At 42.9% G+C, this 121,896-nt stretch overlaps 3 protein-coding genes across 7 annotated transcripts; 2 read left to right on the top strand and 1 right to left on the bottom strand.

Annotated features, from left to right (window-relative positions):
- Positions 1-1,999: 1,999 nt before the first annotated feature.
- On the top strand, positions 2,000-19,995 carry LOC310697962 (START domain-containing protein 10-like). Of its 2 annotated transcripts, XM_083484551.1 has the most exons (7): positions 2,000-2,195; positions 2,316-2,476; positions 11,058-11,205; positions 13,867-13,970; positions 14,838-14,955; positions 16,621-16,673; positions 19,213-19,995. In XM_083484551.1, the coding sequence occupies exons 2-7, from the start codon at positions 2,321-2,323 to the stop codon at positions 19,429-19,431; spliced, it is 798 nt and encodes a 265-aa protein (XP_083340677.1). In that variant the 5' UTR covers positions 2,000-2,195; positions 2,316-2,320; the 3' UTR covers positions 19,432-19,995. The 2 variants fall into 2 exon arrangements, 1 of the variants encoding a protein (XP_083340677.1); XR_014521268.1 differs by lacking the exons at positions 2,000-2,195; positions 2,316-2,476; positions 11,058-11,205; positions 13,867-13,970; positions 14,838-14,955 and adding an exon at positions 16,189-16,286 and having other exon boundaries at positions 19,213-19,300.
- A 4,772-nt stretch (positions 19,996-24,767) lies between these two features.
- LOC310698148 (growth hormone secretagogue receptor type 1-like) lies at positions 24,768-37,502 on the top strand. Its single transcript, XM_083484903.1, has 3 exons — positions 24,768-26,654; positions 28,192-28,458; positions 35,203-37,502. The coding sequence occupies exons 1-3, from the start codon at positions 25,901-25,903 to the stop codon at positions 35,238-35,240; spliced, it is 1,059 nt and encodes a 352-aa protein (XP_083341029.1). The 5' UTR covers positions 24,768-25,900; the 3' UTR covers positions 35,241-37,502.
- FNDC3A (fibronectin type III domain containing 3A) lies at positions 37,161-96,256 on the bottom strand. 4 transcript variants are annotated; one of them, XM_083484902.1, is made up of 27 exons: positions 94,010-96,256; positions 86,091-86,156; positions 78,258-78,398; positions 73,790-75,134; positions 73,335-73,691; positions 69,061-69,295; positions 67,670-67,939; positions 65,408-65,463; positions 62,488-62,639; positions 61,930-61,989; positions 60,733-60,871; positions 58,750-58,803; positions 57,257-57,378; positions 56,995-57,169; positions 56,205-56,291; positions 55,154-55,292; positions 54,513-54,581; positions 53,979-54,097; positions 51,711-51,816; positions 50,136-50,311; positions 48,092-48,205; positions 46,726-46,875; positions 44,993-45,273; positions 43,418-43,630; positions 42,417-42,583; positions 41,512-41,633; positions 37,161-40,000 (listed from the first exon to the last, which is right to left on the bottom strand). In XM_083484902.1, exons 5-27 carry the CDS (start codon positions 73,473-73,475, stop codon positions 39,680-39,682), a joined length of 3,468 nt encoding a protein of 1,155 aa, XP_083341028.1. In that variant the 5' UTR covers positions 73,476-73,691; positions 73,790-75,134; positions 78,258-78,398; positions 86,091-86,156; positions 94,010-96,256; the 3' UTR covers positions 37,161-39,679. The 4 variants fall into 4 exon arrangements, with proteins under 4 accessions (XP_083341028.1, XP_083341025.1, XP_083341027.1 ...); XM_083484899.1 differs by having other exon boundaries at positions 73,335-73,411; positions 75,059-75,134; XM_083484901.1 differs by having other exon boundaries at positions 73,335-73,411; positions 75,059-75,134; positions 78,258-78,382; positions 94,010-94,173.
- Positions 96,257-121,896: the final 25,640 nt, after the last annotated feature.

Genomic DNA, 121,896 nt, shown 5'->3' with positions numbered 1-121,896 from the left:
ACAAAAAGATGAAGATACTAAAAAGTGGCAGACCCTACAACTTTCTTGGGTGGGTTAAAATATGCTATTTCTATGGTGTCTTTATTCAAAAATAGTATTTCCAGCATTTTCTCCAGGGACCTTGGAAATGGTTTTGCAGACAACCAATTTTGACAATGTATGGTTTTTAAAAAATTGAACAATTTGTTAAACTATAGCACCTGATTTGTGCCAGCATCAAATTATTTCATATGAACAGGCAGCAATAATAATCATGTATGCCCACTATAATTCTTTTCCAACTGAGACGTATAGGATAACAGTTCAAAGCTAAATAATCAGGTTACCACATTAAAGACTTTTGAGCAAAATTATAAAACTTAAGTAATAACAAATATCTATTTAATATTTTTGATAAATGCAAAATTATCTCCCTGTCTTTCATTTGAACAGGACTTAGCAAATATTGGGTCAACAATCTTTGAAACAGAATGGACATGGGCATTTAAAAAACACTGGAGAAAAGTTTATTAGTGCGAGCCTGAAGGAGAATTATCTTAAGACAAATTTCCAATGGTACTTAGTTCTGCACAAAATTAGTGATATCTTTGGCTGAAACATGCATTGTTGGAGGTATAGCAGAATTAAGATAGATTAGTACATATCTGCTGGAGTTGTAAACACACCCACACACCCACACACCTTTGAGGACAGAAGTACTCATACAAACAGGTACAGGCTACAATCTTCCAAAAAATCCTAAAACGACTCTGCTTTTGATACAGCTGATTAGTACACTGCTAACAGTGGCAAAACAGTATATTGCACGAAAATGGAAAAATGAAGGACCCTCCCCCAGCATAACTGATTGGTTAAAGAGAACCTGGTGAGTTATCTTGATGATAAAATTTACATGGGAGAAACCTAATACACAATGATAAAATTTTACCTCTTCCCATGTGACCCAACCCAGACATGTGATCATCACCTCAGGCCGCTCTACTTGCAGAATGCTCTCTAGGGAAACACTTCTGATGCCTTCCGTGCATATATTTAGGTCCCAGGCAAAAACTTTCTAATATAACCAGGCCTTTAGCCTTTAACTACCCGTTGCCTTTCAGACGTGTGTGCGTGTGCGTGTGCATGCATGCTTTTAATGTATTTCTCTTTCCTCTTGGTTTTAATGCATCTATCTAGGGGTTTTTCGCCTGTTTGTTGAGTTGTAAATCACTTTGGATTGCCCAGAGCAAAGTAAAGCTACTGGCAAATTCAACAAATATTTATTTATTTATTATTAATTTCATTTCTATACCGCTTTATATTTTTAAGAAAAATTTCAAAGCAGTATACAGCATATTAAAACATCAATAAAACAGTCCAGAATCAAACATTTCTGAAGAAAGTCAGATATAGAGTATACAGTCAAAGAAACGTAACTAATAGAAAACTAAAGTATTAGCTTAAAGATTTCGAAATAAAACGTTACAAAGAAGGTCAACTACAGAATACATATTTAACACAAAGTTAACAACAAAAATCTTAAACATTTCCAAAAAAACCGAAACTACTAAGTGAAGTCAAATATAAAATACACATTTAAAACAGCGTAATTAACAAGAGAATAAAATATTATCCTAAGCATAGAATAATGATAACGAAGGAAACGAATTTATTGAGGGTTGGTGGGTGCTGTCTTTTTTGTTTTGTTTTTTGAATAATGTAAACGATGATTCCCACCCCCACCCCCATTTTAAAGCTCTTCATCGCACTTTTAAGAGTTTTGTGTTAGGTTTCTTTCTGCTGCGCTGCTGCCCTTTCCCCTTATTCATATTTTCTCCCTCCCTCCTCTTCCTCTCTTGACAAGTCAGCTTTTCTGACGCTCCAAGGCCTCGGCTGCAAAAGTGCAATAAAACGATGCCGATTAAAAGTTAAATAAAACAAGTAGTCTAAACAAGCTGACCCAACTTCGCCAATCGCTAGCTGGACACGGAGCGCTCCGAGCAAGCCGGCAACCTTCGTCCAATAGCAGCGTTGGGAAAGGGGACCGGTTACCAGCCCCGGCCAATCAGCGCCCGCGAAAAGCAATTTAGAGGCGCTCACATACCCGCGACTCCTCGGGTTCTTCTCTTTCTTGCCGTGACTTTGCTTGCGACGACTTCTGGACGGGACGCACTCGCCGGAGGCGCAGTAGTAACGCTTGACCATTGTGAACGCAGGTGAGTGGAGGGGGAGAGGGGAGCCGGGAGCCGGGAGGGACCTTGGCTTAGCTGGGGATGGGGGGACCCCTACCTGTCGCGCCACTGCCGCCACCTGTTCTTTTTTCCCGTTCTGTTTAGGCAGGATGGAGCCCGTGACCCTCCCGGACGATGCAGCCTTTCGGGATTTCGTGGCGGAGTGCGAGTCGCAAGACGGGTGGCTGAGCTGGTACGACCGCTCTGGGGTCTCCGTCTGGGAGCAGGTGGTTCCCCATGCGGACCTGGCGGTGTACCGCCTCAAGGTAGGATGGACACGGAGTTGGGTATGGAAGGAACGATTCGGGACAGGGAGCGGACGGAGGCTCCTGGTCCCGGAAGTGGAGTTCTTTTCTCTCTCTCCCCTGCCCCTCTTCTACCTCTCTGCGCCACATGTGAATGTTAAAATACGTGACTGCGGACCGTCGGGAAAGAGGTGCGCATTGGCCGACGGGTGCTGGCCCGGTGCAGAGAGAGAGAGAAAAAAGTTTTTTAATACGGGGTTCTTGCACCTTTTAAGAATTGGGAAGAAGGGGTTTCGGAGGTGCAATCTCTGCGCCACATGTGAATGTTAAAATACGTGACTGCGGACCGTCGGGAAAGAGGTGCGCATTGACCGGCAGGTGCTGGCCCGGTGCAGAGAGAGAGAGAGAGAGAGAGAGAGAGAGAGAGAGAGAGAGAGAGAGAGAAGTTTTTTAATACGGGGTTCTTGCACCTTTTAAGAATTGGGAAGAAGGAGTTTCGGAGGTGCAATCTTGATTTATATATGAAATGCCCAAAGCCTTAGAAGTGTGATTGACCTGCAGCAGGGAGGAAATAGTTAAATTTCTCCCTGCGGAGCTCCTCCGCACCACCACCAAAAAAAAAAAAAAAAAAGAATTTGCGTGGTATCTACTTGAGCCCTTTTGCACAAACTACTTCCCACAATTTATTTAAAGCACACTCCACCCGTCTCAAAACGAAAACTCTAGAATCCCAGGTATTGTAATTTACCCTTCACAAAGCCGCAGCTCCCAGCACCCTTAACAAACTACAGTTCCCGGAATTACTTTGAAGGTGGGGGAAGTGTGGTTTGAATGTATGGTGTTTACACAGCCTCACTTGAGGCTCCAGGTTCGTTGGTAAATATATTTTAATTCTGCTGTAAGTCTGTTATAATTTGGGTGTAGACCAGCAACCAAAATTCTAGTAGGGAAGAGCCACAGCTCAATGGTAGAGAATTTGCTTGGCATGCAGAAGGTTTTAGGCAGTGTTTCCCCCCCCTAATAAAATGTTTAGGGGTACTCTTATTTTCCTTCTCGTATTGAAATAATGCCCCTCAATGAGGCCAAAGTTAGGTTCACAAAATGTTTGGGGGGTATTCATGTCCCTGCGTACCCCCAGAAAAAAAGCACTGGTTTTAGGTTCAATCCTCAGCATCTCTAGAAACTGGCAACTCACTGCTCATCAGTGTGGACAACATTGAGTTAAGTGGACAAATTGTCTGGGTTTGGAGCAAGTAGAGCAGGAGGTGGGGAAGAGCTTGATCCAGTCAAGATTAAGTACTCTTAGGTTTTTACTGGTTGCAACAAGAGAAACTTCCTTTCTTTGGCCTTTGGTGATTTCTCCCTGCAGCAATGGTGTGGACACATTTCACAGAATCACAGACTTATTGAGTTGGAAGGGACCATGAGGGTCATCTAGCCTAACCCCCTGATATTGATTAAGCTTTCCTTGTTTTATTTATTATTGGCAGTAGTTCTATATGTGTGCACTTTCCTTGTAGCTTTTTCTGTGTCGTCTTTCATTTAAATGCATGCTGGGAGGGGGAGGGGGAACAGGCTATAAATCATTACTTTAAAAACTAATAAAAACATGTCCTTAATTCAGCAGGGCTGAAAAGTGACTGAGTCTTGATTAAAGTCATATAATGCTTAAATGTACATAAGCTTTTGCAGCGCTGTTTGTTGAATGCCACAGGCTTTTCCCAACGTTCCTGGAAGTTATTTGGGTTCAGGAGTTGGCTCTGAGGATGTGTCGCCATTTGAGAGCTGGTTAAGAGTGGGGAATCTTTTTCAACCCAGGAAACATTTGAGGTCCACATGCCAGTTCCAGGTAGAGGCAGAGGCAAAAGTGGGTAGAGCAATGGTGCTGAAGAATAGTTTCTAGACACACGCTCACATTGCTTTCTCTGTTCTCCATTCACACAACCAAGAGGCACCATCATCTCAATTCCAAGGCACATACCATTCATGCAGGAAACACCCAGGATATGAAGTGTGGCCAGTGAGGGGGGGAAGAAGAGTGTGTGGCCAGGGCCTGAGGTCACCTGGCTTGCAGTGTGCATACAGTGGTACCTCGGCTTACATATGCTTCAGGTTACATACGCTTCAGGTTCCAGACTCCACTTACCCAGAAATAGTGCTTCAGGTTAAGAACTTTGCTTCAGGATGAGAACAGAAATCGTGCTCCGGCAGCACAGCAGCAGCAGGAAGCCCCATTAGCTAAAGTGGTGCTTCAGGTTAAGAACAGTTTCAGGTTAAGAACAAACCTCCAGAATGAATTAAGTACTTAACCCGAGGTACCACTGTACATGGTAACAACAAGGATGGAAAACTTGTGACCTTCCAGATGTTCTGGACTCCATCATCCTGGATCATTGGTTGGCTGGGGTGATGAAAGCTGGAGCCCAGCGACATCTGGAAGGCCAGGGGTATGCGGTCTTGGGTTAGTGTTGGACTGGTTCAAGTCTCCACCTGGCCATGAAGCTCACCTGTTGCATCACAGGAATTTTGTTGTGTTAAAATGGGGGCAGGGAGGAGAACCACATACGTATTATTATTTTTAAAACTGGGTACTCTCTTGTTAAAGATTTAAAAAAGAACACTCTGGGCAATGTACAACATATTTAAGAGCCCAGGTAACAAACCCCATAAAAATACACAATGCGACCCCCAACACCAGCAGGAAAGAACTTCAGCAGCACAGTTAGCAGCAGCCAACATCACTGACATCTGAAAAAGGCTCGACAAAACACTACCTTTTTTGCAGGCATTGAGGAGGGATAAAAACAGGGAAACAGAACTCCCTTGGTAAGAAATAAATCATGTACCCTTCCTGTATGCAGCTTTGCTCACAGGCAGAGAGAGTGTACCCAAAAGGTGTTAAAATACGGTAATCAAAGAGTGAAATGAAGGCTGGTATCTGGGATTGATGGAGATGAGGGGCCTGGAATGCTGTTTAATATGGAAGAAAACTTGGTAGGGGCTAAGCTTGATTGGAACTATTTTTCAGTTAGGATGTATAATCCAACTGCTGCCTGCGTAACTGATAAGTGAATTGCAGGATGCGATGAACTTTAGCATAGCTTGCGAAAGCTGCCTTCTCTTACAGATGTAATAACGGGCAGAGACTAAACAATAATAATGCCAATGTTTCATGACGTCTTGCCCAAGTGTCAAAGATACATCAGCCCAGTAGCTGATGCGCTGATGCGCCACTGTTTGCTCTTCTAGGAGAATAGCAATTTTCACAAGTGCTGCTTAATTCAGCTTTTGCCTTCCATGTAGGGCTGTGCACTAAATTCAGTAGGAAACCAAACTGAATCGGGTCCACCTGGATTGATCTGGGGTTGTCACAAGAGGTTTGGTAGTGGGGAGGAGGGGGAGAAGGACACACACAAGTAGCCTGCATCATAGCTGCCAATGTTTCCCTTTTTAAAAGGGAAATTCCCTTATTCCGAATAGGATTCCTCGCAAGAAAAGGGAAAAGTTGGCAGCTATGGCCTGCATGCCTTGCCTTGCCTTCCCTCCCTGGCCAGATGCTTACACATGGTTTAAAACCCTGACTAAGCATACAGTGTGGGGGGGGGAGGTGTGGTACTTCTTCCCCATCTCCACTTGACTTTGCATGGCCCCCAGATCAGTTCCAGGCTGGATTGGGCCCTTACTCAGATCCCAGAGAGGCCATGTACAGCCCATCTCTTGGATCTGCAGTAATTCAATTGTAAACTTTGAAATGTTCGTATGAAGAGCAAAACCAAGTGTGGCTTGGAGACCCAAGTCCATAGAGGAGAAAGTAAGACTTGGGTATGCTTAGCCTGGAGAAGTGATGTAATAGCATCAAATATTTGAAGGGCTGTTATATAGAAGATTAAGCTGGTTTGCTTTCTGCTGCCCTGGAGGGTAGGACCCAAGCCAGTGATTCATGCATGGCCTGCTTATGTGCTTCCCATAGGAATCCATTGGATCACTGTGAGAACAGGATGCTGGCCTATTGGCCTGATCCTGCAGGCTGTTTTCATGTTTTTTGGGGGGAGATTGTCCCAAGGGTGTGTACTGAAGATCACTTAATGTCTTGTATCTAGGACACTGGAGGATCAGCCCTGGACTCATGAAGCAGCAGTAAAATGAGTTTAGCTGAGTGCAGAGGTGCCATCTTACGAGGGTGACTCCGCACTCAGAGGAGGAGAAGGAGCCTTTGCACTTTTTGGACAGTGGCCCTCACCAGCCCACTCCCCCAAAACATAGTGAGGCCCCAAAACGGCTTGCCCCCCTGGAGCTGGCGCCCCTGGCTGAGTGTGTGCTCCCTTGCAACAATTGGCCTGCTGGAATTGTGATATGGAACTTTTGGTTGTTGCATTTTAACCCTGCTGCCCTTTTAAAGCAGAGGTGGGGAGTCTGTAACCCTCCAGGTGTTGTTGGACTCCCATCCAGCGTGGCCTGGGTTGGTGGAAGTTCTGGTCCAACAATATCTGGAGGGCCACAGTTTCCCATCCCTGCTTTTTAAAGGATGTCTGCTCCCCCTTCTTCTTCCAGCCTCACAAACAGCTCTGTGGAGTAGTTAGGCTGAGAGGTGTAGACAACTGGCTCCTTTCACAGTTAGAGAACACTTCAACAGAAGTCCTCCTCTCGATTTTTAGAAGACCAGAAGAGAGAGTGTATTATAGAATATCTGCTGAACTTCATCCCACTCACAGCAAATGCCCTGAGCTTTTTTGAGCACTAGTGTCAGATTCCAGTCCTGTTGAGCTTGTGCATTTTTCAAATGTATTTATTTATTGTGTTTATATATTTATTGTGTTTATCGTCTGAAGATCTCAAGGTGGTGTATATGGTTCTCCTGCTCCTCATTTCACCCTCACAACAACCCTGTGAGGTAGGTTAGGCTGAGAGACAATGGTTGGGCCATGATCACCCAGTGAGCGTCATGGCTGAGTGAGGATTTGAACCCTGGTCTCTCATGTCATAGTCTGACACTCTAATCACTACACCATACTGCCTCACAGTTGAAAGTGCATTCCTTCAGGGCCTGTTGTGTTCAGGCGGGCAGCTACAGTGATCATAGGACAATTTTCATGCCTGTGGTGAACATTGTGTGGTGTGCACTGGGGAAGGTAGGCTAAGTAGAATGGACAAATGTAACTCAGAAATGGCAGGATGACCATGGAGCCCAAAAGAAAAAAAAAGGGGGGGAAGGCTGCCCACTTCCATGATGTCATTGTTTGTCTCTTTCTCATTTTTATTGGGTGACAACAACAGGAAACCTCCCTTACATGGGATGTCAGACCAAAGAGCTTATCAAATAATTGGTGGAGAATGTAGCAATCACTCCCCACGTTCCGTTTGGTTGTTAATTTGCTAGCCAATAAAGAAGTTGGAGAATGACTCCGTGCTTTACAAAGCACCCATGCTAGACTAGTGCTGGGCTCTGGTTTAATGCATTTGAAGGATGGGAAATAGGAAAGAGTTGGCTTCTCACACTTTTTCCAAGAGCCAGCTAGAAGGGGGCGGGGTAGGGAAACGGGGTTAAATGTGGCCCTCAATACCTCTGTATATGGCCCCCAGACCTTTTCCAGGCCATACCCTCTACATCTGTCTTTTGTTTCCTGACTGGAACCTGTCATTGATCGGCAATAATGCCTCTTGCTTGCACATTAAATGGGTGTAAAAACTTCTGACTTTCACTGTGCAAAGGAAAGCTGCCCCAATTTGCTTCTGGCATGTAGCCCCTAGAAGGTTGTTGGAAATTAGTATGGACCATAGTGTGTAAAAGATATCTGCTTCCCAATCCCTTGCCTGCCCGAGTTAAAATGTCAGATGAAGACCAGGCAGATCTGGTTAAAATCTCTCCACACACCCCTAAAATACCCTTTTGGTGACCACAGGTTTGTTCTTCTCTGTCTGCTTGAGCTTGGTGGCTCTTTCAACAATTTGTGGAGAATACCTCACAGGGTTGCTGTGTGGATTTTTAAAAAAAGTTAGTCATGTATACATGCACCCATTGGACCAGACGTGGGCAGAAGATAAATGGGTCCAGTGGGTGCATGTATACATGACTTTTTTTAAAAAAAAATCCACACAACCACCCTGTGAGGTAGGCTCCACAAATTGCTCTTGGGCATTGCATTGAGGCATCTGGTTAGCCACTGTGGGACCAAGATGGTGTGCTACATGTACCTTTGGCCTGATCCAGGAGATTCTTCTTAATACATATACATGAACTTATGCAAATATTATGCAAATTGATGTCCACTTTAGCAAATGCACTTCCTCTTTGGGGGTGATGCCTGATTGGCCATTGACCTTCTAGTGGTGAGGGAAGAGCATCCAAAATAATCAACAGTTTGCTGCCTTTTCATGACAAAGCCAGATCAGTGGCCAGAAGCAACCACCTACTCTCCCTAGTGCAGTGGTGGTGAACCTATGGCACTTCTGCCAGAGTGGGCACTCAGAGCCCTCTCTGTTGGCACATGCGCCTTCGGCCCATCAGTGCTGTTGCTGTGTGTTGGCAAAGTGTGCAGCTGCTGCCCCCCAGTGTGTGCGTGAAATGCTCCTCAAGTGCGCGGTGACCGCATCAGCATTGGGGGGAGTTGCACAGGCGCCAACATGCTGGTATGCGGCCGTGAGGCTCCACCCCCTATGCTGGGTTTGGTTGATGCCACAAGCAGTAGATAGTCAGCGGCGGAAGTGCCTTGTATAGTGTGGGCAGTCCAATACTGGAAAAATACAGTATATTTATTTGTATGCGCGCAAGCAGGCAATCATTATTATGATTGGCCCTTTGCAATAAATAAGTAGGTTTTGGGTTGCAGTTTGGGCACTTGGTCTCTAAAAGGTTTGCCACCAATGCCCTAGTGATAGAGCCGGTCTGGTAACAACTCTTCACCAAACTAGGCACTTTAATTTAATTTAATTTTAGCATGAAGAGTGGGGGGTGGATGACTAGGTGATTCCTGCCCTCTCCCCTGTCCCCCACCTCTGGTAGTATTTGCTCATTGCATGATTATCTGATGTGTTAATGAGCATGTATTGTTCTATTAGTGCAAAGGACCATAGCTCAGTTGTAAAGAGTGTGCTTTACACAGAGAAAGTCCTTGGATCTTTTTGCAGTTAAAATAGTTGTCTATTTTAATATTCAGTATTTTTATTTTAAATAGTTGCCTACCTCATACATTTGTATAGTAGTGAGTTCGTTCAGGTGTAGCAGAAGACAAAAGTGGTGTGTGTGTGTGTGTGCGCGCACATCAGCATATCTTATTGGGAGCCAGATGCATAAAGCTTCTTACCAGCCACACTAGCTCTTGACAATTCATTCCAGTGGGTTTGTGAATGTGCAACATCACGTACACATATCCTAGTTCTTTGCCATGATGCTCATCCCAAATAATCTCTTGCACACTGTGAAATTTGTATTTGCTTGATTGCAATTTAGTGGCAGATCTGTAATTGTGATGATAGAGATCAACTGACTGACAAAGGTTTTTTGCCACCTCCCTGGAACTAGATGCAGGAGGCCTGCTGAGCCTCTTTTGGCAGGTGAAAAAGACATTCGATGAGTGCCCTGTCTAAACCTACTGTAGCTCTTGTGCCCCACCAAATGCACCTTGTGAAAGGGGGTGGAAGATGACTTAGGATAGGCTTTGGGTATTAAGCACTGGATCTGATCTGCTTCATGTGGTTGAATGTCTGGAGGTTCTGATGTTGGCCTGCCTACTTAGAGCAGGGGTGAAGGAACTATTTTCAGCCCAGCTTCTTCAAGTGAAAGGTGGGTGTGCTTCTGGTCCATCCCAGCCAGTTCAGCCTACCTAGTTATGAGAATGACAGAGAAGCTGCTGTTCACAGCTGCTGCATCTGCTGTACTTCACAGACATCCCAAAGAGTGTGGACCACCTGAGTGAAGCCTACAAACCACAATTTGGGTAACATTTTGCACCCAGGGTTCACCAGCTTTCACAGCCTCCCTAAATTGCTGGACAAACTATTCAAAGCAGTAAAGTGGACTTCATTGACTAGGTGAGGTTGAGAAGCTTCTACCTCCTGAAACCAAGGTTCGTTCCTTGGTCCAGTGGTCATGTAAACACTACAACAGGTTTTATTTATATAGGCATGATTTCCCTTCTTTCTTCCTTGACAGGGTTCAAGGTGGTGTATGCAAAGTTCCCTGGTTGATATTCCATTCAAACACTGACTAAGTTGGTCTATCAAGCTCAGTATGGTCTACACTGAATGGCAGCATCTGTCCAGGGCAGTGGTGTAGCGTGGGGGGTGCAGGGGGGGCCGGCCGCACCGGGCGCAACATCTGGGGGTTAGGGTTAGGGGGCGCAAATCCATGGGTTAGGGGGCGCAAATCCACGGGTTAGGGGGCGCAAATTACTTGCCTTGCCCCGGGTGCTGACAACCCACGCTACGCCACTGCTCCAGGGCTTCAGATGGGAGGCATTCCCAGCCTTACCTGGAGAGGCCAGGGATTGAACCTGTGACCTTTCGCATCCAAAGCAGACACTCGGCAAGATTGTTTCATTTTACACCATGGTCTGAGGTTGTTCACTACTCTGTGTTTTGACACTGTTCTTCCTTCCACCTGCAGGGCATGATTGACATGGCAGGGGTCTCTGCAGAGACAGCCTATGATGTCCTACATGACACCGAGTACCGCAGCATGTGGGACATAAACCTTGTTGAGACGCATCAGATCGCTCGTCTCACAGACAATGCTGATATTAGCTACTATGAATGTAAGTAAGGGTGGGCACCCCAATACCACCACCAAACCACACAAACTAGTGCAGGTGTGGCCCACATTACCATCTGGGCAATCTTCCAGAGGTCATGTGCCCATGAGGGTCAAGGCCAGGGGCAAAATGGAGTGGAAGAGCAAATGTAAATTTCCCCTTTGCACAATAGGCTACTTCCTTCACATTTGCACTTCCCTCTTCTCCGTCCAGCCAAGGAAGAGGCTTTGCATTCCAGCCATGCAAACACACTCAAGGGGGTGTTGAAGTGACAAGGGTGAGGAGTGTGTCCCAGGGAGAATCCTGGGGGTCTGTTAGAGGGGCCTAAAGGGCCACTGTTGGCATCTGGGCCTGATGTTTCCCACCACTGAGTTGTGGGGGTACCTGGCAAACACAATGAAGATTTGGTACCAAACTCAGAAAAAAATGCTGGTGGGTTCCTAAGCTTTAAAGTTCCTGGCTCCAAGGACCACAAACACCCACCCTCCTCCATCACTCGCCATGCTGTCAGAGGCTGGTGGGACATCTGGGCAGGCACAAGTCCCCCATCCCTGTTCCTACCTCTTCAGCAGCCAAAATCTTGTGGCACATTTCTGATGGCTTGGACTTATGTGGATCAGGAATTGTGGAATGTCAGCCTGAGAAATATTAGCAGAGGAGTTCAGAGAGAAATAGAAACAGGATGATAATACTGACGCTTAGGTGTATGTAAAATAATGGAACTGACCGTTGCGAAAGTAGTGTTTATAAAAACATCCTGGCATCGAATCAACCCTACTTTGTGAATTATCCCTGTAATTAAGGTGCCACAAGCCTCTCTTTGTTGTTTCCGCTGCAACGGATTAACCCTCTAGTTATGAGGTTTGCAAAGGTAATCTTGCAGGTATGTAAGCAATGTGTGATGAAATTTCAAGACACTGGGAGGATTAGTAGTCTGGGGTGTGGGGTGCCTTCCTTCTCTGGGGCAGTACCTCATTCAGCCTCATGGACCAGCCTCCACTGCTTAAAGATCCACCTCAACTATGTTATGTGGTCGTGATCCAGCTACCTTCCACCTGTTGTTGATTTGGTGGTGTTCTCTCTAAAAAAAACCATCTATGGAACACCATGCTACATGATAATAACCACATCCCGTGTGGTCCTTAGCCAGCAGCAAAACTATATCTGCTGAGCTGCTCTAGGTTGTTGTAATGAGAGTGTTATGGAGAGGACTATACAGCTTTGTCCAGGGCTGCGAAACCGTTTTCCACCCAAGGGACTCATTCCCCTCCTGGAGAGCCTGCCCAGGGCTGAATGCTAGTGGTGGCTGAGGCCAGAGGCAAAATAAATGCAAAGGCAAAATTCACAAGGTAAGCTAGTTTCTTCATACACACACACTTCCCTTTCTATCCTCATCCCATCCAGGTAAGCAATAATCACTATCTTGGTTCAGGGACAGAAAAGAAGTCACAGAAGGATGCAAAGCCAGAGTGCTGATTCAGAATGGGTGTGTGGCCTTTGGGGACTCCTGAGGTTCTCCATCCATGATTCAGTCTTTTAGCTCGTTAGTACTACCACCCTCACCATTGCCAGGCAGCCTAACTTGATAGGCTGATGAGACAACAATATCTGTGGACTCAAGGTGGTGGAAGAGAGCTGTATTAGATGGATTGATCAGAAACATTCTGGCAGTGTTAAGGCAGGCCCCTGGCTTGAGAGTTGCTCAGCGTTTGAAATGGGTATTCTGTTTTGTGTAAGAGAGAGAATGCCTTCCCTCGATGATGCCTGATTTTTAGCTGCCTGGCTGCCTTCTTTCTGGAGGTTAAATAGCCTTGGGGAGTAGCAATGGACACTGCTAAAAAAAACAACACAACTTGGTGGAAAGGAAGGTTCTGGCTCATAGAGCTGTATAGTCCACAACATATAGGGGTGTGTGAGATGCATTTGCCTTGCATCTCTCCCTGGGTCACCATTATAAGCTGGACCTGTTAACACATAGTTGTAGCATAAAGAATTCCTGTTAAGGTTTCCAGCCAGCCATTTCAGGATACCCTGTTCCATTTCCCCTCTCCCTCCAGCAGACTCTCAACAGTCAGTACAGTATGCTCAGTCCTCAAAAGGCATTTGGCTTGCTTGTCCTTCTCCTCTTCCCTCTTCCTCCTGCCCTCCCACTTTTCTATTTCTGCAAATGTTGCCTGCTTCTGATACCTTCCTTTCATGCATAGGTGGTGTACTTTTTCCTCCAGGGGGCTCTGTGCTTGGATGAGGGGAATAGGATCTGTGTGCAAGGCCTCTTTTACTTGAGACAACCTGCTTGGACCTTTGACACATTCCCTGTGTTGCTTTGCCAAAGCAAGTTAAGCTCTCACTTTTGTTTATGCGACACGGGTGTTCCCCCACCCCACCCCCCGCCATTCTAATTAAAAAGCTAAGGTGCCTGGGACTTGTAATTGCAACGGCAACAAATCACTCGCCTTACTGCTATTCAAAGCTTAATAGAAATTTAAAATGGAAATCTTATGAAATAGATTTATGAATGATATACAATGAATATGGAAAATGGAATATATAGGAATGAGTACAAATTTAGATGAAATCATTAGCAATTGAATGTGATCAGCATGTTGTAGATGCAATGTTGAGCTGCCTTTCTTTCTCTACTCCCTACCATCTCCCTTGGATTAGGGAAGTGCCCAAAGCCCTTGAGGAACAGAGATGTGGTGATTCTGAGATCATGGAAAGTCCTGGATAAGGATTATATTATCATGAACTTCTCTGTTAAACATCCGGTAAGTGAGCAGGGGGGAAACTATGGGATTCAGGGGGGTAATGGATTGGGGGGTGGGTCTCCTCTCAGAGACCCACCATAGCATTTCATTAGGGAAATGGAGCTTCATCCACCTGCTTGATAAGTACGCCATGAGACCCACAACGGCTGAATATACTGTCATATACTAAGGGCTTGTTCGCACTTCCACATTTGTCCCTTGCCTAGAAAGTGATTTTTTATTCCACTTGTCCCATGCTTTTTAGGCACAGGTCTGAGTGGTTTTCTGTTTGCTCTGCCCCGTTCCCCGGGAAAACCCACTCTTTTGTGGTGAATCGGAGCAGGCATCAATCTTGTGGAAAACCCAGTTGCTATTTGTTCTGATTCAGTGCTAAACCAGGAGTTTTCCCCAGGGGAAAGCAGTGGAAGTGTGGCTGAGCCCTGAGTCAGACCATTAGCTCCATTTAGCTCAATGACTACTAGCAGCAGCTCTTTGGGGTTTCAGACAGGGCTTTCTCCCAGGCTCACCCTGGTGAGATTATACCTGTGGCCTTCTGCTTTATTACAACACTTAGTTCTCTGGATGATGGAGCTGAGACCCTTCACACGACTGACCTGTTGGTGGTAAAGTTGGCAGCCTCTTGGGATTTAGAGTCCAGTCCTTTGAAGCCTACCTTCTGTTATTGATGTGTTGATGTATATTATTGCTACTTCTGTATTTTGCTGTATTACAATGCAGTTTCCATGGGCTTTGGCTGGCACACTTAAACTGATTGTTGACTACCCCTTAGTTACCTGAGGGGAACTCAGTCTCAGGAAGGAGGGGAAGGGGAGGCCTCTATACCAGGAATTGGTCCATCAGCTGATTGCCTGGCTTTTTACTGTGCAGAATTACCCTCCACGCAAGGACACAGTGCGGGCTGCCTCGCGTTTGGCTGGATACCTGGTGCAACCAACTGGACACGACAGTTGCAAGCTGACTTACCTGGCACTGCTTGACCCTAAAGGTGAGTCAGCATTCTATAGACTATTTAGACTATTTTAGAAGAGTCTAAAAAGCCTAGGACACAAATGTTCAAGGCCCTCTAGCAACTATGGTGACTCCTTTGTCAGAAGTAATGTATTTCATGTTGACTCTGGAAGGGAATACTCAATTCTGACCAAACTAAGCCGCCTAGTTCTGGAGGCTTAGTTCCGGAAAGCTCAGGAACCAAGAAGACCAAAACTTCAATAAAGGATGGGAAAATTTTATAATCTATCTTGGAGACCACTGTAAGCAGATGGAAACATTAGCAGGAGAAGGTTTAATAAAAGGACCCATGGAGGGGAGGTGGGAAGTCTAGAGATTCAGAGGAATCTGTAAATGTGGATGTGAATGGTAGCATTGTTATAATATAACATACTTGTAAAATCAAATAAAAACTATTTCAAAAAATAAAATAAAAAATAGAGCAAAATATACATTTTGAATCTTCTAATACCTTTGCCATAGTAAGTTGTGCTGCAGTCATCAGGTGAGTAATAAGATCCTTGTGGGAAAGTTGTTGATTAATTTGAGTACTATTTTACCTTTTACCTTTACTAGGATAGAAATGCTGTTTTAGGATCAAAGGAAGTACTGTATCTTGCTTTGTGATCAAACCTGCTTCATGAAAAGCATGTATGCTTCACAAGGCATATAACTCTTTAAAGCTGAATTTGAATAAAAAGAAGAAGAGAAGGAATATTCTCTAGTCACAGTGAGCAACCAGATTTCTCAGTTGTGGCCAAAGTGTTAAGTGAGAAAAAGCAAGTAGATTAAAAAAGAATAAAGGCTCTGTGTAGGAGATACAGTTAACTCGCATCTTCCAGGTTTGTGATTCTATGATTCTATCCTACACTTATTTTACTTACCTGAATTCAGCTTTGTGTGGGTGCGCGAATAAATAAACAAATGGAGAGCGGAGGAAACCCATTCTGCATTTATTCCCCCCACAATGCAATGCTGTAATTGCAGCCTTACTCAGTTTTCAGAAGGTGGCGCAGGGGCTCTGGCATCCCAGAGCCCTTGTGACACCTTTCCAAAGCTGAATAAGGGAGATGGCTGGATTTGGGAAGGAGGCGTGAGGGTCCTGGCATGGTCCTAAAGCCATCCTTCCTCCTTCCCAAAGCTCTGCAAGTGCTTACTAGGCTTTTAGAAGCAGGAGGGAGGACTCTAGGACCCACCCTGCCAGAGCCTTAGCTGCTGCTTCCCAGAGATAGGTAAACAGCTCTCCAAATTGGCGCTTCTGGGGTTACTGGCTTTAGTATTTTTTTGCATATACACATGGACCCCCAGAACCGAACCCTCACATAAAATGTGAGTTACCTGTTAACCGTTTAAAAATGAATTGCAAACACTAGACAGGCTAGATGATTTTTCATCTACTGCAAATCAGCTTCCAACATCTGCATTATGGGAGATTTGTTTGCCGCAGTCCATTGTCAGTAGCAATCATGCACCCGCTCATCTATCAAATAATCCTGGGAACCATTGTTAAGGGAACTGTAACCTCTCTGAGGAGAAAACTACAGTTCCCATGATTCTTTTTTTTTTTTTTTGTCGGGGGGCATGTGCTTTAAATGTATGCTGTGTATGTGACCAAGATTAATTCCCCCCCATCTTTCCTGCCTCTCCCCACTTTCCAAACTAGGATTTCTGCCCAAGTGGATTGTGACCAAAGCTGTTCAATTCCTGGGACCACAGGTGAGTGAGGCAGATTCATAGCTGAAGAGTTGGAAGGGACCACAAGGGTCATCTAGTCCAACCCCCTGCAATGCAGGAATCTTTGGCCCAACCATGGGGCTCGAACCCACCACCCTGAAATTAAGAGTCTCATGCTCTCCCATCTGAGCTATCTTGGGCCTCTAGTGATCTGGTTCCTCTTGTGAGGAGCATCAGTTGAGCTAGTGTAATACTAAGTGAGACGGATTTGCAGAAAGCCCTTTTTCTCTGCCCAGAGAGGGGGATTCCCCCTGCGTTGTTGGTTATGGAGCACAGCGGGCTAAGAGGCTGTGTAGTGGTTAAGAGCAGTGGACTCATAATCTGGTAACTAGGTTCGCGTCCCTGCTCCTCCACATGCAGCTGTTGGGTGACCTTGGGCCAGTCATACTTCTTTGAAGTCTCTCAGCCCCACTCACCTCACAGAGTGTTTGTTGTGGGGGAGGAAGGGAAAGGAGAATGTTAGCCGCTTTGAGACTCCTTAAAGGGAGTGAAAGGTAGGATATCAAATCCAAACTCCTCCTCCTCCTCCTCTTCTTCTTCTTCTTCTTCTTCTTCTTCTTCTTCTTCTTCTTCTGTGAATCAGAAAGTCCTCAGTCTGAATGTTTCCTCTACCCTGATGAACCCACTAGGTGGTCTTAAGCAAGCCCCTGTTTTTCTGCCATAGCCCTTCAACTGCCATATAGGAATAGTGATTTGGCCCCACTTTTGTAGTAGAAGTGGAGGACCTTTTTTCAGCCTGGGGACCAGGTGCCCATGGTGGGCAGGTTCAGAGGCCAAAGGGGGTGGAGCAGTGAATGCAGATTTTAGCTTTGTATAGCAGGCTAGTTTACATAAACTCCCACTGCATTCTCCATCCAGGCAAGCAAGAGACGTTACCAAAGTTCAAAAACACAGGCAGAGGGCCTTCTCAGTAGTGGTGCCCACCCTGTGGAACGCCCTCCCATCAGATGTCAAGGAGATGAGCAAATAGACAACGTTTAGAAGACATCTGAAGGCAGCACTGTATAGGGAAGCTTTTTAATGTGTAATGTTTTATGAAGTTCTATGTTGGAAGCCACCTAGTGTGGCAACTCATTCAGATGGGCGAGGTACAGATAATAAATTAGTAGTAGTAGTAGCCACGCAAAAACATCCAAGGAGGGTACAGATCAGGGCTGGTGAAGGGTCTGAGGAGAGTCCCAAGGGCTTGGAGGGGAGGGACTGTGCCTGGCCCCCCAGGCCTGGGGTTTACCACCCCTGCTTTATAAGGTTATGTTAGGCAGGCTTAGCCAACACGGTGGCCTACAGATGTTCTGGACTACAGCTCCCATTATCCCTGACCATTGGCCATGTTGGGTGGAGATGATAGGGCTTGGAGCCCAACAACTTCTGCAAGCCACTATGTTAGCTGCTCCTGTTGTAAGGATGCCAACCAGATAGGAGCTGTGTAGAACACTGCTGGAAAAAACCCTCTTGCATTTGCTTCTGAGGCATTTCCCATACCCTTCAAATTCTTGCTCTTGCAGACTCAAAAGGCTACAGTCTTTCTTTCTTTTCCTTTTTTGGCAGAAGGCGGGAGGATGGGAACAGATGGAAATTGAGTTTCTCAAGATACTAGATTTTTTATTTATTGCCCATCACCAGTTTACACACACCTTCGGGTATAGGGCAGCATAGAAATTAAATAAATAAATATTGTTTTGTTTTGTACTTTGTAGGTGACACAGTTTGGGTGCTGCCAAAGGTTGCTGTAAGAAGGGTGTAGCATACCTGGACAGCAGCTGGGCCCATTTCCCTGGCTATAGGGTAGCCTGCCTCTCCAGTGTTGCCCAGGTACCTGACTGGAGGCAAAACTACCCCAGAAGCCCAGGGGTTGCACACATTGCAAACTGGAATGGCATTCAGACCATCAATTTGTAGAAGAGCACATGATTTGCATGTCAAAGTTCAGAGGTTCAGTTCCAGGTGTCTCCAGGTAGAAAGATGCCTGCCCAAAGCGCTGGAGAGCCACTTCCAGTCATTGTCTACAATACTGCGCTTAGATGGACCAGCAATGTGATTATGTAGAAGATGGCTTTCTACATCCTTATTTAAATATTCCATTAGTTCAGAACCAGGAAGGACTGGAACCTTGCTTTATTTTTAGGGGAAGGGTTTCCCAAACTTGGGTCTCCAGCTGTTTTTGGACTACAGTTCCCATCATCCCTAGCTAGCATGACCAGTGGTCAGGGAGGATGGTAATTTTAGTCCCAACAGCAGCTAGAGACCCAAGTTTGGGGGAGCATTGCTCTAATTCCTGTGCTGTGTTGTGGATGGATGCCTCTTTAAGTCCTGAGTAGGGATTTGAGGCAGGTGATCTCACATGGTACCTTTTAGTTGTCCAACTTGGTTCATGAACCTTCCTGTCCAGAGCACTTTGGGTGGGTGGTACAGTTCCAGGTTCTTGCTGTTGTGCTCATCACACAGAGAAGTCCAATGTGGGTGTGTTTTGACCTTCTCTCTTCTCTCCACCCCCCCCCACCACCCCGGCTTGTGGGATCAGGTGATGAGGAAGCTGCATAAAGCTTGCATGGAATACCCTGCCTGGAAGCAGGAGCACAACGTGGATGTGAAGCCTTGGCTGCACCCCGAGCAGTGCCAGCTCCCCACCATGTTGGTGTCTGAGTTGGCTATTCAGCATGCCGCCTCCCTGGAGCACTTCGATGAGAGCAGCGTTAAAGAAGTCAAGGATCAGCAGGGAGAAGCCAGCGGGTCCGACTGACTACATCACTTTGTGCTTTTTCGCAGTTTGAGGACATTCTCTAGTCCGCCACTGTGCCTTTCTGAGAAATCATAAATTATTCCAGTTTATTTCATGTAGTAGCCAGCTTTTGGGGGTTATTCTCTCTCAAGCACCTGTTGCAAACTTGTGGTTGGAGGGGCAACTCTCTGTCAAGACCACCTCCTCGTGTTTTTAGCTGTTCTGCCCAAGGATGGGAGAAGGCTTTTAACAGTGGAGCTGCAGTATTTAATCAGTGGTTTGTTTTTAGAAGACCTTTTGAACCAGGGAAATGCTGCATATTGTGCTTATTTTAGATCAAGAGAATAATGTAATAATTGATGACTGGCTGTGCCAATTCTTGGATGAGCTTCAGGAAAATGATAGATAATTTTGAGATTCTATATTTAATGGTTTTATGGGGAGCTGTTGTTTTATTTCATCAGATTTATTTGTTGCCTATGAAACTTCTCTAGGTGACTTACATAAATTTGTCTTACTGTGTGAAATGCAATGATAAAACAACTTCTTCCCCCCTAATAAACAACTGCAAATAATAAAATGCAATTTGGTGGTACATGTGTATTATTTCAAAATGTGGGAAGCCAGCTTCAGTCTTTTGTGGGGTGTGGGTGTGGGTGTGCCCTGGACACCTGTCCCAAAGTCCTGTCCTGATAGAACCGCTGGTGTTTCAGGGTGGGGGAGAGAACAGATTGAACTATGCCCCCCCACGCAGATGCCTGCTTAACATTGTTTTTGCGCTCAGTGAGATGCACATTCAAAAGGGCAATTAGTCAATAATGCATGTGCCAACATACTTGCTTCCATGCACACTGATTTGAATATGTGCTTTTCAGAGGAAAGAGTGAGAAGCAACCTGATTGAGGGGTAATTTAGGAAAGCAAGGTTAGCCAAGCCACTTAACAGACTTTATTTAGCCAAAAGTGACTGAATCTGTTAAATGGTTTTTTGTGTATTACACTTTGCAAGACGGGCTAAGAGTCCAGGCTCCTGATTTAACATATAGTGTGTGTGCCCTCCTCCCCCTTCAACACAGAGAGATTCACGGAGCAGCTTGCAAGATTCAGGAGATGGTAATCACAGGCCAAATGCTATTTTTGTACACCGCCTAGCGATGATTTGGAGGCAAGCAGCATACAAAAATAGAGTTCATATTTTAATAGTAAGAAAAACAAGATTTCAAAACAATGTAATATTTTAAACAGCCAGATGAAATCACTGAAGGGAAGCACGTTCAATAAAACACAATAGCACAGCCAGATGAAAAGCAGAGTTCCAGAAGAAGAAGAAGAAGAAGAAGAAGAAGAAGAAGAAGAAGAAGAAGAGGAGGAGGAGGAGGAGGAGGAGGAGGAGGAGGAGGAAGAAGAAGAAGAAGAAGAAGAAGAAGAAGAAGAAGAAGAAGAAGAAGAAGAAGAAGAAGAAGAAAGTAAATGGGGCCTGGCAAAAAGATGTGTTCTTCAGCGGCTTTGTAGAAAGTGGACTTGATTTGGGGGGGGGGGGATTGAGAGGCAGGGTGTCACCACAGAGAAGGCCGCCTCCTGAAACAAAATATACACCGGGAGGCTTAGTTTGGTTAGGATAGAACCCACACAAGCGACGCTGACACAAAACAAGTATTGCCACCCGACCTAACCCCCACTCACCATGCCCCCTCCACCTCTTCCCCCCTTTCTTCCTAATGTAACACTAATGTCTCAACAAGTGAAACTGATCTGTAGAAAATGTAACTTGAAAAAAGAGACATTGCACATACTTTTGTAAACCAAGAAATCTTTAATAATTTTTTTTTAAAAAAGAAAGAAAGAATTGGGTACAGTGGTACCTTGGTTCTCAAACTTAATCCGTTCCAGAAGTCTGTTGCAAAACCAAAGCATTCCAAAATCAAGGTTCACTTTCCCATAGAAAGTAATGCAAAATGGATGACCGTAATCAGTTCTAGACTTTTAAAAACATCCCCTAAGACAGCAATGTAATATGAATTTTACTATCTAACGAGAATATTGATCCATAAAATGAAAGCAATAAACAATGTACTGCAGTCACACAATCAATTAGTAGCTGAACTGGGCTCCACACAGTCACAAAAACAAAACAAAAAGAGCCCACAAAAATGTAAAATAAATAGCAAAAACAGACCTCAGCATAACACTAAAAATGGAAATGTGGCCCTCAAAACGGAAGCAAAACACTCAAAACAGAGGATGTTTAGCTTCCGAAAAAAGTTTGCAAACCAGAACACTTACTTCCAGGTTTGCAGTGTTTGGGTTCCAAGTTGTTTGAGTACCAAGGCACTTGAGAACTAAGGTACCACTGTATACACTTCCTGAGTTATGAGCCACCGTAGCCACTAGAGGGCTGTGAAAAATTCTCTCCTGGGGTTTTTATACGTACTTTTGTACTACAGTGGTACCTCGGGTTACAGACGCTTCAGGTTACAGACTCCGCTAACCCAGAAATAGTACCTCAGGTTAAGAACGTTGCTTCAGGATGAGAATAGAAATCATGTGGTGGTGGCGTGGCGGCAGCGGGAGGCCCCATAAGCTAAAGTGGTACCTTAGGTTAAGAGCAGACCTCTGGAACGAATTAAGTTCTTAACTACAGTGAGGTACCACTTTATTTGAAACCAGAGGGGTGCATTGGTTGCCAGATGTGAAATATATTGGCATTATTTTCAGGTCTCCCACTCAACTACTGGGTTAGGTGGTGGAGGTGGATGCCACCTGTTTTGGAAAGAACTAATTCTTCTCACACACGACCTTTGTCTAGATGCCCACCTGCTCCCTCGCATTCAATATGTTTCCAAATTAACAAATTCCAAAAGATACCATAGGTCTCCAGAAGGCCCACCTCAAGAAAAACTAATCCTGCAGTAGCTACCCCGGAAACTTCCTAATGCTTGGGGAAGTGGGAACGACACAGTAGTACTGCATGCTCCTGAAGTTAATGCTATCTCCAGTTAGGACTAGGGCTAAGCTCCCAACGAACATCAGGCAGGTACCTACAAGTACTGACATACTTAGCATGCTTAGAACTCATTGGTTCACTCAAGCTTTCCTTGAAGGGTAAACCAGCTAGATTCAGAAAAGGGCAACCAAAGCAATCGAGTGTGTGGAGTAACTCCTCAGTAGAGAGGCTGAAATATTTGGGTCTTTTTCCTCCTATATGCAGTGCTTTTTTCTGGGGGGACACAGGGGTATGCATACCCCTAAACATTTTGTGACTCTAAGTTTGGCTTTATTGAGGGGCAGTTTCTCAATATGAGTAGGAAAATGAGAGTACCTCTAAACATTTTTTTTGGGGGGGAAGCACTGCCTATATGCACTGAAACGTAAGAAAGTTGTCATGCTGCAGTCCACTTGGTCACAGACAGGTGATGCAGGAAACATGATGATGTGGCATGATGAGAGGCTGGCGCAGATGCTGGCCATCTTCCTCCATCCCTGGGGTAAGGGGAAGGGCCAAATCTTTCTCTCCTTTATCCCCCCCCCTCCACTGCTACATAGCAAGTGAAGACAAAGAAAGAAAGAAAGTCTTTCCCCACATTGTCCAACTGTTGCTGCTTCTGCTACCCCCATTGCCAAAAGAGGATGAAGAAGATTAGGCTGTTGCTGCTGGTGGTGTAGAAAGGAGCAGAACAAGGGGGCGGGAATCTATCCCCTTTGTTCTTATCATAGAATCATAGAATCATAGAGTTGGAAGAGACCACAAGGGCCATCGAGTCCAACCCCCTGCCAAGCAGGAAACACCATCAGAGCACTCCTGACATATGGTTGTCAAGCCTCTGCTTAAAGACCTCCAAAGAAGGAGACTCCACCACACTCCTTGGCAGCAAATTCCACTGTCGAACAGCTCTTACTGTCAGGAAGTTCTTCCTAATGTTTAGGTGGAATCTTCTTTCTTCTTTCTTCCCCACTGCTGCTGCCACTTGCAGGGAAAAAAGCATGCTTCCTTCTGGGGCTTCCCTCAAGGTCTAAGAGGCTCTTTGACAAGGTCTAAGGAGGGATTGTGAGGTCTAAAAGGAAGGGTTTTTTTAGGTGAGCTGCAAGGTGAAGAGAGGGGTGGCCAAGCATAATTGGGGTGGGCAGTGGCAAGGAGCAAGGGGAGGGGGTAACTTAAGCATGGGGGAAACGGTTTGAGGTGTGTAAGATTATGTACGCCTTGGAGAAAGTTAGGGAGACAGTTTATCCTTGTCTTATAATGCTGGACCTTGAGGCCACCCAGTGAAGTTCAGTGTAGGATGTTTCAATACTGCTTCACACAGCACATCATTAAAACATGGGATTTGTTCCCATGAGATGTAGCGGTGGCCATTAGCTTGGATGGCTTTAAAAGAGGAGTGGAGAAATTCATAGAGGCTAAGGCTATCAATGACTACTTTGGATACCATTGCTGATCATCACAAGTGGGGAAACCGCTGTTGCACTTGGTTTCTGCTTGTGGACTTCCTGAAGGCATCTGGTTGGTGACTGTGAGAGCAGAGTGCTGGATGAGATGGGTCTCTGATTTGATCCAGCAGGACTCTTTAATGCATCAACACAAGAAGAGTCTGGTCTGCTGATTTGTGGTGGATTTTGTACTTCTTTCATACATGTACAGTACTTTGATTGTTGATTGTATTCTGTCCATCACCAATATATCCCCCTCCCCTTAGTACTGGTGGTGTATAGACATACCTTTTTTGCAAAAAGTAAACAAACAAATCAGAGACCATCCAGTTTCCTCGTGTCTTGTGGAACTTGGATGTTCTGCATGAAAGGTGAACGAAACGCCTTTAGGATGTGTGTGATGTCAAGCTGACCTTTCAGGTGTAGCAAATGAGGCTTTGCATAAAGAGTGGGTGCCCATTAAAGCTGTTTAGACAGGCTTGGTTAATGATCAAATAAATGAAAAGCTAAGTGAAAGAGGCCTCTTGACCAATGTATTAAAAATGCACTTGGTCAAAATCTTTCCACACACTGGCATCTGTTGCAAAGGATCCTCAGTCCATCAGGAAAGAAGAGCCTCTCTCCTAGTTTGCTGTCCTTGCTTGCTGAAGCCAAACCTGGAAAAAATAATTGATTGGGGCATTCTAATTGGATTTGCAGTATCAAACTGCTGTCTGGTCCTTCCAGGTAATGGTGAATGTGTTCCACTTTAGATGATAGATTAAGGAGAAACGGAGAGGTAGGCCCAGCTGTTTAATGTTCCCTTGTTTAAATGGCAGAGGATGTTGATGGATGGCTTCAAAATGTTGCCTTGTTTGCCATGCTCCACAGGGGAAGGGCAGGTGGGTGAAGGGTGGGAGAGGAAAGCACTCAAAAGATCAAACTTTCCCAACTGATTCCCGAGAGACGTAGCACTTAATCAGGGTTTTATGCATGGCTGCTGCCCCAACCAGGCAAAGGGATGTGGCCTTTGCTCCTTGCTGCTGATGACTTTAAAAACAAACAAACAACCATTCCCAAGCTGCAGATAATGTAAATGTAGCAGAAGCTTTGGTGATGTGTGGTGGGGAAGCAAGAGCTGCAGACACTGAATTTATGAAAGAGCCTGGCAAACATTTTGCAGAAGGAGAAGGTATGTTTCTCAACTCTGTTGGCTTTGCTTGTTCATTCCAGCAGCAGTGCATGTTTGCCTTTCTAGTGATTTGTTCAAGCTGTGAATATGTTGTCAATAGTTTTGATGCTGTTTTTATTGTTGCTCCTTACATTTTAAAAACAATCCTGTTCCTTCCTCCAAGGAGCTCAGGAAAACAAACAGCAGGCATGGAGAACCCGTGGTCCTTCAGAGGCTGTTGGAGTATGAACTCTTACCAGCTCTTACGGTCGATCATTGGCCATGCTGGATACAACTAATGTGAGGTGAAGCCCAGGGAAATACAGGAGGCATTTTGCATGAAGGCATTCCAGGAAGCAGCTCCAGGTGTAAGAGGCAGCAAGAGAAAACAGGCAGAGTCATTTCAGAGAGCAGGAGGGGTGAATGAACTACATAGGGCTTTGAAGGTGAGAAACAATATCTGGGAGCAGATGGGAAGCCAGTGAAGGGATTTAAGGAAGAGTGTCACATGGTTAGAGAGACAAAAGAGGTAAATAATTTCGGCAGCAGAGTTCTGGACAGAGATGTGTGTGCATGGTGGCTTCCATACAACTGACCTTCATGGGCTGTTTAATTCAACTACGTCTCAACTGTGTAAGCTGAATTTCTTTCTCTTCTCTTGCTTCTGGCAGAGATCTATTCTAAAGCCCCAACGCTATTTCTAGCCTCAGAGGCTGATTAACGCTGGACACCTGCCTCTTCAAGTTCTGTAGGCTGATGGTCTGTATAAGCAGCCCGCAGTCCTGGACGGAAATGAGATTGAACTTGTTGATGGGGGAATTCTCAACACATTTGGAAACTTCACTTTGAAGCAAAGAGCACTGACGGAGGAGGGTGAGCAAGTCCCTAGGCAAGTAGGGATCAACATTAATCAGAAATGGATTTTTTTTCATTGAATGGTTCCATTGGAAATAATACAGAGTATTATGAAGACCCTTCTTCCTTGTTTGACATGCCTGTCTTAGTGCCAGTGACAATTATTTGCATCCTTTTGTTCTTCTTGGGCATCACTGGGAACATGACCATTATATTAATTTTTAAGCGATACAAGGAAATGCAGACAACGGTTAATATGTATTTATCCAGCATGGCATTGTCTGACAGTCTGATCTTCCTTGGCTTGCCTTCTGATCTGTATAGAATCTGGAAGTATAAGCCGTACATCTTTGGCAATTTCCTCTGCAAGTTTAATGTTTACCTCAACGAAACCTGCACTTACTGCACCATACTCCACATAACCACCTTGAGTGTCGAGAGATATTTTGCAATCTGCTTCCCTTTGAAAGCCAAAGCAACCATCACTAAAAGGCGGGTCAAAGGCATAATCCTCCTGATATGGGTTTGCTCTGCAGTGACTGCCATCCCAATCCTGTTTCTCTTTGGCGTAGAACACCGCAACGGAAGCCTCCCAGAGGAAACCAATGAATGCAAATACATCGAGCAAGCAGCCCGTTCGGGACTTCTAGAAACAATGGCATGGCTCTCCACCCTGTATTTTTTTCTACCTGTAGTTTGCTTAGTTCTCCTCTACGGGCTGATCTGTCGAAAGCTCTGGAGAACTGCACGGAACCTGGAGGGGCACCATGCTGCAACGAGGGAGAGGCACCACCAACAAACTGTCAAAATGCTAGGTAAGTAGAATCCCGCTGTGAAGAGCATGACTCAAATGCGTCAGAGTGGAAGGAGAGACATAGAAAGCAAAGTTAAAGAAAGACAGGGAACAGCCTTAAGAGTAATGTGTTTATTCCGTAATGTGATCAGACAAGACTGTTCTCAGCATGTGGCTGCATCCACACCATACATTTAAAGCACATAGCTTCCACCGAAGAATTCTGGGAACAGTAGTTTGTTAATGGTGTTTGGAATTGTAGCTCTGTGAGGAGTAAACTATAGCTCCTAGGATTCTTTGGGAGAAGAATCACAATAAATGGATGTGACTTGTATTGGCACTTGTACTTGCCATATACTGGGAATTTGGCTTGTTTGAACAGGGTGGGGATGGTCCTTTTAGACCAGCGATGAGGAACCTGTGGCCCTCTAGATGTTGTAGAGTTACAGCTCCTATTAACCCCAGGTCAGCACAGCCAATGGTCAGGAATGATAGGCACTGTAGCTCAACAACATATGGAGGACCACAGGTTCTCCATCCCTGATCTAAAGAGGTTGAACCAGTGCTAGGTAACCTGTGGTCCTCCAAGTGTTGTTGATTGGAGCTGATGGAAAGTGGGGACCAACAACATCTGGAGCACTTCCTGGTTTCCAGGTAGGCAAGACTGCCTTTAATTTTTGTTGTTGCTAAGAAAACCGCATGCAGCTTGCAAATTTCAGCCTGACAAGAGCTGGAAGCAAATTATTGCATAGCCACTCTGAGGGTGGGCATAGGGGTGTCCCAGTCAACTCTCCCAATTAACCTCTGTCTCCAAGGTCCATCCCATGACATCACCTGGTTTGGGCCATGAAATTTCAGGAGCTGGGATGCTCTTGGCCTAGCAACCCTAGCTGAAGTACAAATTGTCAGGGGGAAATAGCCTCCCCCATAAGTTTTGAACAGCTTCTAGATATGACATTTCAATGGTCTCCTACTTTCCCAATGTCTTCCATGGAGACCTGTCAGGGTTCATTCCTTCCAGCTAGCCTTTGTATATGCTTTAATTCTCCCACTGCTAAGTTTTAGTTTGTTGCTCTGGACTGTTGGTTTTAGAATGGATTTTTTTAAAAAAACATTTGACCTCCATAGTTTAAAAGCAGTCTTTATGTACCACCAAGTACATTGATTAAAAGGCCCACTTGTTCAAAGATAGTAAAATCTACTTTGAAAGCCCAGATGGAGAACATTAAGCCCAGGGCATCAAAGCATCTCTATCTGACTGTCTATCTCCTTAAGCAACTTCCCTAGTGTTTATCACTGGCTGGAATGTGCCCTTGGACACTTATAATTCCTCTTGCTTTGCTGGGTAGAGGATAGAGAGGGGAGTTGTGTATAGAAACTAGCCTAGTAGACAAAGGTGGAGTAAATTCTTTGCTGCACCCACTAATTCTGGCACCACTCACCACTAGCATGTGGCTCTTCAGGGAGGTCTGCCCAGAAAGCTTTGTTCTATTTTAAAGAGAGGGAAGGACTTAGTGCCTGGCATTGACCTGCGGAAATATATTCTCACCCTCATGTAGCAGTCGTGGTCGTGGCCTTTGTGCTCTGCTGGCTTCCCTTACACGTCGGCCGAATCCTCTTCGCCCAGGGAAGCACAGTCCTCTATGAGATAAGCCAGTACTTCAACCTCATCTCAATGCTGCTGTTTTACTTTGGAGCCTCTGTGAATCCAATCCTTTACAACGTCATGTCACAAAAGTACAGAAAAGCTGTGTGCAAGTTTCTGAACCATAACAAGGCTTGGCAGCAGAGGAACTTAAGCAGGAGTGGCAAGGCTTCTGTTGAAGGTGTGGAAATCAGTTCTTTCCTGTAAAATAATTTTGAAATACGCTAGTAAGTGCTTTGCTTGCAAGATCTCCCCCAACCACCCACATCCCTTCCCTCCACTCCCAGATAGATAGATAGATAGATAGATAGATGATAGATAGATAGATAGATAGATAGATAGATAATAGATATAGATAGATGATAGATATAGATAGATGATAGTTAGATAGATGATAGATAGATAGATAGATAGATAGATAGATAGATAGATAGATAGATGATAGATAGATGTTAGATACAGCAATTCAAGAGCTCAGCTTCATTTAGAGATGGATAAATGTGTCTGTTTCAATTTCTCTTGTTTTCATTTTTCCAATATTAAATACAGTTCCCTGAATTTCTGCAGCAATTTTACTTTAGAAAGAAAATCTTTGTTAAAATTCATCAGATTTTTGTTGCTAATCTTTCCTAATAAGCACATTTTTGTCTAATGTGCACATTTCAACAAGCTGCTTTCTCTGATATAATACACCTTTGTATGTTATTTTGCACTAACATATGCATTTCCCCCTAATATATGCATTTTAATGGTTAGAGAACTGCATGGCAAAATCTACTGCTTGCTCACATACCCTCCCCCCCGACCCTGCCACACCTTGTGAATGTGAAAAATATGCTACATATCCGTTCAATGTGAAAGCATTAAAAGCAAATGGGGGAGAAAATCATGACATTACAATTTCATTCTTTTAATTTCCGCTTTCATCTTATTTATTTTTTTAAAGTAGATCTATGGGGTGCATTCATTTTGTGTTTTGTTTTCAAAATGAATGGCCCCTCACTCCTAGTCTAATCTGTAGCATTGTTTTTAAATACCAAGTCTTAGACAGTTGAACTAAATATTTCACACACAAACTAAGCTTTAAAAGGAATTGTTTGTTTGTTTGTTTTTAAATCAAACCATGCCACCAATAAACAAATGTAATAGAATATTTTGTATACCTCAATTTCCCAGTGATGAAAGATTCCAGAGGTTCCAGACGCTCACCCAGGGTTCATGCGTCCTTTTGGAAATGAGGCACAGCAGAGACTGTGGTGTCTTTAGGATATATATTTTATTTACATGTATATTGAACCTGAGTTTACGATGGATGGCTTCACAGCATAACACCCCAATAAGGTTCTGCTTCTCCTGTAGCTGCAGCCTTGGATTCTAGAGATCCAGCATGGCGCTCTCTCTCCTTGCTGCTTTGCTTCTAGGTCACATCACTGCAATTCAACTTTAAACTCTGCAAAGAGCCTGCTTCCTCTCCACAAAAACTCATCTCTCTCTCTCTCTCTCTCTCTCTCTCTCTCTCTCTCTCTCTCTCTCTCATCTATCTATCTATCTATCATCTATCTATCTATCTATCTATCTATCTATCTATCTATCTATCTATCATCTATCTATCTATCATCTATCTATCTATCTATCTATCTATCTATCTATCTATCTATCTATCTATCATCATCTATCTATCATCTATCCATCCATCCATCCATCCATCCATCCATCCATCCATCCATCCATAAATCTATAATACAGGCAGCGACTATTTTGCGTGTGTCTGATTTACACACGGCCACCAACATGCAGGTCTTTTTTTTGCTCCAGGTACACAGGTCCCTCTCAATTCCCATCTACTTGGGCTGGAAGGATGCACCTGTTGAACACTGTCACTGTGTAATCTAAATGAAAAAATGATGCAGTGGGGAATATTCACATTTAGGCTACTTACAAATTAATGGCTTAAAACACAGCGAGGTCATTTCTCCTCCTACTGCGTACCCAGTCATATTTGTGTGCTGGTGTGCCAGAGAATGGGTGGGAATGTCGTCAACCTGCGTGACTCAGATCTTTGCTTTCCTTGCCCCTGCAGCCCCAACCACCCCAAACTATTCATGAAGCAGAGATGCACACATGCTTGGCAGCTGTCTCAAACACACACACTCATCTGAACTGCAAAGAGAATGTGGCTTAGGTTTTCCCTTCAGATTTAAGCTCATTTGGGAGGAAAAGCACCAAACAGCAGTAATTCTGCAGAAACTAAAGGATAGCTCTTCATCGGGGGGGGGGGGGGGACATTGTGTGCACACAGATTCAAAATTGGTGGTGAGAGTGCAGGTACAGCCATAAACAGGCAGGTAGTGCCTTTTATTTAGAGCCCCAAAGTCCTGTCCCCCCCCCCAAAAAAAACCAAGCAAGCTTTTGTGTTTTGATAAAATCTTCATTGGGCTGGATCATGATTGAATGTGTCGCTTACAGCCTTTGGTGCTAAAGGAAATCAGTTTGCACCAATCAAGCTAAGCTTGTTAGCACTGTCCCTATGACTATACCCCATAGAGCTGGCTTTGTCAAAACTGCTCTGTTTTATAAGTAGTGGGAAAGACAAAACGCTTACTGGCAGCTACACAAACTGCAGAGTGTGACAACATTTTACATTCTTATGTGTATAGGAAACAAAATACGAAAGAGGTGGCAGGTGTGTGTGCTCACACCGACCCACCCACCCACACCTCTTGGACCTAGTGAGGGAGATCTTATTGAAACGGCTTACTTTTCCATGGCTTCCCGATCCCTACCCTGTCAAATCATAGATAGCATCTGCCTCCATTGACTGAATCATTAAAAACTATTTTAAAAAACCCTGATCAGCACAATGCAATGCAAGAGCACCACTTATCCCAGGCACAAATCCTTATGGAGTCCTCATGCTTTTTACATGTGATCGCCTTGAAACCATCAGCAAACTGTAGATCACCCCTAAATCCACAGGTGTGTCCTGCGATTTGTTGTTGACTTTGTCATCTACCCATGTGAAGATCCATGAGGAACTGTGCTTTGGATCAGTGTTTTTGCGGTACTGGCAAGTATCAGATCAGCCTTAATTTGATGGGTTTTTCTTTTGGGTAGACCCCCAGGTAACATCGTGTAAATTCAAGAAGACCTTCTTTAAATTTTACCCTAAAGAAAAGCAAGGAATCTGTGTGGGGACTTTTGTTGTGTGCACTGCACGTAGATAAACCATGGATGACAAGTGATCAGAGGAGGTAGTGCCCACAGCATGCTCTCAAAACCCCAAATGCACACATGGGGCCCGATCTGCAGTGACTGTCAGTGGCTCCACAGGCATTATCCTTACTTGGAGATGCCAAAACCTGAAACACAGGCCTTCTGAATGCAAAGAACATATGCTTGATGTGGCTTGATCATGGAAAGTCTTGATTTCTAGGCTTTGTTTCCTCCTCACAGTGGTACCGCCACCAAGCTTGGGGAGGAGGATGAACCGGTGTTTGTTCTGAGCTATGGTGACAGTGGCAGTGCTTGCAAGGAAGCATCCTGTTGACTTTTCATGGCTGCTGCTGCCAACCTCCTCCCACAGGCAGCTTGTCCTGCAGCAGCTGTTGGAGAGCAGGAGGAGGAGATGCTCCTACTGTTGAGGCCTAGCCTTGTGTGGCATACCAGCTCTGAGGGGTAAGCAGAGGGCAGGGCCACCTTGGACAGGAAGAAAGTGGGAGAGGAGCAGAGAAGAGCACAAGTCCTGGCAGAGCATCCTCCTCAGCTGCACCTTGCCCCATTTGGGTTCAATGAGTCTTACTCCCAACTGTGTACAATCTTATAATCAACCCTGGGAAACTGTTCAGAGATGATAAAGGCATTCTACCTTATCTTGAGCCTTGCGCTTTCTCATTTCCTTGCATCCCACTGTTTTATTTAGTGCAGTCCGCTTCCCCTCATTAATTTTCTTAGGTATTCTTTCATTTTCTGATGTCCTGCCTTGTATTTCATTTTCTCATGTCTTATCCCAAAAGATTTAAAATTGGGGAGGGAAGGCTATGATAAAATAACTTGGGGATAAGTATTGCTGGGGTGACGCCTTCAGAATCAAAGCAGCACAGCTTAAACATAGGAGTGAATTAGACATAGAGATGTTATGAATATTGTTAAAAGAAGAGCATTATTTGTTTATCTGATTGTTTGCCTGAATGGCAGTTCAAATTTTGCTGTGCCAAATAACATTTTGATAAGCTTATGAAAACAGGAAAGTGCCAGAGAAAATACTTCAGTCTAAAGTTAATTAAAGCTGTACTATCACTTGAGAATGTAGATCTGTTGACTGGTTTTTCTGGCCAGATTTCAATGAACTTCACACAAAATAATCAAGTCCTGGAGTAGTACAGCATCTCACATTATCAGGAAGATTATGGATGGCAGCTGGGCTGGTTGATGATAGCAGGGGAAAAACAAGTTTTGCTAGCTGGAGAGATTATAACTATGCTTCCTAGTAGCGTAGATGGTTAAAATAATAATCACCATCACCAAATGTAGACTATATGTTTAGCAATCAGAACTGAAATTCAGATGATCTGGAAATCTACATATGGAAAAATGCATATGGAACCTGATCATTTAATTTCATTAGTTCTTTCTTTCTAATTCTGAATGCTGATCCCAAAAGAATCTTTTTATGCACGAGGGGTTAATAATTGATGGAAAAATTGTGGTTTTTGTTTTATTTTGTGCGTCGCTGGAATAACAGAAGAAGCTGTCAGTGACAATGGATGGAATGTTATGTACCATCTCATATGTGGATTTATTAGCGATGCTTAAAAAATTGCTAACAGGCTGATGTTATGTACCCATTATATGTATTGTACACATCCATATGTATGTATTTTAGCTGCTGTGCTGCCGGCAGCAGTTTCTGGTGTAAAAACTGAAGAGGAACACATTGTACTCTGCCTAACTTGCATAATAATCGCTTGTAGCTGTGCTGCTTGGCTCCTAAACTCTAAAAAAACCTACCTGTAATATTTCTTAATTTTTTTGTTTCACCCTTCTTTCAAGGAGCTCAGCATAGATGTTCTCCCCCCTCCCTGCCCCCCTCCCTGCCCCCTCCCTGCCTCCCTGTGTGTGTGTGTGTGTGTGTGTGTGTCTGTGGGAAAGTGGGAAAGTGGCATACAAATAAAATGAATGAATGAAGGTGGCATACATGCTACTCTCCTGCTTTTGTACCCTCACAGAGGTAGATTAAACTGAGCTATAGTAACTGGTTCAAAGGCACCTAGGGATCTTCATGCATTGAACCTGGGTCTCCCAAGTCCTAACATACACCCTAAAAAGCATGCCACTCTGGCCCTTTGACTGCCCCACAGAGCTAGAGCAGCAGGAACCAGAAAAGGACCCAGAGATCGAGCCTGAATGATCTCTACATCAAGGGTGGATCCAGGATAGAATCTGGTGGGAAGCCAATGTAAGCTGGCACATCAGGAATAAAGCCAAGTTAGAACCTAGTGAGTTATGAGAATAGCCTGCTAGAAGTTGGAAAGCAATGTATGGAACTCTGGTACAAGCAAGACATGGGTGCAACAGCACTCTCCTCTTGTGCAGTTTTTAGCACCTCGTATTCAGAAGCATGAAGGGACGCGGGTGGTGCTGTGGGTTAAACCACAGAGCCTAGGACTTGCCGATCAGAAGGTCAGCGGTTTGAATCCCCATGATGGTGTGAGCTCCCGTTGCTCGGTCCCTGCTCCTGCCAACCTAGCAGTTCGAAAGCACATCAAAGTGCAAGTAGATAAATAGGTACCGCACTGGCGGGAAGGTAAACGGCGTTTCCGTGCACTGCTCTGGTTTGCCAGAAGCGGCTTAGTCATGCTGGCCACATGACCCTGAAGCTGTATGCCAGCTTCCTTGGCCAATAAAGTGAGATGAGCGTTGCAAGCCCAGAGTTGGCCACGACTGGACCTAATGGTCCCTTTACCTTTACCCTTATTCAGAAGCATGCTGGCTCCGACCGTAGAGAGAGAATATAGCTCTCAGGGTTAGTAGTCTTTGACAGCCTTATCTTCCATGAATCCATCAAATCTTCTTTTAAAGCCACCACTCCTTCTTGTGTGTGAAATTCCATAATTTAACTGTATACCACAACTATGCTCTTGCAGCCCTGAATCTTCCAACGTGCAGCTTTTTCTTGGGGTGGGGATAATGTCCATGAGTTCTAGTATTACAAGGGAGGAAAACTTTTCTCTGTCCACTTCCTCCACACCATGTATAATTGTATACACACCTCTGGGTGGTCACTGGGATGGCCTCATGGATGCTTTAGTTGAGATTCCTGCTTTGAAAGGAGATTGGGCCGGATGACTCTCAAGGTCCCTTCCAGTTCTATGGTTCCATGATTGTCTCCTCTTACTCTTTTCTCTAAACAAAAACAGCCCAAATGCTGTAATCTTTTTACACTGCCTTTTCCGACCATAATAATTATAGCTTGATAGAACTATTTTTGCTGGGCAAACCATTAAAATATATTCAGAGGCAAGGGCTTCTTCCACCTGCCTTGCCCAACCAGTAGCACAGATGGCAGTCGCTATGCCACCATTTTGCAGTAGGCTGCTAAGCTGTTGCCCTTCCCACTCGCATTACCTTCAGCAATGCTGCCTGCATTATGGACACTTGCCATCCCTAAAACCACCACTTCGCAGTACCTTTCAGCACTCTTCAGCCCTGTCCACAAGCTGTTGTGTTTGTGTATGTGCTTCTTTTTTAAATTAATACCTGCTCTGAACTGATACCTGCTCTTCAGATGACTTAAAATTTAAAAAATAAAAGTGTTTTTTTAAATAAATAAATCAATGGCACGTTGAAGCAACATAGCCATCTAAAAGCAAGTTTAAGACCACAGATCTAGAAAGGCATGAGAAAGAGTCATTTCATTTAAACTTAGGTGTCAGCTGGAAGAAACTGAAGCGGTTGCGTGCCTAGCCAGAGAATGCCTTCGTTGACAGCAATGGGGTTCTGAAGCACCTCTTAAGGTACAGGGGAGGCACAAGCGAAAGTAGTCATTCAGGTACTCAGTGCCATTAAATGATTTTAACAATGAAACCTTATGCATCAGAGTAAAGCCCGTTGACTTCAATGGGGCTTATTCCTTAGTGTGTTTAAAATTTCAGCATTAACAGGTCCCTCTGAACCATGGATAGGCAAACTAAAGCCTGGGGACTGGATCCCAATCGCCTTCTAAATCTGGCTCATGGATGGTCCAGGAATCTCTGTGTTTTTATATGAGTAGAATGTGTCCTTTTATTTAAAATGCATCTCTAGGTTATTTGTGGGGCATAGGAATTCGTTCATTTTTCTTTTCAAAATATAGTCTGGCTCCCCACAAGGTCTGAGGGACAGTGGACCAGACCCCTGCTGAAAAAGTTTGCTAACCCCTGCTGTGCCCAGAAACAGACTAAAAGGGTGTAAAACAGCAGCAACATGTTTAAGGTAGCAATCTAGCCATTGTATTTTTGAATTAGCTGCAGTTTCTGAACTGCTTTCAAGCCAGTCCCACACTTAAATTACAGTAATCCAGTTAGGATGGTTCTAGGGCAAGCCTTTGTTTGTGCAGAATGAGTTGCAGCTAGTGAAAAGGTGCTGTACATTTACAGAGGCTACCTAAGCCATCAAGCCATCAAAGACAAAGCTGAATCTAACAGTACCCTCCTTGTTCTCCTAGTTGTTGGTTTTTTTGTTTTTTTTTGAGGGGGTGCAGGGTTGCACTCCACCTAAACAAGTTGAACTGTCACCCAGGAATTCGTATAGCTGCAGTGCCTGTCGCAGGTGAGAAGCTGAAATAAATTGCCAGAAAATGCCCTGAGCATGAGGAATCTGGAAGAAATTCCAGAGCACGGCCCAAGAAGGGTACATGGCAAAAAGTATAGAAGCTTGAGATTTTTACTTTTAAAATTGAGGTTTCTATTCCTTATAGGATACAAGCTTAGAAATTTGTCCATGTCTTCTTGCTACTTTTCCCCATTTAAATTATTGGAATTAGGCAGAATTGGGGAAGGGCAGTAGCTCAATGGTAGAGCATATCCTATTTGCACGCAGAACTTCCAATAGGGCAAGGAAAGAACCTTCTGTCACACCATGGAGGACCCTCATCAATCAATGTGGACGGGTAAAAAGGTAAAGGACTCCTGGATGGTTATGTTCAGTCAAAGGCGACTCTGGGGTTGCGGCGCTCATCTCGCTTTCAGGCCGAGGGAACAGGCATTTGTCCACAGACAGCTTTCTGGGTCATATGGCCAGCTTGACTAAATCTCTTCTGGTGCAATGGAACACCGTGACTGAAACCAGAGTGAGCGCACAGAAACCCCATTTACTTTCCCGCTGCAGCGGTACCTATTTATCATGTTGCACTAGTATGCTTTTGAACTGCTAGGTGGGCAGGAGCTGGGACAAAGCAATGGGAGCTCACCCCATCGCGAGGATTTGAACTGCCGATCTTCTGATTGGCAAGCCCAAAAGGCTCAGTGGTTTAGACCACAGCGCCACCCGCCAGTGTGGACAATACTAAGCTAGATGGACCATTGGTGTAAGGAAGTTTCTATGTTTGAGAGAGATGCATTATGCATGTTAAATTTTTTTGCCTTTTTCATTAAAAAAAACACCATGATACAAAACATCCCTTTGAAATTGGCCATAACATGAAAATAAAGTTAGAACCAAGAATGAGAAAGTCTGGCCAAAGTGTGCGTGGACATGGAATTTTACCTATAGTGGTTAGTGCCTTAATAGTTCTTTTTATATGCTCCTTGAGGTCTGACTCTTGCAACTATATATAAACAAGGGTCTGTGGCCCCTCCCTTCTTCATGCATCGCCATACACAACACATAATAATTCCACAAACCCAATGGGAAAAAAATTGTATCTTTATTGGCCATATTAAATATATTATCTATTTGATAGTTACAATTTAGTAATACGATGCCTGGCAGGTTTAACATAAGTATGAAATACAGCAAAAATAAAAATAAAAAAAATACAAGAGAAAAGGGGATCTAATACATTAATGCCACTAGAGTACATCAGCCTGGAATGTATAGTCGTAAATATAAAATTCTACCATTATGTTCTCCAGTAAATCATCTGGACATATAAACATTTGGTGGCAAATACAAATACAAATTAAACTTTTAACTTTCCAGGAAGTCATAATTTTGGTTAGTATTTATTCAAAAAAACCTAATTTTTTTTTTATAAAATTTTTTATCTGACATACTATTGCCAATTAAATAAGACTCTGTATTCCCTCCCAATCATTTTTGTCAGAGAGTTCAGCAAAAACACACCCTTTGGCAACAGAAATCTGCTGACAATCTATTGTTTTATATAAAAAGTGAAGTATGAAAGAAAATCAGGTTGTAAACGTTCCTGTGAACTAAAAGACACTAACGTTTGTATAAAACTCTTTCGAACATTGAAGAGAGGCTTCCATTACAATATATGATAAACTTAAAAGTTCTTCTACAAGTAGAACAATACATTCAAACATAGTTTCCAGAATTTTTTTAAAAAATCAAAATAAATAGATCACAAAAAGGAGAGTACATTTTTTTTTGAAAAAGATTAATTTCAGATTGCACCATATATCTACTTTTAAGATAGTTAAGTGATATGTGTGTCTGTGTGTGTGTGTGTGTGTTTCCACCCAGGTGTGAAATGCATATGCAATGCCACAAATCTTAATTTACCATTATGAACTAACAGCCAGTTGAGAAACACTTTTATGATGTTCTGTTGTCTGAAGCAGAGGCATCTCAAGCTAAACTGACTTACACATTACATCCACTGTCCCACATACAAGTGCAAATGCTCTGATGTTTCATAAAGTATAACTGTTAGGTTTCTCTTATTAGTTAAACGGAACAAACTTATTAGTTTGAACTTGGATTTATTTGTCCAAAATGAAATAGGTTGATTCCAGCTTTCGAAGGAGCGTGAACGTAAAGACAACATTTAATTACTTATACTTCACAGGTACCTGCTGCAGAGGCTTGACAAAGAACAGTCTTATGTAGTGCATGATATTCACCCCCCTGTCCCCCCAAAACAAAACAACAACAACAACAACACTATTCCACCCAAAGCCAGACCTGCCACTGAAGATTTCATCACATAACTGAAAAGACTTTGGAACCACAAAAACAATGGAATATGAAACTGCTACCAAGGAGGCAGCAATTCCCTTTAAAAATTTTAAAACTTTTTTAAAAGCAAGGTTCATTTTCACATGTGACTTGATCAGTTGGATTACACTGGAGAGAATCCCAAGAACTTAAAAAAAGTGAAAAGAACCGACCACAGTTTGAATCTTTTTTTAAAAAATTTATGTTAAGAATAGTACAAAAAGCATTTGCTCAGTTTGAGCCAGATAGTGGAACATTTATCATAAATGCACTTTTTGTTCTCATTAAAGACAAAAAAAATTCTGTGCTTTTCCTCTGAAAAAAACCACGCCGCAGTGGTGTTCAATCAGAAGCACAGGGCGTTACTGTTCTCTCAGAGAGTGAACTCTGGTTGGGCCTACAAGTTGCTTACCAACGAGAGAGAAAGCATTTCATTCAGAAATGTTACAGTATAGAAGGGGGAGTATTTTGCCACGTTACATACCAATGCAAATCCTTCTGTACTTAGGTGAATCTTGGTGCCTTGAGGTGCTTTTGATAAAAAGAAACCTCCTAAGAATGCAGACACCTTCTATGACCCTTGGCTCTTGAAGTGATAAATCTAACTACTAGAATCCCAAAGATTAAAATGATCAGAAAAATAAAAGTATCACTAAAGTAGAAGTTGCTAAGATTTTGGTTTCGTTTCAGTCTACAGTATATATCTGTTGTGGTATGCTCTAGCAATGCTCTTTAATACAGTACTGTTCTAAGCCGAACCATCTTTGCTGCTGTTTATCTCCCATGTGCAGAGACTTGGGCTGAAGAGGCTGAGCTCCCCCCACCACACCAATCCTTTCTTGGCTTTGAATAAAAATCTTGCTGTGAGGATTTTCCAGCTCTCTGAGAATCACAAGTGCATATTAAGGCAGCTTGCTTGCTTTATTTATTTATTTTGCTGTTTTCAACAGCTAACCCTGATTAGAAGATGCATAACTATGTGGTAATAGGGATTTTCTTCTGCTCATTTCTTCTTACCCCTCCACCCCTGGGAAGGAAGAGTTTGTGGTGGAGGGGGTGGGAGGGGGAGAGGTTTTACCTACCCAGCCTCGTTGTTAAAAAAAAAGTCCAGCAGCAAAAATAGAAACGTGGGTCTTATACAATCATTCCCAGTTAGCATTTTAGTTGGAATTTACATAAATACCCAAGGCATAAAACTTCTGTATGAAAAATAACAAGCCGAGTATTGAAGTCGACCCGCAAGCTCACTCGCTTACGATCACAAAGTACTGAATGAGAACAGCAAATGAAATGGCAACTATTGCAAAGATGACGAGAAGCAGGAAGGCAAACTGTTCGTCGCTGAGCGCCTTCTTGCGTTTCGTGAGGTCGGGGCCGGCATCTGTGTTTGGTGCTGCTGACGCCTGTTTCTGAGATGAGAACACTGCGTATGGACTATATGGTCCAAAGAGTTCCTGGGATCCAGTGCCGTCATTATGCTGGCGTCCAGCACACACCCTGAATCGGTATTCACAGTTATTCTGAATGTTGGTAACACGGAATGAAGTCTCTGGTCCCTTGTATACCTAAGGAAGGAACAAATACATACGTATCAAATTTTAATCACATTCAAGTACGTTCTAAGTGCTATTGAATAGGAACGTATGAGGCTGTCAAATATAGGCTGTCAGATCGCAAGCCCATCTAGGTCAGCAAGGATGGCCAGCAGCTCTCCAGTGCTTCAGACAGTGGTCTTTCTCAGTCCTACCTGGCAGTGCTGGAGATTAACATGGGACAAAGAGAAGGTTGTAGATCACTTGGCACTTCAGCCTAGAATAGCTGGGTCTGCCTGCTCCAACCTATTGCTTTTTATATGTTTTGGACTACAACTCCCATAAAAAACCATCTGGAAGGCAATAGGTTGGGGCGGGCTGGCCCAGTTCATTTCTCAACTGTACTCATCCACAAAGTACAGTGTTTTGGAGTTTAAAATAATCACAACCAACGGGGCTTGTTTGATAGGAACATGACAAATGCAGAATTTACAGTCCCATTACTAGGGACGTAAGTCTTTAGAAACAGGGGTGTCAACCTGAATAAAATATTGAGGGTGCAGGTAAGCCCCACCCCACAAAATTAATCGCAAGATGCAGCATGCACACAAGGGCATAATTTGAATGGCAATGTTCATCAATATTATAGGGGGGGGGGCGCAAAGGGACCTTGGCCCCTAGTAATTGGCTCATACATTTAGAAATGTCTTCTATATGGCAAAACATTTCCAAAGTGCAAGGACTCCTACTCTTCTTTGCTACTGAAAAAAGAAAAGGAGGTGGATGGTGGAGCAGGATGTGATTTTGCAGTTGCAAAGAAATGGGTATGGGGAGTTAGGGATAGACTGGTGCGGTTAGTAGCACTGATGCTACCATTTGGGACTGCAGCCCAGCCACATATTATCACCTCAGTGAGAACTAGGCCAGTGAATTGTGTCCAATAATGGACCTGGGTTAGTCATGTCCATTCACTCTGGTGGGTGTACGCTGAGTAGAATCGAGCACTGGCTATAACCTAGAGTCTTGAAGAAGTGGTATGGAACCTGTGGCCTTTCAAATATTGTTGGGACTCCTATCAGCCCTTGCCAATGTGGTCAAGTATCAGGTGTGACAGAGTTGCAGTCCTCAATAACTAGAGGGTCATTGGTCCCCTCTCCCCTGCTTGGCAGTTTCATTAATTCTGCTACCACAAATAACCACAATAATGTTATTTTCTTCATGAGTTGGATTCCCTGCTCAAGAGAATTGAGAACACGCATGAGAGTAATGCTCAGGACCATCACCTTCCGTTCTGGAAAATTCTAATTCTTAAAATGAGACAATGACAACAATATTTTTCAAAGGGATATATATATAAAACTAAGGGCACATGCTTCTTCCCTGCTTCAGGAAATACCCTACACAACACCAGTCTTCTGAACACACATTATTTTGATCTAGCAGTTCAAAGAAATACATATAATAAAAATGACCTTTTGCCACAAGTTAAAAAAATTACGTAAGAATCAAGACTTCTCAAACAGAAGAGAGATAACTGAGATTACCTGATCAACTTCCCTCCCACAGGCAAGTTGTAAAATGTAAACAATGGCATCACGTTTCATTGGCTGTAAAGTCTCCCATGTGACCTCACAGACGTTATCTCCCACTTGTTGCACTTTGGGTGCTGAAAAGAGGAAATTCATAACTCAGATCTTAGAAATCCATTTAAAATGTTGTGCATATTCTCAGCTTGCAATGTAAGACAGAATATGCATACCTGTGGTCATTTCCATTTAATTAGAAGTTTGGCCCCAGGAAGAAGGAGGAGGAGGAGGAGGAGGAGCAGGAGCAGGAGGAGGAGCAGGAGGAGGCCCAAGGGTGGCTTCTTGGTACTGAATTTTAAAACCCTTGCAAGGCAGAACAAGTCCTCAACTGGTGGCAAAATGACCTTAATATGGAGCCAGATAAGCCTTAATGGGAAGATTCAACCACTGGAGCACTACAACCAAAAAGGCCCTGTCTTTAGTAGCCACCTGTTGTCACACCTGCAACACACCTCATTCAGTGGGGGGTTTGTTTTAGTTTCTTGTTTTATATTTCTTGTCTGTAAGCTATGCTGGCAACCCAAACTAGAACAAAACTGGTGTGTGCATAGAACTTGTCCATATTTCCAAAGTGTAAGCAATACACAGTAAATGTGACACTTTAAGGCAGCCTAAGCTAAGGTCCATCTCACCAAGATGTTTCTCCCACCAATAAGCAAGGTACATGTAGAAGATTCTGGTTTCATCCCCAGTGACTACAAATCATAGGCACACTACCTTTCTACATGGAGGCTTATTACATTCTGTGCCAGCACTGTGTTACCACTCTTTGAACAGAGGTATTGCCCTGCATTGCCTCTAACATTGGAATCCCCACTTCCGAGTTTCCCTTGCTTAAATAACACATGATAAAATGTCCTCACCTTTCATAGCAGGTGGTGTAGATTTGGTTGTGGTGAACGCGTAAACTTTAGAAAATTCTCCATTACCAGCATCGTTGCATGCTTGAATTCTAAAGTAATATTTAGTGGATTCGCTAAGCCGCTGCACTTTGAACGTGTGACAAGGTCCACTGTAGATAGTAACGAATCTGCAGGGTTGGGGAAAAGATATGTATGTTATAGACTCCGAAGCACAACCAATCATGCCTGTTTGCTTCTTTTCAAGATACACATTCTTTTCAAGATGCACATTCTGATAAGTTGGTCTCTTCCGCTCTTTATTTCCTTGATTCCTGTAGCTATGTTAATCTCCAGAAGAGGAGAAACACTGTCAAGTGGCAACTACTGAGCAACATTTGAGGGCATTTTTTTTAAAAAAGGCTTATCTATGCTTCTACATGATCCAAGTGGCATGATGTTTTGGAGTGCTCCATCTACCAACAACTACTGGTCCAATAAAATTAAAAGTCAGGAAGGAGGCTTCTTTTTCATTCAGATCAGTTCTCTTTATGTGGTAGACAGTGAGACTATGTCTTCCATCCTCATCCACTCAGTACATATGCTCTTCTGCAGACGCTACTGGATAGCTATGTGCAACTGTAATGATCTATTACTGTTAATTTATATGCCAATACAGGCTTCAGGGCAGTTTACAAGTATAAAAAGCAATCTAAAAGCTGTACTGCCCAGCTTGTGAGATGGATTCTTAGGTTCTACCTAGAATAGTGTTGGCATGATGCGAGACCTACACACAAATGTTTCTGAATGTTAAGCCTATGAATAACCCCCCCCCCCAGTGGCAGACACCATCAAGAGGGGCGGGGAGGTGATCTCTCGTTCTCCACTATGGGTAAGTAGGAGAGTGATCTGGGTATGCATGTCGTCCAATCTGGCATCTTCTGAAACCTTGAAGAGCTCCTGAATATTAAAAACAAAACAAAAACTCACTTGATCATGAGAACCAAGATACAGGCAGCTCTCACCTGCCAGCTTTAACTTCCATCTCGAGGTTGAAATGTGTTGTACTGGTGGCTACAGCTCTGCCAGCGCCGTCACCCCATTTTAGCTTAAGGCTCTGGTAACTAAAGACCGCGCATTCCATTTGTGGGGGTTGCGGAGGTAAAGGCTTTGTTTTTGCTTTAATGTGGGGGCTGAAGGGACCAGTTCCGAGACTGTTAAAGGCTTGGATTCGGATTCTAAGAGAGAATGAAGGGAAGAAAACTTGTCATTAAGATAAAATTATTGCTTAGTTGTTGTTGTTATTTTTTTTAACCACAACTCATTGCAGAGGTGGGTTTTTTAAAACATTTTCAAAGCCACAGGACTACAATGATAAACAGAAAATGGTTTCCTGCCAACATCCACTTTGTAGCATCCATCTACTAGGGATGCTAGAAAGACAGAAGGACTCATGTACCTTAAGAACAGAAAAAAGAGAGAAGTTTTAACAGGTACATTTACCTCAATCACAACTGTGCACTGTGGAGTCATCTCTTCTACACGTCACGCTCAGTGATGTGCTTCAGATGTCACATTAAATCATAGTTAAAAATAACTGGTTTAATGCATGGGAGGGAAACCTCTACCCTCTGGAGCTAACTAGGCCCACCAGGCCTCCCCATTTGGTTTGGGAGAAGCCAAGGTGGCAAAGCCAGGCTCTGCTGCCCTACACTGGACATCACACACAATGGGGGTAGGTAAAAATCTGGCCCAGCCCTATACAATACTCTGTGCTTGCACAGCATTGTGCAAGGCAGTGTTTTGAAAAGGGCTTCTGAAGACCACTGTGGGCAAAAAGGGTTACCGGATGTCATTGTGACATCAGGTGACTGACCCACTGGTCAAATGCATCCCCATGAGGGATGGGGGAAGAAGATCACCACTCTTCTAGTATAAGTCAATAAAGTAAAGTATATTATGCACAGCGTGATGTTATGCTTTGCATTTTGATTACTTCGTGTTACAAGGGAGGGGGCGCTCAAACATGGAGTTGCCCCTTTCAGCACCTGCCAGTCATCTTGCTTAATTTCTACCTGAAAGTGAAACTGAGGCAAGCGAAACAGCCACAGGATGCCTCCTGTATTTCAGCCCCTGTAGCTGCACCTGATAAATGCATATTAGATTTTCAACATTAAGGGAGCTTGAAACCTCCTTTTAAGGAGAAAGGTTAGGCCCAAGTGAAACAGGACATAGAAATCTGGGTATCTGTGAGCAATGAAAAACTTGACAGGTAGCTACAGGGACTTAAAATATAATCTAAGGAAGCCCTTTTGTCCTCTTGGGTTGCTTTCCCAACCAAAATATTGCTCCCTTCCACCTCAGCAGCTTTCCCAGCCGCAGGAGAGCAAGGAAGTGGACAGAAAAGCAACCAGGAATTCTTATTGGGAAGATGGGCTGTTGAAAAAGTATTAAGCGGCACCACTGCATTGTTTAAACCCACAGCCCCTGTGTCATAACGAGGCTGTTTGTGTGCCCCCTGAATCTAATTTAGCTTGACTGTTGCATTAAGTGTGCGCCTGATGAAGCTATGTTAATCTGAAACTGAACTGTCTAATCACCTGTATAAAGTGTCAGGTTGGAGGTTCTCCAGAACATGGCTTGTAACTTTGTTGACAGTTGAGACTTGTCTTTCCCCATACTCTATATTGTAGCCAAGGATCTCTGCCCCATGGCAATTGGGCTCCTCCCACTGAAGAGCAAGGCACTTTGAGAGAGGAAGGCGGGCTTCCATCTGGTCTTCTTTGAGCAAGTGCAATACTGTCACTGCAGCTGGCACGGAAGCCGGGGTTGTGACCATGCTAGTCTCCCCAAACAATCCAGCACCAGCTATATTCGCGGCCTGAAGAAAGATGAAGGAAAGGTTGTTAAAATACGAGCAATAGCTAATTCAACAATTCAGTAGTTGACACAGAATTCTGCTCTGTGCAGAAGTTGGAAATGTTATTATACAAAATAAGAATAAGAAATTACCACTTGTGTAGGAGAGAGCTTCCTTACTTGGAAGAACTCTAGATCTTGCAAACAAGGGCTTGGTTACAAAGGTTGAAGCTTTTTTTAGCTTGGGGGAAAAAGGTATGTGTTGGGAACATGGCAGAGACCGGGGAGGGGGGGATTGAATGGTGCAGACAAAGTGGACTATTTTACTTCCCCTATTACTGGGGCTGCCAACCTTTCTGGACCAGATGGCACTTTTTGAATTTTGAGAGTGTGCTCTGGGTGCCAATCACAAAATAGCTGCTAGGGGAGGAGGGGCATAAGAAAAATGGCTGCCATTGGGAGCATGGCCTAACACAAAATCAGAGAGGCAGTCGCTTCTGAAAACCTCATGCTTTATTGAAAGTTCAAAAAGTACATAATCATATGTGCACTAAACATGATGTGACATAAATAAAAGAGAAAAAGAAAATCAACACCTGCACAGAAGAGAAAATAAAGGGGGGGAGGGGAACCCCCCCAAAAAACTATATACTTTACAGTGGTACCTCGGGTTAAGTACTTAATTTGTTCCGGAGGTCTGTTCTTAACCTGAAACTGTTCTTAACCTGAAGCACCACTTTAGCTAATGGGGCCTCCTGCTGCTGCCGCGCCGCCGGAGCCCAATTTCTGTTCTCATCCTGAAGCAAAGTTCTTAACCTGAGGTACTATTTCTGGGTTAGCGGAGTCTGTAACCTGAAGCGTATTTAACCTGAAGCGTATGTAACCTGAGGTACCACTGTACTAAGTTGTTATTATACTTCACCAGATCTTAACCTATTACTATTGTGAGAATGGATTCCAAATATAATTGAATTTGTCCATGGCAAGTCTGTGTTTATATGCAAGTTGTTCATAAGTTGCGAGTTGGATTGAACTCACAGTTTATTTGTAAGTTTGATTAAACATCCTCTCATTCTGTAATTTTAGCTTCTTCTTCTTCTTTTGTAAATACTCTCAACCATTTTTACCTGACTTTTATATTGTTTCCAATTTTCCAAAGATGCAACAGACAGCTTGATTTCAGGATGAGCAGTTGCATTTTTTGCATCCGGACTAGTGGAAGAATCGAATTGTGCCTCATGATGCAATATGACAGAATCACCTACTTCTAGCAGAGAGGGGTGGATAAAGTGAGAGCCATGGGCCATTGAGGATGCTCTGGGGTCAGAAGAGTCTTGAATAGTTGTTGTTTTTTTAAAAAAATCTTTCACGCAACACAGCTCTGGAATTACTGAGCTAACTTCCTGTTCAATATCTCATTAGAACAAATAGCTATTGAGCAAAAAAAAAGGTGGATGCATCCAGATTTACTTACCTGAACTCTGCAATAATATGTAGTTGCAGGTGAAAGCCCTCTCACTTCATAGGTCAGAAGAGGGCCACTGTATATTATCTGCATGGATCCTTCTACTTGGCCCCATTCTAATTTGTATTCAGTAACATCTGCACCATTGCCTGCTGGAATCTGAAGGAAATAAAACCAAAAAGTGAAAATTCAAAATTTCTCATCGATTGCAAACATATTCCATGTATATTCCTGTAGCACAGGAGAAACTTATTGAAAATAAGACTGCTGGTTTCTAACCTAATCCTTCCATTAGGACACTCCGTTATTTAAATATGTATACGCCACCTTTCTGCTTGATGACTGGACGATAGGGAAGGAACAGCTGACGACAGGGAAGGAACATTAAAACACAACACTGTTTTTTTATAAAGGCATCAGCTGATGAACACATTGACTACATAATGATGGCTTCCATCTAGTTCTTGGTGCTGCTCTTAATCTCTGCCTTTTAATCAAAATCATGGCCTACATGCAGTTGCATGGAGCCTCCCCATAGCTTTTAGAGCTGCATTTAGAATGAGAAGCAATCAAAGGTGCAAGAGAATCCCCAGGGTTCTCTGTGCTATGCTCAGCCCCTGCTACAGCAGTAGGAAGCCAAAGCTGATTGAGTTAGTTCAACCAACCAGTGGAAATGCAATTCTGCAAAGTCCCTTTGAAGGTGGCTACACCTGCTTTTCTCTAGACTAGGGTTCATGGACTGCTACAAAGAAAAGCACTCACAAGCAACTCACAAGTGCATCAGACAGTCCAGATACGATACAGGAATGGGTTTGGCTAGTGCCAAATTAGAGGGGGGGAAATCAGTCATAGTGCTCTATGGATGGTATTCAATGAAGTTTTACACAGAGCACACCTGCTGAAATTAATGGACCTAACTTAGACATGTTTATTTCAATGAGTCTCCTCTAAGGAAAAAATAGTTTACAAATCTATTTGGTTTACAAAAATGGCAAAGCGATATATAGTGGAACGCTAACTAGATAAAGAATTTAACAAAAGAAACAATTCCTACACCTTTCTTCTCTCTACCATCTTCTGCTTTCCGAGATGAAAATGCAAGCATGTAAACAAGTAAGGGCTGTTTTAGTTAGTAAAAGAGAGTTGGCTACCGAACAGAATTATTCACAAAATCCTGTATTTATGTGAAATGCGCAAGAATCTGAAGTGCCATACTGAAACAGTTAGTGTGCCCTATTGGATTCATTGATTATGCACACAAAGGCTTTTAATTATTAACAATTGTAAATTGAGAGTTTTGCAATTCACATTTATTTCAATAGGGCTTGAATAACAACCATGGAGTAGATGAATTATATGTAAATAAACAACATACCTCCCATGTGGCTACTACGCAAGTAGCTGTCTTACAAGTTAGCACAGGGGCGCGACATGGTTCTGGGGGCCCTGGAGCTGTAGAAAGCTCTGCCTTTTCTGAAGAAGGACCAAGCTGTAGGGAGAGAGGACCCCAAGATTAAAAAAGAGCAAAGAGATAGACCAATTCAATATTCTTACAGACTGCCAATGTTGTACAACTGACAAACTGGGAATGTTCTTTCTCTGGCTACTGAACTGTTGAGTCTATTTCAGTAGCATTCCTTACAAAACTGGTCTTCTATTAGCCCTCCAAACTTTGGATCTGAAGCAGAACCCTTAGTAGTTTACTTTTGACATGCTGGCTTTTATGTGATGTTATTTATTCTAATTTAAGACATTTCTAGACCACTTAATTGTAGAGTTGGAATTGGAATGGACCCTGAGGACCATCTAGTTCAACTTCCTGCAAAGCAGGAATATACAGCTGTCCCACACAGGGATTGAACCTGCAGCCTTAGGTATTATTAGCACTACAGTCTAACCAGCTGAGCTATCCTGTTCTATTCTCATTTATAAGAGGTGGTTGACATATTAGCAATGTAGCACGGCTGCATCTTATACTGATCTACTAAGTTTGCATGAAGGTACACATACATCTTCTAGTGCGATCCCATCAGGCATATAATCTGAATACAGTCGTACCTTGGTTGATCGAATGCCTTGGTACTCATCTGGTACTCCAGAACGCCGCAAACCCGGAAGTGAGTGTTCCGGTTTGCAAACGTTCTTTGAAACCTGAATGTCCAACACGACTTCCTATTGGCTACAGGAGCTTCCAACTGGAAGCTGCGCCTTGGTTTCTGAACGTTTTGGAAGTCGAACGGACTTCTGGAACGGATTCTGTTCGACTTCTGAGGTCGAGAAGAGGCAGCCATTATAGAGCAGCGACACCTGAAAACCTACTGGTTTCTTTATGTTCTGCCCTTCAGGTTTACTCAAGGAAAGGGATTCAGGATTCCTGCAGTAGTTACTGCCTGAGAGACTATAGCTCCCCTTAGGCCAATTTGGCTCTTGGGAACCTCCAATCTGCTAGGGCACGGGGGGAAAGCCTGCAAGTGATCAATTGGAAAGGCTGAGTGAAAGACTGGAGAAGCAAGCCTCTAGAATCTTCCCTTCTCACAAACTACTTTCCATCTAGTTCTCCATTTATTTCTCCTTCACTTTAAAAGGGAAAACCAAGAAAGTTCTCAGGTGCATTCAAGAATGGGAAAAGAGGCTTTAATATACTCAGGCCGAAATTAAAATCAGAGAATAAATAAAAATTTAGTAACTGACACAGACTGTCCTTCTAGATTGAAATAATTCTCTGCAGAAAACAAGCAAGCAAGCAAGCAAGCAAGCAAACAAACAAACAAACAAACAAACAAACAAACAAACAAACAAACTGAAAAGGGCGCCAGTCCTTCAACCAATGGCAATTGTTTCTGCTTTGAGATCAGAATGGTATATAGTCATTTGCCTGGATTAAAAATCACCGCCAGAAGACCAGGCAGGTAAGAACATTTACAAACTCCATTCCCCAGGCATATTTTAGGCAGATGCAGATGTGTGGGGGCAACAAGACAAGCAACGCTTGCCAAGGCTGTTTGGGATCTCTCAGATTCCATTTCAAATTCAAAATGACCCAACTAGTGGCGGCAGCTGAAGTAAATTGGAAATGGAGGTCAGAACAAATAGAGGCATTGCCAGGGTGCATCAGATAAAAGGGCAAGCTAAGCTCTTTATTAAGCCTGAAATATGGTGTGGGAGGATGACAGTAACATGTGCTGCCTAAATAGTTGTGGCCAGGTCATCATGCTTGCATGGGGAAAATATTTAAACACTGGCCAAAATTCAACCTTTCCAGACAAGTTTTCAAAACTATATGAAATTTAGATTTAAAGGCATGCAAAAATGATAACAATGCATACCCTGATCTGGATTTCCTGCTTCTACAACCTACCCACCCACAGATAAATTCTATAAGCAATTTGTTGTTATGAAAAAAGAATCTGATGAGATACCCCAGCTTTGTTGGCTGCTTGTGTCCAGAAACAGTATGTCCTCCCAGGAATGAGACCATTCACTGTGCATTCTGGCATCTCGCCCCGGTATATTTGCCTCCGTTCATCTCTGTCACCTTCTGCTATTTCCAGAATGTACTCTGTTATCTCTGAACCCCCATCCATGGCAGGGGGATCTGTAAAATAGGAATACATGTCACGTTTTGGGAGAAAATGTAACCTCAACAGAAGAAGACACCTTCACCCCAGTATGGCTCCCCTTTATCACATACACAGCCCAACAGGACAATGACAATAATCCGCCAACAGCATACAAATCAATATGGCTAACCTGATCCAAAACACCCACCCACCTCACTCACACACGAAAACAAAGATCTCCACAGCCAATCACAAACAAACAATCACACCCTAGGCCAACCCCAACCTCTCTCACCACCAAAGGAACACAAGTGAACAGCACAAGCATGGTGACACCAAACTCTACATACATTAAGCATAATAGAAACACCGCTACCCGACCCCACCCCATCCATCTCCCCTCCCTCCACCCCCTTTCTTTTTTTTTCCTTCTTTTTTTTCCTTCTCCCCCTAATGCCTCAACAAATGAAACAGATTTGTAAAAATGTTACATGGGGGGGGGGGGAATATGAGGCATTACACTTACAATGTAAACAAGAAAACCCTTAATAAAATAATAAAAAAACAAAAAAAATGAGTGGTTGTTAGTTACTTTTATTGCCTTATGATTGCCGCTGCCACCACCTTTAACAATGCTTGTCAGGGAAAGTTGGTGAGGCTGCTGGAAAGAAGTCTTTTCCTAGGGCGAAGGTCCAGAGACCCCAGCACCACCCAGGCTGAGCTCAGCCCAGCCGACTTTGTATGGTTCTGTGCACAATATACTTATGGTGTGATACTGATTTTTTAAAAAATAAATATATATATTTGATGGTTAGAATGCAATTTTTATTTTATTGGCTCCTTCCAGCCTTGTGAGCCCCTTGGACAGGGCCAGTGCCAACTTCAGGGGGCCCTTGGCGTGGTGCTGTTAACCCCCCCCCCCCCCAAATCCAAATTATGGCTGTAAAATATACTTTCCCTCTGTTATGACTGTGACAGCAACACTGCTCACTGCCCTCTCTGCAGGACGCCGAGGCAGCATTTTAGTGATGAGCAGGCAATGGCGGTGCAACTTTTAAATGGGAGCCAAACTACCTGCAGAAGCTGTTCACCACCTTCATCTACCCAAAGTACAATGCCTTGACCTATTATTTTAAATCTATTGAGTTTGTAGAGCTATAGGCTGGGTTATTGGATTTGGGGCATCAGGCTGGTGATGGGCTTCTGGCCATGTTTGAGCTGGTTGGCCTCTGGCTCTGCATTCTAAACAATTAATATTTAGAAAAACTAGTATATATATCTCTCTGAGCCCCTGGGGTAGAGGAAGGTATCTAATAATAATAATAATAATAATAATAATAATAATAATAATAATAATAATATCACCTACGCCTTTTTTTGCTGATCCAATTTGCAAGTGAATGCCCCCCCCCCCCATTTCCTGCCAGATCTTACCCCAAATAAGACTGAGTTCCTTGGTCTTGGGTCTTGCAGCCAGATACGGAGAATTACATGGCCCAGGAGGAACAGCTGATGTCTGAACAATGAGTATATCAGAGGCCTAGAAATGAAGACATATATTGGCTTACAGGTGTCGAAATACAAAACATCCGTTTCACATGCACTTCCAACATGTTCTTTCAAGCAGTGCTCTCTCTCTGTGTGTGTGTGTGTGTGTGTGTTAACTCTGCCTTCAGAACATGACAAGTCTGCGCCAAGTTAAACCCAAGTTCTGTACCTTCACTAAACCTCCATTTTTGTTGTTATCGTGATGTACCGTATTTTTCGCCCCATAAGACGCACTTTTTCCCCTCCAAAAATGAAGGGGAAATGTGCCTGCGTCTTATGGGGCGAATGCAGGCTTTCGCTGAAGCCTGGAGAGCGAGGGGGGTCGGTGCGTACCGACCCCTCTCGCTCTCCAGGCTTCAGGAAGCTCTGCGCAACCCTCGGGAGACCGGCTCAAGGGTTGCGCAGAGCTGCCTGCAATCCCGGGACCAGCGCAGCTCTGCGCGGCCACCGGGAGCCGGGGGAGAAGCTCCGCCCCGCTCCCGGTGGCCGCGCAGAGCTGCCTGCGGTCCTGGGACCGGCGCAGCTCTGCCCGGCCACCGGGAGCCGGGGGAGAAGCTCCGCCCCGCTCCCGGTGGCCGCGCAGAGCTGCCTGCGGTCCTGGGACCAGCGCAGCTCTGCCCGGCCACCGGGAGCCGGGGGAGAAGCTCCGCCCCGCTCCCGGTGGCCGCGCAGAGCTGCCTGCCGTCGCGGGACCAGCGCAGCTCTGCCCGGCCACCGGGAGCCGGGGGAGAAGCTCCGCCCCGCTCCCGGTGGCCCTGCAGAGCTGCGTGTGGTCCTGGGACCAGCGCAGCTCTGCCCGGCCACCGGGAGCCGGGGGAGAAGCTCCGCCCCGCTCCCGGTGGCCCTGCAGAGCTGCGTGCGGTCCTGGGACCAGCGCAGCTCTGCCCGGCCACCGGGAGCCGGGGAAGAAGCTCCGCCCCGCTCCCGGTGGCCCTGCAGAGCTGCGTGTGGTCCTGGGACCAGCGCAGCTCTGCCCGGCCACCGGGAGCCGGGGGCGAAGCTCCGCCCCGCTCCCGGTGGCCGCGCAGAGCTGCCTGGCGTCGCGGGACCAGCGCAGCTCTGCCCGGCCACCGGGAGCCGGGGGAGAAGCTCCGCCCTGCTCCCGGTGGCCCTGCAGAGCTGCGTGCGGTCCTGGGACCAGCGCAGCTCTGCCCGGCCACCGGGAGCCGGGGGAGAAGCTCCGCCCCGCTCCCGGTGGCCGCGCAGAGCTGCCTGCGGTCCTGGGACCAGCGCAGCTCTGCGCTGCCATCCGGAGCGGAGCGCTAAGCTCCGCCCCGCTCCCGGTGGCCGTGCAGAGCTGCGTGCGGTCCTGGGACCAGCGCAGCTCTGCCCGGCCACCGGGAGCCGGGGGAGAAGCTCCGCCCCGCTCCCGGTGGCCCTGCAGAGCTGCGTGCGGTCCTGGGACCAGCGCAGCTCTGCGCCGCCATCCCGAGCGGGGCGCTAAGTCCCGCCCCGCTCGGGATGGCGGCACAGAGCTGCCTGCCGTCGCGGGACGGCAGGCAGGTCTACGCCGCCATCCCGAGCGGGGCGCTAAGTCCCGCCCCGCTCGGGATGGCGGCATAGAGCTGCCCTCCCCATCGCCAGCCCCACAAGCTCGGGGGACAGCGGGGAGGCAGAGCGTGCCTTCCCACTGTTCCCCGACCTGGTTCTTCCAGCCCCGCACCTGGGGGGGGGGGGGGAATAAAAATTTTTTTCTTTATTTCCCCCCCAAAAAACTAGGTGCGTCTTATGGGCCGGAGCGTCTTATGGGGCGCAAAATACGGTATTCTGCATGTGGAAGGACAGTGAAATAGGGCGGGTCCTATACTCCAGTAGGTAGCAATCCTTCTTAACTGTGACGATTTCAACCATGGACCCAGGGGCAAAGTCTTGAAGGCAGATGATGCAACAAAGCTTCTGACACCCAGCAGGTCTGACCCACGTGAACGTCACCTTGAGTTCCTTTGTGTGCAATAAGTAAGATAAGACACTGCTCATCTACTTTTAAAGTCCATATTTTGCAGCCCTGCGAGGCCATAAACCTGCTTTTTTATATTTAATTAAAATGACTAGATGAAAATGGATATTCGGTGCTTTCGGTGCACATGCTGTGTATAGTGAAATACACACATCCCCCTCCCCTCATGTGTTTTTTAAAGGGACTTCCTTGCTCACCTGGCTTTGGCCACCTCTACCAATGCAGAAGACCCTCAGTCTGTATGACGTACCAGGGCTGAGCTGAGTGCATACATGTTCTCTCATGGAACCACTACATGCTACTTCCCATTTACTCCCTAAGAGAAAAATGAAATATCAATCGATAGTCAGGGGGTGGGGAGAAAGAGGGAAATGGACTTTTGCAACATTACAAATAGCAGTGTGGCAACTGGAACACCAAGAGGACCAAGGAGAGGACATGGATAGGGCGGGAGCGGATTCTCATTCCAGGCAAAGGAAAGACCTTCCACAGATGACAAATATTTGCTGCTTTCAGGCTTGTGCTTGGCAGCACACAATGGTTATAAATGGTTAAGAAGTCACTCGAGGATCCAATCTTGGCTAAAAAGTGAGTGCAGATATATCAAAACAAAATTACTATCTCTTAAGTTTTAAGTTAGACAAATCCAGGAGTGATCCCTGTCACGTACAGAAGTGAAACACAGACATGATCGTAACTAAGCAAATCATTTAACATGTTCGGTCACTTACCAACTGATGCTTCTGAAATTTCTAGAACATACACGGAGATGTCTGACCCTCCATTATCCTTTGGTGGATCTATAGAAAAGGCAGAATTTAGAAATGAAAAGAAACTCATGGTTTAAAATAAACACAACTAGTTCCATCACAAACGGAATTTTGGTCAAAATAAAGACCTGTGCTCAGAAAAAGGAGTCAGAGCTGAAAAACGACCCACTGTTTGTTTGATCCCGAGCCCTCCACCAGGTAACTATAGAGCCTTTCCAAGTTAAAATATCTGTACTGTTTTGAAAATTTGGCATTGAGTGACACATGGCCATGCACCAGATGAGGTGCAGTGTATGCAGGACCTAGGTCCCCCCCCTTCTTTCCATGTGGGAAGCAAAGAAAAAAGGAATTATGAGCAATACTGCACATCTATACATGCATGCTAAACAGGCAGCGATCCAGGCAATCGCAAAATGCATCAGCCCAGACTAATGAGCCTCTTGCTCATTACTTCTGTGCAGTTAATTACATGCTCATACAGAATCAGCAAAGGCAGAGAGCTGAATTGTAGCCAGTGTCTTTTCTTTTTATGCAACGGTGCAGATGGAGGGGGTGGTAGGGGAAGAGAGAGACCTGACTGCATAAAGTTAAAGTTCACATACCCCAGGTAACTTTCACATTATGTGAATGGATCCTTCCCTTTACAGCTGGTTTACTTGGAGGTCCTGGTTTGTCGGGGATTGTGCTGAATTCTACTACCTCACTGGGGGCACTTTTACCTTCACTGTTGTGAGCAAACACCTGTCACATCACAAACAGAACAAACATCAGCTTAAAAACAAACAAGCTTGCATTCAAATGCCTCTATAAAAAGATCACCAAGAGAGCCCTGTTGGAGCAGAGCAGATGATCCATCTTGTCTAGCATCCTGCTTCTCAGAATGGGCTGCCACATGTCTCTGGGAAGCCTGCAAGCAGAAAATCATGGCAAAGGCTGCTGCTCCCCAGCACTTTCAGTCACCTGGAAGCCTACTCTCTTTTAAAAAGGAAGACAATAACATTACTATTTGAGGAAAGGGATTTGTGAATGGTCCTGGTAGTTATGTGGGTGGGCAGAAGGATGAGACACGAAGGATGACTTGGTAAGAAACTGAAGTGTTCAAAGGGAAGCCTGGCAAAGAGGCCTGGGGGTTCTCACCATTTTCTGCCCCCACCCTCCCAAAAAAGCCAGGGGGTGTTATCCAGCGTAGCGCTGGGTTAAAATCACTTAGTGATATGCTTGTTGTGCGGTTGTTGCACAAGGGAAAACACTAATACAGCACCAAATAAGGTTGCACAACAAGTTTCTGCTGGCACTATGATGTTGGGATTCCTTTGCTGCACAACCTTTAAACTCTGCCATCTGCTAGTGCTCTTGTGGGGCTCTTGCGCTAGCAAACAGAAAACATTAGATAGGCTGTTGGATTTCCTATGGAGTGAAGAATCTGCCAGCACAGAGGAAGGTATTTCAAGGTTTTAAGAGCATTTCAAGTTATCTTGGTATTTTTTCTTATAACTAAATGAAGTCAGTTATCTGGACTACACTGAAGGGTTCCTTCCAAAAACTCCATTTTCTCATAGCGGATGTTTGGCTTTCCTGGTATCTGCATATAAATATATAAATATAACAAATATGATTAAGTACTACTTAATAATGCTTGAATTTGGTACATACTCTGAATTTATAAGAAGTGCTCCTTGTAAGGTCTTCTAAAGTGCAAGAAAGTTCATCTCCGTTGTACCCTGCTTGGAAACCATAATTCTGGGGTGGGGAGAAGATGAAGAAAGGGGACATTTGTATGTGCACATGCAGTAACTGCATTTTTATTACACCAAGGAAGAGGATGTTAAACATTCCTGAAGTCAATAAAACTGTAACAGAGAATATCCAGTGAATGAATTATATTTGCATAAAGCCAACTATGACAATTTTAATGTCAGCAGGTCAAATCCTTGTACCCAGGGTATATAGATGCATTAGCCCCACAGATAGAGTTGTATGCTATCATAACAGAACCTCCCCCCACAAGGTAAGTGATATCTAAGTAATCATCTCAAATAAAGAAGCAGATCAGGTTAGCCCCAGTTCATATCAGTCTATGTCCCACTCTGAGCCATTGACTATGCTTGCTTGCTGGCACCGATAGGAGTTGTAGCTCAGCAACTACAACCCACATAGGCTGCACAAGATTACAGTGACTACAAAGTCTATGACAGCCTTTAGGTGTGCTTCAGATGTTTACCTACTCACTGGACTTTGCCCCTACCTTCTATAGGTTGGACCCCTGAGCAACAACAACTCAGCATTAAATTAGTCCTGGAAGATTCAGGGATAGTCTACTACCAACTCCACTGGGATTTCTGAATGAGAGAGCATGTAATTATTTGCTAGGCAACATTCTAATCTGCACCAGAGGGAAGCTGCTCCTTTCTATTCTCCCCGCTTCCAAGCACCAGAAGCTTACCGAACCATCTTCTTCCATTTCTAAAACGTAGGTCAGAGAGTCATCTGTGGATACTCCAGCCGGAGGACTCCATTCAAGCGATAACCAAGTTACCCCTGCTTCTTTTAGCTTAGGAGGCAGAGGTGGTGGGGGGACAATTCCAAGTGTGTAACATACCAATGTTTCGCTGAACTCACTGCGGGGAGGAGTCAAAAGATTAGCAAGAACTTGCGTTGTTAAGAATGGAATGGAAACTGCAAAAAATTGCACAACCCGTTATTACCTTATCCCGATGTCATTTCTGGCTGCCAACCTGAATCTAAATTTTGTGGAGGGGGTCAGCTTGGTAATTTTGTGCTGCTTCAGGTGACCGTAGTAGCATTCCTTGTATGCGTTGTTCTTCCCCTTTTCAGAGAAACAAAAATGAAATCAGATAGCCCATTAAGGCAAGGCCTAACTAGCTCTGTGAGAACTCTTGGCTATACATGACAAAAAAAATTCTCCTTCATTTACAAAACAAAATCCTTTAACATAGAAAAGGTGCATTGAGGGAACAGATTGGCTAAAACTGCCCCAAGGGAATGGTTTGGAGCAAATGTGTTGTTGTTTTGTACAGGAACATTCCATCATGTTACATGAGTGTGTAAGGGCAGCCCTGCTAATGGCTGGTCCACCTGGTCCATTCTCCTGTTTCCCACAATAACTACCCCAATGGTTATAGGAAGCAAAAAAAAAAAAAAAAAAAAGGCAGGGTATGAAAGCAATGGTTAGAATGGCTGCCTGTGACATACTGAAATTAATCCAATGATGCAGAAGGATTTGGATAATTTTTTAAAACCTGTTGCTATTATAGTGTTCTATATCAGTATGGTTTCAAATAATACAAGCCACTGTGGGAAGATACTATGTTTAGAACAGCAGCTATTACATTTATTAACAGATAGCTTTTCGTTTGCTGTGGTTTCTCTGCGACTAGTATGCAGTGGCATGGCTGATGCCTACAAACCAAAATTGTGAAAATTGTTTAAACACCTAATTGAGCTCTTTGCTCTTGGCCTCTGGAAAGAAAACTGTCGAGATTCCTGACTAAAGGAACCAAGGTTCTATGATCCTATAACAACTGCTAATGTTTATAAATTTGCTTTGTAGGCATACATGAATTCTGATTCTAATTTTCAGGGTTGGTTTTTTTTTTTGGTGAAATTCAGAAAACCTGTCGCCTGGGCCATATTCACATGCACTTCAAAGTATCATGGGATTTACTTCCCTGGGGCAGTAACCATAGGACAACAGGTAGAACTGCATGAGTAGGGATCAAATAAATCTTTTCTATCTAACTAGGGGGCCTGCTAGCCTTTGCCAGATTTCTGGAGGTTTACAATGATTCTGAAGTGCTTAGTTATTCTATTAATTCTTTACGTGGCACTTTCCAAGGCACCAAGGGCAACACAATCCTTAATTTGTTCATAAAAAATCTGAAGCAGTTGATTCATGGGTATTAACACTCAAACAAAGGTGCTAACAAGTTTTTTCTCCCTCCAGTACCATAAAAATGGTTAAAACCACTTCCTTGACAAGATGGCAACCTTATAGGATTCTCACCCCTACTTGCAATATTTCCAGTTATAGAGGATCTCTCAGTGCTATACTGAAGACTGTTATTAATCTTACACAAATACAGAGCAATCCATTAGCCAGTACAAAAAAAAGGACTTGAGCAACATACAATTTCAGTTTGACAAGATTAGGATGTTGATTCTGAAATAAGGAACTCACCTCATCCCACTCTAAAAGGTAGTTAGTTATTTTGGAGCCATTGTCATTGGAGGTCTAAAAAGGGGAAAAGGGAAAGCTTTACTTTGCCTAGCTACTGAAAGAGGCAAATTTCTAGCTCACTATCCTAATAAGTAATAGGTCTGCCAATCCTGAATCGATAACATAACATAAACCTATTGCATGCATGCATATGTTCATTTATAACCAGTATATTGAAAACTAGTATTTTTTTCAAGCAGAAAAATGTATGCTCCCAGTTGCTATTGGACGCACTGCCCCACATCCCCAGTAACGTAGTTTATGTAGCTCAATATTCTATCCTATGTTCAGTTTGTGGTTTGTTCTGCAATGGAGTGTTGGCCTCTGTTAGAAGGTAGGTTTGCTGCCTACAGTTCTGTCTACTAGATTCACTAGTAATTAAGTGTGTCTTGACCTACAGAGGCACCCAGTTTCAGATTTCTGGATGTAACGGAACCATTTTGGGATACACTTTCAGAGTCAACAGCAATGGTCTTAAGTGTTGTCTCGGAAAATGAACATTCAGAAACAAGCAGCAACTACTTATTCTGAAGAGGACTGTGTACTCTGAATGTGGCAAGCAAGAAATGTGAGTGATTTTCTTTAGCATACACACACACACACACAAAGAGAGAGAAAGAGAGAGAGAGAGCTTTTTTCTGGGGGGACGCAGGGGTACACATACCCCTAAACATTTTGTGAATCTAAGTTTGGCCTCATTGAGAGGCAGTATTTCAATATGAGTAGGAAAATGAGAGTACCCCTAAACATTTTTTAAGAAAAAAAGGACCATACATACATACATACATACATGTGTATATAACACCTTACCCCCCCCCCCCCCAAGGACTGCAAGATGATTCACAAGGAAACCTTTTTAGGTTATACTTTAAGCCCCGTGTTTTGAATGAGAAGTCTACAGTAATGCTGAACATCTGATTTTTCTAGGAACTGTTATGTCCTGAACTACCTGTGTATCAAGTTTCATTAGGATGTACTAAAAATTTTCCATACTGTCAGTTAATCAGTGAGGCCTATGCATGCTTGCATTTACTTACGCTTTGCTCAGAGGGGAGGGGAGGAGGGTTCCAGTCCTTCTTCACACACTCCTTGTAATTCATCATTGAGGTTAACGCCTCAGGTAGAACAACACCTTATCCTACTGAACTTAACATGCAGTATGTTTGTTTGTTTAAACGAGATTCAGTTTAAATAAGTAGGACATGCAATGTTGCTGCGCATCCTTATCCGCTAATGTGAGTGTTCCCGCACAGCGAGCCAGCTAACCAGTCTCCTCCTGGATACTACAAACCGAGGTCAGCAAACTCCAACTCAGGAAGCTTCTTATCTGGCCCTCAGGACTTTTTTCAGGCCGTGCCTCTCACTAGCCCTGCTGCAAGCCCTCCTCTAGTGACTTTGCCTGAACGCAATATGTTCTTGGACTAAGTTAATGCCTCTTACTTGCCTGGATAGAAGATAGAGGGGTGTGTGTGCATGTTTGCATGTAGAAGCTTTTGGCTTTTGCATGGCCGGAATGTAATAGTCCAAATCTAATAGTTGCAACTGCTGCTAAACCCACTTTTGCCTTTGGCTCACTTGCCCATCACTGAAAGGTTGCTCTCAGGGTGAAAGCTGTCCCTCACCCATGCTGTAAGCTGTAAGTAAGGGATTTACTCCCCCAGTATTTTCTTTTCAAATTGACACCCAGCATTATATGTTCCTGAGCATGCTCAATCCTCACTGCGTACACACAAGCTCACTCCCTTTTTTGTACTTCTGCATACCACAGGGTTCTCCTAAGCATGGCAATACCTCCCTCTCATTTGTCTTGTTTCACCTCCATTTCTGTCTGCACTATATCACACAATTCACAATTAGAGGAACAATGGATTTACTTAAGATACGCTATAAATCTTGCTATTAAAAAATACCCTGGTTTAAAATCCATTTTGGCTTTTCAGTTACCTTCCACTGTAAATTCAGGCTGTTTTTGGTTCTGTTGATTACTTTCGGTGCAGCTGGAGGGTCTGGCTCACAACTATCTGTAGTAAAAGTCACCAGCTCTGAAACGGCTTCCTTTGTGGTACTACTTGAGGCTATAACTCTGTATGATTAAAAAAAAAAAAAAGTTAAGGAAGTTTTCCTAATGGAATTGAGATCTGAAAGTTGAGACTGTGGTTGGTCATAATGATTTGAGTCACAGTCACTTGTAGGATTGCATTTGGCAAACATAACATTCCTACCATGTTACAGGTCTGCCCCCTACTTAAGAACAGTTTCAAAGCCACACAGAACACACACACCCTGCACTTTTCCTTCAGGAACCCATTGCCTGTGTCTCACCAGGCTTGAAATGTAGGAGAAGATAACAATCTTTTCCCAAATTTCAATAAGGAATATACCTTGGTTCTAGTCATCTGCGTGTGCATAAAGAATAGCCACCCTTGCATTAGAAGAAGGCATCTTCACGTCTTTAATGAATTTGGTTGGAACGCTTAACACACTTGCCTTCATTTTGGCCTTCCCTATCCTCAGAGCCTCACTACTATGTCATAGCTGGGAACAATCTAGCCACCAAGCAGCAATACTCTTCTGTGGTTACTTTTTATATTGGGTAACTCTGCCCCCAAATGCAAGTTTTGCAAGTACCCTAACACAACTTAGGGTGGTACTGAGGCTCAGCGGAAAATATTTTGCAGGGGGTAAGTACTATTTGATATCTATTTATGTACAACTTTCTAAACAACTCTTCACCCTGATGGATTCACAGGGAATGGTAGCTGTGTGGGCATGTGCAATAATACATTATATTACAATACAAATCAATATAGATCAATCAACAAAAATGAGAGGCACAAATTATAAAACAAAAATGCAGTCAGAGGCTATAAAACCAGTTTAAAATGCCTGACCAAATAAAATCGCTTGCCCTGGTCTAGTATTTTGATGCAACTCCAGAAGCATTATTAAAAACAGTAAAGGAAAATATCTATTGCACCATTTGTATGCCTACGCTTTTCAGTTTTATCACCTGCCTTCCCCCACCTTCTCCAAATCCTTATATCTTTAAGCAACTTCAAACAAGGGAGGTATCTACAGGGCAATTCAGCTACTTTTAACAAGAACTGCTGTGTTCTCAAGTCTTTTGTTCTTGGTGCCCACCTGACATGGTAATCGGTTGCTGGTCTGAGATCATTAAGAGTAAAAGTCGTCTCTTCTTCCCTGCAAAAGGAAGAACCCATTATGATAGTGAGAATTAGATAGTTTCCACAACAACACCCTATGCAAACAACAACGCCATTTTTCTTTCAAGCATATCCTACGTAGTTTCCCACAATGTTGGATTAGTATCTCAAAACTTCTATCTCCCGGGACATCACAATTTAGCATTTGTCTGCATGCAATTCCTCACTGCCCAGGTATATAAGGAATTGTAGGACCAGTATTCCATGAAGGTGAGTGAACTGGCTGGCAAAGGAGAGATTAGGTGCTCCATTCCTCATCTGCACCCTGCACAGGAATTATTTTTTGGTTGGGAGGGGGGCAGGCTAACTTATGTGGGTCTATTTACAAAGCTCCCTTAGATTCTGCCTCTAGGCTGTCCTTAGAAAAACAGCACTGGAAAAAATCCATCAACTCTGTCTAAAATATTTTCTATGGAAAGTGAGCAAGGTGTCAGCTGAGATAAGTTGCGTGGTAAAATAAAGAAACTGGACTTACACATAAAATGATTTAAATTTTCCATTTCTACCACCCTTTGTGATTGCCACTTCATATCTGAACTTTGTAGAGGTGAGATGTGTTTCACCATTTTGCACCACAAAAGGAGGATCCCAAGCCACGACTGCTGACCTAGCTTGTATTTCAGAGACCTATAAAAAAAAAGGGAGGGGGATAATGTGACTTTCTAGAACATTCAAGAAGCATTTGGGGAAAATGCAGGTGGGTGCATTCGTCCCCTACACAAGTTGAAATGCTGGGTCTGGTTACATTTTTTGCCCCACTTTTTATAGTTCTTTAAGTCAATGCATTTTAAGTCAATGCAGTTCTTTAAGTCAATGCATGGTGGTGGTTTAACATACATTTGTGTCGAAGTACTCTAACGCGGGACGCGGGTGGCGCTGTGGGTTAAACCACAGAGCCTGGGACTTGCCGATCAGAAGGTTGGCAGTTCGAATCCCCACGACAGGGTGAGCTCCCGTTGCCCGGTCCCTGCTCCTGCCAACCTAGCAGTTCAAAAGCACGTCAAAGTGCAAGTAGATAAATAGGTATCGCTCCAGCGGAAAGGTAAACGGCATGTCCATGCGCTGCTCTGGTTCGCCAGAAGTGGCTTAGTCATGATGGCCACATGACCCAGAAGCTGTATGCCGGCTCCCTCGGCCAATAAAGCGAGATGAGCACTGCAACTCCAGAGTCGGTCACAACTGGACTTAATGGTCAGGGGTCCCTTTACCTTTACTCTGTCTAAAATACTTCCAAGTCTGGTTCATGCATTAACAGTTTCATTTCACAATAGCAGACAAGACCCAATACTGTCCTTTATACAGTAGTCCCTTTAACTGTTCTATAATTGCGTAGCTAGAAAAAGTAAGTCATTCATTTTGGTGGAGAACTTATATATATATATTTAGTATTGGAATGGTCATGTTTTCAAATCTCACGAACCTTTGCCTGTGAAGAAAAAACACACCTGTACATCTATTTTGCCAGGGATGCCTATTCTAAGCCAGGGCTGGCTAACCTTTTTTGAACAGAGAGCCAAATTCACTCCTGGCTGACACCTTACCACAAGCAGGTGTGGCCATCCCATATATACACATATATGCCCCCTCCTCAGCTGTTCAACAAGGAAGTTTATCAGTTCCTCTCCCCTCATCAAATGATCAGTCTGATAAATGAGGAGGGAGAGACCTATAACTCTATCAGGGTGCTGGGTTTTGCCTATCCCAGTTTTGTGACAACTTATTTCCATAGGGGCTAGATCATGCAGAAAAACCCTTTGGCTTTATAACACACTCACACATAAGACAAAACAGAGATTCACATGTTCTCCACATATAACTACAACAATAACAATAACAACAACAATAATTTTATTATTTATACCCCACCCACTGGTTGGGTTTCCCCAGCAACATATGATGGTGTACACATTTTTCCTATAAAAATATTATCCATTGGTAGGAGAGCTATCATGTATAGAGAAGGGGTAGAAAATAGTTGGGCTTTTGGGTGTCGCTGGACTCTGAACTCCCATCAGTCCCAGCCAGCATGGTCAATGGTGAGGAACAATAGGAGATGCAGTCCAGCAACATCTGGATGCCCACATGCCCCCTGACCTGGCTTAGACTATCTAAGATTCCTACAGCATTGTCATTATATACAAGAAAAAGTACATCCATTTTTATCTTAATCAAATCAATGTAAAACATTGTTTATTTTACATCATGTCAAAGACAACAATATTAAATAAGAGTCTTTAAAACAATACGATAGGTCGGTCATTATAAAATGAACAGGAAAGCAGAAATCCTATCTTAAAAAAAGTTTTAAGCAGGTGGTGAATGACAGGAGGAATAAATGAGCCTTCCAAAGAACACTCCACAATTTAGGTAGGTGCATTAATTGAAAATTCCAACCAGCCCCCCCCCCCCCCCGCTACAGTCAGGATGTAGAGACTATCATCCATGTCAAATCTTGGGGAACAGGCAGGACACTGCAGAAGGAAGTGGTCGTTTATGCAAATGAGTTCCAAGGTTTAAAGCTGATCACAACTATAGTGAATTTTTTTTAATGCAGCCCATTATTCTTGTATAGTCTATGTGTTGACAGTACTGATGGTTCAGAGAAGAAAGCCCACCACAGATCAGGATGGGGGGAACTTGTGCCCCTCTAGATGTTGCTGAACTACAACTCCCATCATCCCTGGCTATTGCTCAAGTTTACTGGAGCTGGTGGGAGATCAACAAAGTTTGGAGGTTGAAAGGTTTCCCATCCCTGCTGTATATACTCTTAGATGCATCCAAATTCAAAACTACTGAATCAGTTTAAATACCATGGATTGGAAAAAGGAACAAAAGGAAAAAGAGAGAGATTGAGAGATCCAGGCAGTCAAGTAAAACATTTGGTCACCTATTTTGGTCTGGTGATTGCCCTAATTATGTAACCTTTCTCATTCTCCTCTTTCTCCAGCTGTGAAGTTGGTTCAAAATTCACACACAAAAGAAACCTAAGTTAAGCAGGCTTTGTGTCAAACCCCATAATTGTCATAGCAAGGGTTTCAAAATATTTTCAACTTGAACGTTGCCCAACTTCAAACCCCTTAAACTGGGTGTCTTATATTCAGAGAACAGCTATGGCCGACTTTTCCCTAAATGCCCCACTGCAATATCAAAAATCAGAAAACACCCATTTGCTTCTTCCACCTATTCACTAGAGTTTGCATAGCAAAGTCATACAGAATGTCATTTTCCACAGTTATTTATCAACTATGAAAACTCCATTTCCTTCTGAGGATCCTGACACATTCTCAAGTATTGTAAACAAATCTTGTTTGAGCCAGGTTTTGTAAACAGGTATGTCTATTTTGAAAAGATATGCCACATGCTTATTATAACGTCTAAAATATATCACTACTTACTGTAGGCTTACTGATGCTTAAGGGATCTTGGGATTTTCTAGATTCTGTATCAGATTCTAAAGAAAACAAAACAATAAACATACACCACATTGTGAGATGGAGAGGAAATGAAAACCCCCATCAAAACATTTCTTATTTAACTGCAAACCAAATCGGGACACTTATTAGAACAACAGTAAATGCTGTGCAAAGTTCATTGCCCTTATTTGTTTTGACCACTGAATCAGCTACATATTCAAAGTGTGCAGAAGTAACAGAGCTGCACAGACTTCCTTTGAGTTTGACTCACACCATCAAGAATCTGTGCATATCTTGCTTTTCCTTTGACTGATGGAATTTGAAAATTCTACTGTGCTAAAAGTCTTAACAGTAACCTTGTTCATCAGCTACGTTATTTTGGGAAGACAGTTTGAAGGAATGATACGATGAGATTTTATGCATTTAATAATTAAGACTAAAGTTTCAGCAAGGAACATTTAAACGATTGAAAGCAAAACCCATGCATATACATACTCATGTTTTCAGATAAATTTCATGTTAGTTTTTCTAGTTATCCTGCCAAGGCTCAAGATTCAGGATACTAATTCATGCAGAGGACTGAGTAAGTCAACAGGAGCAGGGAAGCCTCATAAGTACTGAGGTTCAGGTCTGAATGTAGATGAAGTACCTTTTTCTTTTAGCTTGCCAATGAGGTCTATCTATTTTTATTGTAAATACAGTACACAGTTTCCAAATGATTCCTGTTTGCACTTCATTTCTTCCTTCCATGATAGGCCAAACTACAATTCTGGCAATGAGACTATACTGCAAGAATTACAGTGCATTTGCTCCTATGCTCTCAAGCAGCAGTAGTTTATTTTAATAGTAAGCCATTTCACCCTCTGAAATGCCCACATTGCCAATTCTGTGCAAAGTCAACCAAGCTGGCACAGATGCACTGTACTGCTGAAAGAAAGTACTGCTGTTCAAGAGTGTAGGTGCAAACGTATGCTTCAGCTGGTCTGCAGCAACATCCAGAGAAGCACACATGCATTTATTACTCAGGTAACAGATTTGCTGTATGTGCACATTCTGGCTTGGATCCAAATAACCCCTAATGCAAGAGAATACAGTTTTTCTCACAGAAGGTGGACCCCACACCATACTGCATACTGTTAAAGGGCTCCCTTACCCCCAGGAGCAGCTTTTCAGCAGGCACAAACAGCTACAGAAGGAAGAGGATGTGGGAAACCCCACTGCATGAGGAACCTGGCTCATGGTACTTTGGATGCGAACCTTTGCTCTTCACAGTACACAATACAGTATTGTTAAATAAGTCCCCTTTGTGAAGTCCACTGAAATCCAGAAGGTATAACTGAATTTTGCTATTGATTGTATGGGTAAATTCACCAAGAACTTAGGTCCAAATGGGCATACCTGTCATTGGCTGTGTATGAATGCACACAAACATCAGATTTCAGCCATAGCTAGTCCAGCAAATGTAGTTCTACATCAAGCTTCTAAGTTCTAATAATTAACTTCCTCATACAAGAAACACCTCTTCACCTAGGCTTTCTCCACTGTCCTTCAAGGAAAAAAAATCACTTCTCACTGGCAAGAATCAAGGCAAAGAGGAAGATTAGGAGGTGGGATTGGGAGGGGAGGACCAAGAATGGAAAGGTGGTCTAAGGAAACCTGAATCTTTTCCCAAACAGTGGCTTAATTATTTCATATTGCATATTGTACAGAATTTTGGAATGTGGTACTTTTATTTGCTTTTAGATTGCTATGTATACTTTATTTTTAGTATATGCATCCTGACTTCTTGCGCTCTCATGTTACACCAGGGATGGGGGAACCAGTGTCGTCCCCGTCATCCCCCAGGTCCTGTTGCCCTGAAACGCCCACCATCCCTGGCCATTTGCCACAGAAACAGAATGATTTTTCCAAAGGAAGACTGCAAATAGGAAGATGCCAACAACAGTAGAAGAAAACATTTTCAATGGCATGCTTTTCATTTGAGTGAAAGCATTAGGATCCAGTTCCCCTCTCTTGCAAGTCAGTCACCTACATTCATAATGAACACACTGCCACACACTGTACAGATGTGCTGCATCGTGTCTGACGTTCTCTACTGTCGACATTGCTGACATACTAAAGGAACATAGATAGCTAGTTCCTCCTTTGTTTCATAAGAATGCTTTGCCATTTGCTTTTATTCGCAATGCAGAATACACATACTATACGAAATGCACATTATATTCCTAAAAAGTTTCTACTTACCTCCCTTTCCTGAATTGGCTGCTTGGCTTTCCCTGGCTTTCCTCTGCTTGCCTTGCCCTCCTGACCCTTGCTGTCCCTTTCCATGTCCATTCTGAACGCCGGTGCTGGACGAACTATTAACTTTCTGAGGTGAGGAAGGAGGGCTGTTCGGTTTATTATTTGTGTTTCCACTAGTCTGTCGGTCTCTTATCCGTTTCTTCAAATGCTCCTGCATTTTGAGAGTTCTTTCATCTCGCGGAGGAAAATTAGCTCTGCCATGGGAACGGGTCTCTGTAGGGGCACCAGCAAAGAGAGCCCATTAGATGGGACACAGAAACAGCAAGACTTTCATTTTCAATGATCCGGTTTCCCCCTCCCACCAAATGTAAAAGCCTTTAAGGCTTAGCCAGATTAAACAACCAATATATATATAAAAAGAAACAAATACAGTTATTGTAGCTACTAATTATTCTTGTAAACTAATTTTATAACTGTAACATAGATAGCATATGTGCACATGTTTATAAGAGAAAGAATGGCTGCAGTTTTCTACCATAATACTGTGTACTGCACAGAGGCAAGTGCCATGATATCTTCTTCCTTTTTTTTTTTTTTTGTAAGAAAGAAATACTGCAAGCTTCAACTTCTAACTCTCACTAGTCCACTTGGTTGTGATTTGCAAGGACCAACTCCACCTGCCAGGGGAATGGGGCAAGATAAGAGCCAGCTATGGCAATTAAGTCTGAAATTCTAAGCCCACTTACTTCATAGGATTTGCTCAATTCAACAAGCATGGTGGGACTGAGCAGTAAACCAAGTAAAAAGCTCCCACCGACAATTGGAGCTTAATGCCTAATTGTTATGGGGAGGTGGCAACTGTCCTTAGGATGGAAGTCCTTCCCCACCCTGCATAATTAGGCTTAGGAAATGAAAGCTAAGTTTTGACACAACTAGGAGCACTTTTTAAAGCCTTATTTCCTGTGAACAGCTCGGAGGGAGTAAGGAAGACAGGCTGCAGGCTGGCTCCAAAAGCACAATAGGCCAGCAAACCCCTGCCCTACGGAAAATGAGATCAATAGTGATAGGGAAGCTGCTAAGAATGCGTCTCTGCATGTTCTTGCTGCTTGGCCTTTGTATATGGCAATGAAGAAAACACTTGTGATTCTTAAATGTTGTGAAGGAAGGTAAATTAGAAAGCCACATCTAGGCTATATAGGACCCAAGCCATTTGGGAGTTTGTGCCTAAAAGTGAGTGGGAAGACACTGCACACAAAGCACTGTTTTTGTTGTGGATTTATCCCACTTGGAAACAGACTTGCTGCAATCTGCATCAGCTGCAAAGGCATATAAGCAACCCCAAAGAAAGCATCAGACCTAAATACAGGCAAGCTAATAACGGCACTACTTCTTACCCTGTTCTTGATAAAGATGCTGCGGTGGTGTATGCTGATGAACGAACTGTGGTGGTATTTCCCCTCCCGGAACTGGAGGATACACTGCATGAGGTGGATGGGGTATCATAGCAGGATGAGGGTGCATATAATGCGTCACATGTGGGGGAGGGGGAGGAGGAGGGTGAATGGGAGGGTGGTATTCAGTAGAATGTGGCAGAACTACAACCTTCCGGACTCCATTTTCTTCCACCATCTGTAATGCAAAACCAGTATGTTGTATGTATGTGTGTGTTTTAAAATACAAATACATTTATTTTTAAAGAAATCTAACCAATTCAAAAAAATGGGCATACTGTAACTATCTTGAATCACATTGTTAGTCAACTTCTCAGACTGGCTTGCAGATCTAACAAACAAGATCCATACCACCACCACCCCACCACTAGCTCTACTACAGAGATGTTCAGGAAGATTTAAGGTAGTACCAGCTCTTCAGCCCAATTGCTGAATATCAGCAAAACCAGCCACAAGCTAAAATCCAGTAGCTAACATGCTGCACAGATACTAAATGTATACACCTCCAGGTAAGTAAGTCAAACAAAAAACCCTATTCTTTCCATGAAACTGTACAGCGTTAATTTTTCTTGTACCAGCACTTTCATAAAATTAAAGCGTTAACCGAAAGCATGCTATGGGCCATCTGCAACATCGATCCAGTTTGTATTGAGTCGAAGTATGCCATAAAACAAATACCCTATCCTTTAACAAATTATTCTGCCTGAAACATGTTTAGTTGAGCCAGTTGGTTCCTAGCTGGCCAAACAGGAATTACAGAAAGTTGGTATCACTGGTCATGTCAAGCACACCCACAACTGGAGTTTCCCAACTTATGATAAGTCAGAACTGATGGGAAACATTTGTCCTCAAGGGAGAAAGAATGTGTCGAGCCATGGATTATTACAAGAAAGGTCACCTGAAATGTGACCTCCAAGCCAAGCGCCATTAACTTGTGGATATGTTAATACAATAGCATAAAACAAAACACAAATATTTCCTTACTTGGTTATGAGCACAGGTGTGCTTAATTCGATGTACCGTACTTTATGTATAAAACTAGGTTTTTTTAAACTAACATAATGTTAAAAGGGGGGGTAGTCTTATACACGGAGGCAATCTCCCCCCACCTTCTTAATTCTGAGTCCCCCAAAATAGGGGACGTCTTATACACAGGGGCATGTTATACATGGAAAAATACGGTATTTTAGCATAAGCTGAGGTACATTCAGTACTTCATGCATTTCAGTAAAAATGCAGGAAATGTACATACACTACATTAATATGTCAGTTCTATGAACTAGCCCACATGTGGACAATCCATGGCTTCAGACCAATCCTTGGTGGCCTTCCGTACAGCTTATGCAGATGCCCAAGTTGCCCTCTGGTGCCAAATTCCAACTCACCTTGAGCTTCCCTACCTATAACAATCATGCTTCATTTAGCATGCCCAACAGCAATTTGGTGGACTGGAGCAAGATGGGTGGGCAATTTAATAGCTGTTTGGCAGACTGGGTAGAGCATTATTCCACAAGTATGTGGAATCTCTGGCCCTGTGGATGATGCTTAATTACAACTTCTATCAAACCACTGACCATGTTTCCTGGGGCTGATGGAAGTTGTAGTTCAGCAATATCTATAGGGCCAAAGGTTCTCCATACTTGTTTTAAGAGCTCTGAAGATAGAGCCAAATGCTTTCCCAAGGACTGGCCCCAAATATGTAGGATTAACTGATGCTCTATTAAAATGTGTATTAACCTTAGGGTCAAAAGACCAGTTTGAGTGTTGCACAATCTTTATCATATGAAGTGCTATCAGATGGCTTGGGCAACCCCAAGACCCCTTTGGCCAAAGAGACAGTCACTTTAAAAGTTATTAAAAGGCAGGAGGAAAACATATTTTCTACATCCTTTCTCTAAACCACGATAGTAATGTATTGATAGATTCTAATGCAGGCTTCCTCAAACTCGGCCCTCCAGATGTTTTTGGCCTACAACTCCCATGATCCCTAGCTAGCAGGACCAGTGGTCAGGGATGATGGGAATTGTAGTCTCAAAACATCTGGAGGCCCGAGTTTGAGGAAGCCTGTTCTAATGTGTATTGGTACTACAGCAAAGATCTTGAAATTCAAGGCCTTCTCAAAGATTCCCTTTCAGAGTCAAAAGGAAATGATAAGCATACTCCAGGAAGTGCCTGACTCAGCTCCATGAATCAAGAGCGCTATAAGGGTTCTCTCCTAGGATGGGCTCAACACTCAGAGCAAAGTGCTCCTGAGTCATTTAAGCAAATGAGAAAGGATGCCACAGCTGAAGTGTTAAGGAACCATATATATTCCCTGTACATATATACCCTCCAAGATAGAGTCTTAGGTTCTTAATGGAATCTGAGAGTTTGTAGTGATCCCAATCCCCAATTCCAGACAATGGCAAGCACCAACTCGTCCATGAAATTCTTTTAAGTTACAGCAACCCCCTCTCCACAAACTCTTGCTTCTAGGTCACCTTGTTCTCTTGGAGAAATCACAAAGGACCTGTTCTAGAGGAACTATTCCCTCACCTGAAGTGGGAAGGATCGTGCTGTGTTTAAAGATGTTAACACTGCTCACAGTGTTTTTAAAATAAGTAACTGAATGTTACTTGTAAGCAACCTTGCTAAGATTTATACCCTGATAGGCAGAATATAAATTAATAATAATGAGAATGTCGTCATCATTAAAGACTTGGAGAGGGGGAATAGCATGCTACTTGTGTTGCTATACTTTCAGTCTGGAACCATGGGTGAGATAAGGCTCAGTCAATAATTGTTCAATGTATTTTCTTGCCTGTTTCATTTGACTGGCTGCCAAACAAAGTAGGGAAACCATACACACTGAAACCCTGGCCTGAACCAAGACCATAGAAGCTGCAACTATCTCAAACACATGCAAGATAAATACTGGTTTTCATTAACTGTGTCTCCTGGTTCAGGTCCTGACCAAGTTCTGCTTCAAAGAACCTGCCTTGTAGTGGACAGAGCAGAGAGCATCAACTGTTTAGACCACTAGGAAGCAACAAATGGGGGGGGACAACTATGTTTCAGGATGTTAGAGCCATGCTGGATCAGGCCAAAGGCCCATGTAGTCCAACATCCGGTTCTCAGTGGCCAATAAGATGCCTATGGGAAGCCCACAAGCAGCTCATGAACCCAGCAGCACTCTTCCCACCAGCATTCTCAAGCAACTAGTATTCAGATATCAGAGTTAGTAACCATGGATAACGTTATTCCTCCATAAATATGCCTAATCCCCTTTTACAGTTGTTCAAGTTGGCAGCCACCCTTACATCATGTTGTACAGAATTCCATAGTTTAACTATGTGCTTGGTGAAGCACTTCCTTCTGTCTTTCCTTATTTCCCCAAAATTCAGCTTCATTGCATGGCATAGGTTCTAGTTTCTACTCTCTACGCGCTTTCTCCATTTCATGCTCAAGTTTATACACCGTTGTCATGTCCCCCTTATTCCATTTTCTAAACTATTATGATACCCCACCTGGAATGTGCGTCTTTCGTAGCTGCTGCAGACTGGGTCAACATTTTCACTACGCTACCCAGCAATATCTGTTTCCTGGCCAGTCACCATCAGTTCAGACCCCATTAGAGTGTATGTAAAGCTAGGCTGTATTTTATCCTTTATTACATGAATCCCATTCACCATTTTAATGCCCATTCAACCCAGTCTGGAGAGATTCTTTTGGAGTTCCCTGGAATATATTTGTGTTTTATCACTCAGAACAACTGGGTGTCATCAGTTTCCTAATCTCAATTCATGGCTGTGACATGGACTCCAGCACCCTCTCCTTTTAGCATTAACTGACGTAAAGTGTTTCACCTGCACTTAAATAAATGCACCAGTAGTTTCAAAACCTGATTTCAAATTATGCTAAAAGCAAACCACAGACAGCATTAAGCACAGTGCAGATAACAACACTTTTGTTTAAAGAAAGAAGATAATTTACATGGTAAAGTGGGGAGGGTGAGAAAGAGGGCAGGTAGCTTGCAAGGTGCACCTGATTTCCCAACCATGGTAAAAAGACTAGGAAACGATGCACCAGGTCCATAGCAAGGAAGCGAGAGGAGAGATAAGATCTGCTTCCATCACACTTTCCATTTAACACCTTTTTAAAGCATTGTTCAGTGGGAAATCATCTTCTTTTTTCTTGGGAAATCTCTCTCTTTTGCAAAACCATCAAAAGACTCCTACCTGAGATACATAACCAGGAGGCACATAGATTGGAGGCACAGAACCATTTGTTGACATCATAGGAACATGTGCTGGACCTAAAAGGAAACCAAGCAACAGAGTGTTCACGTCTGCATACTGTACTGAAGTGTGTGCAGTCATGGTTCATTTGGCAATCTGATAACCTAAATGGTGATCATGCATATGCATACACATTTCATTCTTATGTAAAAGGTTTTCAAAGCAATTTTCAAGCCTCTTCAAAGCTTCAAAATGCCACAGGGTTTTTGACCAAACCAGGTTGCATAAGAAACTGTATAGCTAGAGTGGTTGGTGGACATAAGAAGTGGAAACACAAAGGGATGTATCAGAGATGGCCTTCACAGAAATGGCAAACCTAAGAGAATTTCTTAATCTGCTGGAAATCATCACAGAAAAGCATGAACCAAAGAGATATGTTTTTGAAAAACCATGACTGGTAGAGTCATATCTCAGAAAATTAACACATTAAATTACTGATGAAAAGACCTGAAGCAGATTTTCAAGGACACTAATGATACATCAATGCTATCAGTGAATGAATGTATTACAACTTATGTAGATTTATATTGGTAGCATAGTTTATTAATACTTTTAAGTGGCAGTAAACCCTCCCCCCCAATGTACACCAACTTAATGGCCACCCCACCAATGATTTTTTTAAAACAAACTTACATGTAAATATGTTGAAATCAATGTGCTTAACCTTGGCTTTCCACCCTGCATGGACCAACTGTAATCAAGAATGCCTCCCCAGCACCCTGCTCTGTGCACCAGCAGGCCATACTATGGCTTGCTGGGTCATTTTAACCCAAATAGTTGGAAGTAAATTGGCAAAGCCCATGCTTGGAGGAATTAGTCCAATGGCTACTGCTAAGCCTGCTAAGCTACTGCTAAGCCTACAATATGTCAAGCAAAAAAATACAGCGATGATGTGGGTGTGTGATAATATATATGGGTGATCTAATGAAGGGCCTGTTTTCCTTCCCACATGGTGAAGACTGTTCCAGAAACAAAATAATGCTTAATTAGTATTGCTTTCTACTACTAAAGGGAAATTAAACTAATGCAGTGAAAAGACAGCAAGTAGTTTATGCACTTTCAGATCTTTGTCACATCCCACAGGAATTAAGGAACATCTCTCCCTCCACCCCCAAACTTCTACTTCCTCCAAAGCACCAGAAACTGACACAGAGACAGATTGCTGGGTGCACGGAAATATGCCCAATGAAAATTCCCTTATGAAGTCAGACTGGATGAGTTCTGCTCACACTCAGGATCTGACTGTTTATCGTGCTTCGGGTGAGAAAGGTTTCCACCAGATCAAACTAGCAGCATGACCTTGGGTTACACCCACCATGAGACACTTAGCACTTGGCTTCTCTGCATTAGCCACTTCAATTTATTTGCTCCATTAGGAACCTTGTGTGTTCTCTGCTTGTGGACTGGATGATTTAATTATGGACAGGGTGTGTGAGTGTGAGGAATGCATGCTGGTAGAAGAGTGACCCTGACTTGTAGCAGGTAATCAACCAAGATGAAAGTTTGGTCCCTCTGAATAAAAACTCTATATTGTCGCAAAATCATAAACATTGGATAGTATGTCCCAATCACAAGTATTTAATGTACTGACACAAGAAGGCATGCAAAATCAAATAAAAGCAGTTTCAGGTGACAAATGATATAAATGCGTATGAATTCATCACCTGGTATACATTGAATGTGTCCATCTTCAGTTCTAATTGTGAAAGTCTCTCCTGGATTTACCTGTACAAGAATAACCTAAGAACAAACAAAACAAACAATGCTTTCAATCACATCTGGAAGCAACACCGTTTCCCAGAACACACACACATGCGAAAATATTGGCAATACAATACTAGTTCTAAACTGTTTCTACAGTTAACTATTCTGTAACTAGGGATGTAAATATTAGTTGTAGCAGCCTTGTAAATAATCCCACAATTATTTTGTAGTAGACTTTATCTACCTGCCTGCTCTGTACACCTATTAGTCATTTATTGGGGGGGGGCAGGTAAATGCTTTTGAACAGCTTTCCTGGCCACACTGAAGCAATTCTTTTGTGCCATACACCAATTTTCTATTGCTTTGTGCCTAAGTGACTTAAGACCATTTACACAAAAAACAAACATTTCTATCCCAATTTTAGCTGCTTTCAAAAATTTAGGACTGGGATTATATTTCGGCTGCTCAACCTGTTGAAAGGCAAGAGTATGGCCACAGGCAACATATGAAATCTGCAATGGTCTGTCTGCAGTGGATGCCTGTTTGCTCCTGAGATAGTTCAAGGTGTACACTGTTATCTTCAAAGCCCTCAATGGCCCTGTGCTCAGAGTATCTGTGGGAGTATTTCCTCCAATATACTCAAGGAGATGTACCACATTTGCTTTAACTTTAAATCATTTATATCTGCAGACTTTTTCTGGTACACTGAACAATTTAATCACTTTGGGACAGCTGTCAATCACCTGAAGCTACAATGACATCAGGTGAGCTGTTTTCCTTTGCCCATACAAACCAAAAAGGCTTAGAAAGCATGGGGTTTTGTAGGCACCGCCAATCAGCTGATCAGCAATGAGTCACATCTTATCTGTCATATATGATATCAGCTTGTGGGGCAGGTGGGTATGACTTTGCTGAAACAGAGTTGCTGATCCAACAGAAATGTCTGGTGGTCCTAATTAGGTCCATGGGCTAGAAGTTAGGGAGTGAAGTAGCAGGTGATATGGATCAGGCAGCAGCTGAGGCCCATAAGAGCTTCTGCCAGTCAGAATAGATAATGTTGCACTAAATGGGCAAATAGTCTCCCTCAGTATAAGGCAGCTTCCCATATAGGTTAAAATATTTTAGAGAAAGCAGCACCCTGAACTTAACAGTATCCATTCTGCAAAACTGTGTGGATCAATCATTTTTTAAAATCAGTTGACAGTAACCTAACTAAGCCTTTCTTCTACACACACTTACATTGTGACCAGAGAAGTATAGTGGCAAATTGCATTGTTTCTCAAGAATGTTGCCTCAAGCCAGCTGAAAGTCTAGTACCCAAGAATAATGCCCTGTACTTGTTTGTTGTGCCCAGAAAATGTGAAAACACATGCTGGAATTAGCCAAGGATAGAACTGTAGAAGGTGATTTATTGCAATATGCAGAAGTGGGAAGGGTTGTAAAGCATATTTTGCATCTGAAAGGTCCCAGGTTTAATCCTTGGCATCTTCCGTTAAGGCTGGGGAAAACTTCTGCATGAGAGTCTGGAGGGCTCTTAGTGTACTCAACTAGATGGATCAATGTTCTGATTTGACAAGGCCAATTCCTATGTGCCTATGATTTTCAAAACATCAGCCACAGTTGTCTTCCTTTTCTACAAGCGTTTGTAGCCTGCAGCTTTCTGAATAGCTAATTAAATACTTTTCAAGCTCTGAATCAAACATTTTGCCATTATTTTTGGAAAACAACATTCTTAAGGTTTGCTTCTCCCCACAGTGATTCTACAAAGTATGCTTTGTGCCATGTTTATAGAACTAAAAGTCAAAATGAGCAGCTTCTCATAGAATTTAGAAATAGTTTTGCTAGCTTGTGCTTTGATTTTAAGCTTAATTTCTCTAAATATGGAAATGCACTTTTTTCACCGTGTTTTGTCTAGAAATGTTACAACCAAAGACAGAAAATGTACACTCAGAAAAGAGCCAAGTCCACACATATGTTGATCATATAATATGGACAGGAAAGGTCAATGGTGACCTAACGCCACCAGAAAAATAATTACTGTCAAAATATGTTGTTCATACTGAACAAGCTTTTTTCCCACAAGAACGAAAAGACCAGAAGCCTTTGGATTATATCCAAATTAATAGTCACATTGAGAGCCTTTCTGATTACAGAGCAGGGTAAAAATATTTTAAATAATATAAACTTTCTCCTGCATGAACTTCATTGAATTAAATGCACAGACATTCCGAGGACACCAGGCTCTAAGACTATACAAAGGATACAATAAATAAAACATTTAATTTATTAAAACGTTCAACTTTGGAGTCTTCCCAGGGCTCCCAAAGCTACTTATAATGTGTCATAGGTGGCTGCTTTGGAGAAACTTAAGTCCAACCCCCAGTACTAGCTCTCCACCCTCTGTTGCATGGAACTGGCTGCACAGAGAGGAAAGGCATCTTCAAGGTAGTGAAGAGAACCATGGCAGAAAACAATGTTGATGGATTTCTGTTCCATGAACCCAAGAGCCAACATTCCATGACTGTATGTCACCATCTTAAAGATTATCCCATATACAGATCGAGACAGATCCAGATTTTAAATCTGCACCTGCAGTTACGTGTTCACACAAGCCCTGAAGAATAAACTTAAGTTAAGGATAATTAACTTAAGACAGGCCATAATGTAATCCACTCACCTCTTGCAATACAGGCACAGAATTAAACTCTCAATGCATAAGTAAAGCCAAGCTGAAGCCAAGCCAAGAGCATGCATTTTATGGCATTTGCTGAATTTACAAAACATATATGTATACATTTCAAATCCATTCTTGAAAATTTGCATGGACTTATTTTACTACATTGAAGATCCTTATCCTCATTCAGTGTACCATTTTTTTATTGTTATTTATGGCAGTCTTGTTATCTTTATTTTCATGTTGGGTAACTCTGCCATCCAGTGAAGTTTTGAAAGACAACCAGCCACACAAAAGAGGAGAACTGGCACGATTAAGGTAGCCATACAAACTGACATTGCTACAGGAGCTGCGTTATACTATTCCCTTGGTATATCTGTAATTACAGAGGGCATACTCTGAAGACAATAAATCTAAGCGTTAACAGAGTAGAATGTCACCTCTACCACATTTTGGCCATTTTCATATCATGCTGGTCCACTTGCCTGTTGTGTGTTGTCCCCATTGACCATATGAGGTAGAAGTGGCACTTCATTCAAAGCGGGTGTGGCTTCTAATGGAGGAGGCTGCTCTGCCATTACAGCGAGAAATGATCATTCGTTGACAGTTCCTTTAAAAAAAATCACCTGGTGAAACAAACAAACAACAAAAAAAGTTCCAACATCAGCAAGTTTTGATATTGTGGTTCTGAAACACAGTCCCCTGATCAGAAAAGCTCAAGCACAACAATTCAAAATGTCTGTGCAAGTGGAGATAAGGGGACACATCTTACCAAAAGTGCCCACCTTAGAACTATAATCAGCAGTTTTAAAAAGATGCAAGCAAGTGCGACTCGGAGTAACGTAACTAATTTTAGTGTTTGGATTACATTATGTCTGCTTCTGTTCTCTATTAACACATCTCAACACAGAAAAACACTGCAAGAAAGGAAGAGCCCTCTGGGACAGAGTAGCATTGCTCAACAAGTATTCAAATTATTAGTTTAAAAATATAACTGGTTGTGAAAAACATGCTTAAAACATATTTAGTTGCAGGTGGCAACTTGGGGGAGAACAGAACACATGGGTAGCATATTAGGCCTCTTTGCCCAATTCTGGTTTCTAGCACAATGCGAGATTAACATTGTATTCCAGTATTATGAATGACTTGTGAACTTCAGGAATAAATTTCTTAGCCCATCCCAAAGGCTCTGTCTGGGCAAGTAAGAATCCACAAACAGCACATTCCCACTAAAACATTTAAAAATTCAATCAGATTAAAATACCATTTAAAAAGTCGCCCACAGCCTGCCAATTTAACCTTCATCCCTGACAGATAGCCCAGTTGGATACAGTCTTCCAAGCTTCTAAAAAACCATCACTTTTGGGCCTTTGAGCATAAATGGATGGCCTCCCATGGATGCTAACTTTCCGAGTGTAGGGAATTTCTTTTACACAGGAGGCATGTAAATATATGGTCCCCTATTTGCAATCTAAAGTGACACAGTTTTGGGAATGTATTGTGTGTTTTTCTGTCACATTTCAATCAACCTTCAAGTTGAAGCTGAAGAACTGCCTTCAAAAAGTGTCATTTAATAGCTAATGTCAAAAGTCTATTTGGATACAGTTAATATTGAATAGTGCTGCAAGACTAACATTATAAGACACTGAGATACTGAGGTGTACAATTTAAATATTTGGAAAGATTATGACCTAGTGACTTCCAAACCTACAGGGCAAAATCTGCTCTGCATAAGGATTCCACCCCTTCCCATCCCTGTCTGTACCCACTAAATCCACTATGAAAGCTGGTGTAGCATAATGACTAACAGCTTCTAAAGAAAAACAGAAAAATAGGAACCTGATCTTATTCTGAGAGAAACCCTGCTCCATATACTTCTACAAGATTTCAGAAAGATCTTTCATTTTCATTTCTTCATAACATTTACATTTGTTTTTCTGCCTTTCTGCATTGCTGAACACAGGATGATTTAAAGCCATAGAAATAACAAAATATACAACATAGATTGCATATCCTATGACAATCCAGAGCAAATGAAGTCATAATAAAAATATGACTTTAAAATAAATAACTTATACAAAATTTCATAATTCATTTAGAATATATTACACAATAAAATTTACTCTAAAAATAGCAGCTCATGATAATTAAACAGAAATTCACTCTCAACAATTACAATAAACCATTACTAGACTATAATCAATAAAAACTAACAGCAAAGTCACAATACATTAAAAGCCACATAAAAAGATTGAATTGAGCAACAAAGTCACATAACTTTTTATTTGGAGGTATCCAGGGTGAGATCGAACCTAGAACTTCTTCATGTAAAGAATGCATGCAAAGAGACCAGCGAGCAACAGTCTCTAGTGCAAATCTTACCCCAACCACAAATTTACTAGCTGGTTTTAGCCCCCAACAAAGGCATAATAATACCATTACAGAGTTGTTGCAAAGGTTATAATGATTACCTGTGTGAAGCACTTTGAACGTTAGTAATAAGCTAAATCATGGTACAGTGGTACCTCGGGTTAAGAACTTAATTCATTCTGGAGGTCTGTTCTTAACCTGAAACTGTTCTTAACCTGAAGCACCACTTTAGCTAATGGGGCCTCCCGCTGCTGCCGTGGCACCGCTGCACGATTTCTGTTCTCATCCTGAAGCAAAGTTCTAAACCCAAGGTAATATTTCTGGGTGAGCGGAGTCTGTAACCTGAAGCATCTGTAACTCGAGGTACCACTGTATTGCCCTTTATACCCAGAACACAAACACTGGCCTGATTCAGACAAAACAATCTCAGTCAACTGGTTTATTGGACTAGGAATAAATGTTCCTTCTCCCTCTTCTATCCTCCATCCTCCTGTGTACCATAATCCAAAATTTCCAGGGTTTGTTAAGTCACAGCTTCCTGTAATGCCCCAAACAGGAAACTGTAGCTTAATTACTGATTGGAAAGCATGATATGAAACCAGGAACACATCTAGGGGGAAAGAGAAAGCTAGAGGCAGCTGGAGTGGGTGGGGAGAAGGCAAAAGTTTGAGACCAGGTTCCTGTGCAGACATTCCCCTACTTGCTTCACACATGCTATAGCCAGGTCTGGGAAACTCCCAGGACCTAGAATGTAAGACAGCTAGGACAATAGCTGGCTTTTATTTCTTATATTAACTGAAGAAGCAGGTCCACTTCTTCCTCCATGTGATCTAATACCTTAGTATGTACTGCAAAGCTTAAATAGAGTATTGGTTGTATGTTATTATGCCATTTACTGGGGCTATTGTTTTCTTGTGTTTGCTATGTCTGTTGACAGCTCTTGATCTGACATGATTTAAAACATGTGATTTGCATTGAGAGATCGGGTTTTTTGAGTAAACATCAGAAATCCATTATTAAAAGGCTGAATTTTTAAGAGGCACATGTTACAATGTTAATATACAACACAAAGCTGTCCACCGCCTCTTAAGCTGGTGTGACCACTACAATTCACATAAAACCAAAGACCTGCCAGCTTTACTTAATAGAAAAGTCTCCAATAGCCACAATTGCAAAGCCTACTTAGAAGTACCAAACACCCTTAGTGCAGAGCTTTTCAAACTGTGTATCGTGACACGTTTGTGTGTCGGCTGCAGTGTGAAGGTGTGTCATGTGAATGCTTCCTGCACTCCTCCTGTGGCTAGAAAGGGGTTAATTTAACCTCCAGTTTAAACTGTATCGCAAATTGATGTATGTCTAAAAATGTGTGTCACCAACATGAAAAGTTGGGAAAGCTCTGCTCTAGTGAGTATTATTATAGATAATCTGGGCAATCGCCATTCAGAGTAGCCCTGGTGAGTTTTTAAGAAGTAGTCTTTCAAAAAGCCATAGTGTGTTTTCCAGATTTTCACATCAGAAATGTAAAAGTATATATTCTACTGTCAGAGGCACAGCCCTTCTGCATACCAATTGCTGAGACCGCTGTTACACTCAGGTCCTGTGTGCAGATTTTCCATGGGCAGAAGGTTGGCCCTTCTGAAAACTGGATAGGAACTGGATAGGAAGTAGGAAAATGGCATAGGGGATCTGCTGCTCTCTCATCGAATTTTGAACCTTTGGTTTGATCCAGCAAGCCTCTTATGATTTTCCACACTGAAATCAAGGTTCTTAACTTTAGCTGGATGCTCCCCAAATGTTTCAAAAAATAACGGGCACCAGAAGCTCATAATTCAGAACTACTGATTGTTCCTACAGGTGTTCTAATCTATAGATAGGCAGCACACATATAGAAAAGATCACAATCACTGTGTCATGGAGATGCTCAGACCACATACCCACTCTTCTCTAAACAAGACCCTGCTTACTTCCCTCCAGCTCTAATATTGGAGCCAAGCACTGGGGTGACCAGGAATCACTGTTCTCCCTACATCTCACCTTTGACATGGGAAGAGGGGGAATGGGAAAGGGGGGCTGTGCTGAGACATAGAGTGGGGTCAAGTAGAAGGGGAGCAGCAAGACTCCGGTAAACTAAAGTTTTGGCATGGCTACCAGTGCTGGCCAAAATATGTGAATCCCAATGGATGCTATTTGGTCTTTCCTGGAAAAGGGCATATAACTTAAGTATAATGGTCTTAATGCTTTCTTGTATCTTGTGGCTCACAGTTATCAAAGCTAATATCACATTCAGATCTGGCTGTTCTGAGAACAAAGGAGGTTTACAAACAACAACATTAAATGAACTGTAGTCCAGTCTGGCAATCTCAGAGGAGGAACACTTCAGGGAACAGAAATGTCCTGTTCCTGTCCCCCCACCCCTTCATGAAGCTTGACTATGCCTTGAAATATGGATTTTTAAATAACCCAAACTTCTTTTAAGAATGTGTTTTCAGGTTGCTGAAAGATCCAGCTAGTACTGCATTTACAGCTACGACCAAGTCCAGCATAATCTTTAATTAAAAAACACACTGTTAAAAAGGTACCAAACTTTAAGAAAGGTTTGCATGTGAAGTAAGATGCCTAGAGTTGGATCATACCTGCAAGAAAAAAACCTTAGTAGTTTCTTTTGGGCTTCTGACTCATTTACCCCAATACTGAACTTTGAGAAACATACAATTCAGTACAACTCATGTTTGTTTGGCCCTGCAAATGCAAAGACAAAAATCCCCACAGGCAGGCATTTTTGAATAACCTATAATATGAAAGCAGTCATAGAAATAAGTCCCCATGACTGAAGACAAAGCCCTCTACAAACCTGAAACTTCTAGACCGCCTCTCCTTTGCTATTTCCCCCAGTTAAACACATCTGTAACACCTTGTTAGATTACTTTTGAAAGGGCTTCTCTCCACTACAGAAGGACCACACACGAACATTTCAGACAAATTGGTTTCCATATTGCAAAATTCAAGGGAGGTTGGAAAAAAACAGAAAACCTGTTATAACTTAATTTCGGGAAGGAGGGGGTGGCATGGACCATCACCTCTCCATAATAGCAATCTGTTCATAAACTAAATATATGTTTTTATTAAATCTTTAGAAATAATGTTAAATGTTTCCCAAGGGGGATTATATGCAACCCTCTTTTGCGTATAATATTTGGCTTCCATCCAGATAAGTACCACAGGTTATGTTGAGACACTGGACATGTTTCTTAGGTATTGCTCAACAAGTACACATAGTCAAACATTTTCTGTGTTCACAGATGGAAAATAGCCACATAATTAATATGTGAAACAGCTTTGGCTGTGGCAGGGATAAACCACTGCAGGGTTTTTTGAAGAAACAAAACAAAACATACAATTCCTGAAACACTCTGAAGTATAAGAGACTTCCTTGTAGATTTCCTTATGAACTATGCTATCACTCCATATATTATATATATATAACAGAGCTCTGTTCCAGTAACAAGAAGCCGAAAGCACCAGCCTGAAGATGACGAGTGAGACCTCGTCGAAACGTCGCCTAGACACCCCAACTCTTACACGGGAAGACACCCGAAGACACCAAAACCTGCATTCCTGTACCCGTGAAAATCTACGAAAGCATATATATATATATATATATATATATATATATATATATATATATATGTGTGTGTGTGTGTGTGTGTGTGTGTGTGTAGTCATTTACAAAGACAGAAGTCTGCAGAAGTGTCTGATGCAAAATTATTAGCTCCGTATTAGCATTAGGAGATTCATTTACCACATTATTATGAAGATCTGTATAGGCTTAAACTTGCCGCAAGCAAACTTAACTTTCCAATGCAATCATCTAGGATGGGTCCACTTTGCAGTTGAGAATCCTGGACTTCGTTTCCTCTACGCCCCATAAGCTAAGAGGAACGGAGTGTAATGGAGCCATGGGTGAATAAGACTGGCTGTCATTTATCCAGATCCCACCAAGAGTTCTCTTTCATATACCCCACAATCACATTGAAGGGGGAGAGAAAAAGTGGACCATTTGCTTTGCGGGAAGCTTAATAGGTTTACTAGAATGGGAGATGCACCATGTCAGCCACACCCCATGATATTGCTTGGCTACAGTTGTAACTCTAAGTAGTAACAGTAAAACAAATAAACAGCTAGTTTCATTTGAAAGCAAAAAATCAAGAACCATTCAGGACAGGACTTCTACAATGGCTCTAGCATTGTGGGTATCATCTCATAGTACCATGACCCAATATTCCAGGTGTGGGGAACCTTCAGCTCTCCATATATTGCTAAACTACAAATCCCATCATCACTAGCCACTGACTATCTTTGCTGGGGATGATGGGAGTTGTATTTCAGCAACACTTGGAGGGCCAAAAGTTCCCCACCCCTGAAATATTCTCACAAATCATTGGGTAGGCTTTTAATAATGCAAGAGGAGGGAAGAGAGCAAGCTACCTCAAGATCTTGAAGAGCTGCTGCCAGTCAATTGGCAATACTAGGGCAGGTACACTAATGATCTGACAGTGAAAGATATAGCACTGCATTCAATTATATTTCTATTCAGAGCAGACCCACTGAAATTTTTGGACATGTCTAACTTGGATCCATTTATTTCAATATGTTGGGGGGTTATTGGGTTGTTTTTGTTTTTATTATGTATTTTGTGGTTTTATATTTTATCCTGTGAACTGCCCTGAGACCTGCAGTTATAGGGTGGTATACAAATTTTAATAATAATAATAATAATAATAATAATAATAATAATAATAATAGTTCTACTCTAAGTAGAAATGAGTTAACTACAACCAATAGCTCATTATTCCCTAGCAAAAATATTATTATTCAAAACAAAATGCACCAATTTACATAGTCCAGCACAAAATTATTTGATGAATAATTTTGACTTCCTGAAAAATGGTACTTCAATTTTACAAGTAATATACAAATCCCTTAGTTCAGGGAAGTGATGGTCAGGATGATAATCCAATATGGAAGATTTGTTCATCTCACTTTTCCCAAGAGTGAAAGAATATATGTACTCTGCCTCATTTTTTTAAATATCTGGATTCAATTTTAAAGGGCATTTTAATGCATCAAAAAGTCTCATGCTTATCTTTCAAAAATTATCTGACTCAGCAGGAGATCCATACTTTAGCAGAACTGATTTAAGCTTAAGAGTATGGGACACTTCTTCACCCTATTTATATATAGAGTACTGTACTTATGGAGACCCTCACAGCAGCAACTTGTCTCTCTTTCTCTTCATTTTACAACTTCTGTGCCAGAACTGTTAGTGACTCATGGCCACATCCTGTAGTGCCTAACAAATCCTCCCCCAGATAATCCTCTGTGAATTCTTCAGAGAGCAAGGGGCCTGAGGCTTAGGGGAACCCTACATGCTGAACACAGACACTACCAAAGTTTAAAATAATAAGACCGGGTTATTAATTTTCCCAGCTTGTAATGTCCACATACAGTCCAAGGAAAACTCACTTGACTTTAAATACCTTTTCTGCTTATAATTGACACTGATGTTATGATTTTGGTCTAGCTGCTCAAATATAGCAGCCGCCACTGCTACATACTTAGATTATTATTCTCAGTAAAACTGTAGCTTTAAAATGAAATTTTTAAAAAATGAAAATCTAGTTATAGGGCAATACCAACACTCCATCTCAATCAATTGGATTGGGAGTTTCCAAGCAGAAAGGCTCAAGAGCATGCAGCATCCAATATACAGCCAAACTCTGGTGAAATGTGGTTGGTTTGCTGCAAGGGACAGCCAACTGAATCCTGATCTAAATGAACAATAACCCAATATTGGGTCATACCATTTGAGGGGAGGGGAAAGAAGAAAGATGAACTCTCTAAGTCTTCTGTGAGAATGATTCCTGGGTGGTTGTTCCATGGCTGCTTACCTGCTCCCTTTGCCTGGGTGGAGTAGAGCTTCACTGTTTGGTGCTTTGGTGCTGAATGATCCTTGCCTACAGTTGTGACAGAAGAACAAAATAACATAAGAAAATGGCCCATCTTTTCCAGCAACCTGTTCTCACAGTGGCCAACCAGATGCCCCAGGACACCTCTATCTTCCTTTCCCCACAAAGTATCGTTTCCCCAATGTACCAGGTAGAATGGATCAGAACTAGACAGGCAGGCATTTGTGCATCCAACTGCAAAAGCCAAAGATGTAGGAAGGGAAAGCAACCTATTTTCCCTACTCTTAAACTTTCAAGCTCAGAATATAAGGTGGGGAAGAAATGGAGGAAAGGGAAAGAGGAAAAATAATGGGCATTATGTTAAAAATATTGTTTTGTATATACAAAGCAATGTATTTAGGGGGGTACTTTTCTTAAATAGAAAACTGGAGAAAATCCTGAGCTATTAAAATGACTCTGGCATCCAGGACTTCTAAATACTCTCCCTTTTCCTTGTTTCATTTTGTCATCTGGGGCTGTGTGGGGAGTGCCAACCAACATTATCTCTGCGTATAACCAAGTGCCAAAGAGAAGTGTTGATAAAAACTCAAGTTATCAAATAAAACACTCTTCCTAAGCTGCAATTCTCATTACCAAAGCAAAGGCTCATTTACAAACACTGGCCTGCCAGCTGTAAGCTAGACTCCCCCATCCCAACTTCTAAGGCAAATGAACTTTGCTTATCGGAGAAAAAGTACATTAAAGCCAAATGCGTGTTACATTTGAATGAGATCATTTATAAGAACAATACTTTTTCTACATCTAACACACCCACATCCATGCAGTGTGTACTAAAGTAAAATACTGCGCAAAATGGTTCGAAGACCCCACTTAGATAATATGTTTCTTAGGACATTTGCTAGTCTTTAGTCCTCTTTGTGCTTTATTGCAGTGAACTAAGACAGCTACCCTTCCAGAAATCAACATTCAGCATTTTAACAGCTGTAGCATCCATGGGAGTGTGATGAAACTGTGTTTAATTATAATTTCATTTTAAAATATAGTTCACATTATTTAGGCAAAAGAGAAATGGATTTTAATGGGGCTTTTATTTTATTTTTTAAAAAGCAATAGTAAATAAAAGTGAATTGACCTTCGTTTCAAACTCAACAAAGCACCCAAAGTGAATTATAACATTATATTAAAGCAGTCATGCAAAATCTGTAATTGGAACAGAACAGGCACTAAATGTGAAATGAGTCAACAGAGCACTGGCAAAAAAAGTCAACACAACCTAGCTAAATGCCAGCAAGTTCATTTTAAAACAAAACTAAATTTAAAAAAGAAAGAAAATTAAGTTGTGGTAGCTGGTAGGCATTATATAGAGAAGGAGCCAATCAAATCTTCCACAGAAGCCATCCAATCAAGTAGGTGCTGAATCGAAGTAAGCTGGTGAGTTCACCAATTCCAAAGTTAAATTATGGAACAAATTAAAGCAGTAATTCCCAAAATGTGTGTCACAAGAAATGCTTAATTAAATATGCACTGAAAAATCAACACCATAATTTGAGATACAACCAGTGTCTGTAACTTGAATGGGGAGGACTTATACAGAACTGGCACCACTTCTCTGTTAATATAGTACTAACGCAATCCAGAGGACAGAAGGATTCAGCAGAAGATATACCAGCATCAGATGACAAAGCCCACACTGTAGCTGACAGACACATCATTACTGGCAAACAGCAGGATCCCAAACCTGAAGCCAGCCCACCTGTGGAAAGTGGGGTGGGTGATAGAAACTGGGAGGCAATATTAATGTGACTTTCCTTCAGTTGCAAGGTGGATACTTGACCACTGTTCTTGTAGCTAACCCTATTAATCTAACTAGTACTCAGTCAATAAAGGGAATATGTATCTTTTTAGGGGCAGAACAGTTAGCCTCTAATGTTAACCCCCCCCCCAAATTAATGTGCCATCAGAAGTTGGGAAACATTGCTTTAAAGGGATCATACGGGGGGGGGGAGAGATTTGACTAGTCATCCTTATGCTCATCCATGCCCATCTATTTCAGATTTCTCAAGCAATTATTTCAAAGAGAACAAACATTACTATACATTTTATCATATATACTTTTGAATACTGCCAAATATATATAAATAGATAGAACTGCCCTACGCATTTTCACCCAGAAATACAAAATACTATGTCAAATGAATATAAGAACTATGACTCTCAAGTTTCTACTAGCTATTTCTAAACTGCTAATGGAATAACTAGACTCCCAAATTCTTAGGAATAAGCATCAGATTTCTAGACTGTAGGCAAACAGTGGTGTTTTATTTGAGGCTTGATTGTAATTTATTTTCAAAATAATGAGAAATTCATTGAAAAATGTGGAGTGAAATATTTAAACATATAGTAAGTAAGTCACATGTACACAGCTGTTCTTTACACTGAAATGGGACCAGAGATTAACTGAGCTTACAAAGAATGGAAAGTTTGATTGGCAATGGGAACATTCAGTAAGGTTACACTGTTAACTAGACTGAATGATTCTTTCAATAAAATAAAATAAATATTTGATCTGGCATTGAACTTCAGAGTTCAACCCATTCACATTGCAACATTCAGCATATGGCTGCCAAAATAGATCTTCTTTACCAGCATCAACTTCAAAGTACATCAATTAGAGTCCAATACAGCTTGGGAAAAGATTAAGGATGGGGTTTTCAAATACCAAGGAAACTAGTATGGCAGGACCCAATTCAGAAAGCCAGGACATTTTTATTTGCAATTGGCTGCAGCTTTCAGACATGATAGCTAAATGGAACCTGGGGATCAGAGGTAGCATTTCCTCAAATATCAGCTGAAGGGGCAGGGGCAGGAAAAGTACAGGGAATATTGTTGTGTTCATGCCCTGCTCTGGGCTTCCCATTCCCACAGGATGTTAGAATATACTATTGTGACTAATTTATCCAGTATGCATAGTGCATTTCAGAGTACAAAATGACAGGTCCCTCGCCAAGGAGCTTAAAATTCAACATAAGGGATAAAGTGTGTGCAGTGGGTTGGGAGTGGAAGCAGCAGTTCACAAGGAAATAATTTGTTTTTGCTGTAGGCCCTTGTACAAGGAAACATGAGAATTAGGGGTGAGTGCCAAAGGATTCATGGAAAGAAGATGCACCCTTTGTTTGTTCAAGAAGGGCTGTTTTACCATTCTGACCATCCAGGCTACTTACAGAAAGGTTTGCCTGTAAGACCACACATTTCTAGATCTTCTGGTCACTTCAGCGGCACCAATGGAAGGGGAGACAACATTTTGCAAGTCTCTGCCACCCTCAAGCAAGTGTGCTTACCAAGCAGTGCATCCCTAACCCCTCCCTCACTATTCTGTCTACCCACCTCTCAGTTCAACCTTCCGACCTGTCCATCCATTTGCCAAAGTAAATGTTTGTGCTGATGCAGTGGAAGGACCCTGATCTGCGTGAGATCATTTGTGTGCAACATCTGTGCAAATCTGAGGATCCTGGGAGCTCCCATGGTGCAGCCTTTTCGAGCAATCAGATTGCAGAATCACCAAGAAATGGTGTGTCCACACTGATCAATTTACACAGAAAGGCTTGTGTTAACACGAGTGAGGGAATAAATTATGGCTGCCTCCACAATAAGCTCTTCCAGAATGTAATAAAGAGTTCAGTGTGTGTTCCTCACCAAGGAATCCCAACCTTTTCATTTAAAGTCTGGTTTGCAGAAGAGATAACAGCTGAAAACTAACCATCTTGACCTTGGCAAACTTAATCACAACATGTCTTTTGAAGCATTCTCCAAAGCAGGTGAAGGGAGGAGAGTAAAAAGCTGGTTTCAGGGGGAAGTCTATGTGCAATGAGAAATTCCTTTGATAAATCGCTAATGTCATTTTAATTAGGATACACAGCAGGCTTTTAAATAAATTTAAAAATGTATTCCTAAAGGCCACCTGAAACCAATATTGGGGTGTGTGTAGAATGGTTCCTAACACTTCGCAACAAATGATCAATTATGCATAAGAAAGTTCAGAACACATACTGGTTATAATCAAGTCTTGGGCTGCAATATCATACAGCTTGGAACCAGAGCCACATTTACACCATACAGAGTTAGGAACTCAGATATATAAGCTAGGTGCCAGCTGGCTCATTAAACCAAGGTTGCAGTCACCAAAATGGAATGTCCATTTGCCATTTTGGGGTAAGACAGCTCTAAAGTCTTATTTTTCAAATGATGGACTGACCATGATTGATTCTCAGTTAAGCATCTGGCTTGTTCAGATGATAACCTTGAGCTCGCTTAAGAACCTTGAGACCTCAAAGAAGAAATGTCACTTGATCCAAGGACAGTGCACATGTATACTGGCCTATCCCGAACTCTTTCTTAATGGTGACTGCTCCTGCTCAGACTTCACAGAAAAAGCAGTTTGGTTCCAGAAATTCATTCTGATTGTGCAGATAAAATATAACTGTTAAATTTTTACACGATGGGATATTAGTGTGTGAAACTAGTCCAGGTCCAATGATCCTCAAATGGTGGGGATGTCAGGCGTCATCCTGGCACCCAGGCATTTTCACTTGGTCACAAGTGATTGAAAGTCAAGTGCAAAATGTGCCTGGCACCTGGCTAATTTTGAACACTGATATAAGCATTATTATATCATTTTAAACACTCGTGGTTTCTACCAAATAATTATGGGAGCTGTTGTTTGTTAAAGGTGCTGAGAGTTGTTAAGAGGCCCTTATTCCCCTCACAGTGCTGCAATTCCAAAAGCAATTTTAGTATGCAATCTTAAGTGTCCTGTTCAGAGTGAGTGTGTGTGTACATGTGTGCACAAAGTAGTAGATGAACCACCTCTTCCAAAGACTTGCTAGCATGTACCACCCAAGGAGGGACTTAACTCTTATTGCATGGCATCTTATTCTCTCTCTTCCTCCCCATCCCCACGAGTTCTACATGGGGGTGGGGAGTGAGAGAGGGAGAGAATTGAAAAATGAGACCCCACTAATTGATTCTTACTATTCTTTTATATTGTAAAGTTTAAATGTTATTGTTTTAAGTTTGCTTTGCTTTATTACATATCATTGCTATTTTAACTTTTTGTAAGTTGCCCTGGCAACATCAGTGGTCTTTGACAAATTACTAACCTTCAGCATAACCAGCCTCACAGTGCTGTTACAAAGCTTAAGGGGTTACTCAGAGCTTTACAGAAGTGAGAAATAATAACATTTATATTTTTTTAGGTCTTTTCTTACATTAGAGGGAGTCGCAAACATCATCTCAATAATTGCCACAACACTTCCCAGCTTGTAGCTACACCAACCTCTTAATAATCAACTCTAGTTGGGGGGAGGGGGGGCTAACACACAACTGAAGCTATCAATTTACATACCCAGATTAAAATTAAGTTGGTTTCTTCAAATGACAAGCTTGATAAATCTTGGAACAATCAGGCAATATAACAGAATTAAAGATTATACTATGCTGTTCTTCGGCGATCACAACATATCCAGTGTAAATCTTTATGGCTCATAGAGATGCAACTATACTTGAACGCTTATTATTATTTAAACAGCTTGAAATCACAAGTCATGAGCCTATTGAAAAATCACTTGGATTTCAAGTTAGCGTTATGGCATATGTGGGCAGGTATTACTTTTTTAGTTTAAATTACAGTTTGCCATCCTAAGCATACATATGTATTTACCAGCATTAATGTGTGAAAACTGAACAAAGCATGCATTCTTAAAAATTCAATAATAAAAAGCAAGTATGTTTTATACAGCAGTATGAAAGAAATAGTATAAACGCAAAAATATAAACATTTCTTCATTACATTTGAACACAGTAAAAGCTGGAAATGCACATGCATGCAAACAGGAAACACACACAAACAGTATGAGTTAAGTACACCTGCCAGCTTTTGCATCATCCACAGCCAACTGGCATGATTACAGGACAACACACCACTTGCCATATGTTGAGAAAGGGGTTCTGCAAGATTGGGGGTTTCCATCAACTGAATCACAAGCCCTACGAATTTAATAACAGAGAAAAAGAGGGCTGATGACTGCAGTTCTGTATAGCTACCTATTGAATAATCACAACACTTTCTGCCTTGACTACTGAACCTCTGCTACTTCAAAAGCCAGGAACAAGCATGGGGTAAAAATACTCATCTATCCAAATCTGCTGGCTACAGTAACTACCTTTTACACAAGAGAGAAGTTCAGGAAGGTACTATACAGTATATCTAAAAGCTGTGCACTCACTCTAGTCAAAGGGGAATAGCCAGAAGGCTACGTGGCATTCAGACACAGCAGCACCAGGGGGAGGGGGAGGGGAAGTGAAAGCAGAAGAGAAGAAAGGAAAGACATCACCTTTCCGTGCCCCCGGACTAATAATTTGCAGCAGGTAATAAAAGCAAAAGGAAATATCTGATTGCAGTGCTAGAACGAACCCTTCCAAAAAGGAGCAGTGATCAATAGAAAGGTCAGCCTTCTAACTGGGATACACTGGAGTATGCTGAAGGGGTGGGTGGAGAGAAGAGGGCACTAAAGGGGACTTCCTGCAACACAGCAGAGATTCAGGTTGACATGGCAGGTGTGCAAAGTTTAGGTCTGACTGCTGAACTCCACTACCGCAAGAGAACAATAATATGAGCTCTTTTACATTCACCTACTTCTCAGGCACTTCACTGCACCCATAAGCACAAACCCCCTCGAAAGACTAGCCTCTTTCAACTACCTGCCATTTGAAACACAAATCCGCACACCTGAAGCACAAACAGCCCCGGCATCCTGCATATGGCTCCATGCACAAATCCAGCGACTGAACATACAATACATCAATTTTGATACCAGCATCTGAATCAAAATCAGTTTGCCGGAGCCCAGTTTCTGCACAAACCCACTCAGCAATTCTTGCAGGCCCAATATTCTCACAACTTCCAATCTTCCTTCAATTTCACCACCTAAAGCTCCACTGTATTCACACACGCACACACCACTCTCCCCCCCCCCCCAAATCTCCTATATCCTTATCCAAGACTCCTACATCCAAGTCACAACACACCTGTGTCGTGTGGCCCTTTAAACATCCAATACTCCAAAGACCATCAGAATCGCCAACCACCAACTTCAGTCTCCCGATTTCCTCAGAATCCATTCTTTCTCCGCCCACCCCGCAAACCCCTTCGCAGCAAACTCCCCGTTTCCGCACACCGGTGACAGTCCCACCCACCACACTTCCACCTGGGAGAACCTGGGAAGGTGAAAGTGGATTTGGGGGTTGTTGGCAAAGTGACTTAAGATGACTGGAGTGGGCATGGGTGCGTGACCATTTTCCTTTTTTAAAGATAGTGGTGGTCCTCTTAGAACGGGGTGGGTTGCAAACTGAAAGCTGGACTAAGGATTGCAAGAGATGACCTGCGGGGACTGGAGTGTGTGTGTGTGCAATGCAAAGGTGTGTGGTGCAAAGGTTTGCAACGGGATTAAAAATTTGGGAGGCTGCAAGCGGAGATGACCTTCCGAGGAGAAAAGCAGCCTCTTTGGAGCAAGGAGGGCGGGAGAATGCATATATATATTTTACTTGTTTCTGTTACATCGGCAGTCACGGAAGACTAAGGATCCGTGCCGGGGAGATCAGCTGGGAATGAGGCGCTGGCAGTGTCGGTGGTGCTGGGGTTGAGGGGATGAGGACTTCCTCGCGTGTGAAGCGGAGAGTGTGCCCCCCGACCCACACCAACCCCTTCCTCGCCTCCCAGCAGCCCCTCAAACTCAAGGGGCACCCCGACTTCCAACCCTCCCGACCCCTCCGCAAGCCCCACCCTGGCGGCCCGGCAGATCCTTGGAGCCCCGTCCAAGAGGAGCGGGGAAGACCCGGCCACTTACCGGCGCAGGCAGGAGCCGCTGGCAGGGAGGCGGGCGGCGGGCACCGGGGAAGCCTCAGCCGCCTCCTCAGGCTCGGCGCTGCGGGGCGTCGCAGCAGCAGCAGCAACAGACTCAGTCAGACGGCTGCGCCATGATGGAATGCAGACTCCCGCACATGCGCACTGCCGCCGCCGCCGCTGCCGCTGCCGAGGAACCGAAGAGGGGACACGCGCGTCGAACCAGAGTGGGAATCGGTGCGATCGGGCTCACCAACCACACTGCGGTCTCGAGTGCCCTCGTCTCCGAGGTTAAGAAGCAGCCTCGGGCGGGGGAAGGGGGGGCCAGGGAGGGCGTGCTCTCCGGACCCACGTGACGGGTGTTTTGGTTCTGTTTATCTTTTGTTTGCCTTGTACACGTTATCGTCGCATTACGTTTCCCGGATCCTTGTGCATTGCTCTCGAGACACCGGGAATGTAAACCCATGCTTGTGAAGTACGCAAGGTCAGAGCGGTGGGGAGCCGCTCACCCCCCCACTCCCCTTCCTTAACCCCCTGCGGGCAGCATTCTCTTAGGGCTGCATGCCAGTGGTAAACGAGGCCAGAAGTAAAACTCGCCGGAGCAGCAAATGCAAATGTTAGCCTCGTGCAGCATGTAATGGTTTCCTGCAATTAAATGCCACTTTTCCCGTGGTTCTCCTTTCTTCTTCAATACCCCCACAACAACCCTGTGAGGTGGGCAGGGCCAGCCCCAAGACATTACGGCATCCGAGTTGGACCCCAAAATGGACCTCCCTCCCTCCTTGCTAGGGAATAAGGGGATCAGGGAAGGTCTACATCAGAAACAAGGGTGAGGTGGGGGGTGACATCAGGCTCTGCCGTCCCTGTGGGCCCTGCCGCCTGAGGCAGTCTCCTCACCTCATGGGCTCTGGAGGTGGGTTAGGCAGAGAGGCAAATGACTGGCCAAGGGTCACCCAGTGATCTTAACGGCTGAGTGTGGAATCAAACCCATGTCTCCCAGATCCTAGTTCCACACTCTAACCACTAAGAAACACTGCTACACCAGTAGGCTTAGTATCTCCCCTCGCTATCCCCACCAACGCAAGGACATATTGCAGAGAGGCAAAGACATTCAGGGTGCAAAGCAGAGTTAATCGGAGGTGTTACCTGGGAAGGACTCAGAAGGTGGTATGGAGATGCCTCCAGCTTCTTGGCCTGTGGCTCCCCACACGTGAAGGAAGTAAAATCACATTCAGACTAGTACTGATACTAGAATTGAACATATTGCATTTCAGAGGTAGGAGGAGGGGAAAGGACTTTTACTGAGGCAAAGTGAGTATAAAGCACCAGGTTTAAAGCTGACTCTACAATTTCAATATATTCAAGGAAGCAGGTGGTAATGTATTTTACAGAAGATTTGTGTTAACATATAAAATAAAATCCCACCAGACTGCCTGAAATTTACCAGATTTTACACATTCATTAATAACTAGATTTCCATGTTAGTTTCTCTAGTATTGCTGAATCCCATACATTTTGTAACTAGGGGGCTAGTGTGGAGAGTTTTAAGCAGAGGTTGGACGGACAGCTTTCAGAGATTCTTTAATTGTGATACTTGCACAGCAGGGGGTTGGACTGCGGGGTCTCTGCCAACTATGATTCTTTTAATGAGTTCCTTGGATTTTAGTTTAATGTTATCACCCTCAAACAGAGAAAGCAGTGCAAGTTGCGAGGCAATCTGCATAGATTCTCTTTCTGATGCCTCTTTCACTATATCAGACCAAAATCTTTGGACTGGTTGGCACTCACAGCACAGATGGAAATCAGGATCAAGAAACCCATATCTACTCCAGCAAATCAGAGTCACCTTGAATGTAATGAGGGAAATTTGCATGCGAGTTTGGTACCATCTGTGATTCAGCTTTAGGGTCATTTTCTGTATCTTCACTGATAAACTTTGAGTTGGTTTGTTCATGGTCTATCATTGATTTCTGCATTGAACTTCATTTCCCTATTTAATGCTCATGAGGTTCCCAAACTATTCAGCAAGACCCTGTTTAATGCAACCACAAGGCCAATTCCTGTTGGTCACTAACAAGTCTTAACACTTTCCATATGGATGAGGGCCCAGGTATATTGGGTTTGAATATAAGGGAATTTCAGAAGATGGACAATTTGGATGAGATTAAGCCATCAGCCCTGTATTTTTCCAAAACAGAAGAGTGTTTGATTTACTATAACAATTTTAGAGTAGAACTAAATAAAGGAATTAACATGTGCTACTTGGACTGTAAAGGTAAAAAGGGAAAGGACTCCTGGATGGTTATGTCCAGTCAAAAGCAACTGTGGGGTTGCGGTGCTCATCTTTGCTTTCAGGCCAAGGGAGCCAGCGTTTATCCACTGACAGCTTTCTGGATCATGTGGCCAGCATGACTAAACCGCTTCTGGTGCAATGGAACATCGTTACAGAAGCCAGAGTGCACAGAAACGCCGTTTACTTTCCTGCCACAGTGGTACCTATTTATCTACTTGCACTGGCGTGCTTTCAAATTGCTAGGTTCGCAAGAGCTGGGACAGAGCAACAGGAGCTTACTCTGTTGCAGGGATTCAAACCGCCAATCTTTCAATCAGCAAGCCCAAGAGGCTCAGTGGTTTAGACCACAGTTCCACCCGCGTCCCTCTTGGACTGTAATAACCTGCCAGGGGATCATTGAATTCATGAAGGGTACCTTTGAGCTTATTCTGAGAGACCAATGCATTCTCATTGGTAGTAAGGAATGAGATGGAACAACAAATATGTCTTGTTATAATTTTGAATAAAAAAACAAAAACAAATCCTAACCAAGGTGTTTCATTTTTGCATCATGGGCTTTGTAGTTTTAAAAGTGCATAAAAGCTTTGTTTCTTATTAAATATGCATATGGTCAACCTGTGTTGCATGGCTGCCATCTTACAAACCCTTTCTTGAGCATAAGCCTAGTTTGTTCTCAAGGCAGCTAATGGGGAAAGCTAAGAAGCTTTAGAGTCTGATGCTGGATACAAATGGGTCTGAGTGTGGTATAGAGATTAAGGAGTCTAAACTACAAATAAGAACCTCTGCAGTTAAAAATTTGCGACTGCTGAGAACTTTAGGCAAACCACACTCTCTCACTGTCAGTTCTATACTTCATCTGCAATATGGGGAATACGAACACTGCCCATCTTTTATTTTGTTTAGGAGACGCCTTTCACATACGTTTTACAATGGTACCTCGGGTTAAGTACTTAATTCATTCCGGAGGTCCGTTCTTAACCTGAAACTGTTCTTAACCTGAAGCACCACTTTAGCTAATGGGGCCTCCCGCTGCTGCCACGCCGCCGGAGCACGATTTCTGTTCTCATCCTGAAGCAAAGTTCTTAACCCGAGGTAATATTTCTGAGTTAGCGGAGTCTGTAACCTGAAGCGTATGTAACCTGAAGCGTATGTAACCTGAGGTACCACTGTAATTTGATTTACAACCCCACAATAAAAACAGGTAAAAATAGGTTTTTAAAATTTATTTTTAAAACAACAACTCAAGGTAAATTTAATAGCAATACAAATAAACGTCTAGGGCAGAGACCTAAGATACTTTATTATTTCCCCCAGCTGAATGAGACCCTTACAAGATAAAACAAAATTTAAAAAATTCCTTCCAGTAGCACCTTAGAGACCAACTACGTTAGTTATTGGTATGAGCTTTTGTGTGCACGCACACTTCTTCAGATACATTTCAGAAGTGTGCATGCACACGAAAGCTCATACCAATAACTAACGTAGTTGGTCTCTAAGGTGCTACTGGAAGGAATTTTTTTATTTTGTTTCAACTATGGCAGACCAACACGGCTACCTACCTGTAACCTTACAAGATAGTTGTAAGAACTGCAACTAGATAATGCACATAGAATGCTCTGAACATTTGAAACCACCATACAAATATTAAGTTTTAATGTGTGCATGTAATAAAGTAAAATGTGATTTATTTATTTTTAAATGAACTCATAAGGACATATTTTGCATGGGTGATTGGGTTGCAGGTATGCCTCAATGCCCACAATTTACAGCAAATAAAGTACCAGTAGGAGAGATGTGGGGAACTTCTGGCCCTCCAGATGTTGTGGAACTACAACTCCTGTCAGCTCTGGCCATTGGCCATGCTTGCTGGGGCTGATGGGAGTTGCAGTTCAGCAGCATCTGTAGGCACAAATGTTCCCTGCATTTGCAGTACAAAAAGATACATCATGACACTCCATTAGACCTCCCTTGTTGCCCCCTGGCTTCACACAAACAAGCAAGTCCACACCCAGTTCATCCAGTAGACAGGGACCAATTCAGTGTACCATGTGACCACAGATGGCTCTACTCTACAGGCCAACTCTTCAGCACTACAACTCAAGAAACAGTCATTATGCAAGAAGCGGCAGACAGTCCCAAGACTGAGTGAGTGCTCCACAATTTCCTGCAATGTCAAGTCAATCCTTGACGGTACCTTCACTTACTCCATATAGTCCAAGAAGAAGAATGGCACTGGAGTTAGGAAGCCATGTGCCCTACTTTATTCCTCTATTTGAAGTGCTATCAGATGATAGTCCTCTGTTTGAAAGCATTCTCTTGGTCAGCCTTTGCCCACCTAGTGTAAGGTTACCAGATATTTTTTCAATGAATCCGGGGACACTTTTCAACTTCAATAGGAATTTATCAGAGGACTGATTTGTAAATCCGGGGACGTCTGGTAACCTTAACTGAGTGCCCTCCAGATATATTGGACCACAGTCAAAATCCTGCTTAAAGATAAAGAAGTCTCAGAAAGGAGACCTTGAAACTGACCACTAACAATGAGCACCAAGATAGCAGACTGAGCAGGCAAGGAGGATTCCTGGTTATTGTCTGCCCCACTGCGGTGCATTGTTTTCATATTGAAAGCATAGTAATTATTTCTGTACATGCATACAAGCAATTTTCATGCAAATCTATGCCAACTTTTGCTCTCCTTTTTGGCGAAGTGTTTCCTCTTTTCTGGCAATATTCTGAGTGGGACTTGGGCTTCTGTCCCCCCCCCCCCCCAAGTCTTTTCTGGCGTCAGCACTGCCCCATTTTCACAAATAGTCCAGACTCCAGGCAATTGGAAATACACATTTCAGACTGAGCTTAAATGAACTTAAATGAACCCCAAATTGATATTACCCCCACGGTGGAAAAATAAATCAAGACACCTTACAAGTACAGTGGTACCTCGGGTTAAGTACTTAATTCGTTCCAGAGGTCCGTTCTTAACCTGAAAATGTTCTTAACCTGAAGCACCGCTTTAGCTAATGGGGCCTCCTGCTGCCGTGCCGCCAGAGCCAGATTTCTGTTCTCATCCTGAAGCAAAGTTCTTAACCTGAAGCACTATTTCTGCGTTAGCAGAGTCTGTAACCTGAAGTGTATGTAACCTGAGGTACCACTGTACATGTATTTTCCCACCACCACAAGGTTAATGACTGTGTTGAGAAATATTGCCTCTGGAAAATAGTGCAGGGAGTAAGGCTTAAATCCCAGCACTACTGCAGGTGAAGGACTCCTGCAGATGACCTGTTTATTTGGCACTAGCAACCTTATACCTGATGTTCAGGATTCTAAGAAAGCTTCAATCCATGTTTATTCGAAAGGAAATCAGGTTGAGTGGGGTTATCTTGAGTTTTCTGCAGTATGTTGTCAGCAACATGCAATGACACACAGCTCTACTCCTCCTTTACATCTGCAGGTGAGAGCTAATAAACTGAAGCCTAATCCAGGTAAAACTGGAGGCACTGTTAATGTGTGGCTCTCTAGACAGGATGGATGGAAGTTTGAGTGCTCATGATAGGATTACACTCCTGAAAGAGTGGGTACACAACTGAGGGATCCATTGCTGTCGCTTGAGGCTCAGGTGGCCTTGGTGGCCTTGAGTGCCTTCCATCAGCTTGGGCTGGTGGACAAGCTGTGCTGCTTTCTGGACAGGGATAGCCTGATTTCTGTCATCTATGCTCTGGTAACCTCTAGGTTAGATTACGGCAACCTGTTATACATGGGACTGCCTCTGAAGAAGGTTCAGAGACGTCAGCTGGTGCCAGATTCAGCAGCCAGGTTGCACACCAAGGCATGATGGTTTGAGAATATGATGCCAATCTTAGTCCAGAGTGTTAGTTTTGACCCCTAAAGCCTTAAATGGCTCAGGATTGCAATACTTCAAACCCCGCCTCTCCCCATATGAACTGACCTGTAACCTACGATAATCATCTGAGGCCCGTTCTTCATGTGCCCCCCTCCATGAGAGGTCCAGAGCGTGGCAGCACAAGAACGGGCCTTTTCTGCAGTGCCTCCCCACTTGTTGAATGCTCTCCCCAGGGAGACTTGCCTGGCGCCTTAGGCAACTGATAAAAACAGTCCTCTTTTCCCAGGCCTTTGACTAATTAAAAAAATCTACGGCCTTTTAAATGGGGGGGGGGTGGATATTGTTTTTGTTATTATGCTATGCGTTTTTGTGTTTTTATATTGTAAACCGTCCTCAGATGAGGAGCAGTATAGAAATTAAATGGATAAATAAATAACAAAAAATACTTTCCAAAATATAATAGATTTACCCTGAGTTGTTTACACAAAGCATACAAGGAAGTTAGACTCTCTTCGGTCTCTATTGAGCATTTGCTCTGATTTTATTTGCAGGGAAACTACAGCAATTAAGCAGCAATCCTGCATTCATCATGATTTGCTTTTGTGGTGGTTATATGTCTTTCTGTCAATCATACGTTCATCCTACACTTTGCAGTGCATTTCCCCATCACTTTCCAAATTGCAAGAAGGTAGTTTTTGTTGTATATATGTTGCATGAGGGCAACAGAGTGCTTTTAATCCATTTTAATTGCACATGTGCTTGAATCTCACCTGAAAAATATTGACAGTCTGGAAGCAACTCAAGATTGGACCACAAATCTCTTAAAGGTAAGAGGTAATGGCCAGGTGATCCAGTCACGCATGCCACATATGAATTTTTTGTAATTTTTAAAAATTGAAATTGTTGTTAATGTCAAGTTTTAAATTGTTGTAATCCTCACTGAAATCTTAGAGTGTAGGGCAGATAAATAATAATAATAATAATAATAATAATAATAATAATAATAGCAGCAACAACAACATATTTTAGCCCAAAGTGTTTGAGCTTTTATCTTTGCCCTCTTTAGGTGATGTTGGATTTACTTCAACACAGACTGGCTTTTACAAAATAACTGCTTTGTTTATTTGTGACTGGATATTTTTAGGACCTGTGGATGAAATGGACTTGGATGAATTGTTGCTTTATATATCCTCCTAAGACTAGAGCATGCAATTGCTTCCTTACTGCATGGAATTATCTGAGTTATAAATAAAAAATGACTTTATGTTACTTTCAGGTAAGCAGAAAACATGGAGGAAGGCTATGTGTACTGCTTCTAGCTCTTTTAGCTGCAGCAAATTGTTTACTACCATATAAAATTTAATTTATGCAATTTTTATCCCACCCTTTCTCCAAGATACTAAGATATCTTGAGAATATAACGTTCAGATATTTTTGCTAGGTGCTTAGAAGACTTGGGGTACAGGCCCTGTGGCATGATTTTGCATAAAATTTGCACACACAGGTATATATGTATAAGTGCCATTTTTAGGCCTCTAAGCAAATTAAAATGGTGTGTGGCCAGTATCTCATCAGCACTGTGCTTTGTGACAGGCCCAGCTTTGTACAGCTACCCTGTAGCAAAGGCACTATGTTCCTTGAAGACTGATTGACAGATGTTTAACACACACTTAAAGCACATGGTTTCCCCCAGAGAATCCTGGGAAATGTAGTTTGCTGAGAATTGTAGTTCTGTGTGTAGCTTACCCTGTGTTCTGCCTCTGCAGTTGGTGGTAGCAATGCTTCTGAATACCAGTTGCTGGAAACCACAGGAAGGGAGAGTGTTCTTGAGCTTGAATTCTGCTCTTAGGTTTCCCAAATGCATCTGGTTGGCTACCGTGAAAACAGGATGCTGAACTAGATGAACCATTGGCCTGATCCAGGATACTGTTCTTATTTTCCTAAGCTCCCAGAATTATTTGAAGAAAGCCATGTGCTTGAAATGTATGGTGTGAATGTGACCAATGTCTACTTAAAACTATTTTATTTAAGCAAGCCTACCCAAATGGATAACTTAGTTACCTATATGCATTTTAACTTTTACTGACCCTATCTATCATCTATCTATCTATCTATCTATCTATCTATCTATCTATCTATCTACAGTATCTATCTCTATCTATCTATCTATCTATCTATCTATCTATCTATCTATCTATCATCAGCTATCTATCATCTGTTTTCTAATAGTTTTGCAGGTTTTAGTTGTGTTTTACCTATAATTTTATTGCACAAAGACCTTGATTTCAGGGCTCTTAACGCCCTGCTCAGTCCACCTGCTTTTATTCTTTCTTTATAATTGGAGGGTTATATTGAGTGTCAGTGTCTTAAATATTTTAAAGAGAGGCCAGAAAGGAGAAAGTTCACATCACCTAATGAAGACATACTTCGCATACAGAATGTGTTTGTTGACCAGGAACAAAAAGCTGCTTAATCATTTCACCTCAGAGAGAATTCCTGGAATCTTCAGTATTCTGTATCAGAAATCTCATAACTCCTAATGTGTTGGGGATGCGGATCTGTCTTAAAAAAACAAAAGCTCGCTTTCTGGGGAATAAAATGTTTGGATTACAATCCTTTATTTCACTGAGAAAGTATTCTTTGTGCCATAGGAGTTACTAAGGAACACTGAATTCTTTTTTCTGATGTTCAGTGTATTTGAACATAGGAAGCAGCCTTCTCTTTCAACGTATCATTGGTCCATTTAGCTCAGTATTAGCTGCACTGATTGGCAGTGGCTCTCCAGGGTTTCAGGCAGGTCTATTTCCCCAATCCTACCAAGAGCCAGGATTTGACCTTGGGAGCTTCTGCATGTAAACAGCTTTCTCGCACTAAGCTCTGGCTCTTCCTATTATTATTATTGAAAAGTTCAGTTAAAACTGCCAGCAGCAATAAATAAACACTATCATGCAAAATACCCCCACCCAAAAAACCCAGCTACCTTGTGGAAATGCTAATTGAACTACCTATGTTGCAGCATCCCACATTAAAAGGGGAAAAAAAAGCATAATATCTGCCAAAAGCTTTCTAGAAGAGTCTGATTTTGTCCTGGTGCTTAAAGCAGTATTATAAAAACGATGCTGTATTCCTCATTGGTCCGGTCTACACATTACGCTGAGCCAAGCCATGGCTTAGTGCAAACACAAGAGCTTGTGAGCTGCTGGAAAGGATATTGTGGCCACTTCTTTCTTCCTCATTCATTTTGCTGGTTCAGCAGGGCATGTCACCCTAACCAAGGCTTGCAGTTTAGCTCTCTCCAGACCAGCCATAAGTTATATCCAAGATTCCCTCTCCTGTCTTCATAGTGGAGTTGTCCCAGCCCCATCATCATTTTGTAGCCCTTTTCTGAATCCTTTTCCAGCTCTACAATTTCCGTTTGAGGTGTGGACACCAGAACCGTGCATGGTATTCACATTGTATTACAAATGGAATACACTAGCAGTTTCATTCTCAGTCCCTGACCTAATGATCCATAACATGGAATTCACATATTTCACAGCTGCTGCACATTGGGTTGACATCTTCATCGATCTGTCCGCCATGACCCCAGGGTCTCTTTCCTTGTCAATCACATGAGTTCAGACCCCTTGAGAGATTTTGCCCCAATGTGCACCACTTTAAAGTTGTTTGCATTGAATTGCATTTGCTGTTTCAAAGTGCATCCATCCAGTTTGGAGAGATCCTTTTAGAGCTTTGGGTAATTTTTTGTTTGTTTGTTTGTTTTTTACCACTGCAAATAATTGGTGTCATTGGCAAACATGGCCACATTACTGCTCACTTCTACACCAGATCATGTATGAACAGTTTTAAAAGCTCCCGATCCTGATCCAGTTCCTTGGTGGAACCCACATCTTGCTTGCCTCCATTGGGAGAACTGTCTGTTTATTCCTACTTCCTCTTCTTTAACAAGTTACTGAACAATGAGACGACCTCACCTCTTATCCCATGATTGCTAATCTTACTCAGGGAAACTTTGGTGAAGTAGTTTATCAAACACTTTTTGAAAGTTTTTGATGCAATGTCTACTGAGTCACCCCTATCCACATGCTTATTATTAACCCCCCAAACCTCTAAAAGGTTAATTAGCTAGGATGTACCCTTGCAGAAGCCATAGGAGTTGTTCTTCAGCAAGACTTGCTCTTCCATATGCTTTGTCATTTTATCTTCGGGCATGCTTTCTGCCAGTTTCCCCAGAACAGATGCTAAGCTAACCAGTTTGCCATTTCAAGGATACCCACTCCCTTTTTTAAAAAATGATGTTGCATTGGACACTTTCCAACCCTCAAAAGCAGGGATTGACCTTAGGGACAAGTTACATATTTTTGTTCAAAGATCAACTATTTCACACTTGAGTTCCTTAAGAACTCTCAATGAATGCCATCTGGACCTGGAGGTCTGTTAGTTTTTAATTTGTCAATAAGGCCCAGAACTTCAGCTTTTGTCATCACTGTTTGTCTCTCTTCCTAAAAGGTTTCAAAATCATTGAAAAGTGGGTGGAGCAATCAATGCAAATTTTACCTTTGTTCTGTAGGCTAGTTTGCACACATGCACACAAACACACACCCCAATTTAGGCAGCTGAGAGGCATTAATAGTTCAAGCCTCACTGCAGTCAGGCAAAAACACTTAATGGTGCAAAGCAGGACCCTTCAAGGGGGCTGGCAGGAGGAGGGCTATGACCTGGGGAAAGTGTCAAGATCTGAGGATCCATACCTCTTATTTAACCCACCATCACTTTACATTAAGAAAGCATGCTGACTGAAGGTTCATCTTCTCAATGCTGCTGGAGTTGTCAACTACCAAAGAACTCCCCTCACCATGTGCTCTCTTGTGGCTTTTACATAATCTGCCATGGCTGTACAAGATCCCCATGTGAGCAGTGCCTAATAAAGCTTTCAAGGAAATATTAGAGAAGCATTAAAGCTAAGCAGCATATAAATGACATGAACTCATAAATTTATGGGTATTATAATTGAACAGTGTGGGATTCAGCATCTGGAAGGTGGGGAAATAAATCATGCAATTTGTTTTATTGCTCCTGAATACGGTATATCTTGGTACCATTGAACAGTCTTTTGGTGTATGAACCGCAAATCTCTCTTCAGCTATGCAAGTACAAAACAAAATGGTTTATCTTAGAACCTAGAGTTCAAATAGTTTTCATTTTGAAAAGATTGTGACTGGTGGTGCAGCCAGAGAGATTACTTCAAGATGAAAGGGATCTGAGGGCAGCAGCCCAGTAGCGGTTTTAGGGGATGAGTTTGGGTGTTTGGTGCTACATCTCTGACGCAATTTCTCTTCATTATCACCCACTCCAGTAGATGTTAATGAACCTGACCCTGAAACATGCTATCTGAAACACTCACGGCCCCTTCAACACTACTGAGTTATGGGGAGGAAGTTCTGCTTGTGGCAACTGCACCGTACAAGGCTGCACCATAGGGCTGTGACTTGAAACTGGGCATTTTTTTGCTGTCACCATTTGAATGCCCTTCTTTCTGTCATATTTGAAGCATCATTTATTAGTTACTTCAAACTTACATTTTTGCCCAGACTTTCCCTGATCTATAAGATTGGACTCTGTTTTATGCCCTTGAATCCTTTGAATCTTTGCTTATTTGCTTTTAAATGCTTTTATATGTTTTACACTGTTGTTTTATTGGTTTGAAATTGCATTCTTGTTTTAATTACATCTATCCATCAATAAAGCTTTGATATTTATAAAATATTGGATGGTTTATAAATGCTTAAAAATACTATAAGGTTTTTCTGAGCAGGCAAGTGGTGTAAAATCACTATGAAATGTAAAAAAAGCAAAATAAATATTTTTCTGTCAAAGGCTTCCATTCCTAGCCATGCCTTTGCTGAAGCCTAAGGAAACCAGATGGTGAAATGTATTGCAGGTTGTTTTGAAAAAAAAATCCATTTCACAAAAAAAGACAACCTTCCAAAAGGCTAATTCTAAGGCTTAGCTTTCTCATGTGATGACGTGTTTATGGAGCCCTGGGCTCTTCCTGTGAGCAAGAAAAGGCTCCCCCTGGTCATTTTTGCACCCTGTTCACAGCCCATAAAAGGTGGATAATACACAGGGCCACAATTTTTTACTTTTTGAATGTTGTCTAGATTTCTACAACTGATTTAGGGTATTTTTGCACTGCTGAATGAGGAAATGGCATCCGTTTCTCTCCATCAGGTCAGGTTTACTGTAAACTGAATGGTGGGCATTGATAAAGGTAAGTACACGTAAATTGCATGTTGCTTCACCATTTTTCAAACTTCAGGGCTTGAACTCCCATTTCTTGGAACTCCTGGAATGCTCAGCAGCAGGGAGGTGTCTCTTCAGAGTCCAACAGTAGTCAGCCATCATGACTGCGTCCCAGCGACCCTGATACCTGGTCTCCATCTCTTTCATGTCCTGATGGAATCTCTCCCCCTGCTCGTCACTCATTGAACCCAGGTTCTCAGGAAACCGGTCCATATGTGAAAATAGGTAGTGCATCTTGACGCTCATGTTGCAGCCCAGGTTTCTGAAAGCAGTCAGCATGTTGTTGACAAGTTCTGCGTAGTTTCTGGCCTTATTGCTGCCAAGAAAGTTCTTCACTACCAGAACAAATGCCTTCCACGCTTCCAGTTCCACTTCGCTTATTGAGTTTCCGAACTCTGGATCTCTGATGAGCTGACGGATCTGAGGACCATCAAAGATGCCAGCTTTCAACTTCTCCATGGTCAATCCTGGAAAAGCCTGGCACAAGTAAGTGAAGCAGTCACCATCCTTGTCCAGAGCCTTGGTGAACTGCTTGATTAAGCCGAGCTTGATGTGCAGTGGTGGGAAGAGTATTCTGTCTCTGTCCACCAGAGGGTCGTTTATGATGTTCCCTTTTTTTGCAAGGCACCAATTCCTCTCGCACAGGCCAGTCCTTCTTTGTGTAATGCTGAGCACGGTCCCTACTATCCCACATGCACAGAAAACATGGGTACTTGGTGAAGCCAGACTGTTGTCCCAACAAAAAGTTCACCATCTTCAGTTCAACACAAATAAACCACTTATGCTGATCATAACCAATTTTCTCCAGCACATACTTCACCGCTTCATAGTTCTCCTTCAGTGTACTCGAGTGAGCCAGGGGTATAGAGGCAAACTGGTTGCTGTTGTGTAGCAGAACACATTTCAGTGATCGCTTGCTGCTGTCAATGAACAGTCTCCAATCTTTTGGTTCGTACTGTGGCACTCCAAGCTTGAGCAGAAGCTGCGCAATATCTGCACAGTACACCAAGTCCTTCTCTTCTGAGAAAAAACGGAGGTACTATTGTTGCCTGTTGCAGAAGAAGCTGATGCAAGCACTGTCAGAGAGGAGGTTTTTTTCCTTCACTCTGGATGCCAACAGTTCGGCAGAGTCCTTTGACAAGCTGAGGTCACGAACTAGATCATTCAACTCCTTTTGGGAAAATGGATGTGGAGCATCATCTTCAAGAACCACTTCTTCTTCTTCATGTCCTTCAACACTGGAGGCATCTTCGTCACTAATGTCAGGAAGTTTTCCGAAGATAGGCACTGGAATTTCATCACAATGAGCTACAGGACGACGTGCTGATTGAAGATCAGGATACTTCGTGGGGCGGCTGCCCCATTAACTTAGTTTTAATCCCCCAACTTTATGCTTTGCCGCACCAATTTATGGAAGATTTCGAGGTTTTATGACTTCAAACTGATCCCTTTTCAACATAATCACCCAGAACTATCGGACCTGAATACTTCTTGTCATTAAAATAATCATTTTCAATCAAAACAATTATTTGACATGGCATTTTACCCCCACCAACTTCTTCTAAAATGCTCCACACAAGCGTACATGTGAACAAAAATGTAAAAAACCGACATGTGGCCATAGCTCAAAAACTTGACCTGACTGAGCAAAGCCAATGTCATTTTTGGATTCAGCGCATCAGATTCATCCTAAATCAACTGAAAAAATGCAGACAACAAATTTGTTGTTGACCAGTGAATTGTAGGATTATGTACTGTTCCAACTTAAAGTTTCCGAAGCTCTTTCAAGAAAGCCTGGTAGCCTACTGGATCCTGTATGAACATAAGAATAGCTTTGTTGGGTCAGAGAAAGTGTCCATCCAGGCCAGTGTTCAACTGCAATAGTGTTAAACCAGATGCTCAGTCTGTCATCAGAAGCAAGGTGGACCGAGATGTTTTGACCCCTGAGGCAAAATGCCCCATTGCCTCCCCTGATCCAGCCCCTGGGTGCATGATGTGCAGGGGCCATGAGCCACTGCAAGGGCTTCTCCTCAAGGAAAGGCCCTTGCAAAGCCCTGCCAACTTGCCTCCTAATTCCTCACAACAGTCAGGAATGCTTACATTCTGGTACTGGCCAGAGTCTCAATGTGCCTGTGTCATCCCACCTCCTCTTCCCATAACCCACTCCATCATAGCACTGACATCCTCATGTCTCAGGAAGGCCACTGTAGTGTTGTTGCACCTGAGCACAATGGCTGTGTGGTTACAGAGGTGGCAGCAGAACAAGCCTCCAAGGAGAACACCACTGCTGTCATTACCACTGTGGTGGTGATGGTCAGAGGCAATGTGTTCCTTGGAGGCCTGATCTGCCACCTCTGTGGATCATGCTGCCCGAAGTGGGTTCCCTCACCCTGATTCATGGGTGGGCCAGCCTTCATTTAAGGTAAGCATTGCCAGGGACCTTTCAAGGCCTGTGCCACAGTAGGGGCTCCTACTGATCACCATGGAACTGTGTCCCTGCATGTCTTGTTTCTCGCCGCTGTTATGGCCTCCTTCAGAGAACTTCCTGAATAGGCATTCATCTGTGGTGTGCAGTGAACTTTCTCATAGGGAAACAGTTATGGCCAGAGGCAAGGGTGATTGAGGGGCGTGTGTGATATCACATGCACAAGCATCACGCCTCTCCCCCTAAGCCAGGCAGAAGCTTCCAAGACTTTGCAAAGGAGATTCCAGGGCTCTGACAGGATGCCTTCTTCTCAAAGCTGGGCAGCCTTTGGGAAGGTGGTGAGAGGGCCTCTCTCCCTAAGCCGGGGAGAGGCTTCTGGGCTTGGGGAAGGAGATGCCAAGGGAACATTTAGGGGACTAGCCTAGTCCTCCTAGTCCATTGACCGTGCACTACTGGCATTCATCCTGATTTGCTTGTGGGTAATTCCATGAAAATTCCATTGTTAACATGTTCTATATCATCTTCATGTACAGTTATCATTTTAAAGATAACTTCCCAAAGTTTAATTATCCGACAAACTGAAATGCCAATCAATTTTCATGAGGACATTTATTTATTTTTTAATGGCAAACTGAAGTGGAAATGTGGAAAACTGAATTTCTTCCAACTGGAAAAAATGAGAAGCTGAGAGAAACCAGATTTGCCCCTCCCTTTCTGGGTTTAATTGAAGCATATGCATCCAAGAAGGCCGCAGTGATTATTTTTAAAATGAACAAAAGGGCCGTCACAAATACCTTTCCCACTTTGGGGGGGGGGGGAAGGTAATTGCAACAAAAATCCTGTATCTCAGCCATCTCAACCATGAGTATTTCACTGAAATTTTCTCTTCGCTTTGATGCAGTTTCAAAGGTACTATTCCCCACCACCTCAGTAATTGATGGAGAATGGTCAGGGAGGGAGCTGTCCGATAATTTTTTTGGCATGTCAGTAATTGCAATGTCTAGTTCTCTGTATGTGGATATGGGTAGAACTGTCTTGCAGTCTTTTTACTGTGCTCTGCTTTTTCCTTTTGGATTCCAGATATGGGGAGAAACAAAAGAAAACCATACTTTCAGCCCTTGCCTATTAGCTTCCAGAGCTAGTTCATATTAGTCTGTCTGCTCCCCATGTCATCTCAGGACCTTTTGTCACTTAAGGTAAAGCAGGAATGCCATATCACTACTGCTCCAATTCATGATTGTAATCAAGGTAAGAGACTCAAGATTATATCCAAAGCTAGTCCTAATTACAACAGATCTACTGAAGGTAATGAATGTAACTAAGGTCCCATCTTCAGTATACATTTAAAGTGGTATGCCATCTCAGCTGCCCAGGACCTCCATACATACTGCCCAGGCTTGCACCATGGGAGGTCACATTAGTGCTGCTAATTGGTGCTGCGACTTCATCCCCAGAGACACACGCCATTGTCTCTTGAGACAGACGGATGCCAACAACAACGATACCACTTTAAATGGTCATTGCTTTTCCCCATGAATTCTGGGAGCTGTAGTTTATTAACAGTGTTGAAATTTGTTTGGGGACCCTGTTAAAATCCCTGGCTTCAGACATTATCCACTTTCCATATGCTGTATTGACCCCTGGCTGCTTCCCATCAACTTCAAAGCCAGCAAATAATTGTGTCCCACTCTACTTTCTTCTTCTTCTTCTTCTTCTTCTTCTTCTTCTTCTTCTTCTTCTTCTTCTTCTTCTTCGGTGATCACTCATAGCTGAGTAATGTTGTCTTCCATAAACACAGTTTTAACAATGAGTCCATAAGTGACTGTGGAGGCCACTTCTGGATCCACATGTCCTTCCACAGTGGGGGCATTGGTTTCCAGGTGGGAGTTGATCACAGTGTGGATTTGCCAAGCATGCCTTCCTCTTAGCATGTTTCTCCCTTGCGTTCTGAGTTCAAATGTTTTCAAAGTCCATTACTTTGGTAAAGGCTGTTCTCCAATTAGAGCACTCACAGGCAAGTGTTTCCCAATTGTTAGTGTTTATACTACATTTTTAAAGATCTGCCTTGAGACAGTCTTTAACTCTCTCTTCTGTTGACCACCAGCATTATGCTTCCCATTTTAAAGTTTGGAATAGAGTAGTTGCTTTGGAAGACGATAATCAGGCATCTGCACAACATGTCCAGTCCAACAAAGTTCATGTTGAAGTATCATTGCTTCAACACTGGTGATCTTTGCTTCTTCTAGTACACTGGTATTAGTTTGCCTGTCTTCCCAAGTGATGTCTAAAATTTTTCAGAGACACTGTTGATGGAATCTTTCGAGAAGTTGGAGGTGACGTTTATAAGTTGTCCATGTTTTACAAGCATACAGTAAGGTTGGTGGTACAATAGCTTTGTAAACAAGCATTTTGGTTACCCTGCGAATGTCCCGGTCCTGAAACACTCTGCACTTCAATTGGGAGAAAGCCACACTCGTAGAGCTTAGGTGATGCTGGATTTCAGCATCCATGTCGGCCCTTGTGGAAAGATAACTACCCAAGTAGGAGAAATGATCAACATTTTCCAATGTTACACCATTGAGCTGGATTTGTAGCACTGCAGAGGGGTAATTTTGTACTTGTTGGTGCAGCACTTTGGTTTTTGGGATGCTGAGCTATAGACCAAGCTTTTTGTAAGCTTCTGAGAAGACATTTAGGATGGTTTGGAGGTCCTCCTCTGAGCGTGCACACCCTATGTTGTCATCAGCATACTGAAGCTCTATGACGGAAGTTACGGTAACCTTACTCTTTGCTTTCAGCCTGCTCAGATTGAAGAGCTTTCCATCTGTTCGATATATGATTTCTACTGCTGTGGGGAGTTTCCCTTTGACAAAGTATAGGATCATGGCAATGAAAATAATGAATAGAGTTGAGGCAATAACACAACCCTGTTTAACACCTGATCCCACTGTGAATGGTTCACTTTGAGAGCCATTGTTATCTGCGATTGTTGCTGTCATATTATCATGGAGGAGCCGAATGATGTCCACAAATTTATCTGGGCAGCCAATTTTCAGAAGGACAGTCCACAGGGCATTACAATTTACAGTGTCGAAATCCTTAGTCAGGTCAATAAACGCCATATACAGGGGTTGGTTTGGTTCTCTGCATTTTTCTTGAAGCTGTTGAGCAGAGAAAATCATGTCCACTGTCCCCCTAGAAAGCCGAAAACCATTTTGGGATTCAGGAAGGGTCACCTCGGATATTGTTAAGAAATAGTTTGCTAAGATCCTTGCAAGAATTTTGCTGGCTGCAGCTAATAGAGAGATGCCTTAATAGTTTCTGCAGTCAGTTCTGTCACCTTTTTTTAAAAAGAGAGTGATAATTTTAGCATTCCTAAAGTCTGCTGGGATCTCTACTGTCTCCCAGATTTTTTCGATGAGCTTGTGAAATTGTTGTGTAAGTTCAATTTCATATATACTGGGGGAAAGCACATAACTGCCCTATGAATATGCAATAAATGCCAGATCGAGCACTAAATGGTGGCTTGCAGGGCAATCCTGTTCACATTTACACAGAAATAGATCCCATGAACTTCAATGGCACTTATGGGGGGGGGGGAGTCAAATAAAAGAGTGAGTGTGGGGGAAATGATTTGCATGGTTTGGAGAAAGTGGATTGAGAAAAGTGGAGAAGTAGAACCTGGGGTCATCCAATTAAACTGAGTATTGGAAGGTTCAAGATAGGCATAAGGAAGGACTTTTTTACATAGGACATAGTTAAAACAATAGAATTTGCACCCACAATATGTCATGATGACTGGCAACTTTGATGGTTTTGAAAGCTAAATAAAAAAATAATAAAGAAGAATATCAATGGCTGCAGGCAATGCTGGCTATATTTTACTTCCAGTGTTTGGAGCAGCATGTCTCTGAATACCTGTTGCTGGAAACCACAGAAGGGGATTCCTTTTCTACTCATGTCCTGTAAGTGGGCTTCCCATAGGCATCTGGTTACCCATTGTGAGAGAAGGGTACTGGAATAGATGGGCTTCTGGCTTGGTCCAGCAGGGCTATTCACACATTTTTACTCCCAACCGAACTGCTTACTAATCTCACAGTGCAATCTTTTGCACTCAGAAGTAAGTTGCACAAAGTACAAATGAAACTTACCGTACTCCCAGGTAAATGTGCATAAATGATTGTAGCTTCAGTGTTGGTCTTCTTCATGTGTTGATGTATTCAGTACATGCTCTGAGATATAAATTCTAGAAACAGACTTGAAGAATCCTGAAGAATGACCGCTCACAAATTTGGGAGCTTGCACAAATTTTTTTTAACAATACCTTAAAAATTAGTGACAGCTGCCCAATAGCAAGAGAATAGGAAGAGCGTAAGAAGATCCCTGCAAAGACCCATCTAAATAATAATAATAATAATAATAATAATAATAATAATAATAATATATTAATAATATTTAATAATATTTTAATATACCCTGCCCATCTGGCTGGGTTGCCCCAGCCACTCTGGGCGGCCTGTCATCTAGTCATGACAATGCAAGAAGTGCCCTTCTAGTCTAGCATCTTGTTTCCACAGTGGCCAGTGAGATGCTTGTGGGAAGTCTGCAAGCAGGACCTAAATGCACCTGCACTCTCCCCACTTGTGATTCTAAGAGACTAGCTTTCAGAGGCACATTGCCTCTGACAATGGAGATGGGATGTAGCCATCTTGGCCAGTAACCACTGGGGGCCTTATCCTCCACAAATACTTATTTTGAAGCCATCCAAGTTGATAGCCATCACCACTTCCTCTGGGAGTGAATCCCATAGTTTAAGTATGTGCTGTATGAAGAAATGTGTTCTGAATCTTCCAACATTCATGAACCAGCTGCAGGGAAACCAAATGTCTCTAGAAGCTAACAAGCAGGGCATAAAGGTTCAGTGGCCTGATGCTGTGTGGTTTTGTAAGCTACTTTGAGCTTCTCTACAATATATACATCTTATGAAACAAACAAACAAACAAACAAACAAACAAACAAACAAACAGAAATAGGCAAGCGAAGGGCTGGGTGCTTCTCCACCACTGTGTCCTAGAACAAAGAGAGGATTTACATGGAATGAGCAGAGGAAGCTTCCACTCAGGTGTGGTCTCTGACCCCTTGTGTGTAGCCGGTCGGGGCAGGGTGGGGAGCGAAGGTACATAAACCAGTGGAGGGGGAGTGCGACTGTTGCTGCAACTGTTCCATGGAGCTCAGACCTTGGAAAATCTGCCTAGAGGAAGCTAAACTAGCGTGCATGCTATTTGGAGCCATAAAAAAATACTGTGCTAATTTTGATCGTGAAGAGATAACTATCTCTGTAATCTTTTGACGGGGAGTGCCCTTGACATATACCTTCAGCAGCTGTGTGCAGAGGAGATTTCAGCAGGTGCAGCTTGCAGGAGCTCTGGCTTTTTCTGCATCCGGCCACGTGGCATGAGAAAGATAGCCATCTCCCGCTTCGGTTCCCCAGCAACTGGTATTCAGAAAGCTGAAGCAGCTGTCATTTGGATATCATTGTGGTTGTGTCCAGATGGGTGTTTACTGTGGGATGGGTGGTGATTGTGCATGCAAAATTTGCCATGACAATTATTACAGTGAAGAAACCCCACTTTTCTCTCATATATATATATATATATATATAAAAAAGTTTAATATTTTCTTAAGTTTTTGTATATGGTGGAAGATGCCCAGAGTGGCTGGGGCAACCTGGTCAGATGTGTGGAGTACAAATAAAACAACAACAACAACAATAACAACTTCTTGGCCTTTCCTTTTTCACTTTCCGCCAGTGAAAGCTGCTTTATTAAGGCAAATGGGGCACTCCCGTCACCTGCCAGTCCAGGAGGCAGCACTGCCTGTCAGCTCTGTCCTCTGTAGCCTTGGTGTTACCTTACATCTCAGCAGGGAGGAGGAAGGGGGGGGGAAGCTAGCGCAAGTTGGCTCTGTCTCTTATTGGCTCTGGCTGCACCTACTGTTGAGCTCCATGTCTCCTTCCCTACTAGCCTCAGTGGGCACTGCTGCTCTTTATAAAACCTTCATAGTACTGACCTTTTAAAAATATATATCCAGGAACACTTCACTGCTAGTGGCTATCTCACATCAGAGATTGAAATAAAAGATCAAGTGTTATTAAATCCTCATAAGATATCATGGTTGATATTTTCTCTCAGCAGTACAAAGAGACCTCTATTCAATTTCGAAACAGGTCTGATCACATGACAATCAGAATGGAAGCTATGCACAATGAGCATTCAAAATGCGACTTACTATTGTTGGATTTCCAGCTTAAACTTGACAACCCACACTGTAACTATTATCATGGCTAAATGCAACAACGCCCCCCCCCCCGGCAGAACTGTGCATTTGCTTTGTGGATGCGTAGGGGGAGATGGCGAGTAAGCATACTGATATCAAGCATGGCACCTCTTGGTTCAGATTGCAGCTCAGTCCAACTTAGTTAGAATTTAATGGACACAGGGAGCTGCCTTATATCAAGTCAGACCAACTGGTCTGTCCAGCTTGGTATTACTCTGCATCAAAGATGAGGAACCTGTGGCTCTTCAGGTGCTGCACGACTACAACTCCCACAATCCCTGGCCATTGGCCATACTTAGTGGGGCTGATAGGCAACACAGTTTGACAACACTAGAAGGACCACTAGTTCTCCATCCCTGGTTTACATGATGTCTGGAGCAGTTCTCCAGGGCCTTAAATGGGGGGTCTTTCTCAGCCTTATCTGGAGATAACAGGGATTCAATCTGGATTCTTTCACATGCAAAACATGTGCTTTGCAGCCCTTCCATGGGAAACTGAATCAGATAGCTCAATATTATCTATTCAGAGGTTGGGAATTTCAGCCTAGGGGCCAAATGGCCTGAGGACTCTTCTCAGCCACGGCTTTCTCCCTGGGACAGTTCTTTCATTGGCCCTGCTCCACACCTGGCTGGAATGTGTGATACAGAAATAAACTCTATTTGCACCATGTAAAGTCATCTGGTTGAGAGATGGGTGTGGCTTTAGGGAAATTGTCTCATGGGCCAAGATTGGCCTGCGGTCTGGAGGTTCCTCACCTCACCTGAAGAATTGGTGCTTTTGAATTATGGTGCTGGAGGAGACTCTTGAGAGTCCCATGGAGTGCAAGAAGATCAAACCTATCCATTCTGAAGGAAATCAGCCCTGAGTGCTCACTGGAAGGACAGATCGTGAAGCTGAGGCTCCATTACTTTGGCCACCTCATGGGAAGAGAAGACTCCCTGGAAAAGACCCTGATGTTGGGAAAGATTGAGAGCACAAGGAGAAGGGGACGACAGAGGACAAGATGGTTGGACAGTGTTCTCGAAGCTACCAGCATGAGTTTGACCAAACTGCGGGAGGCAGTGGAAGACAGGAGTGCCTGGCGTGCTCTGGTCCATGGGGTCACAAAGGGTTGGACACGACTAAACGACTAAACAACAACAAAGGTAAAGGTAAAGGGACCCCTGACCATTAGGTCCAGTCGTGGCCGACTCTGGCGTTGCAGCGCTCATCTCGCTTTATTGGCTGAGGGAGCCAGCATACAGCTTCCGGGTCACGTGGCCAGCATGACTAAGCCGCTTCTGGCAAACCAGAGCAGCACACAGAAACACCGCTTACCTTCCCACCGGAGTGGTACCTATTTATCTACTTGCACTTTGACGTGTTTTCGAACTGCTAGGTTGGCAGGAGCAGGGACCGAGCAATGGGAACTCACCCCGTTGCAGGGATTCGAACCGCTGACCTTCTGATCGGCAAGTCCTAGGCTCTGTGGTTTAACCCACAGCGCCACTTGCGTCCCTCACCCTATGTAGAGCAACCTTATTGTCTTCTCTGACAGACAAAGGCTCTCCAGGGTCTTTCTCATCACCTGCTACAGATCCTTTGAAGTGGATGTACCAGGAGCTGAGCATGGGAAATAGAATATGTACTGCCTCTGACCTATGTCCCTTCCCCATTCCCCTTATGCTGAATTAGATCGCTGGTGTATCGTGCCTGGTATTGTGTATTGACTGGCAGAGGTACTCTTGGGTTCTAAGCAGAAGGCCACCCCAACTCTGTGACCTGAGATCCTTTTCCTGGCGTTGGCCGGGTATAGCACCATATTAGTTTCTTTATTGAAGGAACATGGACATAGAAGAGCAGTGGTGCTGCTAAGAACAGGTCTAGCTTAATGTTGTAGGAATGATACCAGTGTTAATATCTGCACTGCATTTACTCTACTGATAATGATGTTTCTAACTATCTTGAACAGAACTGTTGCTTGATCCAAGAGGATGTGCTACATGTGACAAGATGAAGACCCAGCCGAGCATGTTTAACATTAGTCACCATTTCTCTCTCTTCCTTCCCCTTGAAGCAAAAGTACAATCCTTGGGAGTGACATCACTGCATTTAGCCATAATAGCTGAGAGTGCAAGATTTACACTCAGATGCTGAATCAAGGGCTTTGTGTATCCTACAGTTCTATTCAAGTGCAGGAAACATGCATAATGGAATATCAGCTGCTAAATTTAGCTTCTTGAAAATCTTCATTAAAAAAATAAAATAAAAACAAGCTTCTTGTCCTCATGACTGTGATGGTATATTTGAAAATATGAGGATTATGTTGGGTGAAATATCAGAAACCAGAGGGCTGCTTGATAATGATGTGGTGTGTACCAGTCTCTGGCTGCTGTGACTCCATATCATCCAGGGTAACCATCACACCAAGGATTAAAAAGCCACAAGAAAATACAGATTCTGTAGCTTGGTTCTGTATAGATCAATTCTGACATTGGCACAAAATTGAACTTTGGTGCAGACCACGTGCGTCACTCACACATTGCTGCTAAAATGATATTTGCAAAAGTCCAGGTGTGAATATAGCCTGGTATAGCTGGAAATGTGATCACATCGATGATTGGAAGAGGAAATCCTCCTGTTATTCAACAGGATTAAGATTTATTTATTTTTTAAAAGAGCAGCAACAAACCTCAAACCCCTCAGACTGAATGAGGCTTAGTGAAGATAGCACTTACAGAAGGATATAAGTTAGGCCTTTTAAACTTTGTGGGTGTTGTTCACATCTTGTGGTTGGACATCAAGGACTGACTAGTTAGTACAAAAGGAAGAAACCTGATCTATTTATTGTGATGGGCATTGCATATGTGTAATGCTGTGTCTCATTTGGCTTTGCCCTAAAGAGGATGCAATTGGTTGCTAAGGAAGGTGCAGATTAAAAGACGTGGGAGGGATTTATATATCATTATTTGTGTTGAGCAAACCTCTCCTGCCTCTATTTAGAATGGGTCCTGGCAATCTGAACTGCAATCTGAACTTTATCAAGTTTGGAACATAGGAAGTGGAGTTATACTGCACAGACCCCACCTGCTCGATCTCTGTGACTGCTACTTCCCTCATCCCCACACCTGATCTCCAATTTCAGACCTTGTGATATATCAGAACATTGTGATGTTTAGCTGCTGATATATCATGATTTTGAAAAACCAGATATCACTCAATCTTAGTTTGTTTTTTTAGTATACCAAAAATCCTTATAAGGGGCTGCCCCACATTTTGTTCAAAAAATTGCTTTGCAGAGATAACTACCATAGAGTTATCAAACATTTTAAAAGTAGGGGGTCTGTGCCTTGGCTTTTGAAAAAATAGGGGGTCCTCAGTTATTAGCTAATTGAGAACCACTGGACTAGAGTGATACCTGCCTTTTCCTGGAACTCTTCTTGGTGTGAGACTTTCATCGGTGAGCTGAAAATTTGTTTGGACCTAAGGCTGAGAGGGAGGGTGTGTCAGATGGAAAATGAATTGATATTGATTTATATATATTAGTAGCACTGTAATATAATATTTTTATGTGTATATTTGTAATATTTAAAGTTGCCTGTTCTTGCTTCTATTTTCTGTACACCTTTTGGAAATATTTTTAATATATTCCTGGGACAGTGCAATAGCTACATGTAGGGCAAAAGAATATACCAGTAAATCAAATTAATAACAACATACATAGCTTCATTGGAGAGAAAAAAACTTCAGTACAGGGGTGCAGAGACGCAGGAAACTTCAGTTGCTTTTATAAACTATAAAGTAATGTTAAGAAGAACCCTGCTGGCTCAGACCAAAAGCTTGTGTAGTCTAGCATCCTGGTTTCACAGTGGACAACCACATGCCTATAGCAGGAATTCAGAATTTGTTGATTTTAAACCACAGCACTACTTTGAAAAATATTATAAGGCTGCCTTTGAATGAAATTTGTGGAGACGCTCGTACACTTTCCCTTACTATCCTGGTAGTCTCATTTCTCATATGCATGATTAAGAACAAGCCACAATAACCAGAATCAATACTGCTGGATATATAGAAATGCACCTCTGTGTTCAGCAAGCATTCTCTGGAGAACTGCTCCACATATGCTACCTGTTGTGATTTGGTGGGTCTGCACCTGACATCTCTCCCATAGCATGTATGGCCAGAGAATCTCTTTTTCTCCTAGCTTGAACACTGGTAGATTTGGGGGGCAATTACAGAACTGCAGCAATTTCAAAGGAAGCGGCTTATCAGAATTATCTCTCACATCAAATTGAGTGCAAGCACTGCCTTACACAGGGAAGCATTAGTGTTGGCAATGTAACACTATTTCATACTTGACTTGTGTACTTTTAAAGAGTAATTTAAAGGCGAAACGAAGGGGGTTCTTTGATGGACTTCCAACAGCCAGTGCACTGAGTCACACTACATTTCTGTCCCTCTCACATTCTTCCTTCCCAGATTATCACTATGTACACACATAGCCTTTGAAATACACAGCATTACTTTTTTCACAGTGCAGATTTGTACATGGTGTTGTTTAGTTGTGTCTGACTCTTCATGACCCCATGGACCAGAGCACGCCAGGCACTCCTGTCTTCCACTGCCTCCAGTTTGGTCAAACTCATGCTGGTAGCTTCAAGAACACTGTCCAAACATCCCGTCCTCTGTCATCCCCTTCTCCCTGTGCCCTCAATCGTTCCCAACATCAGGGTCTTTTCCAGGGAGTCTTCTTTTCTCATGAGGTGGCCAAAGTATTGGAGCCTCAGCTTCATGATCTGTCCTTCCAGTGAGCACTCAGGGCTGATTTCCTTCAGAATGGATAGGTCTGATCTTCTTGCAGTCCATGGGACTCTCAAGAGTCTCCTCCAGCACCATAATTCAAAAGCATCAATTCTTCAGTGATCAGCCTTCTTTATGGTCCAGCTCTCACTTCCATACATCACAACTGGGAAAACCATAGCTTTAACTAAACGGACCTATACAGATTTGTACATATCCATTTGCAATTATACACACCTTCATACAACAATGTCATCTGAAGTGTTAGCTACTATCTGTGTTGTACACACTGGTGGGCATGTTTTCAAATTAGAGTACAATGGTTTTCTCTATTCCCTATCTTCAATTGTTTCCACAGACCTTTTCTTTAAAAAAGATATTTATCAGCCTTTCAAAAGAGAAGGGGTGGAAATGGGTGCATTGATATACTGCTATATGGAGGCTATATTTTGGTGGACTTGTAAAAGGGTAAAAGAGTATTGAGAAATGATCCATAATGAATTGGGGAAAAAATTCAAGGTATTTTCCCCAAAAAACCAGAGTCCTTTCTGTTGGGGATAATTCAGACTGAAATTTCCAGGTATCAGGAAAGGTTATTTATATATGCCACTACTGTGGCCCGTATTTTGTTAGCCCCAAAATGGAAAACGAGTGAGTTTCCAACCAAAGAAGAATGGCAACTTAAGTTGACAGAATATGCACAACTTGCAGACTTAACATATAGAATAAGAGAACAAGAAGAACATACATTTAAAGAAGATTGGAAAACGTTTATTGAAAAATGGAAAATAATTGTGTACAGCTGAAAATGCTGGCAGCATTAAGATAAATTTAACAGTGTAAATAATGGAATACTGAATGGTATAGTGTTTGTAAAATATGCAGGAATTTATGATATGTAAAATGAACTATGGAAAGAGAAGAAGGGATGTCATTGATATCTTAAGGATGTAAAATAAGTATTTTAAATTGTAAAACAAAAAAGCTAATAAAATTATATATATATAAAAACAAAAGAGAAGGGCTGGAAATGGGTGTGTTGATATACTGCTGTACGGAGGCTATATTTTGGTGTACTATGTTACTGTACTGCTTTCAAGTTTGGATGCTTCAGTCCTGGGCAAGCTAAACATGATAATGAGAAGGGGCACAGCACTGCAGCATCAGAAGATCTGCCCTAATGGGAGGTGACATGAGAAAGTCGTCTCTGTGTACAAATGTATGGAGCATGTGCATTCTTGGCCTAAAATGGATTTCAACCTTTCCAGTAGAATGTGCTTTAGATCCACAAATACGGTGGAACAGTGATGTTATGGGGGTGCGCAACACCCCTAAAAGGTGCCTGCATTCAGTAATGAATGCACATTATCACACGGTGTGTACACACCCTATGTATGTGTAAATAAATTGCTGGTTTTGTTCAGAGGCAGTTGTTATGAGTTAGTAGTCATGTCCTCCAGGGAAACACCAGTAAACCATAATCTACAGAAGTTTCTTCCCAGATTCATGTAGCCTAATCATGGCCTCTAATTCCACCAGCAGGCATTTAATAACCAAGTAAGTGCACAGTTTCATTCCACATACCATAGTGTTCTGAGTTTGGGGGGGTTAGCCTGTATGAGGCCTGAGTGTGTGTTTGGCTTTTATATCCCTCTTTATCACTACCCTCAGGAGTCTCAAAGCGGCTATCATTCTCCTTTCCCTTCCTCCCCCACAACAAACACTCTGTGAGGTGAGTGGGGCTGAGAGACTTCAAAGAAATGTGACTGGCCCAAGGTCACCCAGCAGCTGCATGTGGAGGAGCGGAGACGCGAACCCGGTTCACCAGATTATGAGCCCACCGCTTTTCACCACTACACCACGCTGGCTCTCAAGAGTACTTTCTAATACCTGGAGTCCTGGCTCCAGCAAGGG

The sequence above is a fragment of the Podarcis liolepis genome, assembly GCF_965112155.1.
Source record: "Podarcis liolepis genome assembly, chromosome: Z".
NCBI lineage: Eukaryota > Metazoa > Chordata > Lepidosauria > Squamata > Lacertidae > Podarcis > Podarcis liolepis.
This window is presented reverse-complemented; position numbering and strand designations above follow the sequence as displayed.

Bases quoted from the DNA above. Each gene is read 5' to 3' on its own strand.
- FNDC3A (XM_083484899.1), bottom strand. From the start codon at position 78,350: ATGGCAGAGCAGCCTCCTCCATTAGAAGCCACACCCGCTTTGAATGAA. The intron at 58,804-60,732 runs GTAACTGAAAAG...TCCCCTTTTTAG, and splicing joins GCCTGAATTTACAGTGGAAG to ACCTCCAATGACAATGGCTC. The intron at 48,206-50,135 runs GTATCTCATCAG...CTCTCCCTACAG, and splicing joins AAGCAGCCAACAAAGCTGGG to CTTGGTCCTTCTTCAGAAAA.
- LOC310697962 (XM_083484551.1), top strand. From the start codon at position 2,321: ATGGAGCCCGTGACCCTCCCGGACGATGCAGCCTTTCGGGATTTCGTG. The intron at 14,956-16,620 runs GTGAGTCAGCAT...TTTCCAAACTAG, and splicing joins GGCACTGCTTGACCCTAAAG to GATTTCTGCCCAAGTGGATT. The intron at 16,674-19,212 runs GTGAGTGAGGCA...TTGTGGGATCAG, and splicing joins TTCAATTCCTGGGACCACAG to GTGATGAGGAAGCTGCATAA.
- LOC310698148 (XM_083484903.1), top strand. From the start codon at position 25,901: ATGGATTTTTTTTCATTGAATGGTTCCATTGGAAATAATACAGAGTAT. The intron at 26,655-28,191 runs GTAAGTAGAATC...ACCCTCATGTAG, and splicing joins ACAAACTGTCAAAATGCTAG to CAGTCGTGGTCGTGGCCTTT. The intron at 28,459-35,202 runs GTGTGGAAATCA...ATTTAAACTTAG, and splicing joins TGGCAAGGCTTCTGTTGAAG to GTGTCAGCTGGAAGAAACTG.